Source organism: Watersipora subatra, chromosome 3 (genome assembly GCF_963576615.1).
Source record: "Watersipora subatra chromosome 3, tzWatSuba1.1, whole genome shotgun sequence".
Taxonomy (NCBI): domain Eukaryota; kingdom Metazoa; phylum Bryozoa; class Gymnolaemata; order Cheilostomatida; family Watersiporidae; genus Watersipora; species Watersipora subatra.
This window is the reverse complement of record NC_088710.1, coordinates 9,625,228-9,755,562: the sequence shown is the minus strand read 5'-3', so window position 1 is coordinate 9,755,562 and position 130,335 is coordinate 9,625,228. Positions and strand designations below refer to the sequence as shown.

The 130,335-nt window shown below is 35.8% G+C and overlaps 10 protein-coding genes across 13 annotated transcripts; 1 reads left to right on the top strand and 9 right to left on the bottom strand.

Moving 5' to 3' along the window:
- Positions 1–2,832: 2,832 nt before the first annotated feature.
- Positions 2,833–6,377, bottom strand: LOC137391522 (uncharacterized). Its single transcript, XM_068078024.1, has 2 exons — positions 6,046–6,377; positions 2,833–4,281 (listed from the first exon to the last, which is right to left on the bottom strand). The coding sequence occupies exons 1-2, from the start codon at positions 6,236–6,238 to the stop codon at positions 3,548–3,550; spliced, it is 927 nt and encodes a 308-aa protein (XP_067934125.1). The 5' UTR covers positions 6,239–6,377; the 3' UTR covers positions 2,833–3,547.
- An 8,574-nt stretch (positions 6,378–14,951) lies between these two features.
- LOC137389569 (transcription factor A, mitochondrial-like) lies at positions 14,952–25,069 on the bottom strand. Its single transcript, XM_068075618.1, has 7 exons — positions 25,010–25,069; positions 23,739–23,911; positions 22,422–22,501; positions 20,459–20,596; positions 19,821–19,910; positions 15,470–15,520; positions 14,952–15,368 (listed from the first exon to the last, which is right to left on the bottom strand). The coding sequence occupies exons 1-7, from the start codon at positions 25,054–25,056 to the stop codon at positions 15,240–15,242; spliced, it is 708 nt and encodes a 235-aa protein (XP_067931719.1). The 5' UTR covers positions 25,057–25,069; the 3' UTR covers positions 14,952–15,239.
- Positions 25,070–26,407: 1,338 nt separating this feature from the next.
- On the bottom strand, positions 26,408–52,331 carry LOC137391265 (ribonuclease Z, mitochondrial-like). Its single transcript, XM_068077681.1, has 18 exons — positions 52,114–52,331; positions 51,923–52,036; positions 51,454–51,504; positions 49,877–50,015; positions 44,929–45,105; positions 42,554–42,612; positions 41,796–41,908; positions 40,594–40,676; positions 38,103–38,255; positions 37,875–38,021; positions 37,716–37,792; positions 37,141–37,344; positions 36,110–36,251; positions 30,412–30,551; positions 29,046–29,166; positions 28,500–28,608; positions 28,060–28,289; positions 26,408–27,238 (listed from the first exon to the last, which is right to left on the bottom strand). The coding sequence occupies exons 1-18, from the start codon at positions 52,317–52,319 to the stop codon at positions 26,960–26,962; spliced, it is 2,544 nt and encodes an 847-aa protein (XP_067933782.1). The 5' UTR covers positions 52,320–52,331; the 3' UTR covers positions 26,408–26,959.
- A 6,673-nt stretch (positions 52,332–59,004) lies between these two features.
- Positions 59,005–79,986, bottom strand: LOC137390020 (uncharacterized). Of its 2 annotated transcripts, XM_068076244.1 has the most exons (14): positions 79,855–79,986; positions 78,287–78,760; positions 77,517–77,617; positions 76,617–76,903; positions 76,273–76,447; positions 75,350–75,541; positions 73,007–73,654; positions 69,984–70,077; positions 66,723–66,856; positions 64,294–64,462; positions 62,970–63,110; positions 61,448–61,597; positions 60,075–60,238; positions 59,005–59,837 (listed from the first exon to the last, which is right to left on the bottom strand). In XM_068076244.1, the coding sequence occupies exons 2-14, from the start codon at positions 78,753–78,755 to the stop codon at positions 59,562–59,564; spliced, it is 3,000 nt and encodes a 999-aa protein (XP_067932345.1). In that variant the 5' UTR covers positions 78,756–78,760; positions 79,855–79,986; the 3' UTR covers positions 59,005–59,561. The 2 variants fall into 2 exon arrangements, with proteins under 2 accessions (XP_067932345.1, XP_067932346.1); XM_068076245.1 differs by lacking the exon at positions 79,855–79,986 and having other exon boundaries at positions 78,216–78,320.
- A 1,010-nt stretch (positions 79,987–80,996) lies between these two features.
- LOC137391332 (uncharacterized) lies at positions 80,997–95,431 on the bottom strand. Of its 2 annotated transcripts, none has more exons than XM_068077773.1 (9): positions 95,408–95,431; positions 93,942–94,467; positions 93,468–93,621; positions 90,921–91,099; positions 88,424–89,228; positions 87,704–87,883; positions 87,469–87,575; positions 83,975–84,161; positions 80,997–81,409 (listed from the first exon to the last, which is right to left on the bottom strand). In XM_068077773.1, exons 2-9 carry the CDS (start codon positions 94,434–94,436, stop codon positions 81,072–81,074), a joined length of 2,445 nt encoding a protein of 814 aa, XP_067933874.1. In that variant the 5' UTR covers positions 94,437–94,467; positions 95,408–95,431; the 3' UTR covers positions 80,997–81,071. The 2 variants fall into 2 exon arrangements, with proteins under 2 accessions (XP_067933874.1, XP_067933875.1); XM_068077774.1 differs by lacking the exon at positions 95,408–95,431 and adding an exon at positions 95,214–95,269.
- Positions 95,432–95,661: 230 nt separating this feature from the next.
- On the top strand, positions 95,662–100,270 carry LOC137390059 (phosducin-like protein 3). The gene is made up of 7 exons (XM_068076302.1): positions 95,662–95,798; positions 96,111–96,238; positions 96,401–96,499; positions 96,758–96,901; positions 97,610–97,750; positions 99,003–99,070; positions 99,599–100,270. The coding sequence occupies exons 1-7, from the start codon at positions 95,793–95,795 to the stop codon at positions 99,736–99,738; spliced, it is 726 nt and encodes a 241-aa protein (XP_067932403.1). The 5' UTR covers positions 95,662–95,792; the 3' UTR covers positions 99,739–100,270.
- A 207-nt stretch (positions 100,271–100,477) lies between these two features.
- LOC137390320 (uncharacterized) lies at positions 100,478–103,097 on the bottom strand. The gene is made up of 3 exons (XM_068076652.1): positions 102,650–103,097; positions 101,331–101,550; positions 100,478–100,658 (listed from the first exon to the last, which is right to left on the bottom strand). Exons 1-3 carry the CDS (start codon positions 103,095–103,097, stop codon positions 100,478–100,480), a joined length of 849 nt encoding a protein of 282 aa, XP_067932753.1.
- Positions 103,098–104,818: 1,721 nt separating this feature from the next.
- Positions 104,819–107,134, bottom strand: LOC137390319 (neuromedin-B receptor-like). Its single transcript, XM_068076651.1, has 2 exons — positions 107,080–107,134; positions 104,819–105,948 (listed from the first exon to the last, which is right to left on the bottom strand). The coding sequence occupies exons 1-2, from the start codon at positions 107,132–107,134 to the stop codon at positions 104,819–104,821; spliced, it is 1,185 nt and encodes a 394-aa protein (XP_067932752.1).
- Positions 107,135–110,065: 2,931 nt separating this feature from the next.
- On the bottom strand, positions 110,066–120,769 carry LOC137390152 (LRP2-binding protein-like). Of its 2 annotated transcripts, none has more exons than XM_068076429.1 (9): positions 120,511–120,769; positions 119,877–119,990; positions 117,062–117,185; positions 115,939–116,055; positions 115,439–115,581; positions 114,878–115,035; positions 113,978–114,149; positions 112,104–112,269; positions 110,066–110,843 (listed from the first exon to the last, which is right to left on the bottom strand). In XM_068076429.1, exons 2-9 carry the CDS (start codon positions 119,987–119,989, stop codon positions 110,778–110,780), a joined length of 1,059 nt encoding a protein of 352 aa, XP_067932530.1. In that variant the 5' UTR covers position 119,990; positions 120,511–120,769; the 3' UTR covers positions 110,066–110,777. The 2 variants fall into 2 exon arrangements, with proteins under 2 accessions (XP_067932530.1, XP_067932531.1); XM_068076430.1 differs by having other exon boundaries at positions 117,062–117,181; positions 119,873–119,990; positions 120,648–120,663.
- A 650-nt stretch (positions 120,770–121,419) lies between these two features.
- On the bottom strand, positions 121,420–129,686 carry LOC137392075 (solute carrier family 25 member 3-like). Its single transcript, XM_068078694.1, has 8 exons — positions 129,556–129,686; positions 128,899–129,002; positions 128,586–128,786; positions 128,155–128,264; positions 126,725–126,905; positions 124,232–124,396; positions 123,341–123,460; positions 121,420–121,874 (listed from the first exon to the last, which is right to left on the bottom strand). Exons 2-8 carry the CDS (start codon positions 128,996–128,998, stop codon positions 121,714–121,716), a joined length of 1,038 nt encoding a protein of 345 aa, XP_067934795.1. The 5' UTR covers positions 128,999–129,002; positions 129,556–129,686; the 3' UTR covers positions 121,420–121,713.
- Between the last annotated feature and the right edge of the window lie 649 nt (positions 129,687–130,335).

The window sequence follows — 130,335 nt, the reverse complement described above, 5'->3', positions numbered from 1 at the left end:
ATTGGACAATTTGTTTAATGTGACCAGTTATTGGGCAGTTTGTTTAATAGTGATGAGCTATTGGACAGTTTGTTTAATAGTGATAAGCTATTGGACAATTTATTTATTAGTGATGGGCTATTGGACAATTTGTTTAATGTGACCAGTTATTGGACAGTTTGTTTAATAGTGATGAGCTATTGGACAGTTTGTTTAATATTGATGAGCTATTGGACAGTTTGTTTAATAGTGATAAGCTATTGGACAATTTATTTATTAGTGATGGGCTATTGGACAATTTGTTTGATGTGATCAGTTATTGGACAGTCTGTTTAGTGGTGATGAGCTATTGGACAGCCTGTCTATTAGTGATGAACTTTCAGTCAATTTGATGAATTGCTACTTGCTGTTGACCAAGGGTACTGAGACACAAAACAAGCTGCCACCATGCCAATTACTTACCGGAGCACATACACATATGACTTATAAGTGTGTTGGTACATGCATTGCTAGTAAGTGTCCAATTGGCTTGACCAATAATACTTGACACACGATTTGGCACCAAGAATGTGTTGGGAGACACAGAGCAGCAGATAGTTCACGGAAAATAAAACATCAGAGTAATAACTCTGTCTATGCCAACACAGGAGAGGAAAACTCCACAAAAATAACAACAATTAAGAATTTAGTCTGCTATATTTACTATAAAGAATCAATAACGAAACTAAATTATTTGAGCAAGGTACTTGTGTAATTCAAAATCTAATAAAGAGAAAGCAACTCTAAATTTTCATAGCTTTCCTACGCAAGGGGAAAAGGCAAGTACTGTTCATTATAAACATTTCAGCTGCAGCTGCTACACTCTTGAGGAAACTGATTTTGGGTATCAATTGTAAGTATAATATTGATGTGAGTGAAAGGGAGGATGAGCTGACCTTTTGATAAGGTAATTGTATTAAGAATAGCAGACGGTCGCTGTTCTATCCAGCTACCATCACTTTTAGTTTACAAGCTAGAGTTTTCCATTTCTATAACTTTGCCATATGGATGTCACTGTGTTTTAAGCACCCACACGTTTTCGAATGCTTATTTTTATTAGATCTTAAAAGCGTAAGGCAGCAAAATAAAATAAAATAATTCTGTGACAGATTTACAGGCTTGTAAATTATTTTAGCGAACCGAATGTGTTGGCACCATTAATTTGCAACAAACATCATTCATAGCTGCAAACTTCATCCCAAGTGCAAAAAAGTATTCTCTGCAAATGATAGTATTACAAATATTTGCCAAATTAGTAAATAAACACGAAATAAGATTGACATTAATTACACCAGTTAGAATTTGAAACTTTTTAAACCAGGTTAATTTAGTTGAGGTTACATAACACAATCAGAGACATATTAGTAAACAGGTTTTCACATTTTTAATATTATGTCAGATGATTAAAAAAATTCAAGCACCATGTAGATTGTACAGCCTTGGTGAGAATGGTCTAGTTTTATTTATAATATAGTTTTCAGCGTAAGTAGTGGGTTATCTTAGTTTTGAGTAGTGGGTTATCCTAGTTTTGAGTAGTGGGTTATCCTACTTTTATATTTGAAAGGAATTCTATGATTAAACATAAATAAATAAAATTTAAAACGACAAAGAAACTCTGCACTAATAGTAATATTTTGAGTATTAATTCCAGTAGAAATTATCTGGAAAATAGAATTTTCAGTTTCTTTTTCCTAACAATTCTTTTTCTTGATCCGATGTCCCTGATTAGTGACAGAAAAAGGTTCGTTGTGCAAAAAATTCAAAGCCAGACCTTTTTATACATGAAAGTTTCTTCTTTAAAATAGGCATTTTTGAGGTATTCACAAATGTATAAGCTAACAGCACAAAGGCCTACATACTTCAACCCTGGTTCTAATACTGGCGCTGCTTGTCATTAGGATCAGTGAGTTGGATCAATGTCAGTATGAAATTGTTTATTAGATGGATAAACAACTCCATGACTCTTTAAAACACAACTAAATGGCAGACGTGACCATGTGCATGTGAAAGTTGACCAAATGTTGCATTGCATGCAATTTTTGCAATAGGCTAATTTTGATTTCACATTTAGAGAGTTGCATAGGCAAAGCACAAATTGACCCAGTATGGCACCCGTACATTTTTGTGATATTACTCTGTTTTGTTCTCACGTAAACTATGTGCGGGCTAAAAACATGCCAGTAAATTTGCTGCTCAAAACTAATAACCTAAAAACTGTTTTAGAAGTAGTCTTTAAAATATATTTTGCTTCATATATATATATATATATAAATCTGTGTTTGTCTTTTTGTTAAACCCTGTGTCCAGTTATAGCAATTAAAATAATAGTCAAATTGGGCAAATAGTCCTTACATTGATTAGACACTCAAGTTTAAAGCGCTTGCTTGGGGTTAATAACTAGCACAGTTAGTTAGCGGAATGATTGTTAAGCTGGCCCAAAACGCAGGTATTGTTTTAGTAAAGATCTAGCTTTTCAGGTAAGTTACTCAAATTCATTAAGTAATTATTCTATTACCAGTGCAACACCAGACATTGACTTACCAGTGCAACACCAGACATTGACTTACCAGTGCAACACCAGACATTGACTTACCAGTGCAACACCAGACATTGACTTACCAGTGCAACACCAGACATTGACTTACCAGTGCAACACCAGACATTGACTTACCTGTGCAACACCAGACATTGACTTACCAGTGCAACACCAGACATTGACTAGTATTCTGATGAAGTACGACACTTTTGTTGTTGTTACAACTTACTCCAGTCTCACAGAGTGCAGCGAAGGATATTTATCGAGGAAATTTTACACTATATACTATAATAGTTATACATGTATAATTTTTATACAATAGTCTGTTCACACTCATTCAGAAATACTGGATTCTTGTTACAATGAACTGTACGGTACCTTGATAATGCTCGCTAAGGCACCATTCATGAAAAGCAAACGACACCAAACAAACATAATCCATTCTCTAAAACAAAAAAAGAACTGATAACAAAAACTGAGTTTTGAAAACAACTTTGATGATTCCATCTAAAACAAACCATATCAGGACTAATCAGCATAGGAATCATCTGATAGGCTTATTGCAACTGTCTGCATCTGGACACAAACAACATTAAAATATTACAAAATGTGCCAATCCGCTTTAAGAAAAGTGAAAAAGCAAAGATTATGTACCAATAATAGAACGAAATCAATAAATCTTTCATGCTATTAAAATGACTAACAAGTTCTTAGAAGGTGGAACATTCAACATCACAATTTGAGCTCAAAGCAAAAAGCTGCCCAATAAAATTCCTAAAATTACTTGCAATGATACACATAAGTGTAGTTATTACATTTTATTGAGCATATAAATAGGTTTATAATTAAGAATTAAGATGGAGAAACAAACTATACTCTATAATTGAGTGTTAATAATTAACCATGTAGATGCAGGCTTATTTAGGATGAGCACTCAATACTGCTCCCTTCAGTACACTTGTCTAACTAGTGAACATCACGGTTACTATAAGTCTAAACCAGCTGACCAGCTGGATCTCTCTGATGGCAGTTACAATGAAGATGACCAGCGACAGGTGTCTGACGCATGAGCTCTGTGTCCAAGAGCACAACGCAGGCCACTACACAACCCTTGTTAACTTTTCTATAATGACACAAACAGTCATACACGACAGGTTTGTGTGAGCCTCTGCTTTCTCGCTTCGATTCCGGCGCCGGTTTCGAACGAAATAAATTGTCTAATAATTTAGATTGTAAAATACTTGAAAAGCTGTTTGACAGTTTTGTTGCATCGTTCAATGCTGACAATGCAAAGGTGGGAATCTTCAAACCCTCAGGATGTTTTGCTGATTCATCCGATATAGTTGGTGTTATAGGGATGAACGCATTCACGCTGTCTGATGGTCTTAGAAATGTGTATGATGCTGATGCCACAGGAGCGAATCCTGAAAAACTGTCTGAAGGTTTTGCTGATGCATTGGTTAGAGGAGGTTTAACCTGAGACATGTTTAGGATGTCTAAATGTTGTGCTGATGTCTCTGGTGCAAATGTCGCAGCGATTGTGACACTCGTGCTGCCTGAAGCCTTTGCTGACACATCAGGCACAGATTCTGCTTTCGCTGGTGTGTCTGACACTGGTAATGCGGAACTGAATACATTTGAAATCTTCTGTGTATATTTAGGCTTCTTCAACTCGGACAAACTGCACTGTACTCTTCCACTGTCATCTGCTGTTGTTACTGGTAAGACTACAAGGTAACAATACAAAGGCTTATTGTAATTCACCTTGTTGCATCCTCACATATTACCACAGGTACGATTAGCAGAGATAGTTTATCCATATTATTAGTCCACACTGCAAGTATATACATGTTGGCACTTGCTTTTGATGACTTACTACAGCAATTTTTACCTAGTTCTGACAGAAATATTTCATAAATTCATTTATGAAATTCATAATTTCATAAATTCACTTAATAAATTCATATTAAACTATTATTAAACTATTTTATTAATTCAAAACTATTTAACAAATCCATCTAATAAATTCATTTCATAAATTATTAACTTAAAAATGATCTGATATGCGCATCTTAATCCGACATAAGCAGTTGTCTAATATAAGGAATAGCAACTCCAAACATTCTTGACTAATCCTATGACAGTAACAAACTCACAACAAAAATGAGTGATACATGATCTATAATGAAGACTAACAGCAACGAAATGCCGAAGTAATAAAGGAATTTGTTACAAGACAAAAAAAACGCTTGTGTTAACCCCTCAAATTTGACACAAAACAACAAAAGAAAAAAAAAATTTAAAAACTAGGTACTCCAGGAAGAGCGAAAGCGGGCAACTCTAACTTTAGTACAACTGACTAAGAGATTTTTCAAGCAAGAAATGTCAAATTTACAAACATGAATCCTAACATTTCCACAATACACTGATATTTGACTTTAGCTTGTGCACCTACATATCTGAGGGTACTCCCAACCCAACATGCATAAACATCTGCTATAGACACACACAACAACGCAGCTCAATGATATATGATGTTGATAAATAGAATGGTTGATGAGAATAGGCCTTGGTGGGGTGAAGACCACGACATTCTTGTGGGATCTTTTAGCTAACTGTTTCCAAAGCACCACTAATTCAAGTCACTCATTTATTGAAGTCACTTACAATTCAAGACACCTGTATTTACCTGACAGGTACACCTCTGAGGTAAAAAATACGTAGCTTTTACTGGGGTACGTAATAAAATTGGAGGTATTGTTTACAGGCGGTTATCAAAAATATTTGTTAGACATGGAAATGTGGAAATGTCTAACAAATAGTGGACTCTTTATTAGACTTTATCGAATCCAATAAAAACATTTTTAGCTTTCATCAAACACGTTTGTTATATAGCAAGCGTTCAGGTGTCATACGTAAAACTTCCACTACTTACAGACCTCAGGCCTGTTTTTAACGCTACAAAGTGGACAATGCTAGGCCAATACAATTAAGCTGATGTTTGCAGTGTGCCATAAAAACTGCCACCACATTTTTTCAACTGTACGGGATATGCAGTCAAATCCGACTGCCCCGCACATACCGTCGCATAGAGGTAATGGCGATGGTAAATGGCAATTTTGAATAAATTTTCAAATAGAAAAATCGTTTCCCTATGTTTTAAATATTACTTCTGTATTACTGATGACAGTAGGACTTACTTAAGCACTTGCATTGTTATATTTTCACTGGCAGAGAAAAAGGCCATGAATGTGAAGAAACCTGTTGCCTATGAATGAAAGCGGTTCAAGCTAAAATCCAATTAAGTGGAAATAAAACTGTTCAACAGTATCGACTCATTTGGCCGATCTCTGAGGCATGTGTTGCTAAGCAATGACTCAGAACAAAGACTTGACTCATCGCGACGATACTGTAACCCGGCGACAAGGATTTAGTACAGCGACCATCAGTATTTACCAAATAAACCAGCTAGAACTCTTCCTTCCACAAACCTTTCTGTTTGCCTTGACCAACATTCGCTGCAGTTTTATTTGGAATGGCAGTAGCTCTTCCTGCTGTTTGGTAGAGTGCTGACAAAGGAATGGAATGCTCAACGTCTTTGACTCCGTGGTGTAGCATCATTGGAGGGTACAGGCTCTCCAGTGAGATACCGTGCGCTGAGTTACGCCGCCGTTTTCGTGGCATATTCTCATGTGGCTAGGAAAAGAAATAAGCTTAGATAACCATGAAGAGCCTTTCTGCTTTCTAGACAGCTTGCGGTTGAAGCTAATTTGCCTAAAGTTAGGTGCTTCCGGATTCCCATCACGTGGAGGGCCATGTGAGGGGTTCGTATCGCAATCGCATACCCTTCACAGTTTTAGGAGGGTTGTGGTAGGTTAGCCTTGCTAAAAGCACTCAAGAACTGTGTCAGTTAGGCTCGTCAACAGTGGATAAGCGAGTGTGTGGTGTTGCATCATTGATAGCTGTAGTCTATCTTTACATATACTACCGTACTTTTCGGACTATTAGCCGCTACTTTTTTCTGATGATTTGAGCCATGCGGCTTATATAAAGGTGTGGCTATTCTGTGGCTTTTTCTTTCATCGCTAGGGCGCATTAACCATAATCTACGGTTAGTGAAAAGAAAGGTTAGGTGAAAGAAAATACAAAACAATGCCTAACCGTACTGTTCCATTAAGCACTAGGTTAAAAAGCGTCGGTTAATATGAAACAGTGCCGTTAGACACTGTTCCGTTTTAAACAGCAAAGTTGCCGCTGTGTTAAAAAGCACCGTCCTGAGTTCTGCGGCCTATACAAAGGTGCGGCCTATGTATTGTTTTATTATCGGTTTTTGGAAAATAAAGCAGATGCGGCTTATATAGGGGTGCGGTTTATAGTCCGAAAAGTATGGTAGTTTTATACTAGTACCCTGGCAATCCAGTGCGCCATGAGAGAGCATCAAGTGTAATAACTATGCGCACAATTATTCCAAAATGCAGCAAGGCAGTCGATTGGGAAAGGCGGTAGAATGTCGGTCTACCAAGGTGAAATTCACGATTTCAAACCCCGTCAAAAGCAATTTTTTTCTAACTTCTAATCGTGGCTTCGAAAAGATGGACAGACACAGCTATTATTATAGTAAAAATTTTAATATTGCTCGGATGTGATAATCAAATGTTTGTCATATAACAAACATGTTTTGTGGATACTAAAATGGTTTTATTGGACTCCTTTAGCAGTCTTCGATGAAGTATTAACAGGGTCGTTGACAGTTCGCTGAAAGCAGCACGTGAAAGATAACTCCAAGTTTATGGATACATGTAAAACTACTTGAGTGTTTGTCGTGTACACCTTTTCGCGCTGAACATTTATTTGATATTGTGCGATGTGTGCCCTTCTAGGGTACCCATAGAGAATCCAAAAGCACCTTGAACTGAAACAAAGACTTAATTCAAGTGGTAAGGCTTACAATTCATAACGTAAATGTTTACGAGATGTTTTTGTTTTTGAGATTTATATTGGCACCATTGAGCTATCATTTTAGGTAGAATATCTCAAAAAAGGTCATAGGCTTGTCTACTTCTATGAAAAAGTTGGCAAAGTAGAGAGTGTATGGCAGCGAAACACACTTTTAGAGCTGATGCCTACTATAAAGCGAGTTATCTTGAAGTAATGCCAAGGCAAAGATTTGGTTCATAGATATACAAATAGTTCAGTGAGTTGGACAATCATTGAAAAACTTTAGAAGGTTAAGATTGCATCCACAAACGTTAACACTCTGGTTTACGCTCAATACGACAACATGATTAATATACATGGATATTTTTTGTATTGTACTAGTTCTTTCTCCCAAACTTGATCCTTAGAAAAGAACTCATGGATGCAGTGCTATGAAAAATTGAACTTATGGTTGCTTGACTGAGTGATATGATACAATATATTGTGCGTGTCACCCTGAACTATGCTTTGTATTCTGATGAAACTATGTAAAGACAGTTTTGTCGATTCCCATCCATAAACTTTTATATTTTTGTTGACCAAATAAACTGTCTATACAATTTTAGTGGTTTCTGGTACCATTGTTTGGTACAGTATTCATGTATGTAAATGACCATTCCTGAGGCAAGTGACAGGTTTTTCGTGTGAATTGAAAAAAAGGCTCAACACGGGGAAACTCGACAAGCTCGATGGAGGCGGCAGACAGGTTCCAGATGAGTCGGCAAATCAACAAAGGGTCAACTAAGCATATACTTGAAGAATTTCATAGAACTCAGTTCATATATCCTGAACAATCATCTTTGTATCAACCACATAAAGCAAAAGATGAAGCTCACTCGACAATGAAGTCCATGATCGGTGAAGACTATACAGTAGGTCAAGAATCTGTCAGTAATACTACTGGACTGCTCATTGCAATCAGCCAGTATTGGAGCAAGAGTGACTCTAGAGCAATGTGATCCTGACCTCAACTCATTGGTCATTTTTAGCGACACAGATTCGCTTGGTCAATCTCATTCACTAATGCATGTACATGTAGTTGACTTTTACAGTGTAGAGCCTTTTTTCCATCCAGCCTGGTTACAGCTGATATTCTTCAAAAGAGTTCGTTTTGCCACATACGTGTAAATAAAAGATTACCAGCATCAACTTCTCAATATATACCAATTACATATGCTCAAACATTGGTTCAATCTTTTTAATAAGATGTAACTCGATAGCTTTATAGTCCGTGGTCTGGTTAATGATGAATGGTATGGTCTAGTTGAGCTGATTGCCTTAAAGACCTAACTATTGTTTTGTGATAGCTATATACATGTAATCTAGAGCAGGAAGTAGTATAAAGATTTGTAACAAATCTCAATATGAACTTTTCTTACTTGCTGTTTTATTATGTGTTTATTAGTCAACAACATGGTTTATGATTTTTAAACAAGTCTTAGAGTTGGATCTTGACAGATACAAGCCTCAAGAAGCTGTTGCGTTTTTTGTAAAAATGACTGATCATGGAGCAATGATGGACTTTTTTTGTCATAAAATGAATTTGGCATAGACCCAAAAAGTGGATGCATGTGCTTATGGAATTTTGTGAGTTTGTAACTTTGACAGATTGGTAGTTGGTCGAAACCACAACAGAATCCTGTTTCATGACCGATATGCTCACTCAGCACCAGCAAAAAGGTAGAATTGAACTGAATTGGTAGTAATGACCTTGTCGTCAAAATATAAAGGAATCTACATTTTTAAGCAAACTATTTTTGGTAGTTCCTTGCTGTCCAAGTTTTAGCAAGGCTACTGATAATGAAAGCATTCGATATAACTGATTTAGAATTGTGGTTACAGTAGTGAAAAGAAAATGACACACAGTATTCCATCCCCAAACACCCAATCATTACTGTATTTATTTACTGCTAGACTATGAACATGTTCCCGTATGTCCTAAAGAGTAGCTCTAAAAGCAATGACAGTTTCTTTTTGTTTTACCTCCAACTTGCTTCTATAACATATCTAGCTTATCATATGCCCTTTCCTAACACTACCTTCCTAAAAATTTTATCACTTGATGTCTTACTTAGAGACTTGGTAAAACAGTTAAAAAGAGTCACGTAATCTGCTTAAACCTTTAAGCACACTCACCCAAACCATCGGAAAAAGGACCAATAGTATTGCATTGAGATCTGAGCTAAAATTGAAAATTTCTAATGCCACACATTAAGATTACGGAACCTGTCATGTAAGTTTGTTGTAAAAGTTTATATAATTGCTTCAAGTAGTGCAAAAATACTATTCCAGCTGAATCAGTAAATAGATTGTGAACACTCTATAGCACTAAATTTGATATTGATGTAAAAATGCCCATGAAGTATGCAATAAATAAAAAAACCCGGACTTCTTCAAACTTAGGTAAGGACCCATAAAGCAAAGCAGCTCAGATTTAAAAACTATTTAAGAGCTGGCTCTACTTATATCTGTGCCCTTATTATCAATGATAGGACTGCTATACACAGCAAATATAACTGACTGATTTGTGCATTTTCATTTTGTACTTTTTCATGAAGTTGTTAATACATAGCCTAGCTTTTAACACTATAGAACATATTTTTGGTCTGTAGCAAACCTAGCCAGTAAAAAGTTAAATTGGGTTGTATAGCTATAGGATAACTATAAAGACCGATGAAAACCTGCATCATGGGTCGAATTGCTGGCGACTAAACTGGCAACATCAGCTCTAAGGTAGGATATGAATTTGAGCATCCTGTTGAAATAAGTAAAATACTTAACAAAAGTCTGACTACACTTAAAGAAGTAGCATTGCGTTTAATAAGCAAAGTTATTAAACCAATGCTACTTCTTTAAGCTGTGTACTCTCCCGCATCATAAACAAAAGCATAACTACACAAATTATTCCAGATGGTATGAAAATTGCAAGAATTAACCCTCTGTAAAAAAAAGAAAACATAAATAAATGTGAAAATTATAGGCCTATCTCAATTCTTCGGATATTTAGCAAAATCACAGAAAAACTTATAAATTTCCAAATCATGGACTATCTTGAACGCAATAACATTCTAGACTCAAATCAATTTGGTTTTAGAAAAGGTATTGGAACAAGAGATGCAATTATTTCCTTTACAAACAAAACATTCCAAGCTTTTAACAAGGGAAATTGTGTTCTTGGTATATTTATAGATTTCAGCAAAGCATTTGATACCATTGATCATGCATGATACATTGTTATTAAAATTGAAGTCTATTGGTTTCAAATTAACAGCTATTAAATGAATAGAAAACTACTTAAAAGATCGGAGTCAAAGAACAAAAATAAATACTACCCTGTCAACACCACAAACTATAAAATGTGGTGTTCCTCAAGGATCTGTATTGGGTTCAACTTTGTTTCTAATATATATTAATGACTTGGCATGTCAATTAAAAGTACTTTCACCAATATTATATGCAGACGATACTAATCTTTTTTTTTAATCCAAAGACCTTCACAAGCAAATACATTTGATAAATAAAGACCTAAAAATCCTTCAGAGTTGGTGCAACCAAAATAAACTAACAATTAATTTCAACAAAACTTGCTACATTTTATTAAAAAACCCACAGAACCCGTACCACTTTAATGAACAATCCCTACTAATTAATGGTTATGCAATAAATAAATCTGACAATATAAAATTTTTAGGAGTACTTATTGACCCTCAGCTGAATTGGAGCAATCATATATCCAAACTGTTAAAAGACTAGACCTTATGCTGGGTTGTTTTTTCGATTGTCTCAGTACCTCTCTAGGGATGTTTTGCTAATTCTGTACAATTCCTTCATCAATTCGAAACTCTCGTATTGTGTTGAGGCATGGGGAAATGCTCCAGACTGCTACTTAAACAAAATTAAAGTTTTTCAAAACCGTTTACTCAGAATAATTAACAAGAAAGCTTATGATTTTTCTGCTAATCCGCTATTCAACCTAAATAGAATTTTAACTGTTAAAAAGTTATACAAATACAAAGTACTGATAAAAGCACACAACACATTTTATGAAACAAACAAAAACAGGACGATAACACATTTAACTACTCGTCAAACACACATAAACCTAAAAACACCATTGTTTAAATCAAAAGCTGGTCAATGTTGTTTGGATTATCAAGAGTCATTGCTATGGAATCTACTACCGGTTACACTGCGTAAAATTGTAAATGCTACTTCTTTCAAAAATGAACTGAAACGCTACCTCAGACAACCAGACTAGACTAAACCAACTAGACAGACTTCTGCTGACTCTACTTTCAGGTTCCGCGCTTTGATTAGTCTTGCTATTGCGCACAGGGACCTCATCATCACCTTCCCTGGAGTGACATTTTTTTTCTATTTCTCTTATCCTTTTATATTGTGAGAAACACTCTTCATATCTTTTTTGTAGTTATATTATAGATGAAAATAAACAAACAAACACTTCCCAGGAAGTGTGTCATAGCCACACACGCAGGAGAGATAAACTTATCCTCCGGCTAGCCGCTGCAGCAGACCAAAGACATCAGTATGTCTGGTCCTGTTCCTGCTCGTTGGATTACATTTTGTACTGCCAAGAGAGGGAATCTAATAATGCAAAAAGCGAGTGTTCCTTAATACCCTTTGCATACCATTTTATAGAAATGGCACAAATCAATGATAATTAAGTCTGGCTTTCAACGCAGCATAGGAGAAACTGGGCAGAGCATCTACGAGACACCAATATTGGTTCCAAGGGGATAATGCGAACCTAAGCCTGCTGTTGGAAAAGAGAAATGTTGCACAAAGCCGGTATGTGTCAAGTTGCACCAGAGCGAACAAGGCAAACCTTTTGACAGTGAGGAACAAACTCCAGCAATACCCCCAAAAATTTCAGTCACATTGGTGGAAGAAAAAAACAAGAAATCTGCAGTCTGTTGTTGATCGCAATGATATGAAGGAATTCTACTATTATATCAGTGAAGTATAAGACTCGCAAAAGAGAGCAACAGTCCAGCTAAAACACTTGATGGAAAAATGGTCCTACACTTGCTTTGCCGAGCATTTCAATCAGCTACTAAATGTCCTAAACAGGTCCTAAACCCAAAAATGACAGAGCAGTATGCTTTAGGTGCCTCACGCAAAGACCAATCGTGAGCTGTCTAGATGAACCACTTGATGAAATGAAAGTCATCGCTGTAGTCACCATAATGAAAAAAAAATAGAGCTCCTGGACGATTTGGGATGCCAGCAGAGGTAAGAAAATATGATGGTCAGCAGCTAAAAAGACACTACTCGAAATGATTAGAGATATTGGGGAGAAAATTCAACAGGATTAGAAAGATGCTAACATCACACCTACATTTAAGGAAAGAGATCATAGGGATTGTGGGAACTATCGAGGCATCTTTCGCCTATCAATTGCTGGAAAAAATATGACTCATGTGCGACTCGACATGATCAAAAGAGTGATATCACCAAAGGCACTTCCTGAAACTCAGTGTGGATTTTGTGAGAAACATACTACAATGGACATGGTGTTCTGTCTCCGTCATATACAGGACAAATTTCTAGAACAAAACATGCCTTTGTAAATTATTTTTATTGACTTCACCAAATGACAGTGCTCCGGTTGCCCACTCCGCTGAGGACATGCAACTGCTTATAGATCAATTTGTAAAAGCAGCATCAGAATTCTGCTTGAAGACAAATATAAAAATAATGCCTGTATGAACCTGTAAAGCTTTTGCATCCACCACCTGATCCTACAAATATCCTAATAACAAGCCCCTCACTCTCAAGAGATTTCAGATACCTGGGTGGTACCGTATCCAGTAATGCAAAAATTGACAAAGATTTTAGTCACAGAATTGGAACTACCAGTGCTTCCTTTGGAAAACTTCAGAATCATTTGTGGAGGAACAAGCATGTCGCCATCCACGCTAAGTATAAGGTATACAGTGGTCTAATCCTAACAGCCCTATTATATGGAGCTGAGACCTAAACAGTGTACTAAAGTGAAGAGACTGCATGCAGTCATGATGAGACAACTGAGCGTAATAAGTCTCAGCTGGAAAGATAAGGTCAAAAGCACTGAAATGTGAAAACGGGCTGGCCTCACATTCATGGCAGACATCCTGACCAAAAAAGGCCTAAGATGGCTGGGACGTGAGCGATTGCCGAGACAACTTTTATATTCATGGCTCTACAAAGAAAAGAGAAATTAAGACCGACTCAAGCAGAGATACGACGATATACGGTAGCTAAGTGTAATATGAAGTTGGGGAACTGGACACAAACAGATGGCAAGAGGAGGCAAGAACCAGAGACGCATGAAACTCAGAGATAAAGCCTAAACCTTAAAGATTGACTTGCAACAAAATTCACATTACAGTTATTTGGTATCAAAAGATTCACCATGTCTTACTCTGTTGTGTTGTAGGTGCCAGATATGTGGAAATGTGATTACAAGCTCTTGAAAGCTCAAAAACGAAAAGCCGCCGTAGATTGGAATCAGTTTATTTCTCTGACGTATTCATTACATTTGGTTATTGTTTTGTCACGTGACGTTCTCACGTGAATTGAAAGGCCAATAAAAGGCTCAATATAAAATTTATCGTAGCACTAGTTTATGACAAACACTTCGGGTTTTACCAAAGACCCCGAATCAAATATAGATACTCGCCACTTTAGTTTTGTTTCGGCTTGGTCTAATCCTCTAGTCGTAATCTGATCATGTGATCCAATACTTCGCAATTAATTTTTGCAGCACTTTTCGGTTATCACAGGTGACCAACAGGCTCATCATGTTTATCAGACAATGATATGTACTCCTTCGAGCTAAGGTTAAAAAATTAAACGAATTTTTACGGTAAGTTATAAGATATCAGTGCTGAAAGTGACAGCATTACAATGACGATAAAATAGAGGCTTAAGAACAATAGACATGGTTTTATTGAATGCGTGAAGTATATTTGTGAAAATATTTCGGCGAATGAGGTTGCTTGAAAGTGTAAACAGAAGCCATCTCCTACAACTACGTCACATTTGAGCCGTTTTGGAAAGAGAATCCAAACTACGGCGGTCTCGTGTGGCTGCGATTAACTGTTCGTTTTTTAGCTTTTAAGAGCTTGTAATCACATTTCCACATATTTTGCACCTACAACCCAACAGAGTAACACATGGTGAATCTTTTGATACCAAGTAACTGTAATGTGAATTTTGTTGCAAGTCAACCTTTAAGACAGTCATAGTCGAAACAACTGACTACAAGAAAGAGAGAAGGTAAAGTGAATTTTCGAGTGTCCAACATTTCAATTACTTAAATCAACCTGTCCATTATATATATATACATACATATATATCATATATATGATATACATCTATACCATATATATGATATTTGTACATACATATATATATATATTGTTTATATCTATATATAAACAAAGATACTGTTGAATGAAGAGTAAACTGACACTGCTAGCACAGTACAACAAAAGTAACTTGTAGTCTCCTACTTTTATTGCAAATATAATGATGCAACTGACAAATAGGAGATACATAAAATGCATATGAATTTATATGAATAACACTGCACAATAGTTTGTTATAGAAAGCACATTGTTTTAGATTCTATATGACAGCTTGTTCGATTAATGTCATATTAAATGAGCTACTTAAGCATCGACCAACAGTGACATTTACACTATCACCAATATTTTTTTCTGTAAGACATAGGAACGAGATGGCGATTTCCTTCTTGTATAACTTTTTCAACCCATATTTCCATTTCATAGAGATAACGTTCATGATCCTCCTTGCTCATATCGATATATTTCTACAAATATATGTAATACTGAGTAGTGTATAGGAGGGTAGGCTGATTGCGAATACATGTTTTACAAACAAATTCAACATAAACATAGAAAATCTTCTTACTTGCTTTTCTTCATCAGATAGTGTATCAAAGCTAGCCTTCAATTCACGGGCCTGTAAACAACACCAGGATGAGACATTCTATAGTAAACAGATCTCTGATTAAAGCTTGGTATAGAATCTAGTTTAAGTTGTCTAGTGAAAGATTGTGTCATGCGACTATTAAAACTTATTTACTAAAATTCGTGGATAAAAGACCATGATGGATTTCATCTGACGACCAATGCATTTAAGCAGACACTGAATTCAGACAAAATGACACGATAGCATCAAATGGATTAAAAAGAAACTTTGTAACGTCATGTTGCTTTTTAACTACAGCATTGTGCATTATTTGAACCAATAAAACAACGATTTAGAAATTCTACAGTCGAAAAAATGAATGAAGAATGCCATTTTGTTAACGATTAAGTAGATATAGACAAACCCAACTCGATAAGTATTCCCGTGAAAAAACGACATCATTTGCAAATATCAGCAATTTAAAAAGCTATCAAGCTAGTTTGAACCATAAGCTGTTTTTGGAAGCGTTTTTGTAAAGACGTGGCAGTAAACTTATATATCCATGGAAAATATGTGAATGTAAAAACGGACTGTATTGGATTTCTACATAAACACTGGTATACAATGACCTCTGCTGTTGAATTTCACGAGTTGTGGTATAGATAATGCACTTTAAAAAATTGGACCTCAACATTTAGAGACAATTATACAATTCTATTTTACAATTTGACATAAGCATTTCCAACATTTAGCTTATACTATTATGTACTGCAGAGTTTAATTTTAAAAACCTTAATAAACTACCACAGCCAAATTGTAGGCTATTTTAATTTGGCAAAACCTCCCTTTAACCTTTGTCAATGATTGATACAATGAAGTGTTGTTTATCCTTTCCTTGTAAGGTCATAATCTTAATAACCAAGGGACTGATCATGTTAGCTTACAACAAATATGCAACTGAGAAATACTGGTGGCTTTGCAGTTCAGATAAATGTGAGCGCAGCAGAATAACAATTACATACATATATATATATATAATATATGTAGCGTAAAACCTCCATTTGAGCACTACCTGTATTTGAATGCCACCTCTAACAGAACGACACCTCTAATAAAAAAGAAGAGAAAAGCTGTCAATTGGTCAAATTCAACACTGACTGAAACAAATGACTCATTGTGATGAGTTAAAGCACTTTCGGATTCCATACACAGTGCCCAAAACAATATAAAAGAAAATTGTCACTGTTTGGATACAGCAGTTTACAGAAATAAAATAATAAATTAGAAATTTCCCTGTCATACAGCCCACGACCAAAGTGATATTGGAAAAAAGAAAGGGTACTGATAGTTGAGAAATGCTATATTAGCAGTCAAATAGCACTGCAGTGCAATAGGATAACTGCGATGGTAGCTGTAATGTACTGGGTGTTATTATGTACAACAAACAGCAATAATGAAAGGAAAAGATTATATGTTTATATCTTCTTCCTGCAATAGGAGAAATGCAATATTAGAAGTAAAATGCACTGATATTATTAGAATAACCAATATTATTAATGTAGTAATACAGTAATAATAGAAAACCAATGCACAATTTTGTTTACATTTCAAAACGTCATAGCAACCAATATCAAGAAGTTGTGCTATTTATCTAGACTTTTAGAAAATCTATTTAAGAAAATTATTTAGAAAAAATAATAACAGTAACATATTGCCCAACATCGGTCACTATATATTTCGATCTTGTAAACTCGAATGACTATTCTTATAATTAAATCTTATAAAATCAAATAATTATTCTTATAATTAAACATCGTAATAATCTTATAGAAATCGTTAAAAAATATCATCGCCATTTCCTTTACTTTCGCTGCTTTGAACATCAGTTGGAATACCAAAGTGCTCATTAAAAGTATCCAAAATGTCAGTTACTTTGAAATCGGCAAAAAAGAAACGATTACTTTTCAGTACTTCTACGTTAGTTACAGAAACCTTTGGCAATTGAACAATGCCATAGACTGGTGAAATGTGCACATTTTTCTCGTGAAATGCACACGACTTACACTATGTTTTCATGATGCGCAGTGCTTCGATGCAGACCCTCCGAAGTCGAGGAGATTGTACGTTTCCATGCTGCGCAGTGGTTTTCAGCAAATAAGCCAGAGAAGAGAAATTGTATAAATCGAATCTCCTGATGGAGAAATTGAATCGATCATGGATACCGAACGTCAGAAACGGTCTTTTTAAGCTTCTGTCATCATCATACTTTTATTTACAATACACATTCACAAGGTTTTACAAGCCTTAACACAATTTTTACAAAGTAATATATTTTTAATAAGTATTTTTAAGTAATATATTATTTAACCGTTAATTTAGGACTTGCCACCTATTTTTCGAAAAGTGTTGGCATCGATAACAAAGTCTAGGAAAGTAATCACCTCATCATCCTCGTTGGTGCAGACCATAATTAAATTTAGGTGAAAGAAGATCGGAAGAATAGAAAAAACAAGATTAGGGGGATAACATTTGTAATAGTTTATGGCCCTCGAAGAATCCGTCTCCTCGGCATGAGAGCTATGCGCAGCCACTGCGCAATTGCTGTTTTCTTGCTGCGAATTTGCACTGGCTTTGCACTGATCAGTGCGCAGTGATTTCAGTGCGAAGACGTCGTTTCCATGATTTGGAGAGGGCGCAACTCCGAAGCACTGCGCATCATGGAAACATAGTGTAAATGGTTCTACTCTCTGTCGCACAGCCTTATTGGCGTTTCGTTGGCAGGTCTTAATTTTGATTAAAAAAGGCTTGTCAAAGTTTTAATAGTGATTTTACGCCAAATTAATCTGTCTATTTATGTATAATCCGATCAGATGGGTAAGGTTTAGGATATTGTCTACAAATTTCAAAGACTTGGTAACATATTTAAATAGGTTTATATGTGTTTTGTATCGCTATTATACTTAAACGACTCCATTGAAAAATGGTTAAATTTGTTGATGAGATTTCAGTACAAGGGTTTGCGACGGCTGTTCATGAATATTTTTCGTGAGTTGTGTGCACATATGCATTTATCATAAAGCTCACAAACAATCGCTTCGCTCGTGTTTGGTCGTGGGATTAATTGTTCATATTTTAATAGCCCTAAAAAGAGTATGTGAGCAACTGATGTGGTGAGTCATTTCTTGAATAATAGCAGCTGGCAGGTATTTTATTACCACCGCCGTAACATTGCAGTTTCAAACACAAATGAAACGTAATCAGATTTTCCTTTTTTTGCCAGGTATGTGTATGTTATAAATTTCATCGTGAGCAGCTTCAGTTTACCTCTAAATATGCATAAACCCTCCGCATATTATTACCACCACGAACAATTTCTTTAAAATGTTATGTTTTCGATGAGTTGAAAGAATTTCAATATAGTCTTGAATAACTACCAAGTTCTAAGCATCAAATAATTTTATATTGAATAGCTAATATCATAATCATGCTAAGCTTGGTCCACTACTGTAGCTCCAAAATAATGTCTACACAATGAGTGTTTAAATATCATACATATCCACATCATGTAAGAGTTGCACCACGAGCTGGGGTCAATGCATCTCCTTCGATAACAAGACCTGGTGTATGTGTATAGAAGCCAACAGTACCTTAATTACATTCCAACACACAATAATGCACAGTTATCAGTGAGTTGGCATTCAAACAAGCCATATACATGCAACTGACTAGGAAGTTGTCTATAAAATATTACTAAAACTACATGTAAATATGATGCCAGCCGGCCAATGGGTGCACGGTTTTACTATCTTGAACATAAAAAGTCAAAAAAATGATGTTCATAGACAATTGATTGGCTGTCATAAGAGAGTGTATCCCATACCTCGTTTTAGTAAGTCTTAACTGGGCCAGCATGGTTTACGAGCATTTTATGATCTATGCTAGAATGTTCAGCAATTTAATATGTGACTTTTTTTCTCTAAAAGATAACAGTAGCTTAACACAAAAATACCGTCAAGGAGCAGTTACACCGAGACACAAATGAGCATACTTGTATATTTCACCATCAAATGTAACTAATGTTGAAAAATGAGAATGCACAAACATGTTATCTGCACAAAAATCAGAAAAAGTGACGACCCTATCGACAGTTGGCAAAAACAGTTCAATTATATTCTCGCACTCAATGACATCTCCAAGCTTAAAATTCTTTTTCTGGAGTACTCTACTTTTACAACAAGACATCAGGTGATCCTCCTTTCAGATCCCCATAGACTCTGCCCATAGACACCGCCCATAGACTCGGCCCATAACTTGTCCATTTAGCAAGACAGAAGAGTAGTAGAGGACTTACGCTTGCGATGCCTTTTCCAAAGTTTTCTGATTGTATATAGTAATTCCAGGCAGACCTTGGTCCTCTAGGCTTACCTGAGGCTTTCATCTCCTGTATATATACTTGTGTTTTACAAATGTGTGCTTTAATTAGTGAACTGTATTCCTTGTTAATAGCCTTTCCAGACTGTTGCATAGTAAACATAAAAGAAAGAATCTACTGTATATGGCGTAGAGTGATATGGCGTAGAGTGATATGGAGTAGAGTGATATGGCATAGAGTGATATGGCATAGAGTGATATGGCATAGAGTGATATGACGTAGAGCAATTGCGCAATACCTCCAAATACCATCAAATCAAACAGAAAAACCTGATGGTTCATTTTAAAAACAAATACTTGATTGGGCTTAAGCACAAGTCGAGACTATTATAACCCGAGGAACTCCTGTATTTATCTATAAATGTTGAAAGAGTGCATTAGAAACCTGCATAGTCGGACTTTTACATTTGGGTGTGTCACTTGTAAAATATGATTTAAATTAGCAAAAAGCAAAAACAACTTAGAATCAACGGAGCAAATGGAACAAAAGTGAAATCAACAACATATGGCTCTCTCTCTTTTAACTACATGGAATCGACGTGATAGAGCTAACCCTACCTTCTTTAGGGCGAGGCCATGCTTCTTATCCCATTTTGACTGCTTCAGGGCTATTTGCTCTTCTTTTTCTTCCCGGGAGAGCATATCATACTCCTGAGCTGCTTGTCGTTGAAGAACCCTTGCACGAATTTCATATACCTGCCAGGTAAACAAATCAAATGCATCGACTTCAACAGACTTGGACAAAATGGATAAATCTAGTGAACACCTTCAGAGAGGCACAAGACAAATATGGCCTATTGTGTGTGTATTTCATTCTTTCTTTATTTCGTTATTTGTTGACTGTGTATTTCGTTCCTATCGTGTATGTATACCACAATACTATCGTGTATGTATTTTTATAATTATCCCCACACCTCACGACATAGAAATACATGACCCAATAATAGAGCAATCTCATCCCTTACTCATAAAATTTATACATACTAGAAATTCCCGTCATACAGCCCACGACCAAAGTGATATTGGAAAAAACAAAGAGTATTGATGGTTGAGAAATGCAATATTAGCAGTCAAATGGCACTGCAGTGCAATAGGATAACTGCAATGGTAGCTGCAATGTACTGGGTGTTATTATGTACAATAAACAGCAATAATGAAAGGAAAAGATTATGTGTTTATATCTCTCCCTGCAATAGGAGAAATGCAATATTAGAAGTAAAATGGCAAGCTGCTGTGTAATATACACATGCTGGGGGGCTGTATATCATTGGTGATAGCAAGCAATATAACAAGAAGTTGTGATATTTATTTAAACAGATTTTAGCTGGTTGTCATAGAAATAGATGTATATCTATAAGAGAATGTAGGCCTATTACTTAATTTTGCAAATATTAAAAACGGCTTGGCAGTACCGCGATATTGGGCACAGCCGCAATATCATCAACAAAATCTTTAGAAAAATAATAACAGTAACATATTGCACACCATCGGTCACCATATACTTCGATCTTGTAAATTCGAATGATTATTCTTATAACTAAATCTCATAATAATCTTATAAAATCAAATAATTATTCTTACAATTAAATATTGTAATAACCTTATAAGAATCGTTAGAAAAATATCATCAATCAAATAATCAAAAATGTTCTCGTCATAAAGGGGCATTGTAGTTCAAGTAATCAAAAAATGCTCTCGTCATAAAGGGGCATTGTAGTTCAAGTAATCAAAAAATGTTCTCGTCATAAAGGGGCATTGTAGTTCGGCCCTAGCTTGTACATAAGTTGTAAAGAATTTCGGTTAACGTTTTAAATAATTTAATGAAACCTTCAGTGATTGGACAAAAAACATAAGCTGATAAACTATGTACTATAATTTCATACCTGTAAATCAGTTTACGTCTCAAACGGTCTACGTTTATTACAGAAACCTTCATACAAATTCGATTACAAGTAAACAATGCCATGGACTGGTGAAATGAGCACGGTTTTCTCGCGAAATGCGCACTGCTAAATAGTTCTACTATCTGTCGCACGGTTTTATTGGTGTATCGTAGGCCAGTCTTAACTTTTATTAAATCAAGCTTTTCAAGCCTTTTGTGGCGATTTTCGGCCAAATTAATCTGTCTATTCGTGCATAATCTAATCAGATGGGTAAGTTTTAAGATACTGTCGACAATTTGCAAAGACTTGGTAACATATCTAAATAGGCTTATATGTGTTTTGTATCGTTATGATACTTTAACGACTCTACAAAACGATGGTTAAATTTGTTGATGAGATCTCGAAACAAGGGTTTGCGACGTTGTTGATGAATAATGTTCGTCAGTTGTGTGCACATGCATTTATCATAAAAACTCTATAACTTCGCTCCACTCGTTTGGTCGTGGGATAATGGAAAAGACCCTGTCAGTCTTAGTACATGCAGATATGGTTACAACAGGCTGTTGTCAGATCCCAGAAAAAGTCACTGCATACTTTGTCGACAGATAAGTTAATAAACGAAGCTGAGAAATTCTTACCTTGCGTTCCTCGAATGGCAGAGATTTCCATGCTTCCGCAGCATGTTTTAGTTTATCAGAAGCTTGGACAGAATCATCCCCTAAATAATACATCCAATAAGCTTCAATTATGTTAAAACTAAGGAGAAACTTGGCAAAAGATAGCGATTATTCTGTTATGACTAATCAGAAAAGATCTCAACACACAAAAAGTGTGATTTCACTTCATTAAAAAAAACAGCAATTTCACATTTAAACAGTCAGCAATAACAACATTGACAAAAAAATTTCTTTCCAGGATCAGCAAATAGTGCCAGATTTCTATTATCACAAAACCTACTGTAAAACTACTTTTGAAATAGTATCTACCATGCTTGGCTACGAAAAATTGCATGATTTAAATAATGGTTTTGGAAAAAAAAATCGTGAATTTTTTTATTTAATCATAATTTTGCAAAAGTCTGTGTTCCTTGACAAAAAAACTTGTGTTGATGTGTACCAAATCTGTAAATATTCCTGTGACATGAGTTAGCAAGTGTGACAGAGATAATTGACTGCATGTGTAGTACAACGTTACAAAAGGATCTTTGAAGTTAGAGCCTTTGAGTTTATTTAGTAAACGCCAAAACAGGAATAATTATGAGGTGGCAACTGTAACTGGTAGTTTTCAACTCACAATCTAGTCTTGGCCAATTTATGTGTGTAAAGTTATGTATTTGCTTTCGGCAAAATAGATTTTTTACATGAATGTTTTATCTAAATTGCACATATAATTGAATGATCTTCTCTACATATTACCTTAGGAAGTTATATCACACTAGCAAGCATGAAATAAAACACGAACAGACGCAAACAGAAATCGAAGCAAAAGCCCTAATTTCCTATGGAAGATAATAATTGAAAAAGAAGAATATAACAAAACTGTACCATAGACAATAATAAATATGATAAAAACCAGCGGTGAGCAACAAGTATCAAATAAGCCTCAGTCAATAATAAGTACCATACACACTCTACAGTTGGTGATGAAAAACGCTCACACCCAAAATGCAACCGATCATTTAATTACCGCCCTAAGTCACCAATCCTACCAACGATTAGTCACCAATCCTACCAACGATTAGTCACCAATCCTACCTTGATTAGTCGCCAATCCTACCTGGATTAGTCACCAATCCTACCTTGATTAATCATCAATCCTACCAACAATTAGTCACCAATCCTACCAATGATTAGTCACCAATCCTTCTTTGATTAGTCAACAATCCTACCTTGATTAGTCACCAATCCTACCAATGATTAGTCACCAATCCTACCTTGATTAGTCACCAATCCTACCTTGATTTTCTGCTTTGAGCCTTCTTATATGTTCACCATAAAAAAGTGCGTATGAGTTAGGACTTTGTTTTTTGCCTGTGCGGACGGTCTTCTTAGTAGAGATAAATGCTGCTTGGCTAAGAGCGGGTATCTTCGGCAAGTGTCCACCTATAGTCTGTGCAATTGTTCCAGGCCTAAAGCAATCAAATACTTGCTTAAAATTGAAATGGTTGTCTATGTCTAGTGAAAAATAGCTTTTATCTTTGCATAAATGCTATAAAAGCTAAACTTTGATAATATTTCTGTATTTCAATTTGACACTTGAGCAAAAATAATTTCGAGCACCTTGTTTTGTTAAACTGATAGTGCTTCATTTCAATAATTCTCTGCAAACATGAGTCTTTGCTATATATAATAGCTATCCACAAACACCTGACTATATTTAAATATTGAATGTCTTGTGCTGAGGAACTAAAACGTGACAATGTTTTTTGGCTAATCTGATACAAGGCTTGTCATGTTCGTTTTATTACTGCACCTTTTTGTAAACTGACATGTGCAAAACTAAAAAGACCACAGATAAACACAAAGTAGTATAGTAATACGGCTGATGGTTTTTTTTTCTCCATGTTGAACTTTGTTAGCTGAGAAATTTGACGAATGTGTCTAAAAACGATTTGTGATGCATGCTAGTTTGTGGTACTTTGTGGGAAACACAATGTAAAATATGAATACTGCTTACCACAATAAAGATTGCAATTAAGCCGATATATAATGAAATATATAATAAGACACTTGTTATTCAAACTGAAAACGGTAATGCTACAATAAGCTGAAATATCCATCTTGGAAACGCTCAAGATACATTCGTGATAATTTAACAATACACATTAATGTTGTTTTGCCTATGTAAAACAAATGTGGCTTAAAATGACAGATCTAAATTCCGGAAAAATGATAGATTTCGGTGAGTTACATTTTAACATTACAAACTGACACGCAAGTTACCCAGATAGGCCATTAAGATGAAATAGTGAAGTGAAAGTAGATGAGACGGGCAAAATAACATCACTAGATCTGACTATTTGTAACAATTTATAACCGTTGAACATGAAATGACTTAACGTGAAAACTGTTTTCCAGCACGATGGTTGCCATATTTATCGCACTATAAAAAACAAGAATTGCTACTTGAAGAACAAGGAAAAAACATATCTGTAACATTTCCAATGATGGAAATATATTCATAGAAAAGCGACTAGCAATAATGCATAATATTCTTTATTACTTACAGAAAAACTGCTTTTTTTACTAAAAACATTTTCAACTCTTTCAACATAAGCGGTGCTTGCACGGATCGAAACTGGGCATGCGTAGTGGGGTTTCCCCTGAAAATGTAAATACGTACGCTTATATAGAGTAGATGGAAACGCAGTCGTCGAGGATTCGCTATCGCATTACATCTTACCAACGAGTTGTTTTCCCACAACATTTGATAGCCTCAGATGAGCAAACAACTCTTTCGCAATTTTTCATGATACAGCATACCGTAGCTTGTTTTTCCCAGAACAATTAGGTCAAAATGCTACCATCAAAAAACAGCCCATGTTGTCAAGCTCTACCTTTAGACTACAGTTTGCGCTGCATGTGCTATTCAAAGCTTATCCTTATGGTTTCATCATTTTTCTATTGTCATCAACCGTTGCTCAGTTATAGCACCTATACAAAATGATGTAGCATGAAAGAACTGAGCTCACTTTTTTCAACAGTTAGTAAATGGATTCAAATAAGAAGCACATTGCACGTGTGCATGCACTTTTTTAAATGTTTTTCCTCCAGAGTTTTGTTTTCATTGGCATAAAAAGAGGCCAAGTACTTTTTAATTACCCCATACTAGCTTATTTTAAAAATCATCCATATCCCATTTTTTCATTTTTACCTATTGAAGTCTGATAGATGTTGACAAGCATTGCATTTTGTTTTATAACCAACAAATAAGTTTACCAGTCAATATAAATTTACTAGTCAGTCAGAAGATGAGCAAGCTGTGGAAGGGGCAGGTAATTTTTTGTATACGGTAAATGCTTCTGAACTGCTGAGTGCAACTAATAAAAACCAATTGGAGTTGTTAGCTCACGCAACTGCAGTAATATGCCAAAACTTACACAATACACAAATAGCAAGACTGATTTGTTGTGAAATACTTAACAGATGGAACCAGACCTGCCAACCCTGAAGTGGGGAAAGAAGTGAGAGTCTATTTTGGAGCAATGAAAACGCAAGGATTTGATAAGTGGAGTAAATTTTCATAGCATATAAAAACACCACAGCAAAAGATAATATAATTCCATATGGAAACCACACGCCGTGGAGGTTATTGATAGATGAGAATGCCGCAAATATGTTTATACATAGTTGTTTATTAGTAGTAAGTATATGATTACTACTTGAAGATTGGGGCAAAAAACAGGTTTGCTAGGGTAAAGGAGGCAATTGCGTGACACGGGCGTGAGATGCATGAGGCATGGGGCAATTGCGTGAGTCTCACGCCCAATGCGTGAGAGTTGGCAAGGTATAGATGGAACAACTACAGTTACGTCACCTCGAAACATCTAGGTTGAGCCATTACATTCCACTCCAAAAAGGGCTGATAAAACTTTCATAATAATTTTTATTCACAAAAAGCAGTAACTATTAACGGAAATATGTAAAACAAGAGCTGTTTCACATACACAATATGCAGATTATGTCTTTACTTTACTGTGCCAACTCATATTTAAAGATTATACATATACCGTACATTCATTTTGAGTGTACCAAATGTATTTGAAACCAAAGAGCCTAAATGTCGAGAGCCCTAAGCAATCACCAAACCTACTCTTTCAATTCCAATAAACATACTATTTTTAATCAAATTACCTAGTCATATTGACAAGAGTTTGATTATTTAGTATTACCTAATTTTATATACTCAAACTTCTGACTGTTCAACTATGTACATGTATATAATTTATTTCAAGTTGAGTGAAAACAAACAAACAAAACAGTGATACTTTTTGATTGGTCCAATAACAAAAACATTCCAACATCCAATTGAATGTTGGCTATCCTGTTATATATACCAATCTAGTATTGCCCCATGTATATATAAATGTACGGGAATAGTAAATAGAAAAATATCAGCAGCGGTTGTTTTAATTATAATCCAATCTAATAAACTAGTCAACTTCAATGGTACAAATTTAGCCAACAGATTCATGTGGCTGACTATCGGACTGCGAAGGACCGTCAGCCGCATCGACCTCTTCAGGTCTCAGTTTCCGTTTCTTAACTAAACTTTGTTCCAATTCCACAGACTCGTTTATTGATTTGATAATTTCAAGAGGATCCATGCCCTGCTCCCTTTTATTGGCAATAGTTCTGCTTCTTTCTGATTGTGCGGTCACGTGTAGGGGATACATGAGACGGAGAATGTCATGGAGGCTTGATAACGTAGTGTTCGGAAGGTCCTTTGGTCGCAGCTGAAAATAATAGCATGATATATAGCATAAGCGTAATGTGATAATATTGTCGCTATTCTTCCATGAGACGATTACTCCATAAGTTTGCGTCATCAGCTAGACGGAAACGGCAAAAACCGCAAATTAGGTGAGTTTTTTTTACGCGCAAATTTTTACCGAATGTTTCACGCTTGCGAAGGATGGAAATGGAGCAGGAGAATGATGTACAAAAAATCCCGCACAAGATATTCCATTTTAAGCATTTTCCACACTTCAGTCATTCTTATTTCGATTTCAGCAGTTCCGAATGCACCGCTATGACTTCTGGCTTAGAAATCATTTTCTTTTTCAACAAAGCAATGGTGTTAACCCGCATCATGCAAATGTCCATTGATACACACATCGCGCGGTAACTAAATGTGCGCACAACTCCAAACCCGCATCATCACCGTCATGGAAACCGAGTAATTATGAGTCAAGTTATTCTAAAGTTGAAGTGAACAGGCTATCTGAAAACTAGCCGTTCTGACATAAATAACTCGAGATTTTACAGAGCTCCCACAACCCATATTATCTACCAAGACAAGAGGTCAGTTTACCTACGGAACAATTCACTTTGACAGAAAATGGCCGAAACTGCTATTTACTAGTTACATGTTATCACTAGTTATAACATGTGCAGTTACTGGAGTTGAGATTACCTCTAACAATACCTCTTCTTACAATAATAGCTTGTGATTCGACAGATATCTACAATGACAAGAGGTTGGGCTACCTAGATTATTACCGCCTCCTACAAGAATAGCCTTAGCTTCAAGCTAGCACTTATCTGCTGTACATACTATCATGTTGTCAAAGGCGATTCCGACATTTTCTGCCTTGTGCAGCTCTACCGAATATCCTGCCATACGGGGATGCCTTGTGCTGAAGTGAGTGAGTAGAGTGAATTTAGCCTGAGATCTTTTAGCAACATCAAGAGCTTGTGAGGTTGTACAATGAGTTTTCATCTCTGCATCCTTGATAAAAGAATCCGCGAATGTAGCCTCGTGTATCAGCAAATCAGCATGCATGGCTGAAAGAAGCGCAGTAGTGTCACAGTCTGTGTAGGGACCAACAGGAAGTAGCTATTATCTTCAAGCATTGTTGATTGGTTGCTTTATTATACTTGACAGAAAAGACAGCAATACAATAAAAAGGTGAATAAAAACCCCTAGCTTACATCCATTCATGGTTAGCACAAATACTAGTAACTTGCATATGACTATCTATCTGAATAAGGTACCTGCTTCAACTAGTCGGTCACAAGGCATTGTATCTCCTGAATAAACCAGCTTATAGTCCGAGTGCCTGATGCAAATGCCAAAGCTTTGTAGGCCATACGCATGCTGCACCTGCCAAATGAGAACAAACCTCAAAGTTTTCACACAAAACTAGAATTCTGTCACTTAGCACAATTGGTTGCTTAAGAGCATTTGCATTAACAAGCTGTCAAGCGTCGGCTGCGTTTTGCAGTGACTGATAATTCTGTAGATTACTTTTTTATAGTTTTAGCCAATAGCCAATAAAAACCAGAGATAATTGAAAGAACTTATATTATACTAACGCTGTGCTGTTTTGGATGACCAACAAGCATCGGTGTATGATCTTAGTCCTCTTTTAAAAGCTCAAAAATACTTTTCTTTAGCAAAACCATACTGAAACAGCCAACTCTATAAAATTTGACAAAACGATTTTGCAAATAGTGTCTTCTTTGCTGCTAGAAAAGATGTTTTTAGAAGATTCTGTCTCAACGCACAGTCAGAAAGAGCCACACCTACAATAAACATACCCGAACTGTCTCAAGAGACGCGACCTGAATATCTGCAAATGTCTGTTTCAACTCAACATTAGACAATTTATAACTTTCTATGACTTGGCTGTCCTTGCAGAGCTGATCACATCCCAACATTCTAAAAGAAAGAGATGAATCAGTGAGTGATACACTACCTTTCTGAATTCAAGTCCAATAGTAAAACAATAAAATATTAATTTTTTGTTTCCGATTTGTTTAAGATTTCCGTGAATGTAGATGGTTTATCTGTAAAGGCTTTAATCTTTACCCAGTTTTTTCTCAATATCTGATTAATGGAAAGGGTTTTTGACGTATCAAGAATCTCAAGAGACATTTTATGCGCCTCAAGGCGTGTTACACAAGCCCATTGATTTTGTCAAAAACTTGAAAGTTGTTAAAATTTTCAATTAAAAAAAATTTAATCTTTAAAAAACGAAATAAAAATTGCATAAAAATGATGGTGACCAACCAAGTTACACCAAAGATCCAGTGTGTTATATATTTACTATTGATATTGAACAAAAGACTTCATTATAAAACAGTCTGCGATAACAGTGCATAAAAGTCAGTGCATCGGTTTAAAAAATTACTATCAGCAGGCCAATATGTGTGGGGATAAAGACGGCGGTAACACGAAACACACTCTGCTATCGGCGTTTTTCACTAAGTGAACACTCCAACTCAGCGCTGTTAGGTGATAGGAGATTATGACACAGTCAGTGTGACCCATGAATTGTTTGCATAATGGAGGTTTGAAAATAATGTAGTGAATGACTCACTAAACTGCCATGTAGCGGAAACGCGTAACCTTTTCAGTTTCCAACTTGCACCCATGTAATTTCACACATTTATCTAAGGATGAACTTGCAGTTTTTTTTAGATTTAGTCAGAAAGTATCAATATTTTTCTATCATTTGCGATTGTTTTTGATGTTTAAGGTGATCTGACCGCCAGAATGTTTTCAGATTAAAAGTGATAAAACTTGATCGCGATTAAAATGCTCAGATCAATCGAAAGTGCGATTATGACGTCTGTAATTGCAAAGAGACCAATAGAGTAGAGACGCGTAACACTTCAACTTGAACACAATACCTGATATCAACTATAACAACGATAGCTACTAGTGATGTCATTTTGTATGTATATTTTTTCTGAGCATTTTAACTGTGATTGAGCTTTATTAGTTTTAATTTTGAAACATCCTGGCAGTCAGACCACCTCAAACACCAAAAACAATCACAAATGATAAAAAATACAGATACTTCCTGATAAAATAAACTAAACTTTTGTGCAAGTTCATCTTGGAATAGATTAGTGATATTACAAGGGGTGCACCCCCAGAAGCCATGCCTTAGCCACCCACCTTACGTTGTCCATGCAGTTGTCAAAGTTTCGCCCAAGGTGCTGACACCATTTACGAAGTTTCCCTGGCAAAATGATGTGGAGTTGTGGAGGGGGCGACTCATAAGCAGCCTTACGCGCACACAGCACGGCCAGTAAGCCCTGCAAACATTGGTAGATTAAATAGTCACAGAGGTGCAACCTGCACACACTGCTGAGCTCATCATATGTTATCCCACTGTGACTTCCACTACCTATTATGGACTATCTCTTCTGGAATTTTCAATAGTATATTAAGAAACCTCATGTACTGGATAATAAGTTAACAGTGCCATTTATATTCATTCATGTACATTGTATTAACATATATACAGTCAAAGATACAAGATTAATTCATTCTGAGCTATTCATATGTTAAATCCATTGCATATCGGAAAAAATATTCTTATAGTTTACCCATTTTATAATTTTATACCCTAGGACACTTTTATTTCGCTAGTATTTAGTTTTGTGAGTAGCATACAGAGTAAAATTTCGCTGCCATTTAATTTCGCAGCTCTGATGAGTGCGAAAATATAGTGATGTGAAAATAAATGCAGTTGAACAAACATAACTAGATTCCTCAGGTTCAGTTCACTGGTAAGGAAAAATTCTTAAATTTGGGACTAGTTTGTAATTGTGAACCGCAGGTAGAATTGCGTGGGCGATATCGATTATGCAATTCGATCGCTTGCTGCCATTTGTTTCTTGGACTATCAATAAACAATGCTATTTAATTTCAGGTTTTCACTCGTTCGTTATGATAGTTTAGTTTCATTCATGAAATTTTCGCGAGAGAATGACTCCGCGAAAACGCGAAAGTTAGATGAGGTGAATACATAAGTGTCCTATAGTAGAGCAGGAGGGCATCGAAAAGCTGTCAAAAAGTGATTTATTCCTTTTGAAGGTGGGCTATGTAATAAGAGTGGCACATAGATCAGAATTTTGAGCTGATTTCAAATATCTAGTTTCTACACCTCTCAGATTGTTCATTTTTGAGCAATATAATTAATATATTATCTTAATTAAATAAATGGCTGTAGTGTTTTATGTGCTTCTACCAACAATGTGATAATGAAATATGCAATAAATACTAAATAATTAGCAATAACCTGAGTTGGAAACAATTCTGATAACACTAAAATATTTATTATTCAAATATTAGAATAATATTATAATTGTATTATATAATATTATGTGTTCTCAGTTTGGTTGGTTGATATTGTAGCACCTTTAAAGTTTGTCCTTGTTATTCTGCAACTCCTATATCATTACAGATCTGCAAAACAAAATGAAAGGTATTTTTTAAGACTTAGACCATGTGTATATAATATGTTAGTATACATATATTCATCATTAATGCTTATTAGGTTGAACCGTATACTTTATTATGCAAGTGAAATCGCAATTAGTCTGTCTTTCATACGGTATGACACATACGTATTCTAATCAAACATGAAGCACACCTCTGGTTACAATACCACTCAAATACTAACCTTCTAATTCACTTTCATCTCCATCCTTTTTATTTCTATTGCTACAGTAGCTGCATCTGCACATGTCCGTACATTTGAGATCTGTATTGTTGCACTGACAGCGACGAGACTGGCACCCAGTTTTGCATCGACATGAAATGTTATGAGCACATCAGGAGGTGCTGGTTGTTGTGTCATCCATCTAGCTTTAAGCTCCACCTTCCATAAACCATACATGTTGTAGGGGGATGGGGCATAGATGATGATTTGCTTGGCTCTTCTCCATATTGCGGCCTGATAGGCAGCTCTAGATATATGGAGATTTAACTCATCTAGTGTGGGTGGTAGGTTTGATTGTGATATGCAAGACAGTTAGCAGAAGATCTTATACCATGCTTCATTGATGGAATTTGTCTCTTCACCATATAATCTGCATATGAATGTTTCAATAGATTCTCTTATTGCATCATCAACTTCAAAATCTGTTCCTAATGATTTCAGTGTGTTACAGAATTCAGGATTGTTCTTTAGCAGCTTGAAGAAAATTATCTTCCCTTTGGAATAGAATGCGCTTACATTGTCGTATCTACGTAGAGCATTGAGCCCGAGCAGTGATTTCCATCGTTCGAGTGTGAGGACGGTAGACAGACAGCCCATGGTTAAATATCTCAACCGCTCCTTACCACAGCGGTAAATGAGTTTCTGTGATGGCAGCTCATCCGCTAGAGGTAGACAGCTTAGGAAAACATCTGTGTGCTGGCACTTGACTAGAACTTTTGAGCTGGGTTTGTCTTCCATTATTTGGCGATATGTGATAACATGCGTGTATCTGCCTCCTCGTGGCCTGAAGCCAAACTATCTATTTGGCTTACAGCAATTGATCTATCAAGTTCATAGCTGATCATGTGGCATTCTTGAGAAAAAGTTGTTACAAGATCAAGTTTCTGTTTCACAGTTGACTTGCTCATGTATCCTTCAAAGATTTCACTAAGGCATTTTTGTTTGATCCGTCTGCTAAAAGTTTAGACCATTTTGGCACTGATTAGTTCAGACTAAACACAGCAACCTTCTGCCTTCCTTTCACACTTCTACGACTTCTCTCACCTCCATTAATGCTGATATCAGGGTATGTGTCACAAACAAAATCCACACGACATGTATGATACACGCTTGCAATACTAACTATCTGTTGCAAAAGCTGACTTGCAACCATGCCAAAAGTTGGAGGAGCTTTCAGGGTATGAATTTCACCCATAGCAACAACCACAACAGCATCAAAGACTGGTAGCTGATCCTGGTTAACATAGATTGATGGTTGATCATCAGCATCTTTCCCAACAGCAGCCATCAGAGCCGACTTGGCAGTCTTCAATATAGAGCCATCATAGTTAGCCAGGGACCAGCAGATGTTGCCAAGAGAGAATGACAACACTTTTCTCAAATCCAAGTTACGCTGTTGGCTGATCACTAACAAATTTTCAAACAGTCTGTGCGAACACTCTAAGACTTTTTCTTTTGATTTTTTCTTAGCTGATGGTAATGTGGTGAAGGTTTTGAGATTGTTTGACTTGATGGATGCATTGAAATCAATCTCTTGGTTGCTTAATCTCTTCTGGACAAACTCTGAAAGCTGTTTCTCTCCTATCACATTTGACATTTCAAGATCCTGCTTCTTTACTATGGAGGCTTTTGCACCACTGGTAATATGTACTATATGTAGCTTGGTGGTTTGAAACACAAACGGATTCTTGCTGTTATGAGTCTTTCATGACTTCCCTCACTTTCTCATCAGCCTTCCATGCCTTTTCACGCATCTCATAAGTTGCTGTATCCGAATCACCAAGCACTAGCATCTTCTTCATGTCTGTATGTACAGCAGTTTGTTTCGGGAGAGATAGAGTCCAGTGCTGAGAGGCCGATGACTGACTACCTGGTAAACCCTATGATTCCACCGTGAGACTTTGAGTCTATTCTAACTGTTTGCTCAATAGATTGATCACAAGCAATAGAGCTGAATGGACAGTGATGTCGTGATTGATAAGTAAAATACCCCTTCTTCATAAGAGCCTCATACACCTTGCTATGCGATACTTTCAGATTAGTCATCTCAGCATAGTACAGCGTGCCATATTTAGCGTACAATGGTCATATGTGGTGTAATCATATGCAAAAAACCAAGGAAGGATCATACATGTAATTTATCTAGATACATTTATGTCCAAATTGTAGGCTATAACACGTCATGTAAACTGCAAAGAGTTAGTTTTGCTGCTCCCAAAAAGTGCAGACAAAAATGAAAATGTTTTCTTTTTCTCCCACCAAAGTACCATCATCATGGAGTAATCATCATGAATTTATAAAGTTATAAATATGTAGTCTCACCTCTTCTGATGTATCACATTCTTTCTGTCTCTTCTTATGTCTTTTCTCAGCTTTTTCCATAACAAGTTCGTTACAATACTTTTTATAACAGGCATATGACATAAGAAGTCTGAACTCTCATCAAAGTTCTCAATGCTTAGCACTTTTTAAGAAATTTCACATGAAATACTCTTTTCTTCCAATATCAACCATCTGCTTGAATAATGTTTGGCTGTCGCATATTGAAGTTTAGTCACTCTGACTAGGGTTTCATTCACAGACTGATCAAGACAGTGAAACGAGCAGTCTTGCTGCATCCTTGGCAGGGATTAAAAAATGCTGAGAGTTGACTCACCAAATCTCAAATAAAAGCATTTATTAATTTTCGAGATTATAAAATAGTTTTCTTTGTCTGATATGTAAGGTTTTCCAAGCAAACTTGGAGTTGCACCCTCCCATTTCAAAAGTGCCTTCTAGCTCAAAAATGTGCAAACACATAGGTGTAGAAACATTATAAGTGAATTCAGCATAAATTTCTGACTATAAAACATCTTTGTATGAATAGCCCACTCTCTGAAGGAAAAGGCTGTAAGATAAGTTTATGTTCCTGCTCTACTACTAGGGTATATACAATTTAATACATAAAATAATTTTACGCATTGTTATAATTTACACAATAATACACACTATAATTTATTTATTTCATCTTTCATCTATTTATTAATTTAATACAGCTCAAAAAACTAGTTATAACTACTTTATAACGACTGTAGGTAATTACGTGTAGGATAACTCAATTGCAATATAAGAAATATATCAGATAAAATAATTAATAAAATAGTAATCAATAAGAAGAGTGTCATTTTACTTCGGTGACAAGCGAAAGCAAGTCTAGACCTATTGATAGATAAGTTCAGACGCAGATGTGGTGACAGAGATCTACTGTATTACACACTCTAAATTGCACTAGGTGAAGTTTCAACTAAGTTTTCTAGCTAACAGTTTTCACTCTTTATAAATTTTGCTGTGTTCGGTCTTTTTCATTTGCATCAGTTTTTTCACTTCCACTTACAAAACTAGATGCTTCAAGAGACCTTGAACATTGCATGCTGGGAACTGTGGAGCAGAATACTTGCAGGGCTTTTCGTAGCATATTGAAAATTGGCAAGTAATGGATAACCAGTAAATGTAAATATATTATTGTGGCAAACTGGCCAATGATAGTTGAGGATGTGTGACCAGCAAAGATAGGACTAGAATTGTTGGACAAATGAGAACTACATAAACAATGAGGACAAAGAATAAAGGCCAAGGTCACACCAATGTCAAACATTGAAAGGGAAATACTAAAAAGGACTGAGTCATATGCACTAAATAGAATTAAGTGATGGAATTAAGTAATGGAATTGACAAGTTATTGACGAGACCAGCGAGCAGAAAAAAGTCGACAAAGAAACTGCTAACAGCTAATTACTTCCTACACTGATTAAGGACATCTACACTGACTAAGTGGTACATAGGCTAAATGTGTTAAATCAGAATTACTTCCTGGTACATAGGCTAAGATTACTAAGCAAAACATATCCTGTGGTACAAAGGTTATGACAGGCATTTTTGACATATCCCCTGATACACAGGCCCAAAGTTTTAGGTTAAAAATATCCAGATTTAAAAAATTTTTCTATTGCAGTAACCTGAAAGACGATGAGAGTCAAATATTGGTACATAAGCTAGGAATGTGAGTTACTGTGGAAAAGAGACAAATATTGGTACATAAGCTAGGAATGTGAGTGTAGCCATTTCCTGTGGTATCCAAAATAAAAGAGCTAAGTAGATAAGATGTACCCCATGATGGTCAGCATGCCCGTGAGATATAAATATCTGCTTCAAATTCCTCAGAATATGCTCCGAGCGGTCCCGGCCATAGAGTGACGTCAGCTGACTTAGGACGCCGTAGCCGCAGTCGAGGAGTGCAAAGTTGTCCTTGCTGCAATTATATATTTAGAGAGTTACACCTAACCTATTAACAGAACTGAACTTTTTGCAGGTATGTAGAATTTAGCAGTAACTTTGAAACATTTAGAAATAAATTTTAAACTTGCGTCTTTTTGCAAAGAACGCAACTGTTTTAAGGCTGTTGTAAGACCAATAATAGGATGGTAGAAGACACCAATATCTAGATAATACCCTAGGGCACTTATGTATTCGCTTCATCTAACTTTCGCGTTTTCGCGGAGTCATGCTCTCGCGAAGATTTCATGAATGAAACTAAACTATCATAACAGACGGGCGAAAACGCGAAATTAAATAGCTTTGGTCATTGATAGTCCAAGAAACAAATGGCAGCAAGCGATGAAATTGCATAATCAATATCGCCCACACAATTCTACCTGTGGTTTACAATTACAAACTAGTCCCAAATTTAAGAATTTTTTCTTACCAGTGAACTGGATCTGAGGAATCTAGTTATGTTTGTTCAACTGCATTTATTTTCACATCACTATATTTTCGCACTCATCAGAGCTGCGAAATTAAATTGCAGCAAAATTTTACTTTGTATACTACTCACGAAACTAAATACTAGCGAAATATAAGTTTCCTAGGGTAGATTAATAGGATTACAAAAACCATTTTTTATCTGAATAGTAGCAGACAAACATATTGCATAAAACTGATGATGATAGACAATTAGCTATAACCCAGATACTATTTCAAGGTCAACTCATGAAGAATATAAATATTTCAATAATTAAGATTACTGCAGGCCATAGCCAACAGCCTTGATATAAAAACCCATGCAATACTTGAAGACATATACTACGGTGTACATTTTATGAACAGAGAACAAAACTGACAACTGCAAACAGGTGTCTGACCTGAGCTCCACCAAAATACCAGCAGTATTCCTCGTTCTTGAAGACATGGCAGCTCCCGTGCCAAGCATCGTCACTATAGGGTAGTCTCTAGCATTGTTATCCGTGTATGTCTGGCGACTAGCTATAGCCGCTAATACCTCCTCCCGTTGAGAGTCTGAGAAGTACTCTAAGCCAGACTCTACAGTCGACTTGTGTCGACAATACCTAAAGCACATAGTACGACACCATGGCGACTTTCTACCAAAGGATATGATCTATTGTCGACATACAAAGGAAGCATGCTCTCCTTGAACTTGCAACAAAATTTACAGTACTGTTATTTGGTATCAAAAGTTTCACCATGTACGCAAACCATACAAAGTAACCAAAATATCATAATCATACATGAACCAGAAGTACAGAAAAAAAGAGTGAAACTACACAGCAGAGTTTACTCGGGTGTAGGATCAGGTGGGGAAACAACCCCCCAAATTATCTCTGTCTTGAAAATGTTAAGCTTTCTACATCTAAACTTATCTAAACATCAGACTAGATGACAATTGATCTTTACACAAGCAATACAATTGCCTACCTACCTGGTTACCATTTGTCCCTTAACCAAGTTGTACTGGAGACCAGGCCTAGCAATATACACACCACCATCTCTTTCAATCTACAGAAAGGTTAATATAAACTCTTTATCATAAGCCCTGAATGATCAAAAGTCATTAAAATCAAACAGATGTCTCACCAACCTCTGGACTGGAGTCTCCTTGTTCCTGACTATCTGTACCATCCACCACTTCAGTCTGCGTTTTTTCTGTTACTGATTTTCCTGCAGAGATATCTGGCTTGGGATATAGATGAGGAAACATATTTGGTTCTATGAGATTCAAGTGCACCTGCAACACCAGGAAGTAGAGATATCTAATCAAGGCAACAAAACTCTTCATCATAAAGATTGAAAAGTATAAAACACACACCTGCTGATCCCAAGCATAGTTCAAGTTCACGACCTCTTTCGATTCGAGCAGCATTATCTGTACGGTGCTGGAAGGAAAGAGAGACACAAACTCCTGATACTTGGGGTGATGAATCACGTGGTCAGGGCTCATGTGGATAATGAGGTCCACAAACTACAACAGACACCTCTGCAGCATACTGTGTGTAGACATATGTATAACACTTTATTGTCAATCATCAACAAAATGATGTTTTTCATTACATGCCAAAAAAAATGAAAAGACAAAAATCAGGAATTATTGAACAAAAGTGTTTTAAAAGATGGTAATCTAATAGTATTGTGAAGGAGTCAGGATAGTGAATAATAGGTTGTAGTAACAAACAGTTATTAAGCTGAAACATATGATGGTGTCATGAAATAGAAAATTATGTTTGTCATGTGTAAAAAAATAAATACAAATATTCCGGGCATAAATTCAGCTACTATTAAAGCAGACAACTCCATGATGCCGCATACCAACACTAGAGGCTATCAAGTTACCAATAGTTGCTATTAAATTGCTATTCACTCAGTTGAACTTTACCTTTTAAAAAGCTTACACAGATAAATATTGTGTCTCAGTAAATTAAGGTGTTTCCTCTGACCGGCTGCATTTTTCGTTTTTAAAAATCTACCAGTCACACATGGTTTCTGCGGCAAAAAAGCTGTCATTTGTGTTTTAGAGATTGCTACCAGTATCATAGATTCTAACTCTTTACTATAATAGTAGCCATGTCAGTCCATGTGTGTGAAGTTATGGTTGGAGGTAAAGACAAAAAATTGCACCATATGGGGATCCGCCCTGAACTACCCCTTCGCTATTCTTTCATCTTAAACTCAGAATCATTGTGCACACACTTATTCTCTGTGCTTTATTGATACACTTGACGTTCTTTCGCAGCACACCGAACTGCCAGACTACTAGGTCTAATGAAAATGACTCCAAAGGCCAACTAGTCTCCGAGTTAATTTAAGCCACAAAAGCCAGGATTGCAAAATTTATGAGCGACGTTTAGCTAAAGATGTAATCTGGAAAAAATGAAATTAGTGCAACAAGGCTACTTAACCAACACTCAACAAGAGAACAGTTGATTGGTTAAATGTAGTTGACCATTATTGCATAACTATAGCTTTCTCTGTTTTTTGGATAAAAATGTTGTAAATGGGCAGACAACACTCATTCGAACCAAGATAAAATACTTCAGAATTTCAAGATTCTTTTAATGATGTTTGCACAGGTAAAAACATTGAAGCTGTTTTATAGATATTTTGAATTAATAGTGCTAAGGGAGATATATATATATATATATATATAATAAATACATAATATATTATATAATAGTAACTTTTTCATGGTTAGATTTATAAAAAAGCAAATTAAAGGTTTGCCTCTTCTGTGCTACTCTGCAAGCAATACGCTGTTGAAATACTGATGATTACGCATTTTAGTATCCGATGAAGCAATACTTCATATGATGACATATATAATGACAAACATGACAGATTATGTTTCCATATTTTTAGGGCAGCTAAAATAAGCAACTTTACATTAACCGCTTTTGAAATATGTAAAAAACTTAAAAAAATATAACTTGGCTCATAAAAAACTTGTCGATACGAAAATCACTTTTGATAAAAGTAAACTTGTCTCCTCACGAATGAATTGTGTCGAACCATTTTGAACCAGTCACACAGTCTTCAAAAGAGACTAAGAAAAACTGATTTTAATGATTTGAAGAGCTTGAGATGAACCGACACTAAATGTGCATAAAACAAAATCTATAGCTCCTCTAAGGCGCAGAGAACTTAAAATACTATTAATCTTTGGGAGACTATAGCATTTCTCGATTCCATTCACGTACCCAAAATAATCTAATAAAAATGTCAATGACACCGTTCAGATACTATGAAAACAATAATTCATCCATTCATGAATATTTTAATAGACTCCAAAAGGGTAAACGAATAATATCAGCTGACATGAATTTCCAGCCTGTTGTTGATTATTACCATCGCTGTAGCTATAAGTATCTCATTTCACCCACTGCTACAGAAACACAACCGGAATGTCAACAGATATCCCTCTCCTTATGCCAGGGAAGCGTTTACATTATTAATTTCATCGCGTGAAATTTTTGTTTCCTGCAAACTTTCATCATTTCAACCACATATTTTGTGACTACGCCGAACAATTTCTTTCATATATTAGATTTTCACAAACAACAAAATTCTAATATAGACTTGAATAGCCCCCATTTTTATGTATCGAATACTTCTGCACCGAATTGCTAATATCGTAATCACGTTAAGCTTGATAAATCCACTAGCACCACAATAATATCAACATGACAAGTGTTTGGATAGTACCTGAACCTATTTCCATGACAAACCTAGGGGTACACATGGAATCCAAAAGCGTCCCTTACAACATAATGAGTATTTTTAATATTGATAGCAAAAAGGGTACATACACTGTCGCCTTCGCTTATCTTACTGAGTCGGTCTCTGTGCTCTGACAGGCCTGGCAGGTGGTTGACCGATGGACAATCTATGACTACAACAAATGAGCTTCAACTTATCCGGGTAATCAATTCTTCCTAAACCTCATAATTAGGCACAAAACAGATTCATTATGCTTATAATCTGGAGATGCAAGTGTTGGTTTTTAAACTGATGTTTGTTCCTATACTTTTGCATCAATCGAGCATGACGAGATGATTATGCTAGCAATAACAGAATAAAAACTAGCTGTAAAACACTAGATTATATACAAGCAACTAAACTGATATAGTGGCAACTAAGAAAAACATGTTTTAGTTAGTAAACTGCATTTATTTTAAAGATGGGTGAAACAAGGTGCAGTGTTGACAAAAGAGAGGATGAACAGAACTTAGTTAGACAGTGATGGATATATAAAGGAATGCTAACTTACACTAGGCAATCTTCAAATTAAAATAACTATATATTTTTGTGATTCAAATTTGATATTTTTAAAATTCATATTAAATTATCACATCCTGTTTCTCCATTTGCACTTGTTTCAGGTTTCCTGTTTTTCACATCACTTTTACTAAAATTCTCTTGGTAACTACTAGATGGCTTTGTAGATTTTTTAAAGAATTGATCCTAAAATGTTAGATTTTGTTTTTCTAACTGATTTAATGCTACGGCAAGTGTTGCCTTATGTCACTACTAGCACTCGTCTAGGCCTTCTTGAGATCCATAATTTTAACCCTATAAATGTTCGAGCTTATGAAACAGAGTAATATTACTTGAACACAGTAAAACCAAACGATGTAAAATACAACTGCCCCTATATATCTACTGATGAAAAAAACTGTGATTTTTGTGAGACAATTCGGATGTCATATGCTGGAAATGACTTCAGAAGTTGAGTTAAATACTTAAAAAAAAGTTTATAGTAAAATAATTCATATATCAAGTTGAAGGTTAACAAGATGTCAATTAGTCTAGTAATATTCAGAACTCATAGAAGAGGCTGAGTAAAAATCCGGGATTTTAAAAAATAGCAACTGTATAGTAAATTAAATTATTCTAAAAGCCATTGATTTTAACCTAAAATGAAACTGCGTATTTCCACAAATCAAGAACATCAGTTGCAATGATGCAGTCTTTAAAGAGTTATGCAGGTATACAAGTTGTGCTCCCTTACCCAAAGCACTCTGGCTTTTCCTCTGCTCGTCAAGAACCATATCTGCTGTAATTGTCTTCCCACTGACTTCTACAGACCCATTAGTATCTATCAATTGCTTCAACCAAGGACCACTAAAGAGAAAAAGAAAGGGGAGTAATTCAACGAGTCATGTTTTCACATGTTTTTATCTTTTCACAGACTTGAGCTACTTTTTTTGGGAATGGCCTTGACATTCTTATTTTTGTAGCTAGAATTGGTTGCATTCCTCATCCAGACACATCCTAATGTTCAAAACATCATTTATAGGCACATTTATAAAAATTACTGGAGTGAATCAGAAGATCTCTAGCACCACTTTGATTTAATCATTATTATTGTACAGTCTTTCTTCATTAATGAAAAAAATATGACTATCATCATTCAACAGCTGTAGTAGTTGCCGACCAAACAAGAACAAGAACACATAACCACATGATCTAATATTCCATTTTTGCTAATCAGTAATTGGCTGACACGGACAATGAAATATTAAGACTGCAAGTTGGTAAGCAACTCATCGTTTGTGCCTCCAAGACTCAACAATTAATGCAGGACTACGAAAAACAAAACAATGTGGTATTGAAAAGTGACCATCCAAGATAATAGATTAGACAATTCACTTTGATATACCATAAATGACTAGAGTCGAAAGGAAAATAAGCTGCACAATCTCACAAACAGAAAAAGGAGTGCTTAGTTTGTATGACAGAAAATTTAGACAAGGGAAGACAACTCACGGCTTAACACAGTATTTCATCAAATTTTTTGTATTCACTTTCCTCTTGGGAGCTGGGAACTAAAAGAATTATTAATAACATACAAGACTTGATAGTTAACATGACAGCCTCACACACAAACCATCAATGACAAATTTATCAGCGAGAGAACCCTATTGAAAGAAAACACAACAGAACAACAGACCTGCAAACAATACTGGTATGTTCTATTTTCAGTAGAGTGTAAATAACATTCGTCAGAAATCTATCTAGTCATGAAAAGCTTTGGACTTATTTTATTTATATATTGAACTCATATTCAGAATATCTGTTCTAGAATTTGTCTCGCCTGACTGATTTTCAACCACATGACAAATATTACGGACACTAATTGGTTTACTGATACAGTAAACACTCCTGAAACGTAAACGGTCCACTCTATGTTACGTTATAGGAATTTTACACTATACGAAGCGTAAAATACATGTAAATTGCCTAATCAGTTCCAAGGGCTCCCAAACTCACCCCAATGGCCTGCCAAAATAAAAACAGCAAGACTTGACTATTTAATTTAATGACTGTTCAGTAACTGCGATATTATTGGTTTGTATTGATAAATGTTTTCTTTTTCTTTTTCACTTTCACTCGGTTAGTGAAAGCGATCACAGTAATTTATGTTAAGGGGAGTGCATGCCTTTCATGTCGATACTTATCAATTATTGTCACTTTTTTCATAGCAAACTCTATGCTTATGTGCCTCTATGCTTAGACAAAAGCGTGTCTAAAATGAAGTTAAACAAATATAATAGATACCCTCTACTCATCATTTTACTTGGCCCTGTCAGACTGGATGTGTTGCAAAATGCATTCCTTCGGGTAATCTGACAGTTCCAGAAGAAGTCCTTGATAAGTGTAAGGACCACCCAAGGTAGCTTATAAAAAAGTAGTCCTGGCGGTGTGTTTCTCTACTAGAGAACACTACCAAGCATCGTCATGACAACATGACAACACGTCGTAACTACATGACAGAAGCCATTACTTATTTTATTAATCATCATTTACTCCCACGAGTGTGACAAGAGAAAAAACGCTACTTTTACGGCTGACTATGGAACTCTCATTGTTCAAATCAAATTGGAGAACTTGCACTGACTTGACGCTTTATGTTATATGGAATTTTTTATGTATAAGGTGCAAAAAACTTTACATAAATTTTTCAAGTTCAGTAGAATTTACGAAAAAGGAGGATTACATTGTAGGGGCAACTAGCTGTCGACTGTATTCGCAACAAGTTTGTTGAAAGATTTTCATGGCAATCAGACAGAGGCTAGATTTAGCTTGAGAAGATTTAGAAATGTCGATGATAAGCAAGTCACAACTTGGGAAACTGCACATTTGTAGATAAGAGCAGACAACTCTATGAATGAGCATTCCTGAACAAATATCATACCTAGTCAAGGCATGAACATGCACGCCAATGAATAACTTAAAGGTTGACTCGCAACAAAATTCACATTACAGTTATTTGGTATCAAAAGATTTACCATGTCTTACTCTGTTGTGTTGTAGGTGCCAAATATGTGGAAATATGATTACAAACTCTTAAAAGCTCAAAAACGAAAAGCCGCCGTAGATTGGAATCTCTTTATTTCTCTGACGCAGTCATGACAGTTTGGTTATTGTCTTGTCACGTGATGTTCTCACGTAAATTGAAAGGCCAATACAAAGCTCAATATAAAACTTTTCGTAACACTAGTTTATGACAAACACTTCAGGTTTTACCGAAGACCCCGTATCAAATATAGATGCTCGCTATTTAACAGTTTTGTTTCGGCTTGATCTAACCGTCAAGTCGCAATCTGATCATGTGACCCAATACTTCGCAAACCGTTTCTGCAGCACTTTTCGATTATTACAGGTGACCAACAGGCTCGTCATGATTATCAGACAATGATATGTACTCCTTCGAGGTAAGGTTAAAAAGTTAAATGAATTTTTACGGCAAGTTATAACATATCACTGCTAAAAGTGACAGAATTACAATGACGATAAAACAGACGCGTAAGAACAATAGAAATGGGTTTATTGAATGCGCGAAGTATATTTGTGAAAATATTTCGACGAATAAGGTTGCATGAAAGTGTAAACAGAAACCATCTCCCACAACTACGTCACATTTGAATCGTTTTGAAAAGAGAATCCAAACTATGGCGGTCTCGTGTTCGTTTTTTAGTTTTTAAGAACTTATAATCACATTCCCACATATTTTGCACCTACAACACAACCAAGTAAGACATGTTGAATTTTTTGATTTCAAACAACTGTAATGTAAATTTTATTGCAAGTCAACTTTTAATTATCTTATTAAACTTTATTATTATTATTATGACACTCACAGTCAACTTAAAGGCACACGCTGCCATCGCATCACTACTTGGGTTCGTTTGGTCAGAGAGTCTCACAGGCTCAGCTATGAGTGCACGGTCCTTGTATGATTGATTGGCTGGCTGTTGAACCAGCGACTTCACTGCGCCTTTGCCGAATGTTCTAGCTGGACAATCTATCAGACAAGCCTGCAGACAAGAAGCGATAATAGACTGAGTAACTTGGCTGATCCTCAACATGATATGCCAATAGCTTAAAACATCATCATGAAATTATGGAGCTCCCTGTTCCAGTAAATAGGTTTACTGCATAATGAGTCTGAAACAACCCAGACCTGGTAAGTGAGTCTGACAGACCATAGCATTAGTTAAAACCATAAACAGTCTTGCACAAATCATTGCAGCTTTTTAATAAATTATCAAGAATTGCCCTCTCGCCTTGCTCTCATGAAGCAGTATAAATCGAGATGGCGAAATTTAAAATACGAGAGCCAATCCAGATACTGATCAACTGATCTTGACTAAACCCCAACTAAATCTAGATTTTCAATGCTGTAGAGTTGGTATTTTTATTACAGCATTACAGAAAACTTACGCAAAATATGCAATACTCATTTGCGATTATTTATATGTATGAATAGAAGTGAATTTTCAGTATCAGAACTCATTCCATATTGTACCCAAGAGGTGGAAACTTTCAGTTTATTTGTCAGTAAAGTGGATAAGATTATATCATGATCACCAGCGAACTTGGAGAACATTTCAGATTTATTCAAGAAATATTGGCTCATACCGATCCACAATGATGCCAATACTGATATTGATACCATAATTGGGGCATCTCCAATTATACAATAAGTAAACTGCTATATTACTTAATAAATTGCATTTTGTCATTAATTAATAAAATGCACTTTGTCATTATGTATGTCCGTGTGTCCGTTAGTCTGTGTAAACCCTATGCGTTTCTACATTTTTGGCTTTATTTTATCCAAACTTCCCACACATATCCTCCGTTCCTTCCACCAGGTCACTAAAATATTTGCGTTAAAAACTCCCGCTGGTTCCTGAGAACTAGCCTATTAAACACCCACTGCAAGTTCTTTAATTAAAAGTAGGAGAAGTCTCGGGCAATGCCAAGCTTACTGTTGCTAGTAAACTCTAAATGCCGCTGTAATTTGCCTTTGGCAGTGAATTCACTTGGCAACAATAACCTGTACATGATACACCCCGCTTGGAAAACCAAGTAGGTTATATAAAAAGGTTCAACTAGCCGATAGATTAAGTAAAAATGGTAATCTGACGATTTCGCAGGTTTTTGGGTACCTTAAGTTGAATACGCATAGCAATACATTGTCAGTCTCGTAGAGGTTTTAAATTACCGTAAAACCTCTAATTGAACGCCATGGCGCTCTATTCTTCAACCCTTCCTCTACAGTAGTGGTCAATTGGCGGTGGCGTTCAAATAGAGGCTGGCATTGTATTTTTCAAATGACTTGTCGGAATCTTGGGAAGATAAATTTAGCCCTCTTACAGGCGAAGTGAATGTCGCCTATATTTTGCCCCCTCTTTCCGGTGGAACTGATATTAAACCTTTTAGATGCAATAAATCTGCTAACATACCTCCAACTGGTCAAATATCTCTTAATACGAGGGTCAGTCAATAAGTAGTGGGAATTTGGTCATAACTTTTGTTCTATTTTATTTAGCAATTTAGTATTTTCTAGACTTTTATAAATGAGAGTTCTCATCCCTTACCCAAAAAGTCATCATTTTAGTGATTCAACTATTTGATATTAATTATATTCAAAATGGCCGCCAAGCTGAAAACGTGCTCACTCATAGAGCAAAGAGCTGTTATAAGATTTTTAAGAGCTGAAGGTGTGAAAACAAGAGTCATACACAGAACAAAGAAACAACAATATGGGGAAAGCTGTATGTCACAAACAAGCTGCTATTGGTGGATTGATAAATTCAAGAATGGGCGAGAAGACAATCTCTCCTGTAAAGAAGAAGTTCAAATCCCAGAGAATGATACGGAAAGTAATGCTCACAGTATTCTGGGATAGAAAGGATCCTATAACTTGGGATTTCAAGAGCTAAGGTAACACTGTTAACTCTAAAAACTACTGTGAGCTCCTGGCTGTGGTGAAGCAAGACATAAGGAACAAGAGAAGAGGCCTCCAGAATAGAGATGTCGTGTTCCACCAGAACAATGCCCGCCCACATACTGCTGCCCGTACAGTGGCCAAAATTGAGGAACTGGGCTGGGAGGTGTTAGTATACCCTCTTTATGGTTTAGATCTAGCACCAAGCAATTTTCATATTTTTGGACCATTAAAGAACCACATGAGAGGCAAGCACTTCACTACTGATGCAGCCGTCATGGAAGCTGTGCGCGAATGGTTTAGAGCCCAACGGCCAGAATTTTATTCGACAGGAATTGAGAAACTTCCAGAAAGGTGGAACAAGTGCATAGAAAAAGAAGGGGATTATGTTGAAAAGTGAACAAAAAATTGTAGCTATATCTTATTGTAATAAAATGTTATGACAAAATTCTCACTACTTATTGACTGACCCTCGTAAATATGCATCGAGAAACCGAGAAATATCTCTACCAGTTGATATCTATTGCTTGCAATTAACCACCTTGATATTATAGCCTGTGTCCTGCTTTGTAATTTGTTCGAGCTTTCAATGTTTATTCCATTTTAAGTTTGAAGACACATTTCTGTTTTATATCTATATTTAACAATGTTGCATTGCACTCATCGATATGTTCTGGCTAAAGTTTGTAGCCAGAACTGGCTTTTTATGTGCAATAGAAGAAGAGCTGTGAGCGTCGTTCGTTATAAGCCATGTTAAGATAACTGCAAGGGTGCTATTAAACAATATGCTATAAATCTGCAAATTTTAAAGTTATATAATTATAATCGATCAAATGCTACAAACACATATATATACAAGTATTCGTGAACAAGTAACGTAAATGAACTATACTTATATTACATGCAGAAACAAAAAATGACGTTTCTAAAACAAAAATATTTGCATCGTTTGCTAGGATAGCTGTGTTCTGATTGTTGCTTTCGATGGAACGAACATCTTCTGGTTGTCCAATACCTTCCGCAATGTCTTCTCACCTCGACTCTTTTTCTGCACAGCAGAACTAGTCGATATTAGATAAGTCGATAGATTTAGAGTTGGTAGATTAGTCGATAAACAATTTTTTGGTAGAGCAATAGCTTTATGTGGTGCATTTAGCCCAAATGCAATGCGTAAAAGTTTTGCTCGACAAACGCAACCTTTAGCCTAAAACTGGTTGTCCATCTACCATTGTAAATGTAAACCATTTTTATATATACATGTACTTCGAAGTAACAATTTGCGTTAAACAAAAAACTACTATTAGCCTGGGACAGTTATTAATTATTTTTATGGTGTTGCATTTGAAGTTTTAATTAAAAAAAAACCGAAAGCTTTGGAGTTGGACAATGAGAGAATTAATTGTTATTGATGTAAACGATTCATTACTAATATGATTTTGTGGACACTTTTCTACTGATCAATTGATATCATGGGTTCGTAAAGATCAAAAATTGTCAAAGTGGTGGTCAAATGGAGGTGGCGTTCAATTAGAGGTGGCATTCAAATAAAGGTGGCGCTCATTTAGAGGTTTTACGATATATATTGTGACATTTATCCCCCTCTCATATCTACAAACATGTGACTTCCTTATCACAACGAACCCAGTTAATCACAAGAATGAATATTCAGACTGGCCCATGTCTATACGCAAGCATAAGTTTATTCTCTGGCTAAAAATACCGTGACTCATGTTGAAATATAAACTGAAAGTCAATCAAGAAAACTTCAATTCATCTACTTATTGTATAGGAAACTCTCATGCAATGTGCACAAAGCTAAGCGAGCAAGGTGGGGTACACAGTCTAATCACATCAAAGTCACCTGTCAAAGAGTTGATCGATGTCAGCGAGAAAAACGGAATCTCTTTCAACAATAGCTCGACACCACTTTTCAGCTATTAAATAAAATTTGACTATCCTGTATCCTTTATCGACAGAGAACCATAAATAAGTGTGCTTTCCACCATTCTGCTATCTTGGCACTGATTGGATAATTTATCATTGACTTTACCTCTTTGATTCTCACACAAATCAGGCTTCGCGGTTCGGTTCTCCTTAACCTCTTATGGATTTTAATATTGTATATATAATATACTACCCAAGTATGTTGTCTGTACAAGGACATGTAGGGCCTACTTCATGTATAACAATTGTGAAAGTTTTGAGAGCAATTTTCTGAAGCAATAAAAATATGGCTCATACATTAAATTCATATTTCGTGGGACTGTCTAGAACGTACCTCTGGGGAGTTTGATTACTGTATAACAAATTAGCAAGCTTCACTATAACATGAGCCCTGTCCATTCAGTTAAAAAAATGTTTAGAGGTTTTGAAAAAGGTTGCACCCGACAGGATGTAAACTTGCAACCTTCGGCTTGACACACCAGCCCGCTAACACCTGCACCAACTGACCGCCTTCTGACATTTCAGAATAATTATGCAGCAAGTTGCTCTCCGTGTGTTTTACCGGCACACTTGACGATCTCTAACAGCTCTCTGGATTGCGAGGGTACTAGTTCATAAACTGCTAACAGTGCGCAGCTAAACATACATGCATATGACTTGTGTTAAAATTACATATGAAGAGTGGGTAAGACTGACTCCCACTTTGTAACCTCACATTAGCTTCACACCATATTAGAAGTCAACAACTTGTAATATCTACATGTAATATAGACTCTGAACCAAACAATTCCCATATAGACTGCTCGCTAGCTAATAGTTCTCTTTAAAACATGTGCACTGGCTACTGCAAACAAAATAGTTCACAATTACAATATCTACCCTCATCGTGCGTACAGAATTTGGCTCACCAGCGATCCGAGGCCATGAATGTTTAGATGTGAGATGCTAGAAGGATCGGCAAGGCCCATGGAGAGCTCTAACGTACCGGCCAGGTTTTTGTAAGACATCTGAGTGACAAATATGTGCTCCAACTTGGTCCAGCTTCCACTACAGCCAACCAACTTACGAATGACCTCTTAACCTCTGCACAGTGAGCCCGATAAATGCAAAGGGGCACCAAACATTAGTATGCTTCTTTCCAGTTTTATACAGCTTTTAAAATAAATATGCTTCATTTGAATCTTTTAAATACAGCCAACCATCTACATACAAAGCTAAATTGTTCTGTTCTAGTATTTGCTTTATATGAAAATGCAGTAATACGTTAAATTTAGCATATGCAGTTACAGTCAAACTTCAACAAATGCAGTTACAGTTAAACCTCGACATATGCAGTTACAGTCAAACTTCAACATATGCAGTTACAGCCAAACCTAAACATATGCAGTTACAGTCAAACCTAAACACACGCAGTTAGTCAAACCTAAACATACGCAGTTACAGTCAAACCTAAACATATGCAGTTACAGTCAAACCTAAACATGCAGTTACAGTCAAACCTAAACATATGCAGGTACAGTGCAACCTCAACATATGCAGTTACAGTCAAACCTAAACATATGCAGTTACAGTCAAACCTCAACATATGCAGTTACAGTCAAACCTAAACATATGCAGTTACAGTCAAACCTCAACATATGCAGTTACAGTCAAACCTCAACATATGCACATAAAATACTGAAATTTGATTAATCTATCCCACAGCTCCAAAACCTCTGATAACTATAATATATATTTCAAGTAATTACAAGCAGCAACAAAACAAGCTATTATATAAAACCGTGTATAAAAATTAAATACAAAAACTAAATTAGTCAAGCAAAAATAAAGAGAAAGTTTTGTGACTGCACTTGAAAACGCTAATGGAAGTGTAGGCTTGGCAGTGGTTTGGAGGTAGAAATAGTGAGATGTGAGGCATAACTGACACTAACTTAGACTAGTTTTAAACTAACTCAGCCTATATATTTTATCACTTTTATTCTTGTTGTTTAACTCTTTAGTAAATACTAAAGAATTATAATTACACACACAATTATAACAAATACATCATATAAAACCATGTATAAAGGGTAAATATAAAAAATCATATTATATGCAAAAACTAAATCTATAAACAATCAATAAAAAGAGGTTATCATTGTTTACACTATAATATGCGAAAAGTATGCTCGGTGATATGTAGATTTGAACGTAGAGGTGGTGATAGAAATATGTAGTGTAATTTAATCGAACTTCCAAGTGGTGTTAAAACCAATTAAAATTATTTAATTTTGACTATCGTTATAACTTGGTTTTTTTTCAAAAATTTTCATCATCTTCTCCAGTTTTATTAATAAAATTTCTGTTTCCAGAAATTTGAAATTATGTTGTTCACTGAAAATTAAATTGATCGTAGGAGTGAAATATTAGCCTGAACTTTGTACCGCGTTAGCCAAATCTTATGTTGAGGCAGTTGATCTATAGTTTGACTATATATCACACTTACTTGTTGTCACCGCATTGCCTCAGAATACCATCCCCACAGTTAAACATGTACCTACAATCCACAGCAGCAATATACATGTAAGCATGGACAGCGCCTGAAAGTATGACAGCGCACATTGACCAAACATTTGCTATCTAAAACGTGATTATACTGCCAACAATGTTGGAAACAACTAACAACATCTGCACAATAAATCAACTCGATACAAAAAAATTTGACAATTATATGGTCTCAGCTGAATTTGCAGCTTTTCTGCATCATGCGTAGAAAAGGGATTTCACATAAATAACTTGTGAAGGCTTTAAAGTGCGCTATATAAAACGATATTATGCATTTTTAACCAATTCAACGACTTTACTAAAATTTATGCTAGTTAGTAGCCAAATTATAGTGAAAAAATAACACCCTAAATTAGACATATAATATAGCTTTCAAAAACTTTCACGAAATCTATATCGTAAAAACTTACGAAAGAAACTCTGTCTGCAAGATAACAGATTTACATGAATTGTTGTAGCCCGTTGAGATTACTTTAAATTGCAGTACACTGTTGGCAAGTCTTTCTCTTTTACCTTCCTTCAATCTACAAGCAAACTTCTTATGATATCTTATGCACATAACAACACCAAGTTTCATGGCATTTAAACCTATCACACTTACAGTTTTCGTTTCTTGGTTGCTGACATGTTGTTCCTTATAGCGTTGAAATGCTCGACTAATTTTTGGCGACCTGCGCTGTGGTCAAAGCTACCACTATCAGTTGCCATGCTGGATACTTTTTTACGTGAGTTAACGCACAAAATTTGGCTTACAAGTTTGAAACTTTTCCAACAAGTGCAGCGTTGGAAAATGATTGCACAGTCCATTCATAATTTTATCAGCTCGACATGTGCAATAACCGGATTTACTGCTATAGCCTTCGATCCAGGTTTATAAATCTTAATTAACAATCACGAAGCTAAAACCTGTTTCCAAAGAGGTCTACCTCTATGGTCTCGTGCAGTGTCGTATAGGGACACCATTGAACTTAAAAAACCCTAAAATGGCAATCACGTGACTTTTACATTGATAGCGATACGTAATGTATGCGCCATATTGGAAAGCTAATCATGTACTAGTTCCGTTTGTAAACAAACAGTGAAAAATGACAGAAACGTACATGTTGAATAGTTATTTTCTACCTGGGTGTTAATGAAAACTCCTCCTACACAACGTTTAAAGTGTCCTGCTAAAAGAAAATCTATTTATAACATATGGAGTAGGATATAATAAATGATAAGTAGATGTAAAATAGATTTTCGTAGACCATATTATTCATACATACTGTTGTATTACAGATGCATAAACCAAGCAAATGATATATTCAAGCAAATAACAACTGTTCCATTATATTAAAAATTATATTACATATGCATAAACCATAATGGAGAAACTTAGCACATGAAGTATTTCGATGAAAACAACACATATGCTGCCAAAACAGAAACCGTTTTCAAGATTTAAGTGATAATAGCTCATGAATGTATGATATGTATAATACAGTATCTGTAAAAGATGGAATAAACTATTGCAACAACTAAACGGAGATTAAAAACAGTTGTAATAGAGGATAATCAAAATAAGGCAAACAAGGAAATGCAGGAATTAGTGTAATCCGATGATTAAACTTAAACATACACATTACAGAAACTGTGTAAAAGGAGATTTGTATACCACTGGATATTGAGCCAAGGTACATCAGAGTGTCTTTAGAACTAAATCAGATTAGAGATAGCAGCACAACAACAGCTACAGATGAATATTACAGTGATTACACTGTTACTGGCCTTTAAAAAGTACTGCTTTAGTATTTTATGCTGCAAAGATGCACCTTGCAGTTTGAATGTACGATTTTAGCATAATGATTCTGTCGGAGATCATAAAACGACTGAATAAGGTTTTTCATCAATGAAGCAGTATATGTTTGAAGGATATGCCATTTGCTGTGTCAGTAAGGTGTTTCTCAAGGCATAGCACATCACTAGAACCTACACTACTGATAACATACACCACACGATGGAGTGGATCTGGCTTTGCATTAATACAAAAATATTGATCTGCAACTAGCAGGATTCTGATGACACCATCTGATGGACGCACCAATCCTCTATTGTTTTGTAGCTGATTTTGCACCACATTTGCTGATAAGTTTGCGAAAGGTAGCCTTAAACTGAGTAACAGTAGGATTATTATTCCAACCACCAAAACAAAAGCATCAATTATAACAATTACATAAAATCAACAAAAATAATTGCCTTATTTACATAAACATAGTACCCTTAAGATACAACAATACAACTAATAAAATAAACGAAAATAAAATAGGTCAAAATGCTACCATATCGCTATGTAAAATGAAAATGTGGCAATTTTCACAGGAAGTCATTCACACACATCTTAGGCATAAAGCTTAATGGAAATTTCTTAATCAAGCATGACTCAAAAATGGATTGCATCCATGAGATTATTTCAATAGAAATGACCACAAACAAATTGCAGAAATACTGCAAAGAAGTACTAACCATTGCCACAGATGCATTACTAAAGAAATTCACATCAACATCTTCTGCTAAGCTGCAGACATATTCATAAGCACTTGCTGTGGCAGCCGTCGCTGTCTTGCGTGCTGTTTGAGGTTTCTAAAAAATCTTTAGATATATCTACTTTAAGTTGAACAACCTAGCAGCACTGTGCTTGACAATATTGTTTTGAATTCAATCATTGAAAAGCACCATTCAACATTGAAAAATAAACCTTTCAATGACTAGGCAGTGTAAACAGTGTGGGCACAGCATCTGGTTTCAGTCGAACATTTTGACCGGTTCTGTCAAAACATGGATCATTGAAATTTTTGTTGCAGATAAGTGCCCAAGGATCAGGCTGATTCACTCTTCTGCAATTGCGATACCATTGTAAATAACGAGAGTTCTCAGTTACTTTGTTTGGAAATCTAAAAATTAAAATGAAACTGTAGTAGTTAGTTAGCAACAGTAGTAATAACAACAGTATTATTACTCTTATCTCCTTATTGCTAGCAATGATATACAGCCCCCACATGGAGGCTGTATATCATTGCTTCTAGTTATATCCAGGTACAACAATAAATAATATTATAGGTACTACAAACATTTTTTTCAAATATTTATTTAGAAACAACGCGATGGTTTGTAGCTCCTAAATATTTATAATAAAAATTTCAAATTTAAATAATAAAAAATCTTCGTTCTGATGGAAGAAAAAGTTCACTCGCTAGCTTATAAATTTATCTAATCACCGACAACATACAGTCAAACTCGTACACTCAGTAGTGACACTGATCAACTCTAGTTAGAACTAACTAGTGGCATACTAACTAGTAGTAGCACAACTAGTAGTAGTCGTAGTCTTTAGCAATAGTAATGGGACTAGTAGTAGAAATGACTCACTTGTGAAATGTCATGCCCTCTCCTTTGAAAGTCCATTCTTGTGGTTTTTGCAGTTCATGGAATAGCAATAGCACTGTGCACCTACACCCTTCTGTCTCTTACATAAATTATTAGTAGTAATCTCAGTAGCCTGTTTCTTTGATTTAGCGGTGTATTCTTGATTTTCCATAGCTGTTAAATTTGAAACTAGATTTCTTTCTCACGTTGAACACAATGAAATTTACTCAAATGTTAACTCAACATGGCGTCGGCCGGATTTCTGTAATCGCGAATGACCTTTGCCATTCCAGGGGTTTTGAGTTCAATGAGGGACACTATACGACACTGGTCTCGTGAAAACACAACTGCGTCCATAATATATGATGTTATCAACTCTACGTATTGACTTTATATAATTCTACAATGACCAAAAATCGATTACCAATAACAACAAGTGAGCAATAATAATACGATTGCACATGTAGTAACAATGGAACGAAAAGTCCTATAGACAAAATTTTCAAGTTCTGGTCCGCGTTTTGATAGAATATTGCTTTGATTCATTTCGACCTCTAAAAGATATGTGTAGAGGTAAAATCCATCTTTATACTCTGCTGCAAGTTTTGTGTCTTTGCCCATTTGATTCCCGTAGATACGATTCGGAGCGCTCCTCAGTTTATTTTGCTACCGATAGTCGGTAAACAACAAGTGTCTTATTTTCGTTTTATTGGATTTCTATAAAGACCCTAAAGAAGACTAAAAGCATAGCTAAAGCTATTCAGGAATCGCCAACTAAATTCAACAGTTATATGTCGAAGGCGACAGCGTATAGTGCTGACAATGCATCTGTGAACTATGGAGTGCACCATTCTGTTTACCAACATCTGAAGGTAGAGCAACCAAACTTACTAAAAGCTAACTGTTGTGCTCATCCCACGCACAATTGCTTAAAGAATGCTGCTTCCAAACTGGATGTGGAGTTAATAGTAATATGGGTCTTCAATCATTTTTCTTCTTCAGCAGACCGAAGACAGCAGCTTAAAGGTTGACTTGCAACAAAATTCACATTACAGTTATTTGATAGCAAAAGATTCACCAAGTCTTACTCTGCAGTGTTGTAGGTGCAAAATATGTGGGAATGTGATTACAAGCTTTTAAAAGCTCAAAAACGAAAAGCCGCCGTAGATTGGAATCTCTTTATTTTGATGACGTAACCACAAAATTTGGTTATCGTCTTGTCACGTATGTTCTCACGTGAATTGAAAGGCCAATACAAAGCTCAACATAAAACTTATCGTAGTACTAGTTTATGACAAACACTTCGGGTTTTACCGAAGACCCCGTATCAATTATATATGCTTTTTTGATGTTTTTGAGCTTTTAAGAGCTTGTAATCACATTTCCACATATTTGCACCTACAACACAATAGAGTAAGACATGGTGAATCTTTTGATACCGAATAACTGTAATGTGAATTTTGTTGCAAGCCAACCTTTAAGGATTTCTATGAACTTCTTGATATAGAGTGGTGTGAGCTACTAAGACGTGTGCCCACAATATGGCTGTCATCAAAACCTGCAGTTGAGAGATTACTGAAGGTTTTGCCAGCAGTGAAAAGTTATTCTATCTCACTTGGGGATGATTGCCCAACTGCTGTTAAACAGTTACTGAAACTCAAAATGGTTGGGACCGACAATCATCAAGCAAAGGAATGCGTTGTGGAACTCTATCTGAGCTTCATATCAAAATTACCACTGTATTTGAGAAGGCTGTTCTGCAACTCAAGAAGTACAATGGTACAATAATGGACCTTTATGGCATTATGAATGGACTGAGAGGCTCCTTGAAAGACAGAATGAAAGACAAATTTTTTGGTAGCACAGCGAGAACAATATCAGGCAAATTGAGCACCAATGAACACTGGATAATCACCACAGATCTTCTTGGATTCCTAGGCAATGGCGTGTATGTATAATGCTGCATACTGTGATAAATAATTACTTACAAAATAACAGACATTTTATGTGACACTTTTGGATTGGTAGAAGTTAGAAAAAGCCTAATGGGTCACATACATGCATACAGCATACAATACAAATAATGCAGATTACAAAATTGTTCTTGTTTTTTCAGCTATTGCCTACCTAGAGAAATGGTTTGACTTCACAGAGGACTCTTCTTCATACAAAGCAACTCATTTTGCACAGATAGAAGGCATCCCTAGCTACCAACACATGTTTGACTTTAAGATTGATCTCAATCTAAGCCATGTGGATTATGATGTATTGTACGAGGAGCAAAGCGGTATCAGGAAAATTCCCTGGAATAACATCAATACCTTAAGCTCCCCAGCTGAAAAGTGGAGTTACATCTTGAATAGCACACCACTATTTCCAGAAACAACTAAGCATGTATCATATATACTCTCCATACCAACCGGCGATGCCGTCTTTGGGCACATATTTTTACTTATGACAGCCAAATGGACAAAAAAAGAAACAGAGCATCAACCGTACCTATAAAATCAGAGCTGCAAGTGGCACGCAATATGAAAATGGACTGCAAAGCATTTTATGCTGCTGTATTAAAAGATGATGCATTGCTAAAGAAGTGTAGACAATCAACTAAATATTGTGAGTAAGACTGAAGAGAAGAAGAGACAATGCATACTAAGTAGGGTCTAGTATACATTACCGTACAGCATTATATGCATGTATATCATTATTATATTAGTATATATATCATGCCATCATATCATGCAATTACCATACAACTATATACAAGACACTATACGCTATACACTTTCAAATACAGAACCTACTACCAGCTACAATATGGCCTGCATTTTTTGTTCATCCATCTGGCAACCCTAATTAGGGGAGAGTGGGGCACATTGCATTAACAGGCATGTTGAAGCACTCCTCAAATTTCTTGCCTGTTTACATTAATTTAAATTCTTACCTCACTAACTAAAGAGCTTACTAGGTCATCCTATGAGATATCTTGATTGCATGAAATGAACAGCAATTTAGGTGAGTCATAATTTTATAAAACTTATTGGTAATTATTTGCCCTTGTATTTTATATCCAAATTTAGAGAATTGCATATCTTCTTGGTACATCATCCTATGTTGTCAAAAGTCAGTGGAGGCAGCTATAGACATGTTCTCTTCACAATGCACCCACCAACCTCATGATGTTACATCATCTTGAGTTGGAATGAACATTCTGGTTACTCAGAGTCATTTGTGGAACGTTGAAACACAAAAGGTATGGGGCAAGTTGCAACATGTTTTAATGATAAGAATAAAGGGGCAAGTTGCAACGTGTCCCAACTTGCCCCTCTATTCTTATAGAGGGAACAGATCGAGTAGCATTGATGCTGCTGTCTGAAACAAACCTTGATGACGTACCTAAATGTTAGTCCTCATGATGAACCCCTAAATTTCTGGATAATATCGATATCATCACTGCGAATGCTCACATGTAGAAAGAAAAGTATGATCTTTGGACCAACATGTACAATATGTTTTGTCATACTGTGGAAGTTTGTGGTAATTGTTGCACAGTGTTTTAAAGTTCATAGTAAACTCTTCGTTTTTTTGCTCAGATAGATAGTGGAAATTTGAATGGTTTGGCTGAAAATAAATTCAAGAAAACACGATTCTAAATTTTGCTAATAAAATCAAGGACGTTTCAACGTGCCCCATTAGGTGTTTTAACATACCCCTACTAGAGCACGTTGACCCACCAATTATGCAATTAGTACATTGGTCATATTTTTTCAAAGTATACAACCAGCAGAATGTGCATTTGGCATACATATGTAAAACATATTTCTGCATCCTTTGTGATTATCTACATTATATTCCAATATTTTAGGAAAATGTTTTTCCCTAAAATGCACTTTTGTTGAAATGCGTCCCACCCTCCCCTAGTTTATATATTAGAAACAGACAACAACCTGCCTGCATGTCTGAAGCAGTCAGTCCAACGAATTGAAACAGATTGAGGACAAAATAGGTACGATTATATTTAGCAACTTACCCGCAAGGTTCATGTAACTATATAGGTTGACCAAGATAAAAATGAATGCTGTGTGTGAAAATCTCAAGGCTACATCTAATGACAATATGTCATTTTTCACCAGTTTATTCAAAAGTTAAATAAACGCAAAATATGCATATTAATACATGTGTAAAGATTTGGGAGAAAATGATTGATATTGGTAGTGAAAAATATCATGCATATACATAGACAAATGTACAGGCTTTATAGAACAAAATTTACAAGGAACATATTTACAAATAACTAAAATTTAATTTGGGAAAATAGTGAATAGGTGATTCCGTACTTGCTATTTAAAATATAATGTAAACGACGTATAGACTATATCAAGTCATGTACAAGTTAACAGAAAAACGTTATAAACTATATAAGAACAACTTATCAATCAACAAGGGCATATGACCAGTAGGAAGTCATAGAACTATAAAAATATGACATAATTAGAAAGCATCATGTAACCAATATCTATGTAGGCGATCAATAGAACAAAAAAAGTGTTCCGTTTACTAACTTGTAAATATGGCGTTATCTTCATAAAAAAATACAAAATGAATGTGCATATAGACTTCGGTATGCATAGAAAGTTTGAATAGTTCCTACTTTGGAGATCTAGGAGGTGAGATGCAATGAGCAGTGGCTACAGAGTTCAGCCCGCTATCACAGAGGGCCACATAAAGAATACCGAATGTGCATTTCTGTGGAAACCGTTCCTTCCATTTGAGCAGTACCTGATAAGCGCATTCTCTCATATCCTTGTGAGCATGCTCCACTTGGTTAAGGTCTTCCTCCGGCACGCTCAGGTTCCTACCGAGTGACTTCCAGTGCTGGTTGATGAACTGCGAGATTTTCCAAAGATCATTTGTACCCAACGGCTGCAACAACAGTAGGTAGTGAATTACAAAAATTAAAAACACATTTCTCCATCGTAATATGCTGTTGTTAGGTGGTTTTTCATAGTACGGGAGCATATTAATTTGTATTTAGTATTTTATATAGAAAATACTACTTTGAAATGCAAGAAGATTGACATACAAGCTCAGTCCTAGAATGCATTCAGCTCATGTGTTAAAGTATGACTGTATATGGTGATTTATAAGTGATTATTATACCTGTTTAGCTGTTCTGTGAAGCTGGTCTTCATGATATGAAGAGTAACTTGAGGCAGCACTTTCAGATATGTCTGACCGCTGCCTCTTTTTTGAATATCCCTCAAACATGTTCATTCCGGGGTAGGTTCGTTTCTTTCTTGAAGGAGTGCTTGAATGGCTAGGACCTATACGTACATATAAACAAAGTTTACCAATACAACTGCATAGACAGAATTCTATCGCATGCCGAAGACAAAACCAGATTCGTAGCTTAGCAGATCGACATTGGTAAATGTGTTGTCTGATCATGATTTTAAAACACAAATATGTTGCAGTTAACACTGATGTAAAATAAAATTATCACTGACAACGTCTTCCAGCAACTTGCATAGTTTTAGTGGTCATCTGATGAAATATAAATGTGAGCTATGCAAGAACAATAATGCCTGATGAAATCTACAAGTTTGTGCTTTCGCACTTCTAACCAATAATTGGTCATCAAAATGACAAATATCATAGACAGAAGTTAACACTTTCATTTATGAAAACTAAGAAATGTGATTTCAATGTACTTTGCTTGTTTTAACCAAGGCATCTGATGACATAACACTGATTATATAACGTCCAATGAATGTATTGTGCAATATAAAAGAGGTTTTTGTCTCATGAACTTAGTTGCAAAGCGACTAGTTTTTCTACAAAGATATTTCTTATTTACATAACGCAGCAGTAATCTATATAATATATTAGTTATTATTACTAAAATGGTAAAGAAGAAATACTTGGCATAAAAATACTCGAATCACCCAAAGCATGATAAGAATGTATTCCTACTTTAATTTTCATTACTATGCGTAAATATATACAAAATTTATGTTTATTTAAATTTATTATTTAAATGTATTAATGTTTATATAAATATAAACATTAATACATTTGTGTAATGTTTATATAAATATATAAATGGTAATGTTTATATAAATATAAACATATCTTTATAGAACTCCAATAAGTCACTAGCAATAATTCCAGTTGAAAACAATTCTTAATGTGGCTGTTAAAATAAACAAATATGCACAATGCATGTACATATCACTTATTAATGCTAAAATTATATTATGTACAGCAACATTATATTTTGGGCCACTTTTCCCATTAATGTCTGCCAGCAAAATGCTAACATGGATGCAGTCATTTGACCTTCATGAGAAATCATGCTAGTATTTAGTTATAGAGACTTCTAGCAGTTAACTATCTGTAGCTGCTGTTCCAGCGCCGCTGCTGCCACCTGTCTACCCATATCATAGGTCATTAACTATTTTTCAATACTCATTACCAGTATATGGGCTGGGACTACCGCCTTCATCACACAAATACAAAAAATAAAAAGTTACCTGGAGATGTATCACTCTCATCCTCGCTGGTGGTCCTGAGGCCACTGCTACTCGGCGACTTGTTGAGACCAATGCTAGTAGGTGTGCTGTCTCCTATTCTAAACTCCCTGCCCACAGCGTATAATGCTTGTACAAACTCATCTGGAGAACCTGCACAAGCCAATGACACGCTGCATGTCTCGAGTAACCAATCCCATCCTTGTAACCTAGCTTAATTTCAATCAATTATTTTCACTATGTCGCTGAAATCGCTGCTAAAAACTTAACTTAGGTTGATAGACAAATAATTCAAAGGCTTCCCTTTCAACTATGTTTGTCAGACTTAACGATAATTGAATGATTTGGTATGACAAGTTGATTGATAGAACTACTTCCACTTGACCAAAGTTGGGAAACCTATTATCCTTTCAAAACACCCTAGTAACTTTTCACTTGACATCTAATACAGTTCAAAGACACTTAATAACTACTAATGCCTAAGACATCAAAGTAGCCTGGGCTCAAACAAAGTCATCTGGCGAGTGTGTGACAGTTGCATTGAACTATTAAATAATCATATCAGATTACTTGTTGAGCAGCGAGGTAAAAGTTGGATATGTGAGAATTCGCACCAATTGCTAACGGATGACTGGCTACTTCGGTTTTCACCTTTCCTATTTTCAGCACATCGCAGGGTAAAAATGTTCGTTAAAAAACTAGAAAAACTAATAAAAAACAAACAAGTTAAATAATTAAATCTGTTTCATTCTCTGGCCCGGTGAGATTCCTTCGCGAGCATCAGTATGCAAGCAGCAGTCGCAGTTTGCTAGTTTTCTGTTACGGTTTTGAAGTTTATCATGACTTTCAAATGCCCACAACTCTCAAAATCTTCTAATGAACTTAAGAAAAAGAGAATCATGAAGATCATGAAAGAGTAACTTTATTTGATACGATAAGGCAGGCAATAGCTTCGCGTTTGTGGACTAGAATGGACTGAACATGCTGTCAGTCTTATTGCTTAATCTGTTCATGAATTATATGTACATACAACATACATTGTGACAAATGAGATTTGTCTCCCCTCTCATGTTTCCAAACATGACTTCTCACAACGAACCCAGTTAATCACAAGCATGAATATTCCACCCAGATCAAGTTCAAGCCACATACATACTGCATAGGAAGATTATTTGGTTTAGAATACTAAAACTGGAGTTGAAATATAAACCAAAAATCAGTCAAGAATAACTCAATTTATTTATTATATAAGAAATTCACGCAATAAATACAATAAGTTTAGAAAGCAGTCTAAACATGCTAGTATTGAAATTTTGGCTCATATACTTTAAAAAATTAGCTTTCATTTCTCGGACTTTCACTTCCCACAGGGGTCGTCTGTTCGGATTAACCTCGCAAAGTGAGGGATTATCATATGTTTGCTACCACGAGGTGGATATAACGTACCTTTAGAACAACAACGAGGTGGATATAACGTACCTTTAAAACAATAGCGCTTGCGCAGCCATTAAAAAAGGATGCTCACCTCCTCTAGCCTGGAAAGCCCCCATAATTAAAGCGAAAGGATCTGTAGTGGAGCTCAGTCTATTCTTAATCTCATGCTTAGTGAATCCGAGATGCTTAGCAAAAGTTTTCCAGTTTTCATCAGAAGTAATTCCCAGCATGCCTACAATAACACGGAGAGTAGTAACATAACGCCAAAGATGAAAATTGCTTTGGCGAAAAAAAATTTGTTTGAAATATTACAATTAATGGCTAAGAAGTCATAGATTGAGTGGTTAGACCTTTTATAAAACTAAATTAAAATATTTTTAGATAGGAAATAAGACCTCAAACAAGTTGTACCTGGAAAGCTGGTCAAAAAATGGCAGTTTATGAAAAGTTGTAGAAGTGCCCTTTAATGTCATTTTAACATTGATCTCTCCATTTAGCTTCCATGCTAACAACGCATTTTAGCAACTTGACACAAGAGTGAATAACTCCCAAACAGCTCACAATTTTGCCCCAATATGCCAGGTGTAACGAGAATGCTAAACCTATGAGAAGCGGCAAGATAGCACTTGAACGAGTCAGCAGAGACTGCCAAGCATCATCCAGGACAAAAGGTGAAGAGATTTCGCTGGTAAGTTGGATACATGAAGTAGATTTATTTTTTGACCAAAGTTTCATAAAAGATCAACTCTAAATGTTTTAAAATGATGAGATGACCCATCAAAGCAGTCAGTACTTCTGTAGAGACTTTATTTAAGAACATTGCACCAGCTTCACACTCGAACTGATAGCTGGAGGTAAGAGTGCTGCAATGGTATATAAAACTACAAATCATAAACTTTATGATTGAGTGCAAAAGAGATTCGTGTGCCCATGAAGACAGTTGACACAAATCAAATGTAAAAAGAAGGAGATACGCAATGATAAAATAACCACATACAGTACGTGTATATTTATAAATAGCTTTATCTTCAAGTGCCATGCTCAAAATGAGATATCAAAATTAAAGCCAAGACAAAAATTACATTGAAATTATACAGCTAAGATATAATCAATTGATGAGCTTAGGGCTAACAGTGCCAGGCCACAATCTTGAAAGATAGAGCTAAAGATAGAAATGCCATTTTAGATTAAACTAAGCTGATTTTTACATACTAATTTTTAGGTAGAGTTCATACGTATAACCAATTTTAATGTGAGGGAGGCACTTGAAGCAGTGAGCTCTTCAATAAAGATTCATTTAATTGAAAATAACTTAATATAATTGCATTTAGTTTCAGCAGTGAAAAGACACTGAAGATGATCGATAGCAAACGAAAGCGACACAAAATGATGAGTGATGAGATGAAAAGACCTACTAGCTAGTTCCCTTGTTGCCATTAGCGACCAGCCATCCGTGTTCTCAAACTGAAACTCTCCTTCGTTACCACATTTAGTAAGATTAAACTCAAATATGTTCTCATTGAATCCTGAAGCCTTCCGCTCTATGATACATTTACCAAAAACTCCCTTTTTCACCGGTTCACCCTGTAAACAATGACCATTACAGTTTAAAGACAATAATAAAGCATTAGTACCAGATCTAGTGCTAGTATTTGGAGTTATGTGCTCTTCACAAAGTTACCAGACGGCCAATGATAACAGTTTGAAGTTTCTAACCTTATCATAGTATCATATTAAGACAAGTGGAATGTATATTTGACCACTCTTTTCATGTATGCTAAGCCACCATACATAGTCTGTCTTATTATGTACTTTATGTGATGTCACACCAGAACTATAAGACTAAACAAACCCAAGTGCAGCACATCGTGAAATGCCTGCTGATAAATGTAATGACATCAATATTTGTGCAACCCTGCGTCATGTGACACTTTCATGTAGCATTCGTGAAATTGGCTACTCAATATTTTTCAGGCACAATTTTTTTTCTCTATTTAATAGTCAGCTATGGATTCAAATTTTACTAAAACTTTCCTTTGCAACACCAACAATTACGCAATAAACAAGTAAAATCAGTAAAACAGTTGAATTTGTTCCCTCCTGAAAAAATATATTGTGAGTTATTATGTGCTATGCTGTACCAGTGAGCTATATACTCAGCCTAGGAGATGTACGAAAGCAGAATGTTCACAAACAATGTACGGTGCACCCCCGAGTTACGATTACCCCGTTATGCAGCTTTTTGCCTTACGAAATTTTTTCGTCCAGTCATTTGACATTTTTTCGCCATGCGACATCACCAAAAATTTTTCTCAAAATTAAAATTTGGCAGTCGGTGTGTTGAATACATCAGAATAACAAAGATACCGATAAGCTATTTGCCTAAATCTCCCCACAACACCTAAAATAGTCATGATTCTCTCCCTCTCAGTTTAATGTTATTCGTTAAAGTGAAGACGAAACTGGAAACAGATAAGCTTAGATGATGACCATATTAAGGTTTAGTTAAAGGTTGACTTGCAACAAAATTCACATTACAGTTATTTGATATGAAAATATTTACCATGTCTTACTCTGTTGTATTGTAGGTGCCAAATATGTGGAAATGTGATTACAAGCTCTTAAAAACTCAAAAACGAACAGTTAATCGCAGCCACACGAGACCGCCGTAGTTTGGATTCTCTTTCCCAAACGACTCACATGTGACGCATTTGTGAGAGATGGTTTCTGTTTACATTTTCATGCAACCTTATTCGTCGAAATATTTTCACAAATATACTTCACACATTCAATAAAACCATGTCTATTGTTCTTACGCGTTTGTTTATCGTCATTGTAATGCTGTCACTTTTAGCACTGATATCTTATAACTTACCGCAAAAATTCATTTAACTTTTTAACCTTACCTCGAAGGAGTACATATCATTGTCTGATAATCATGACGAGCCTGTTGGTCACCTGTGATAATCGAAAAGTGCTGTAAAAATTATTTGTGAAGTATTGGGTCACATAATCAGATTACGACTTGCCGATTAGACCAGGCCGAATAAAACTGTAAAGTAGTGAGCATCTATATTTGATACGAGATCTTCGGTAAAACCTGAAGCGTTTGTCATAAACTAGTACTACGATAAGTTTTATATTGAGCTTTGTATTGGCCTTTCAATTCACGTGAGAACATACGTGACAAGACGATAACCAAATTTCATGGCTACGTCATCAAAATAAAGAGATTCCAATCTACGGCGGCTTTTCGTTTAGCTTTTAAGAGCTTGTAATCACATTTCCACATATTTAGCACTTACAACACAACAGAGTAAGACATGGTGAATCTTTTGATACCAAATGACTGTAATGTGAATTTTGTTGCAAGTCAACCTTTAAGTTAAATTCAAAGTTTGTTATACATCTGTCTCAAAGGTAAGAACTCTCTACGGTACGTACTGCTCATATTACATTGTAATATTATATCTTGTTGCACATCATAACGACTAAATACACTAAAGTTACTGTAGGTAAATATAGTCACTAAGGTTAACATACTATTTTGTTACTAATTTTTAATAATGTACAGTACAGTACGAAAATAAAATTTTGATTTTTTTACCAGGAGACGTTTGCATTAGATAATTACTGTGGGTTTCTATACCCTTCTATATGACATTTTCGCCTTACGATGCCAACACTGGAACAAATTAATGTTGTACAGCAGGGATGCACTGTGCATAATATGTTTGTGTGTTGTATATCGTATGTCGGGCAATCATCACAAAAACGACTCGGAGTTGTGTTTTATTTTACAATCACCATGACAAAGAGAGGGTGATTCCAAACACTAACAAACCTTATAAACACAAGCGAACTGCTTTTCAAACTCGAGTCCATGAAATTCAAGCTCCTCTTTTTGTAGCTGAGCATTTTCACCGTGCAGAGTGTCAGCTTCAAAGTCATTTGAAAGCAGCTTTATCACAATAACACCTGAAATGACAGTACACCACTCTATCATGGTAATAAGTGTAATAACAGTAAACCACTATATTATGGTAATACCTGAAATAACAGTACACCAATCTATTATGGTAATGCTTGCAATAACAGTACACCACTATATTATGGTAATACCTGTAATAACAGTACACCACTATATTATGGTAATGCCTGCAATAACAGTACACAACTCTATCATGGTAATGCCTGCAATAAAAGTAAACCACTCTATCATGGTAATGTCTGCAATAACAGTACACCACTATATTATGGTAATGCCTGCAATAACAGTACACAACTCTATCATGGTAATGCCTGCAATAACAGTTCACAACTCTATCATGGACATGCCTGCAATAACAGTACACAACTCTATCATAGAAATGCCTGCAATAATAGTACACCACTCTATCATGGGAACGCCTGCAATAACAATATACCACTTTATCATGGTATTGCCTGCAATAACAATATACCACTCTTTCATAATAATGCATGAAATAACGGTACACCACTCTATTACGGTAATACCTGCAATAACATTGCATCACTCTATGATGGTAATGGTAAAAAATTTCAGTAATAACAGCGCATTATGCTTGAATGAAAACAGTATAATATCGTTTGAGCTGGTAACCAGTTATCCAAGGACGACTAAATCATCAGCTACAATTATAGAGTGTAAGTGTACTAACAAATTTAATCAAAAAATCAGCTTTTATGTGACAATTAAAAGAGCAACTAGAGACACACACTTTAAATTTGGCCTAGTGCAAATACCTTTGTTGATTTATTAAAGAAGCCACTGATAAACTAAAACAGAGGAGCAGGTCATTTTCATGGCAGCTTTATTACCTCTTGAACAAAAGTGCTGCAATTGCCTCAGTACACACATGATCCCACGACCAAACAGAGCGAAGCGATTGGTTGGGAGATTTATGATAAATGCACATGCGCACACAACTCCCAAAAATTATTCATCAACAATGAGACGAACCCTTGAATCAAAATTTCATCACCAAATTTAACCATCGTTTTGTAAAGTCATTAAAGTATAATAACGATACAAAACACATACAAACCTAATTAAATATGTTACCAAGTCTTTGTAAACCGTCGTCATTATCTTAAAACTTACCTATCTGATCGGATTTTACACAAATAGACAGATTTATTTGGACGAAAATTGTTATTAAAACTTGTCAAGCCTCACTTTTATAAAAGTTAAGACCGAAAATTGAAACGCCGAGCAACAAAGAATAGAATGATTAAATCATGCGCATTTCACGAAAAAATAACGTGCATTTTTCACCAGTCTATAGCATTGTCGAATTGTCGAAGGTTTCGGTGATTAACGTAGGAGTACTGAAATCGTTTCATTTTTGCCGATTTCTAATTAACTGACATTTCAGACACATTTGAGTACTTTGGTATTCTAACTGATGTCCAACGCAATGTAAGTAAAGGAAATGGTGATGATATTTTTTTCTAACGATTTTTATGAGATTACGATACTTAATTATAAGTTTGGATATTCTTCTTGATACTTCTTGATATTGTTAGCTATGATGTTTTGAAATGTAAACAAAATTGCGCATTGGTTTTCTATTATTACTGTATTTCTATTACTAAGTTTGGATATTTTTTTTGATACTTCTTGATATTGTTAGCTATGACGTTTTTAAATGTAAATGAAATTGTTCATTGGTTTTCTATTATTACTGTATTACTATATTAATAATATTGGTTATTCTAATAATATCAGTGCATTCTACTTCTAATATTGGCCAATAATGCATTTTCCTATTGCAGAGGAGAGATATAAAAATATAATCTTTTCTTTCATTATTGCTGTTTATTGTATATAATAACACCCACACCCAGTACATTACAGCTACCATTGCAGTTATCCTATTGCACTGTAGTGTCATTTGACTGCTAATATTGCATTTCTCAACCATCAGTACCCTTTCTTTTTTCCAATATCACTTTGGTCGTGGGCTGTATGACAGTGGAATTTCTAGTATAGCACTAATAGCAGTGGGTTTATTAATCTGGCCAACAAAAGCTATTGTAGCTTCTTCCTAAAGATCGTATCAAAAAGATTTCAGTGGCCTTATATATACTAATATTTTTGGTATGAGTATATGTGAGGTTGCTAAACTATATGATTTTCGATTTGATATCCCATATGTTCATTTTAGCAGTCATTGCCAATTTATCGCACATACTTTTTAATAAACCAGTTTTAATTAATTCATCAGTGACATACTCTCGCGCCATCAAAATTTTAAGCCTAAATGTTGTGGAACGGAAAAGTGATGCTGAAACCTTTCTCAACTTTTTGATAATATTCAAGACAATCGCTTTCTATACATCGAGTAATTTTTTAGCATGCACACTCTTGTCATGCCATTATGTTGCTTTGGTATCACATTGCATAAGTGCCTAGAGTGTGGTAAATCTGCAATCTCGTAATCACTAAAAACTACAAGAAACTAAGAAAAAAACAGGTACAGTCAAACACTCGTTAAAATGGCCTATAAGAGGGGCAATGAGTGGTCTGGCTTAGACGATTTTCCAGTTTAACAGATGTACCTATATATAGGTCGGTAGATACAGGAATAATAACATTAATAAAGCCTATACACACACTGCACTATGTACTGTACACGATACTATACTTTGTAAACCTTAAAATATTTAGCCTGTGAAAAAAAAAGTTTGCTAAAAAAAGGAGATGTGTATCATATCAAACATTTCTGCATCATCAGGCTCCTTCTAACACTGAGAAAACCAAAGAGGGAAAATCTATAGAGCTGACAACGTCTGAAGGATTATGAGATATCATTACAGGAGAATAAAGCCAGTCAATACTGCAGCAAGCGCTGTTAGGGTACACGAGAGTTTACAACAAGCTTGTTGCTTAGCAACCATTCAAATTGTACGCTAGCTACAACGCTGGTCGCTATGAGTAGACACTCTAGTAGCTAGTAGGTCATGCATGCCAATGAGCGGATGTGAACAATCATAGCATATCAACCAAACCACAAAATATGACTTTACCTCATATCAATGACACTATATTTAAAAGGCAACTCTAGCGTGACAAACATACCTGGCCTTACAAATTTTGGTTTCAGACTGCCACCAACACGGTGTTTGTAGTTGCCCACTTCTGGTAGCTTTTTATCACTTCGATAGAAGATTATCTAAACAATAATAAGGCAAATCATATTTCTGTGCATGACAAAAAATGTCCTGGGCAAAGAAAGGTAAATGGGAAGTTGCTGCCATATCCACACAGTGGACATCCGACATAGTTTTCAATATTCCTAAAAGCATAAACTTTGCAACGTAGATTCACTCTGTTATAAGTCTGTAAGCTTACTGCACATATGCTAGAGAACCCAATTTATGGTACCGACTAGCGGTGGTTTCATTTGGTTAAAGGTAATTACAATATTCAGTAGTTCCATAGAGTTAACTCAGGGATGTGGATTGCAGAGAATAACTGGGTCTGCTAACTCTTACTTGAAAACCACAGCATATTGATGTCTATTACAGACATGATGAACAAGATTGTAACAAACTTATATTCCCTGCCAGGAATACCAAACAAACAAATGAAAGTACACCGTATATGTTTGAGCTAGAAGCTATTTGAGTTGAACTTTTAAATATACCTTTTTTCAAATACGTGGGTTGAGGTACACTTTGATACAAATCGACTAGTTTTGTTTTTGTAACCTATCTTTGACTATTTATGATAGTCTTCAATAACATAGCAACCGTGTACAGCCTCTCAGTTCAGAAAAAATAATGTAAATTCCAGTGGTGGGGAATAGACAGCGTTTGCAGCATGCAACAACGATCTACTAGCTGTGGCTATACTATGTTTATAGAGGACAATAGAGGTGAGGTCACTACTGCCGCTTCTGACAGTGCTGGTAACACTTAACAATCCACATTATAGCAACTGCATAATCATAGCAATCTGGACAGTAGACTTTCTACAAGCCCAAGGGTTGATGACAGCCTTCAAATCTAATAAACAGACTAGTGGTGGACCGGTGTAACTATGTGTTATGCCGGGTGATAAACAATGAGTCCCGTGATGACTCAACGGTGGAATCAACGGTGCTCAGTAGTAAACTAATTACATGCTTCGCTGACACCAATCTGAATATTTGACCGCTGTCATGGCATTACACTCTATTAGCCCACACTACGCAGTGAAGCATATTTTTAACATAACACTGAATACTATCAGCAGTGTTAACTAGTCATGGAGGCAAGGTAGTTTGGAGATGAGACTCAACGAGTCAAATTTATTAAAAACCCGTCATGTAGACTGGCATTTGATTTACATCTCCAATCAGCCGCTTGCTTTGTGCGGTTTGTTTGCTTTTCGATAAGGCCAATGGGACTTCTTATGAATGTGACAATGTATTATTGTTTGGCAAACTTAGTTCCATTTATAAATTAGCTGTTAACAGTTAACTATTAGCTGTTAACAGTTAACTATTAGCTGTTAACAGTTAACTATTAGCTGTTAACAGTTAACTATTAGCTGTTAACAGTTAACTATTAGCTGTTAACAGTTAACTATTAGCTGTTAACAGTTAACTATTAGCTGTTAACAGTTAACTATTAGCTGTTAACAGTTAACTGTTAGCTGCAAACAGTTAACTATTAGCTGTTAACAGGGCTGAATACGAGGGAATAGGATCAAACACTGACATTAGTAAATGAAAAAGGCAAAATTATTAAAAACATTCGTATTCAACTTTTGTCCACCTAACTGTGACAAATAGCTGTAAACAAGAGAAAATGAACTGCTTGTTATCACTGGTCTAGTTGGTGCTACACGCAAACAATTTTTTCCTCTGTGATTTAAATATTAGGCCTACATGACTTATAATTCTAAAATAGCTCACAAAGTTTCCTGATGTACACAGGCATTGTGTACAAGTGATTTGTGGTTAAAAAGAGAGCAAATCATGTTAACCCCAGTAGTTTCATAGAGTCAACTCAAGGGATGAGGATTGCAGAGAATAACTGACGTGTGTCTGCTAACTCTTAGTTGAAAACCACAGCATATTGATGTCTATTATAGCCGTGATGAACAAGATCGTAACAAACTTATATCCCTGCCAGGAATACCAAACAAACAAATGAACATACACAGTACATGTTTGAGCTAAAAGCTATTTGAGTTGAACTTCTAAATATACCATTTTTAAATACACAGGTTGAGGTATAGTTTGATACAAATTTATTAGTTTTATTTCTGCACAATCTTCACAACTATTTGACATTTCTGATGATAACATGGTAAAGGTATGACCACACGTAATGATTTTTTCGTTGGTTCCAACCAAAATCACGAAATGAACGAAAAATACAGAATTATTCGGCCGAAATTCACAGAATTATCTGAGCTGTGCATGCACACCGAAATCATTGACGAAACGCTTTTAATTGGCTAAACAAATTATTACGAGCATGATTCTAGCAGCTTTCACAATTTATATAGTCCAAGACACATATCGCGACACGCAAGAAAAACACTAACAAAAACTAAACACGCGATTTGCCATAGTAAATACGATGCAACTGACTTGATTGCGCTGAAGATGGCAACTTTTTTACAACGAAACTGTTGCTGCTAAAATGAAATTATTATTATTAAAAAAGAAACGATTTGTAGCCATGCTTTGCAAAGGATAAAGAACCAACAATAGCGCAATTTAGGCAGTTGCATCGTATGTACCATGTTAAATTGCGTTGGTATTTTTATTGTATGTCGTAATAGGTGTCTTGAACTATACCAATCGCAAAAAGCCGCTAAAATCGCAATCGATAATAATTTATCCAACCAATTAAAAGTGTTTCGTCGACGATTTTGGTGTGCATGCACAGCTGAGATAATTCTGTGAATATCGACCGAATAATTCTGTATTTTTCATTCATTTTGTGATTTCGGTCAGAACCAACAAAAAAATTGTTGCGTGTGGCCGCACCTTGACAGTGTGCAGCCTATCAGGCTGGAGAGAAATTATGTAAAGCCTAGTGGGGGCATAGACAGTGTTAGTGAGGCAACAGAGAGCGTTAGTATCATTAATGATTCTTTCTTACCTCCAGACCAAAGCTCCGAGTATCGGCAGTCTCATCCATCATGGCCGTACACATCATGGCGAATCTTATATAAGGATAAAAGTACGACACTCCGACCTTTGCATTGTGCATGGTCGATGCCAGTATGCCCCAGACGGACTTATACCATGAAAAATGTCTTACAGGAAATACGAGAACATAACTCCCATCGGCTTCCTGCTGCACGGTATATTCTACGTTGCATGGCTCCCATGCCAAGTCTTCAAGTTCTCCGGTTGAGGAATGATATATAGTCAGCGAATTTTTAGGATCTACGCCAAACTTTTCAATAATTTGTTCGCAGTCGGGTAGAGGTAGTTGTACAAGAACGTCCTTGTTAAAAGTTACGCCATGCGGACCCAACATGATAATCGGAGTGGCCAGGGCATTTTCATCCCGAATCTCGTCGATGGATGATTCTGGGACTGTCGGATCATCAGAATAAAAGACCTTGACACGAGCTTCAAAGTCATCATCCAATGAGTGATCAGGAAAGTGGACTTTAACTCCTTTGACAGCACTGATTTCCAAAGTAGTGGGGCAGTCAACATGCACTTGTTTAGTGAGTTCGGGGTAGGGGCATGAAACTATGGCTGTGTACAGACTGAAGTGCCAGGCCCGTATCATAACCTGCAACCATCAATAATGAAATCTAGACATATCGGGCAAGTCTGGACATGTTGAGCGAAGGCCTCCGCGCAAGGCATCTATATCCAGAGTACATGTATAACCATTCTTATTGGCTGTCCGGCCCATCACTCAGATGTTAGACACAATTGCCGCAGTGAATGACCGATTGGCTTGTTGACTACCTATCCAATTGAGAATACATTACATCTGCAATGGTCAGTCCACCATTAGAAACCTGCCTACATATTCTACCGGCAATTATGTTTTTTGATTATTCCCAATATGCACTAAACATTGAAACCTGCATATAATACATTGCTACACAAAGATTAAATTGTTTAAAAATTAATACCAATGGACATTATCTCTGCGCATAACAAAACCGGTAAACAAAGACTAAGCCACAATATATGTAAAATCTGTTGGGTGGCTTACTCTAACCCTCCTTGAATTCTACCAGAGCCTATAGTTACCCAGGCTACAGGAATAGCAAATTCATTGTACACCTGTCCAACACTGCTGGTCAATGTGACTTGCTTGCAGTGAAACAAACTAAAATACAAAACTAGACAATAGTTCTCAACACAAACTTCTTTCACTATAATAATAGTGATACCCCGTCCAAAGGTAAAGTATTTAAAGAGATCAATGATAAGACTACAGAGATTCTAAAGAGTGAACCGTAAAATCGGATAATTTGAGCCATAACCTATATCTATAAATTTAATCTTGCCATGGCGTGTCAGTCTGTTTGTCTGCGTAAAAAAATAAACACTATGCATCTTCATATTTTTTGGCCAATTTCATCCAAACTAACACATATATACATCGTACCTTCTGTCTGGTCACTATAAATATTTGGTTCCCAAACTTCTGGTTCTTAATAACCCAGTATATATTTTTACGAATCGTCAGACCTAGGAGTAATAAAGTCTTTGTCTAGATTTGAGGTATTTTGTTACACTTGGTCTCGACGCTGTTAGTCTAATGTTGTTAGTCAATTTTATTACTTTTTTACAAGTGAAAAAAATTTGGTGATGACTAAAAATCTCATAACCATTTGAGTGTGACTTTAAAAAAATTGCAGTAAAAACCTAGATTTCAAATCGCTTAGCAATTACCTCAAATCTGAGTGTTTTATATTACGCCTAAACTCGAGGTCTTCCTGTGTAGGATGCACTGTGATAACCAGCCTATTAAACATCCACCTGCAGGCACCTGATGTAAATGAAAGAAATCCTTGACACCCCCATGCTTACCGCTAGTTAGTTGTAAAACTAAAGTTTCCTTTATTATATGATATAATATAGCGGCATCCCAAATTAAACCAGCAAACATACACAGAATCAGGAGTTAATACAAAATCTCTGTTTGAAATTCTTTAATCAGCAGTTTTTCAAATTCTAAATCTAAGTAAAAAAAACAGATAAAAACAAACATTGATAGAGATACCAAAAACTTAGCATTTATCATTAGACAGCCTCGCTACCACATGCGAATTGAAATGAATACTTTAATTGTAAGCTATAGCCTCAGAATGAGATCAATAAAACACCGCCGCCTAGAAACGCCTGAGCCACAAGCCCTTTACAGTTTGTGGTTCATGGAGTAGCAAGACAACCATACTCCTACCCAACACTCCCTCTATGTAGATAATATAAAGTATGAATTGAAAACTGAATGTAAACCTGCTACCTTATTCTCTTTGGCTATATAGTGGTAGTGGGAGGAGGGCAAACGCTGCCAGTCTGGAATGTCTCCTTCTCCGGTGTTGCTGCAGAGGCAGACGATCATGTCTGGATTGTCTACGTGAGCTCCGAGAGGCAAGTAGATCAGAGCTGGTTCATCATCATAAAACTCAGCTCCGTGTGGGCCGAGAGAAACAACCTGTAATAGCACTAATTTCAACATGATATGTTACTACGGAGCGGTGGAGTATAAAGGGTGAGGCTATTGAAAATACAAATGATAGAATTTTATAAGGCATGACCAACCAGTGTTCACCAATTTTTACAATTTACTGCTAAATATTTAAAACCCGCTGTCGCTAAAAACAGATTAACTTTACAAATTCTTTATCAAACAATCACTATGTTTCTACTGTGCGGATTCGGAGTTGGAGTTGTGTGCACGTTGAGTTACTGTGGAATAAGTGTTTCGATGTGCATTTGTTTGTTGCTAACTAATGTGGGTGCTTTGTTAAAAGAGATATGAAACTCTACCCCCAAAAGTCATAGCAACACACTTCTGTCTCACTTAGCAGAGCGCTTTCGAAATAATAATGACTGAGGTGTGGAAATGTTTAAAATGGAATAGCTTGCGCGGCATTTTCTTGCACATCATTCACAAGTGTCGCTTTTGTTTTTCGCAAGCATGAATTATTTGATAACAATTTGTGACTAACAAAACTCGCTTGACTTGTGGGTTTTTACCATTTTCATATTCCGGATGACGCAAACCTGCGAACTAACCGCATCATGGAAACATAGGGATAGAGACTAATAACTCAAGCAGTAAATCTGCCTTCGTAAATATTCTTGCATGTTCCTACACTGTATATTTCTGAGAATACTTTACATGGCGAGTCAAGATACAATGTGACAAGTGGTTGCAGGTACCTGACTCGCGTGCATAGTTGTTCTCTCAGTAAATACAGGGGTGTAATACAAGTCCTCCACTACATTTAGTGTGAACTCATCCGGGGTGTAGGCATTCTTATTATTGCCTGGTATCAACGCTGTCACTCTTTTGTACTTCAGTATCCGAGAGCGATCAGGCAACGTTTTACCAAACCTGCAATCAATCATATTATTCAAATGAACAAGACAGTGTTTTATGAAAAGCTATAGGAAGATATTTGTGAAGTATCTCAAGACATGATCTCTTCGCTCTTTTGTATAGCATAAACTACAAATGAATTGCTGTTTTTGATGTTCATGTAATGAGATGTCTATGGTATTACCTTTCAAAGTAGCTATCGTCATCGTCGGAATCAGTGCTGGCATGTCTTAGGGTGCTGCCCTCTTCGTACTCGCTCCGAAAGCTATGAGAGCCGACAGAAAGATCGCTGTCGCTGTTGTAGTCACCATGGCAACTAGAAGAGTCAGTCCAGGTGTGACTAGACAGGCAACCCTTTGCATCAGCCTCGCCTCCCCCAGAGCCTGAACACGTGCAAGTACCGTAGTCACTCGTGCCCGAAGGTTTGTGCTGTCCTGTCCTCACCTCTTGATTGCCAGATGGTTCAGTAAGCTGTAGCACAAAGATGACGTTAGTTTTGTATTTGAAATAGTTCCCATAGTAGTTTGAAGAACCTGAAGGTAGGTAACAGATTAGTGTATTTGATAAAGTGACGCATATAATTGGCTGGCACATGCCAGGGTCTATTTAGGTTAGGCATAGATGGAAATAGTTGCACATATTTGAAGTACAGAGTTGCAACACCTACTGTAGGTGAGTGTAAGTACTGTACATACATGTTAAAGTTATAATAGATTAGCCAGGACTACTGCTAACAGCACTCTACACTCTGAAAAATTTGGTGTTATGAATAACTAGAATGCTGGAATAGGTTAATGGTATTTATCTTTTTCCAGGTTGATGTTTCTCTCTGGGGTTACTACAGGTCTGTTCCGTGATTCTGCACTCTTCATGCGACTGGTTGTACAAAATCCCGAAACAGAACTGTAGTGACTACAGAGAACATCAAGCTGAAAGATAAAAAACAGTTAACCTATTCCAGCACTCTAGTTATTTACATGTCAATGGTATGTGCTTATTGTAGTTTGTTAAAATACTGGCATTATTATGAAGATCATATCCTCAAAAGTTTTATTGAAACCTTTCACTACAATAGGCTACCCACCCTCAAAGATTTCATAAACCGGTCTATCGTACACATTTCACACTTCTTCCAGTAGCTGGCAGGACTGGATGGTGGGAAGTGCTTCCTTAGCATTGCCAACCCTGTATAGAAGAAATGGTTGGGATCCTGATAGTCCACAAGCTAGAACAGACTTAGTATTAGACATATGATGTCAAATGAACCTTGAATTAAAATATGAATACAATATTGACTTATCATCTGCTTTCATGAGAATAGCTCTATGGCCTTTCATTACCATACCATTCTCTCAGCCCTGCTAACCACAAACAATTTGGTAATTACTGCAAGAAAATACTACCGGTCAGTAAACTGGTTTGGTTAATTTTGAACCACAACTTGCAAGAGCCGATTACTAGCATGAAATTCATGAAAAATAAGTTATGGAATTTCAGTAGTAATTATGTATCCTGAGAGATTATAAATATTACTGACTCCTAAGGCAGGAACACTTGGCCTACACAATTGGTTTAATATTTTTATGATATTACTAGATTTTTATGATATTACTAAATTTTTTTGAACTTCCACATAATTCAGAATGTGAACCTCTTGCCACTGCGAGCGATACCCTGAGATGATAGGGTGCATGCAGCTTGTTATTTAAGAGGAACGAAAACCAACAGTGCCAAACCAGGTACCTAGCTTATGCACCAAAGATAAACTGCCTACTTTTCTCACCAGATAAAAGTAGACATCAAGCTCCTAAGGTTAGAGGAAAAATAGGGAGAGACATAATCAAGTGGTGATACCTTGTGCAAGAATATCTCTGGAGACATTCTTTATTGGATTCTTATGCACATGGAGTCTTTCGAGGTTGCAGCTGTGTATGATACTCTCCGGTAAAAGTTTAATCTCGTTGCAACTGAGATTAACTATCCGTAACTCGTGCAGTTGGCTCAAGCTCTCCGGTATCTTCCGAATTTTGTTGTGTGACAAATCGAGTACAGTCAATGATTTCAAGTTTACAATATCGGAACCAATCTCCTCCAATAAATTATTTCGTGCACAAAACGTTTGCAGATTTTTGAGACTATCTAGTCCACGGAGATGTGTGAGGCGATTAAAACTCACGTCAAGGGAGATGATTTTATACTGAAACGGATCATGGAGTATTTGAGGAGGTATTTGGTGGAGCAAAAGACCTTGTAGTTCTATAGCTGATTTCTTCCAGCGTCTTGCTTCATTTAGTCTTCTTTGTAAGAGGCCTTGATCTTTCATATCATCTGTTAGTAAGAGTGGTAATTAATTATTCACCAATTAACTAAGCAATTCTAACAAAATGCTTACATGTATAGGTGACAGCATTCGCAACTAACACTTAAATGTTTCTATGAGGGTGTATCACAGCCAAATCCAACTTTATTGGGAATGCTACTGGAAAAAAATTGTGAAGTGCATTATAGGTAGTTTGTCACCTGTTCATATTTGTGAGAAACAACTGAAAGACAACTTCAAATAATTTGTGAAAGACAATTGAAATTGTGCAAAAATTTTAGGCCACTATTATGGAAACAATTTTACAACATAGCTTCGACAGGTCTGAGAAGCATCAAATAGTTTACAATTGAGAGAATCATAGGTGAAAAATTTAACACCTAGGCCTACACATAAATATATGTCACTCAACGGCTAGCGTCATAAATTTAGTATGATGTATAACACTTTTGGAAATTTATTGACTAGGTTTCAGCAAGTTAGAGAACTAATGGGAAATGACATACAGCCACTTTCAAAATGTTTTAGCTGCTGCAAAGATACCAACCATTTTTTTTTACTAAAAACATCAATTCCTAGTCATTCAATTACCTAGTGGATAGTTTGGCATAGCAAGCGAGCGACAATTACTGTGAATGATTCAAATATGATTCTAGTGATTCATCCTACGAAAATTCCAACAGAGGGTTTCTTAAAACTTAATCATGCACTACATGGTAGCTTCGTTATTTTAGAACACTATAGCATAGGCGTGTTTGATAAAGTCTCATATACAACCTCTTTTACTCCTTGTTACATGCAGTTCATAATGGAAAACACCTCGGCTATACCAGTGCCAAATGTAAAACAAATCGTTGCCAACTCAAGAGTGCATTGAACTAACGACGGAATCTACGCGTATTACAGTTTTGCACATGTTTGAATCGCAGAGCACATCTTGAAAACAGCTGTTCACATGTGTAAAACTTTGTCCAGCAGTACAATAGCTACTGAACTAAGCAATGAACCACATGATTTCCCAAAATAGTGTTGTTAGTGTTAAGATTGCAATTCTCAGATTAAATTTCTTAGCCTCTATGCAGAATAAAACTTGCGTACTTACACGATCAAAAGTGAGCGTGGCTAGCTACTTTTCACAATCGGATTTTCCAAACAAAATGAACAAATCCATCGTGAAAGACCTTTGAGCGGCATCCGCTACTACTATTACTAGCCCAGTAAGCTACGTTGTTATTGTAACCGCGACAGCGAATCAGTTTCGTAGAAACCGCGTAGTGACCATCTTGAGCGGAGCACATTAGCAACGGACGCCATCTGCTTACAGGACAAAAGTTTGGCTCGCGTGCAGCGAGTCCTCTAGCTACCGTATCAATGAGTGTAAACAAATTACATGTACTCTTGTAATCACATCCGCAATGAGCCCTAATTCTAGTCATTTAACAAAACAGCAAAAGTTCATCACTAGTCCACCAGCTACATAATTACGCTCATATAAACGCGCAGTATTGTAAACCCCACGGTAACCTAACACACCACCAGTTTGCTTACATCTCAAAAGTCTGTGTCTAATAAAATGCAACAGTGAAAGACACTTGCCTAAAATATTGATAACTGTAACTTAGGTAAGCTCATCATAATAAAAATAAGCAAGTAAACAACTCGTCAGTCGGCCTACATAATTTTGCCGATTTATGCGCAATGTTATGAGTTCAAAAACAGTTGCCAAGTATGTAGTCAAACCCCTGCAAGTATACACCTTCAAATCTCAAATTTTGTTGTGATGCTGGTACAGGAGTTATCATTTCTTAGTGTCTCCCAAACTATCTCTTATGCTAACTTGCGTTTTGAAGCTATGCTGGTATGAACAATAACAAGTCAGCAAGTAGCTATGGAGGCTGGCTATGTAAACGACGTTCTAAGTAGTCAACTGATCGAATCTACTGGTTACATTTTACAGAAGCAACAAAATGTTTGAGATTGTATGAAATCAATCCAATAGGTTGATAGATTACTGGTGAATTAGGCAATGCATGTTCATGGTTCAAGAATTAGTGTTGGCCAGTGTTGCATTATGATATAGGATTATAATTTCATCTTTTGAGCAATTAGGAAGAGCCACGCATGGTTGAAGCTCATATCTAGTAGCTAGATATTGTATAAAGAAAAATAATACATCATAATCATGTATGAGTTTTCAAAATTTTATTTTTTCAAGTTAACATCAACTTTCACTTGGTGGTGTAGCTCAGACTGAGACTATCTACCATAGATACCAGCTCCCCAGAAACAGAAACACTCTCTTTGCTCCAGTGATTGTTCCTACACGAAGACATCCATAAGAAAAGCAAAGATCTTGTCATCCGCAATGGCAGCTCGAACGTGATCTGGCCTAAGTTCTAAAGTTCGAACATTATTTACGCTGTCTGATCCAGACTCTATAGCGGCATGCGAACTCCGTAAGAGCTGTTCCATGAAGTTCTTATAAAGCTTGCCGAGAACATAGCTGGTGGCATTGCTTGAAAGATTACTGTCTACATCAGTGTATCCGAGACTAACACCAGCTTGCCCAGCCAACTCTCGCATAAATTCGTCCTCTTCATTAGACACAAGTGCAACCCGACATGTGTCTTGTGAATGTTGTTGGGCAGGAGCTCTGACTAAAATAGACCAACCATTGTAATGATGACGAAATGGCTGCAGCGCAAAGGAAATGACTTGACAAAGCAAAATGGCAAAAACTAATCTTCCGGGCAAGTGCAGTAAAGGATTTCTAAGACCATGGCTTTTTAAAGCCTCCTCTAAAAAGGATTTGTCTTCTCTCTGGTGAAAATAACTGAAGCTCAGAGTGTACCCATTTATTATAAACTGCTTTTAATGAGTGGATGGGGGTTGATACATGTGGAAAATGCTATGATTTTTCAAGGACTGTTCATTTCAGTAATGAGCATCATGATAGGATGCTGTCCAAAATAACACAACCTCAAAAAAAATTCAATATGTGATTATATTAAGTCCTAATCACTCAATCAACTGAACTTTTGAAAATATAAACATGGTATCACCGAAATTCGGATGTATTAAATCAATTCATGAAATACAGAAAACTATCAACGAGGCAGACAGACTAATGCCTAAGATTGACAACCTCAAAAATCTTGTGTCAATTAAACACTGACCATGCATTCCTACATTTTGGCAATTTTTAATTACATGTATTGTCTTTTAAAAAAGCAGAAAATCATCGCATAGTGTAGCCTCAACTTACAATCCCCTTAACATACAAATTTTTGATATTTCAAGTAAAATTTACACAACTATTTACAAACCGAAATTAATTTTCATCGTACCATCTTCGCAGTTTGTCGAAATATTGTGGTTTGAATATCAGCGCTTACGTAGTCAGTTCTCCTGCACATAGTTTGGCTCTACAGTGCTCAAATAATATTAATTGGTGCTTCACACCTTCCTTTTTTAATTTTAAAATCATGTCTAAAGCAGCAGTGACTGTAAAAAAAGAGGGCGATGCATTTATTAAAATTAAAGCAAGAAATTATAGAAAAACATGAGCAAACAACTTCAGATCAATTCTTTAGAAAGTCCACAAAGTTTACCTAGCAGTGGCGCTGCAGAGAAATGTGATGGCAAATAAGAAGGAAACTTGGAATGAGACAACTAAGAATAAAAGATGTCATATATATATATATATATATATATAAATGAGGTATATTATTCTAAGGTTTAAAAGATCTGAGTTAGACAGACTCCTATCTATCACTACCTCTGCCTACGCACTGCACATCTCTTGTATCGTCAAAGTACACCTTGTTTTGCCTGTCTGTAATCAGTATAATGTTAGAGCAAAATGACAATAAAAACATATTTTTATTACTCTATATATTTAGTTCAGCTTCTTACATAAAATGTAGTTTTTAGACAATATATTTTTTACATATTTTTATAAACTGCATTTCTTTTTTGTAAGTAATTAGCTGAAGTATTTTTAATCAAGTTTTTTAAAAATATGGAACAGATTAAATAGAGTAAGAAAACAAAATGTATGATGCACTGAGATGATGAAGTAGTATTAATCTCATACACTAAGTCATTGTACCGAAGTTTTCATTTATTACAAAACTGCAGCTAAACATCTACTTATGATCACCTCATCATAAGAAAAATTCCAACATACGATACAAAATCTGATTTTGCGAGACTACTTCATTGTGCACCTGAAGTAGAATTCATCAAACAACAGCCATTTTTTCAAAACATGGCAGTGTCGTAAGTGAACATTTTGGTGAAAATTAAAATTCACTGTAAAAACAGCGGTAATAACAGATGTATAAGCTAAGTCAATTTACACTTTAGACTTAGTCTCAAGTTAAGGTGAAGTAGGTATGTTCCGTATCGCCATCACCCCCTCTATCTGCAAACCTAAAGCTACACATCAATGAGCCACTACTTTCGCTCGCATGTCTTCAAGGTAAACCAACAATAAATATCCTTTTTCTATAAAGATTTTTACGATAAATTTATTACACTATTATTTGTAATCCATTTGTTGTATTGCTATAAGTATTTGCCTCCAATAGCTATTAAGGAATCATTGTTGGTTTTTTGGGTTGTCGAACATGCTATATGAATTACAGTGTATTTGTATAGGTATACTAGCCAAACTTCCGGCGTTGCACAAGTACTAAAAAAACAGCTTATAAACAATGGTAGATAATGTAGTTGCCTGCTATTTGCCATTAGCCTCGTACATTGCCAATGGCCAATTTGAGCAAGCTAGTATCCGAATTGCAAAACTTACTAATAAGAACCGTGAGAGCAAGCTTTAGTGACGTAGCGCCAAAATGCAAAGTGCTATGCTTAGTTTAACCTAGATACCGACTCATATTGCCCAATGAACCAATAGCATCTCGCGTAGCTCAATGGATTAGACTATCACCTGGTGAACGTTAGGTTCCGAGATCAAACCCAACACGAAGCGGATATTTCATTGATAAATTTTAATAGCTATAGCTGGACACACCGAACGCCAGACTTTGAGATTTATATATATGGAAGACAAACGAATATATTCATGGATGACACTTTTAACATATGATGCCAATCTCAAAACAAATTAGCTTCATATGTCAAATATAGTCTGTATAAATAATGTCCATCCTACTTTAATATCAATGACTGTAACTAACACTCAATAAAGACTAAAGTACCTGCAGTGTCTGTCATATCCACAGGCTCATCAGCGTCCGAGCACCTGCTAACGCGCTTTTCATTCAACAAATCGTCAGCAAGAGACTCAATGTTTGTTGCCGGTTGCAAATGAATCAGACCACTTGGCAACGGCAGCAGTCTATCCTCAGGACAGCAAGGAGTGTACAAGTATCGTCTGCACCATATCTTAGCAAAATTAACAAAAAGTATTTTATAAACCGAAAAAGAATAATATTGTAGCTAATGTGTAGTAAAAGGTACAATGATAATACAACCTGCTTCAAATTCTATATCATGAAATAGTAAATGTAATAGCAAAAAGAAAAGATAGAGATGGCAGTGCAAAGATAGCTAATCCAAGTATCAACCTACAAATAAAAGCTTTCAAATCTGATGTACAATGTAAATGCTTAGCTAGCTCTTGATTGTTAGCTATATACATGTAGCTCTCATATATGAAAAAATGGCTGAATAGAGATAACAACGCAAGAGAACTTAGGTTAGTCTGGTGTCTTGTAGTTTTCTTCTTATGAAGACATATGACAAAAGCGAAGTTTGTATTTCAAATAATACGAAATAAAATGGATTTTGATGAAACGAAGATGAGATAAATGCAAAAAACCTCAATAACTCTTTCAACCACAGTGCAGGCCCACAACGTGTAATTCCTATAACCACAGTACAGGCCCCACAACGTATAATTCCTATAACCCCATTACAAGCCCTACAACGTATAATTCCTATAACCACAGTACAGGCCCTACAACGTATAACTCCTATAACCACAGTACAGGCCCTACAACGTATAATTCCTATAACCACAGTACAGGCCCTACAACGTATAATTCCTATAACCACAGTACATGCCCTACAACGTATAATTCCTATAACCACAGTACAGGCCCTACAACGTATAACTCCTATAACCACAGTACAGGCCCTACAACGTATAATTCCTATAACCACAGTACATGCCCTACAACGTATAATTCCTATAACCACAGTACGGGCCCTACAACGTATAATTCCTATAACCACAGTACAGGCCCTACAACGTATAATTCCTATAACCACAGTACAGGCCCTACAACGTATAATTCCTATAACCACAGTACAGCCCCTACAACATAACGTAAAGTGTCAATTTAATGCAAGTTCTCAAAATCGATCTCAATAACAAGAGTCCCATAGAATTTTGTACCTAGCTTTAAAAACATCGCTTTTGCTCTTGTTGCACTTGAGAGAAAAAACGACGTATAGGGTATCTCTATTATATATAAATATTATATATATAATATTATATAATATATTACGGTATATATAAAAAACGACGTATAGGGCTCTCGATTATATACATTATACTAGTACCCTAGAAATCTAGATTGGTATTAGAGGTCGTCAGGTGTGTCGACAAAGCACAGAAAATAAGTAGCCAAGCAATAATTCAGAAAAACATGAGGGCGATCTATTCGTGCAGGCGTTGTAGTGATGATATACCAAGATGAAAGTCAGGAGATTTAGTCTCGTCGAAAGCTATCTTTTTTCCTAAATTTGAACCCTGGCGACTGATAGACAGACACTGTTTTTAGTAGGTATAGTAAGAATATATTTTTGTTCTACATTATTTTAGACAAACTATTTTGCAATATTTCTTGAGAGCAAAATAAACCTTGCTCTCTAGAAAAAATGAAAAGAACCGATGTACCGTAATTGACATTGAAGGTGTGGGCTCCCCATAACTTATTGTAAAATTACCGAAATCATGAACCAATAGCAATTATTAACCCTTTCGCGGGTGAATTTTCAAAACTAAATCAGACTCCCATGGGCGAATTAATTTTCCAAAAAATCAATTTTTTTTAAAAGGTTCATACACTTTTCTGTGTGTTATTATGTGCATATATCTATGTTTAAAGGTGCATGTATATGTCCATAGGCATATATATATATTATAAACAAATAAAAATGTATAACATAAAATATATGCTTTTCATAATAATTGTCTCTTTACGAATGATATTTTCGAAAGCATTCTCCTTAACAAAGGCCCACATCACAGTCTTTGCACCATGTACTTATTTGTGTAACAAAGAGCTCCCACAAAAATGTACTTCCTGGATTGACAGTCTCAAAAAACTTTTCAAAATACTTTACTGGTTGAGCATCTACTGGAGTAAATACTGGGCCTGTCACTGCTATAAACTGCTGAATTGTAGGAGATTATCTCTGTTTATGTTGGTTATATTCTTCCAGGCACTGGCATCACTCCTACTCACATCCTCATCATTACTGCTACCACCCTTTTCATCACTGTCACTTCCAGATGTAAAGTCATTCCAATCACAATTCAAACCTGATTCACTGTCAACTCTTGCTACTAAATCTAAAAAGTCACTGTCAGCTCTGAATCTCTTAGTAATTTCGGTACTAGTACTTGCTTTATCAGAATAATCTCGGGAGGTTCTTTTAGAAGTCGCCATGACAGTAAACTAAAGTCAAACTCTCAAAAAATTCAGTAAATAAAAGCTAAAACCGAAGCAAGAAAAATAAAAGTTGATAAATTATTTAGAACAATTTTCTAATTTTTTTCGAAAGTTTATTTATTCATCACTGCTAAAAACGATCGTTTTTTTCAACCTTAAAGTCAATTTTTGAGGCTAACCGAAACTACTATATCGTAGCTTGCTATTGGTAAAAAAAGTAAACAAAAAACGGCATTTAGCTAACCAGAAACTGCAATAATAAAATACGTTACCGGAACGACAAAAACGTCGCACTGCCCATTAGCAGCCGTATCGCAAAGCGACAAAAACGTCGCTCTGCCCGCGAAAGGGTTAAGAAAAAGTAAAAAACTAGTCAATACAGACCAATAATACTACAGTTACTGTACAGTCGTTAAATCAAACAAGTCATGTTTAATTTTTTCTTTCTGGAAGGGCCAAAGGAGTGAGTTTGGAAAGAGCTTAGAACGAATGAGGTAATTTACATGTATTTTGCTGTTCATATGACATAAAATTCCTATAATGTAACCATTCCTGAAATGGATTATTTACGTTGTAGGAGAATCTACCGTTCTTTACTATATACCAGGGAAAACCTTGGCTCACAGAATTGTCCTCTCCTAGCCATCCTTTACCATATTACCGTATGATTGCTCTGTTTAGGAAATCAACGCCAAATATTATTTTTAGCATTTTCTATATATAACATATTATTTTTACATATATTATATATATTCCATGCAAACATAAAATGATTGTGCATACTTTAATATATTAATAATGATTTTAATATTGAAGTTGAAAGAAACAATTTTTATGCTAATAATGATAATAATGAATAACCAACCTGGAGATTCACTGACATCTACATGAAATATCCACAATGTTTAATGTATCTAATACATGGACTATTGAAAACAGTAAATTTAATTTAACTAACAATGTTTTATGCCAGAAAGGGTTAAGTGTATTACAAGGTAAAAGAATCCTACCAAAACATTCTTTGTGGTCCACAAGCTAATTCCAGGAACATCTTTATAGCTCTTCATATGTTCTTTTATTTGTTTTGCTCTCTGCCACTCCAACGCTCGCCTTTTACCTGAAGAATAGAGCGAAATACAACTTAAAAACTAAAGCTTCAAGAGCTTAAAGCAAAACAAAACTCCAACTGCAGTTGAAACAGGACGGCTTTGGTGGTGTTTAAGACACGAGTAAAAATAGTCTTACCAACAGGCCATGAAGAATAGGTTTCAAAAGTTGGTAACTGAGAATAGTGGCGCGTAGGACTGGTGGGGGAGCAGAGGAGAGGAAACACTTTCACAAGACGAGTCAGCAGAGTCTGAGCGTCTTCAATAAACTCTGCTGATGGCAAACATGGCTTCTGAGCAGAGTCAACTCCCTCTGAAACTGAGCAGAATAAATTCACATCCAACAGTCAACACTTAAAATTAGAGTCTCGCTATCACTTCTCATAGCAGTAATGTTGGGTAGGCCAATGTGTCTTAAGTAGACATCCACAAGTTATTTGTAACCATAATCTAATTCAGTTGAATGAGTAGTTTGTGCGTTTTGAGCTGCTGATACTTTGAGGACTAAGTTTTCATACAGTGATAGTGTAGTGACAACTGGAAGCGCCGGTGCCGAAGCATGATGCTGGGCGGACAAGCAGATCATGTTTCCATATGTCTGCATAGGAAGTAACAGAAAAACAAGACCTATGCACAGGCACAAGTCCGACACCGTTGGCCATTATGGCCGTTTCCATGGTGCATTGAACGAGTGTTTCGCTTCCAAATAGTGACACTGAATCGTGACAGCATAAGAACAGCATGACTGTTTTCGTGATGGCATTGCAGCGCCATATGGGGATGTGTCGCTACGCTGTCGCTGTATAAAAACTTATTCAATGTTGAATGAAAGAGCTCATTATAATTCTAAAATTCTTACCATTAGACTTTTGCTGGAAACTATTTTTATCATTTTGAAGTTGTTTTTGTTTAGCCTGGTCAAGAACATGTTTCCTTACAAGCATGATTGTACCATTAGGCAGTTTGCATTTTACATAAACCGCAGGTGGCTTCTTGTTCTCAGCATGTCCTTGAGTCGCTGTGCTATCACCTGCTCGACTTGTCACCATATCTCTGTGGTTATCCATCTTCCCACTATTGTTTAGCCCTACCCCACCTGCCACACCAGTTTTAAGCAGCATTCCTGAGGTATTTTGGGAGTCGATAGATTTATCCAAAACTTTTGCAGATACAATCAAAGCACTGTTATGTCGGAGGAGGCTTTGCGCGCCTTTCATTCTAACATCACTACGCTTGACTTCGATGCCACCAGGTCTGACGGGCAGCCTTGGACGCAGCAGCGATATAACTTTAGGTGAAGGATGAACTCCATTAGCAGTGCTAATACCAATAGGAAATGATGTCTGTGTTTTCTTCGTAAAACCCTGGGTGTTATTGTTAGCTGAGGATTTAGACAGAGTAGCGAGTAACTTTGGCTGCTTCACTCGTATGGTACCGCCTGCTGAGGGTGTAACACCTTGACAAGGCTTAGAAATGTTTAGAGATTGCCTGCTTTCCGGATCTGGTGGATCTAGTTTGATTCTTTGTGTACGTGAGCCGTGTTCGGTAGAAGTTTCAGTTTCATTGGCTCTCTTCTTAGGCGAAGAGTGTCTAATAGTTGTGTCCTGCGTGGTAACTGGAGCTGTAGCATTTTCAGCGGGAATGCATTCGTCATTGACAATTTTCTGTAACACAAATTATAACTGATCATTGAGGATTTCTCATTCACTTTGGATTTATCACATTTCTAAGGTAATTCATCAACTTTTGGAAATCTCCTGTATTACGGCTACCAATAGGATAGTAAGACATAGTAGTATGCAAAAAATATAACGGTGGACATGCAAGCACAACCGCTTGTTGAATAACAAAAGTCCAAAGAGAAATTGGTACCTGACCAGGAGCCTCAATACCACCTAAAGCATAAGTGTTCACTTGTTACACAGTGACACACACTTGTTTACACGTCGATCGCACATTACACCGATCTTGAAATAGACTTTCTCACCATTTTCAGTAGTGCGAAAAAGTCAGGCAGTACTGAAGATACATAAATGCATTGGACAGAGTGAATCTAAAACCCAACATGACTTATTACTTAAAAAAATACCTAAATTTTAAGACAACGAGAAAGATGCTTATTATAAATGAGAAGACTGGTTCATACTATTTTGCAGTTTGTCAGCATTAATCTCACAATACATCGGAGATCGTGTCAGCGTTAATCGCACAATACATAGGAGATCGTCTGTGATTGTTCACACTAACAGAAACGCATCCGCATTTACATCGGCAAATAGTCGGCAACATAGTGTTCTCACTACAGAATGCTATGGCTGAAATGATGAAACTTTAGTCCCACAGCAATAGCCATGAAGGGAAATATAGATTAAGCAATCTGCAATGGTGAATCACCATCGCCGCGCAAACTGTCGCGGATGTTCGATGAAATATCTGAAAAGTTTGACTTCTGTGATGTTTTCTGACATATCCACATTGTCTTGGTGAAGTGATTGGTCTACAGTGCACATAGTCACCAAATAATCACTGAAAAGACAACTCCAACATACGGCGATACAGTACTAACCTTAAAACTAGACTTGCCACAATGTTGAGACAAACAGCTGGTGAGTTATGGCAAAAATGGTGACCTTTGAAAAAAGTGTTTGATGAGAGATTATTAAACATAAATTAGACAGCTAAATAATAATGACATAAAAATTATTGAATCATTAAAAAAAATATTAGAAAAAATATTTGTGGTTTATAATGTTGGTACCACAGCAACCAGACTAGTTTGGATTATTATATAATTTACCATTAACCAATAATAAATAGCCTTCACCTCACCTTTTGATTGATTGGATCAGTTATGTGACATGGGAATGCCAAACCTAGCAAGCGTCATGCCTGCTATGCAAACGCAACTAAACATGTTAAGGACACGTCTTCTCAATTAACTTTACTCAAGAGAGAAGGCAACTCCAAACTGCTACGCATATTGGCGCCAACACTATCGAGTGCCAGATAACACTTTACAAACATACATATTCATGCTAAAACTATTGTGTTAGGTTACCACTAAATAATTCTAATAATGGCATAACTCTATTAATGGCATAACTCTATTAATGACATAACTCTATTAATGGCATAACTCTATTAATGGCATAACTCTATTAATGGCATAACTCTATTAATGTAGTGCAAATATCAGTATGGCTTTAGGGCTATTTTCAGTGATGTGGGACATATTGAATACTCAGGTGTACTTGCTTGTTATTGTTTTAATAATTATGCATGTACAACCTTCTTAACAACAAAATTTCAACAATTCCAGATCTGCTTGTATAGATATTGAGTAGAGCATCAGTAACCTTTGAGGTAGGAGTGAATGTGTCAGCTGGCTCCACCTCTACATCCACATGGGTCTCAGCTCCTAGATGCTGCTCCCCGGAATAGGTACTGTCTAACTTCAAGTGATGGATGACATCAACCTTCCTTCCTTTTTCATCTTTCAAATGCAGTTGCACTCGAACTGGAAACTCTCCCCAACCTGTCAACATAGAATCTGAACAGACAAGCAGAATAACAAGGACAAATATCGTAGTTTGCTAGAAAATACTGGCATCAGTGAGTAAAGTTAAACGTATTGCATTATTTGTCAGAAAATGTGTGAAAAATTAAAAAGAGACTTTGGTTCTAAATATTTGAAGGAGCCAACCAGCTAAGTTTGGAGAGCACCCGACAAAACCTCATCAAACCAGGGCTAGCCAATTGAAAAATTTTAGAGTGCAAAGGATTTCTGTTAATATTACATTTTAGACTTGAGATATGTGCTATCTAGATAACCTAAGATGCACAAATGTTTTGGCAGATAAAAAAGTATTAACGATTAGTTGACCTGACACGGTCATTGACTAAAGCATATCAGAGTGTCTAAAAGCATAAAAACACAAAGAGAGTAAAAGATCTTACATGAGTGAGTTTAGATGCCTTTCTAGCTTTAATCCAACCAAACTTACAAGAATTTCATCAAATATAACACTTAAAAAGGCTTTGTTAGGTATACAGCAATCCTTGCTTCAGCTTTCACGACTTCGGTATTTCACGGAGTAATAATATTCATAAAAAATTTAAACATTAAAACAAATAAAATGACTAAAATGCATCAATCTCTCTATTTTTCATTCGATGAGATCCCTCCACGAGCACCATCATGATTTCAATCATTGTGGTTTGCTTGGAGTGTAAAAGTGCAGTGTTTGTGACACCCTTCAAAATTGTAAAATGAATATAAGAGTAAAATGCTTATGGTTAATGAAAAAATGACTTAACCTTTCACAAGGAAGGGGGTGATTAGATGTCCTGATTAACTGCAGAGGAATAAGGGATTACTGTAGAACACAGCAAATAAAAAGGCTAAGCATATTATTGCCCAAGTTGCTGGTGACAAAAACAAATTTTCATGTAATGCGGTTGAACGATTACCTTAGCGGGTTGGTTTGCATAATACTCTAGACATTTTGTGATGGTAACAATGGCTGACCAAATTTTCAGACAGGTGACTTTGGTGTAAAATAAATGATTTAAAGTTATTTACAATAAGGAACAATAATAATAATATTTACAATAAGGAACAGCGCTGATACTAGCCATGTGTAACCAATGAAAATGATACAGAACAAAAGCAAAGTGTTTGTGAATAAGAAACATAATATACTATAGACTTGACATTAATGCATTAATTAAATTATAAAATAGATGCTTTAACCAAAACATTTCACCATTTAACTCTTAAGCCATATTTTATTAGTAACCAAACTCTTGACAAGAGACACAGTTTCAAATAGACAAGACTCATTTGATAAATGTCTAACGCAAAGATCTATTTAAAGCACATAAATTACATAATTTTTTAATTATATATTTCAATACATCAGAGTCTTGGCTTTTGAATGAGCCTATATTCAATACACAAAGAATAATAGAACTATGAAAAACAGGGTGTCAAAAGTACGTCCTGCAAAAAAACACTTGGTTCAGGTACTCAAAATGTGACGACCTAATTCTCATTTAGCCTTAGGTCGTCGATCCGTTTCGCTGCCATTGAGGCAACATTTTTCTGTGACAATCGGTGCTGTTAAACCCGGAGAGCGCTAATAATAAACTAAGATTCTAGATAATCAACAATGCCCGCGGATCGTGCTAACGCCCGACCAATACAAACACATGTTCTGGGTTAATTAATTATGCTTCAATAAATATACTGTCGTTGATAAAGGTAATGAAATCACATCGATTAAATTATGACCTGCGGTTGCGTGGCTCTAGGACTATATGTCAATCGCACTTTCGCGAGATCACACTATGCTTGAAATTAATTAGTCTCAGTCGTCACCCACAACATCACATTAAAAATAAAGAGCTAGTGCATAATATCATCGGGAAAATATAGTATGGTTCTTGGAGTCTGAGGTACTTATCATAGAAATAATATGTACATGGAGAACTAATGACACTGATTCCTTTGTCGTTCTCTGGAGTTGTCCTACCTTCGCCTGCCACTAGCGTCATTATCGTAGTTGATAAATAAGAGGTAAGAGCACACAACAACGAATATGAGAATTGTGACGTCATAATTTTCGAGACTATGCCAGTAAACTTTTTTGCGGTAGAGCTCTGGGGAAATCCTATAAACACCAACCAATGTCTGTCTCACCATGGCAAACAATAGCTCATTCAAAAGCCAAGACTCTGATGTATTGAAATATACAATAAAAAAATTATGTAATTTATGTGCTTTAAAGAGCAAAATTTTCCATAAAATCATAATTTTAACTTGATTGTCATAATTATTCAAGTATCTTTAGTGCGAACATGAGATAATCTCCAAAAATAACGATTAGTAACATATAAACTACCTCGTCTGGTGAGGTGAAACGGCGGAGATGTAACCTCAACAAGGTCATTCGGTTTGTACGTAGGGTGAAGGAAGAACCAAACCTTCTTCACAAAGTGGCTGATGTCCGGATGCTCCCTTGGCCCTCTCACATACACCATCCATTTATGACTAGACTGCAGCAACACAACATCATTTTATTTGTCATGATGGGAGATATACATTGCGTACTCAAAAAACATTTGACTCATTTGAAATAAGTCACTGTTTGAACAGACAAACCGTCAATTTAAAAAAAACCAAGTGTAGTGGTACACATGTATTTATATCCTCATATGTTAATAAAGTTCTCAGCCTTACACCATCAGCCAACTTTGCAAGAACATGTGCTTTCATTAATTAATGTCCTTACATTATTGTTTAATATCAACAAGCATTTATATACAAATGAACACTCACGACATGAGGCAAGTTTACATATAAGGTAGCTGCGTACCTGGTCATTACGCTGTCTCATATCAATGGGTATATATTTAGAGACATTCCCCACAACCACTCGGTGCTGCGACTTGCCCCTTGAGCATTTCATCTCAGAATTAACATTGGATTTTCTTGGGATGCTTTTATTCTCCTCGACCAGTTTTTCCACAGGTTTGAAGTTTTCGGGTCTGTCTGATACTGGGATTGATTTTCCTATTTCTTTTTTAACTGCAGGATGGATACCTTGCTGAACGTCAGAGCATGTTTGATCATTTTTATTTTCCGCTCGGTTGTAAAATGAAATCAACATAGCCGCTCTTAATCTATCTAGAATCAGCTGAGTTTCGTTAAGACGTTTGTCTGTTTCATTAATATCACTTTGAAGACCAGCTATTTCTTCAGCGATGTGGGTTTGGAGAATCTCTGAAATTCGTTCACCTTCAGAAGCTTCTTTCGAAATTTCGGTCGTTGAAGCCGATGCTTGGCCATATTGTTCATAATCAGGATCCATGATTACAACAGATAATGATTACTACTAAGGTCTAAAACATGAAACAAGCAAGTTTGCACAAAAAAAATTCTGTATCAATAGAAGATTACAGCACAAAAATTTGAAGATCAGAAACTGTCACAAATTACAGCAATGCCGTCTATCAATAAAATGATAATGACCCCATGACATTTTTCATCTTAGGAAGTTCATTTCCTTGAAAACTGTACTTGCAGCATTTGGAAAGGTCAATTTAAAGCTCTTAGTTACATTAATCAACACTTAAAATAAAATGATTAAAACAGTCAATAAACAATATCAGACCTTATCTAGGAGCTATTAGAAATAACGACTTAAAACAGCCCATCTGCGTTCGATAATAAACTGCACCATTCCCAATACTTTGTAGAGTAATTGGTAGGACAATCCCATTCTATCGATCACAGACCTGCCAACCCAAGAGTGGGGCAATGCGTGAGATTTAATTTTGGGGCAATTGATGTATCAATCACAGCATATATAAAATTTTGGAAATTGGGGCAAAAATCTCACGCATTTTCATTTTTTCTTTGGGGTGATTGCGTGAGTCTCACGCCCAATGCGTGAGAGTTGGCAGGTATGATCGATCACCAACCCAACAGACTGAAAGACCTACTCAGCCTTCCAAATCACCTCGTTCTCTCCATAAACTATTCCAATAGCAGTGCCAAACTTCACCCCCACCCTCTGATGACCTAGCAGTTTCTTTAAAATCTATATTACTGATAAATAACAAATGTATCAATCAAACTTAAGTACCTTATCCCTTGCAATATTAATTGCAAGTTTGAACGCTAATAGCACGTCTGTCACAGCTACCAATGACAAATAGAATAAAGTCTCTCAAAAATAGCTAAATTTATTCATTTCTACGATCAAACATGCACATTATGTTTGATGCAAAGGCATAAATATCCAAATAACTACATATTATATCTAGTAAAGAGAATGACCTTGTCTTCACAGCACATGTGAATTTACGCTCGGAACAATAGGCTAATTTTGAGTACGCCCTTCTGTTAAGACGACTGGTCGTTAATGGCATTTATTGGCGAAATGTTTCAGCGGTTGCAAGGGCAAACGACTCCTGTCATACGTCATCGTCTCTTGCAGTAGCTGTCATTCGCGAACTCCTTTTATAGTAAATAGCCTGAGTTACTAATAATCTAACTTTTGCACTATCGCTACATCTAAATCGACGTGATAGTGTATCAGAATCCGTTCTAACAATCATGACTAATGCATCCGCAAGAAGTTGCTAGACTTATTCATTCAAACTAGGGTATCAGTAATTTACATTCTAATCAGTGGGTTAGTCGGAATAGTTTTACTCTAAAGATGCAGGTAATGCCATTTTCATAAGTATGCCGGATCAAACTATTAAGAGTGACAAACATTTTTCCATGCTGGCAATCGTCATAAACTGCTTGTCTTAACAATAGACATTATCTCATTTACTTACCATTCCCGTTCAAATGTAGTAGCTTGAGGAGAGTGAAATCAAAACAGATATAAGTGATTTTTATTTGACTATACTTTGAATTTTATGTATTATTGTTGTTACCTCGTTTACACATCAACAGCCTTGTTATGGATTCTGCTTAATATTTGATTTTAAAACAATTCGTAATATATTATTCATGTACACTCACCTAGGATCCTGAAGCAGACACAGAATGGAACGATGTTTTGCGAGCCAAAGGGATCTTACCACCGAAGGAAAAGAAAGAGGAAATAACAGAAGATGATATAGTGAATATGCTGGAAAACACCATTGAAAAAAAGTAAATAGACCTAGATTTAAATGGAAGGCTTCATTACCAACAACTAGCCTTGTTATATTGGTTGTCAAAAACTTTTCATAGTGTTTTCTTTACTAATATCATACTTTGCAATAGCTCCGTGGAATAGATATGCTGTTTTAGCATCTAAAGGTTATTTTTCAGAACACAAGATAAGGCGTATGAGGATATGACTAAAGATGAGTTAGAAGATATTGAAGATGATATTGATGAAGAAGATGAACGCATGTTTGAAATGTATAGGTAGGATGAAGCAATCTCATTCACATTACTTTTATTTGTTGAGCTATTATAGTCGTATAAGGCTTGTCACTGTAGACATATCTGATCTTTCCTTCCAAAGATTATAGCAGTTGTGCAACTTGGACTGCTTACTTCGTGATAATAAATTGCACATCATGCAGCTAGTAATACATAATATAGCATATGCTTGTCTTGTACTTACAAACCACAGTGGGAGGGGGCTCATGAATGTTATGCATATTACTGTCTTGGCTTTAGGAGGCAGCGTATGTTGGAGATGATGGCTCAGCAGAAAAAGAGCATGTTTGGCAGCGTGCTTGAAATCAGCAAGGCAGATTGGGTGGATGAAGTGAATAAGGCAGGAGATTCTATCTGGGTTATAGTTCACGTATACAGTGAAGGGTAAGTGGGTCAGAGTTGATGACAGCCGATACCTTCACACAGTCCATTGTGTAAGACTTTGATTAATGGAATTGAAAATTTGAAGTTTCTAAACTAGAGTTCAATTCTACATTCCTCAATTGACCTATTATTTTGTTTTATATTTCAGGTAAGAAAAGTTTCATTAGGATTTTTCTTAGTGTCTGCCTATTTCCAGTTTCAGTTTTGAATTTAATAAACTAATTTTAACTTTCAACTTAGCCCAAGTTTCTTTGACGAAAAAGTTATTTGAACTTCCTTTGGCATAATTAGTACAGCTCGACAATGTAGAATCAGTTCTTTCGAAAAATTTATGAAATTTGAAGTCAAAAGTGCTTTTTGTGCATCAATCATAGTTGGGGTGATCATGATAGGTTAGTTAGTATGAGAGATATTGATAGAGTTGATATTTCATTAATTCTAGCTTTTTGTTTGCTTAATCAACATCTAATCTGTCATTAACTGCAACTTAGACAACTAAGAAACTAGATTCAGTCCATGATATTCAGAGCAATTAAATGATGGTTCCATTCGAGTGAAAGTTATTGTCAGATTTTATTTTTTGCGATATCTTAAAAGTCGATTTGTTGGAAGGAATGATTATTGCAGCCTCTATCCGCTGGCTGCAATCATTCAATTCTCAAACTGAGCTTTATTTGATGACAGGATGTGTTTGATGTTCATTTTTAGGCTTCCTCATTGCAAACTCATCAATCAGCATGTTACTGAGCTGGCAGCCAAGTTTCCTACAAGCAAGTTTGTGAAAGGACGGGCATCCGTGTGCATTCCCAACTACCCAGATAAAAACCTACCTACTATATTCGTATATAAGTAAGTAATAGTTGAGTGCCTTCATTTTTTTACTGTTCTTGCATAGAGTGAAAAGAAGTCGTCTCTATGAGATGCATTCTATGGTAATTAAACAACATTAACACAAATAAAACACGTGTATAGATATAGAATGGATATAGGTATGGTATAGGTATAGTATGGAGTTTCATCTGCGTATCTATAGTAATGCTCATCTTACCTACGCATGTCGTCATACACATACATGTAGTTCTGATGTCATTTTACGATCTCCATGCAAGGTGAATGATGGCATCGGAATCATTTCTGCAGCATTTTTTACTGACATCCTTCATCATACCTAAGTTACAAGAGTTGAAATGCAAAATCAAAATACTCTAACTTAAGAGCTAAAATAAAATTTAATCTCTATTTAATAAGATTGATAAAAATGATATTCACTTTAGAGCCATTTTTAATCTTTTAGCTGTGAAGTAATCATAGAGTAGTCTTTACATAGTTGCCACCCTGGTGTGAATACGTGTAATAGGACATCGGTCAGTGGTAAGTGGTGATCACCAACTAGTATTTAAGCTTTATTGCAATCAAAATATTTCAAGTGTATTCAATGGCTTCCTGTCTTACTACACACAGATTTATTATATTTTAGTATCGATTAAGTTGAACGAAAGTTATTTCAAACGTTAGTTTTCCTACTTGAAGGTGTAGCGATTAAATACTACGCAATCTTAATGTCGTGGCATGGAGAGTAAGGCTGGTTTTCAGATATTCCCAAAGTAGGGAATTTGTACTCATACGAAACAGATTTTCACCGGTTGAGACATTTACTCAAGTGTTTCAAACACATAGTGTGTGAAAGAGTGATTATGTTCCAACTGCTTGTTTCTAGGCGCTCGCATTATTCAGTTTATAGCTAGCCTAATAAAATTAACTAGAATTGTCTCACCCTGCAAATGTTGCTGGGTGAGACAATTCTGCATTATCATAAGAGGTTTTCTCTCTCTCATTTATACATGTAAATTGTTTTCATTTTGCAAGCCACCGAAATACTGCGAGCGGATTTAGTTGTGTTTCGGTGGATAACATTGGTCACACCTATGGATAACATTTATTGTGTCTATGGATCACATTGATTTTGTCTGTGGATAACATAAATTATGTCTATGGATAATGCTATTTATGTCTATTGATAACATTAATTTTGTCTATTGAGAACGTTAGTTATTTCTATGGATAAGTAAACGAGCAAACAAAGTTGTATTTATTCTTACAGAGATGGTGACTTGAAGAAGCAGTGGATAGGTTCTGACCAGTTACATGGCATGAGTTGTAAGTGTGAAGGTGAGTCATACGTAGAGCCCGCTACTCACAATGTCTAGTCATATCTATGAGTCATACACTATGCATCATATTACATATTTTATTTGTAATATTAAGTTATGGTGTATGCAAGTACTATGTAAAACTCGTTGGTGCATTCATTTTAGCTAAGCGACTTATGTGATAGACTTCACCACATAAAATAGCCTCTGGCGCTATTTTTAGCCCAACAAAATAGCCCATGGTACCATTTTAGTCACTTTTCTATGTACAATCATGTTTCTATGGTCAAAGGATTAATTCTTATGAACATTTTGCTATGTTGTAATTGATTTACACAGACTTCAAATTTAAAACATGTATTGCCAGTTGAAGACTATGATGCTGACCTATTTTTGAAACATTTGTGAGATGTTCGTGGCACAGCTGTTTGTTGAATAACTTCTGTAAACTCATTAACTTCTGTGAAAATATTATTTTTTTCATGTATGACACTACGACTGCTTATATACCCTGTGATATATTTGCTACACGGTGCTTGCTTTACAGATCTGGAGTGGATGCTTGGTCAGGTGGGAGCAATTCCTACAGAAATGGATGAAAATCCACGCAAGCAAGTGCACGATGTTATGCAATCAAATATTAGAAGTGCAACAGCTGGCAATGACGATGATGAAGATGATTGGTAGACAAGAATCGTGGTACCTTTTTTTACTCCTTTACATGAGATTTTTAGGTCCTCTAATATTATCAGCCAAGGGATTCATTCGCGTGCTCCCATTTGCAAAGCTAGCTTAAGTGAACTAGAGGAAACTGGTAATTAATGCCATGGTTATACAACACGTTCATATCAAAGGATATCTGCAACACCTTGTGTAGAAAACAAAAGTAACGTAACACCTCGCTATAAGTCAGCTGACGTGTTGTTGACAATCTGTATGTCCAGTAGCTACGATTTTCAAGCTATTGTATTGTACAATTACGCACATACTTCTTATTCTTGTTGCCTTTTTACGATCTCAAACATTTTTTTGTCTTTGTTAAAACTTGTTGTTTTATAGGAGTTGTTCACTCTTGAATGCTCTTCTCTAGTATTCAACGGTGCTAACTAGGGCAGTTCTGAGGTGTAGAAGTGAATATACACCTAACTAGGTAACATTTGGTTAATATCTTTTGTAATATAGAGAAGTGTTCAAAAATACATCTATATATGACTTTAAGTCGCTAGTGTGGGTCATTCTGAGGTGAACATTTTCATAAACATAAATAGGGATTACTCTGCAGCTCAACCTTACCATGCCTGAAAAGAAAATGCTCGTGCAAGCCTAGGATTACAACACAGCAAGACAGTAATCTGAAGGTGGTAACTTATATAATATAGCTTATCAGCTAAATCAGGGAAAGTTCTGTTACAGTACACCTCTTCAGTTAGGATCTCGGATTACAACAGTTCGGAACTGGAAGAGGGGAAATATGTGCGGACATCAGGGAAGGCCAAATGGCCGCTGCTGCACTCGCTACATTTGCTACAGCAGCGTTTTGTTGCATTTTTATGATGTACTTAGTGGCAGCATTTCTCTCAGCTTCTCTTTCCTCAGTTGTCTGCCTTCTGTAACAAAGAGTTTTTGAATGATTAATCACGGAGCTTTGTGTTGGCCAGCAGTGAATAAGGTTCTATGCAGTTTAACTTATTCGTATGTGATTCAGGGATGCTCCCAGGTTGTAGTGTTCCTGTGGTATCAGTCAATTACAGGCAGAGCCATTAGTTTGTAGGAAGTTTCGTAACCACATCGTATTGTCAAGTGTGTCATGGCATATGGTCGATAGACAGTGAAACAAAATAATGCGTAGGACTATGATTGGTCTTAAAGATACACGCATAAAACTATAAGGCTTTAGTTTGTATGATCACCTGATCACCTCGTATTCATAATAAGTAGTGACACACAGCGATGCTGTGCTAATAGTTATTTGGGATGTCTTAAGGTAATATCTAAAAGAGAGGTTAGTATTTCCATTGGCTAACGAAAAAGTAAAACTCCTTTGTATTTTCTCACAAACCTTGCAACACCCATTCAATCTGGGCTCATATAAATCTTTAGTATGATACTAGCAAAATCAGTAATATTATTGACATTATAATTGGCAAAGCATACCCAACAGCAAGTAACCACTTATTAGGGATGACTGCTCCTTACACAATTCAATAGTCATTCAGGTAAACACGGTAATTTTAGCAAATTTCTGCTAATTATACTATTATGGTAGAATAGCCGCCAACCTCCATTTAGTTCGTCGGTTTTGAAACCAGGTTTTGACTTGTGAGTCTGTAAGGTGAAGACGCTTAGCAAGGCCTAGTCTTTCGGTCGAGGCCAGGTACTTTTGACCTAGGAACCTGGCTTCTAATTCGGCTATCTGCTCTCTGTTGAACGTAGTTCGAGGTTTCTTGTGCTTTGGTGGAGTTCTATTGGAATATGGATGGCCTACCCGCCTATATTCGCCTGTATAATATCATATCAGATTTTATTCTGTATGAAATCAAGGTACACCACTCGCTTATACTAGCAACATGCATAAAATACAGAATAACTCTTAAAGTTTCTCGGAATCTGTTCTTTAATTCTTTGGTTAGTTGTTATATTTAATATCAAGCAAGGCACCAAACCCTCAATAGTGGCCTGGCAATTGTTGTAAGGTCCACTGCTAATATCATTCATATAGGCTCACAGGCTCCCAGAATAATACGAAGATGCAGCCCAAAGCTGACCCAAAGTAAATTGCACAAAGGCTTTTGTGATTAGAGCCTTGCAAGAGTTGACCTCAATTTCTATAAACTAGATATGTCAAATGCATAATAGAGAGAAATCAGCTTTATTAGGCTAATTTTCAATTTTAATATATCTCCACGATGACAAATATGTGATAAATAGTCTATTATGGCTAATGATTCTTTCTCTGACAAACATTACAGTATTATTGTATTAGCAAGAAGGTCTTTTGTACTACATTCTCTTTGTTCTCCAAAGGCAGCATGCAGATACGCTTTTCTTTAATTTAGTTCATGCTTGATTTTGATCAGATAAATAATTGAATCATTTCAAAACACTTCACGTCTCGAATTAATGACGCAATATTTCGGTAAAACTAACTTGTTTGGTTTTAAAAGCTATCTATTTGGTAAAAAAATGTCAAGTATTTATAAAACCAAATGGACACCCACTCTATGGCTAGCTGCAGAACTGATATAATCTCAAAACCAGCATATCTTTAATAATATAATTGTTATACAGCTGTATACAAAGTAATCTGTAAGTGAGTTAATCACGTACTAAATTTAGAACATGATAGATAAATAACATAAGGCCTAAATTATTTTTGAATTAAATTAATTACACAGATTATAATATTAGAATAATCAATGAAAAGTTAATCATAGAATGGTTATTTACATTTTTCGAAAAACCCTTGATAATTTTTCTAAAATTTTTCTCAATTTTTCAAGGTTAGGTCTAAATACTGAAGCGCCTATAAATAAAATTACAAGACGATCAAGGTGCCAGTGATAATCGTGTATCCACATTATCACTGATCTCTACTTACTGTAGGTTTTGCTGTGAAATCTTTCTAAAGATTTGAATATGTAGTTGTGAGAAGGAATGTCAGCCATAATGGGAAATGTCGTTGACAAGACATGACATTTAGACTCCATGCATTTCATGTAAATATGTTTATTTTCGTCTTCCCCCTCTCCACACTGTTCATCGCCACAGCTGTGCTGACATTTTGATAGACACGATGTTGTTTCCCCGTGGCCGGCAGCACCACTAGATACAGACTGTTCATCAAGTACTGTTGAGTCTTCTTCCTCATTGTTCGTAGCTGTCTCAGTCTCTCTTCCTGATTCCGTGTGTCTTTTTACCATGCTTCGAAATGCAGATTTCACATTTTGATGTTCCGTCGATGGTGTGTTCTTACTGGTACATTTAGCTAGAATACTGGATATTCCGAAAGAGAGCACTGGTTTAGTCGGTTTCGGATCGTCGGCCATCTTGCGCAAGCTATCTCTCTGATGCGTCGTTTCAATTTACTTAAGCGAGAATAAGTGTTTCTGTTATATACTGTCATTCATTATCGCTAATTGCCTTCACTTCCCTTGTCAACACTTTGTCACATTGAACTATCATTCTTTGTAAGGGAGGCAACTCCAAATAGATTCATGCTAACCAGTTGGTTAATTGGCTAAATTTCATGCAAGTTGGAGCATCATTAGATGAGGCTGAAGCTAAAGAGTCCCTCGTCGACCTGACTACGTCGTCAACAAAGATAATTAAGGATATCTATAGGGACTTGTCACTTCTCAGTCATAGAGTGTTGTTCGTAATTAAGAACGCTAATTGTGCTGAAACAATATTGATAAGGACAGGGGAAAACTAATGAATGGATTGAAAAGGCTGATGGTCATAATTCAGCCTAATCACCTTTTACCTTTTCTAACAGGAGTCAGTGTTAGACCTACGATAAAGGACACCATTGCCAATGAAAGATAAAACTTCTAGATATAAACGTTTTATTTCATTTAACACCAAAGCATATAACAATAATGAATATTAATTGCGTAGGATATAAATATGATATGTCAATTATCGAAGTTGCTGGAACAATAATTTATTTTCAATTACAGTTGAAAAAAACTTCTATTACCACAACATTTTTCCCAATTTTCTTTGCATCTGCTAACATTGAGAAAAATAGCTAATCTGACAACACAAGACAACATTTCTTCATATTCAATTCTGAAAAGATTTCTTCTAAAATTTTAGGTTTGGTTAGCAATTTGTTTTAGAATCAAGCAATTTTTTGAAAGATTAAAGGTTTGAGATTGTCGGAATGGGGTATCCTTGACAACACTAATTATTTTTTTGAAAATCTCAAACTAACAATCTAAATCCTGTAGCCTCAGCTCCAGCAAATGCAGTATTTACTTACAACTTACAAACATAAAACATAATTCAACCTCAAAATGACTATAATGAGCTGAATAGTGAAGATGAGAAACTCACATTAATTTAAGGTTTAATCCATGGCTATTACAAGTAACTAGTGTAATATTATCATACAGGGTAAATATAAATGTTACTAATTGGTTCAGTAGATGCTAGTGGAGTACTTTTCATCTAAAAGTTGTCAGATCTATCTAAATAGCTTACTTTTATCATTCATTAACTTTTTTCATAATCTTTATCTAAGCTTATAGGCTTTGGAGGTCGAGTAAATGTCAAGAACTGTTTTGCCCTGTTAAGCTATTAGTCGGAATACTCATAAAAATTTTAATAAGGGTTTTAAGTGCCATAAAAATGGATTTTTATAAATATAAAAAATGCTGAAATATTCAAAATATCAATTCAAATCAATGATAATTATCTGCTGGATATACACTTTTTAAATGCAAGATTAATTTGCTAGGTTCTAATCCTGAACTTACTTTAATCACGGCCAAATCTAAATCTACTTTACAGCGCCGGCTTTAATACTTAAAAAATGGTCAATTTCGTTGAAGTTTTCATTATTTTCTTAAGCTCCAATTTATAAAATATGTTATATTTTTTCATAAGTTTTCCCAATAAGTTCATTTTAGCTGAAACATGATGAAAAATTTTAATCGCAAAGTTCACAAAACAGTTGAAGTAACTGCTTATTCACTCATTTGCTTATTTATTTATGAAATTGGATGACATCGACATCTAACTATCGCTTTCGCATGTATTCAGTTCAGGTATATTGCTTCCAGAACTGTTCCGCAATTTTATCATTACTGTTCATGCTTCTGCTATCAAATTCTTGCGGCAATTCATGGCTTTCATGTTCGCATTCTCTACACTTGGGAACAACCTTTCTGTGCATAAGCTTAAAGCAAAGTGGAGTCGTGATGGTGCTTAGAGCTGAGATTGGGAGCAAGACCATTGGGGCGACGTCGAACATAAAAACATTGTCTTTTGTCTCCATTGTATTTGTGTTGACCGTTTTAAATATTTTAATTGGCAGCCAACAGATGATCCATAAGCCAATCATCATTGTGAGATACCGTTGGGTTTTCATTTCTCCTTCCACCCACTCACGCTCTTTGTAGTTCTCTTCCAAGTCTTCTCCGGTTGATGAGTCAGCATCTGACGCTATGATAGTGCTCACGTGTTTCTGTCGACACTCTTCCGTTTGCCGTGTGTGCAGTTTGCATAGCTCACGTTTTGTTTTTAGCTCTGCAGTTGTTTTAACAAGAATCAATGCTATAGCTACCGAAGGAAGCGTGAAAATTGTGACAAAAATCACCTTGCTGTACTCGTCCGCAGTGCTCCAGCAAAGACCGTTGTTTCGGAGTTTTTTATCCAAATGTCCGAGATCTCTATAATGCATGTAGGCTACGACAGGCGCAGAAACGCAAATTGATGAGATCCAAATCGTTACGAGACATACGAAAACATTTATTTGTTCCTTGCTAGGGTGAGCGATACTTCTGTACCTGTCGACTGACATGAGGATAAAGGTTAGCATAGCGCAGTGCACAAGAAGGTAAGGAGTGATGGCACCTATGTAACACATGGCTTTGCCAAAAACCCAGTTCTCATAAAGCATCATGACAAAATTGACAGGAAGTTGTACGACAAGCACGAGCAGGTTGTTGATAAGAAGGTTGAGGAGATATATAGCTGTACTATTGGTGTAGAGCCGCAAGAGGATCACATCTTTCAGCATGGAAAAAGATGCAGCCACTCCAATCACTATGACTAACAAATGGATGGAGAGAAACAAAGGCCATGTGTTTTCCATGGAAGGTCGAACAACTCCTTTGGTCCAGTCAACACTTGTATTTGTTCCCACAATCTTTTGTAGCATGTAAAGATATCCTGCAATTGAAACGGAGTGACGTTATAAAACTGCATTAATAAAAACTGGGTATATCAATTAATCCTTACTATGTGAGGCAGTTAATTACCAAACCCATTGAAGAGTGTAATTTATTCAGCCTGTAGATGATGCCTACAATAATAGACTATAAGTATTGTTAGTTGTTCATACTATTTTGGCTTTACTGCACTTCTGCTTAGCCAATACAATTAATTTTAGTACAATCATTTTTTGCATAATTTTTATGCATATTTTGGGAAGCGTTTCAGTGTTATGTTTACATTCTGTGATTTTTGACAACTAAGGATTTGTCATGAATATTTATTTAGGATCCAATCCGAAAGAATAATCTAATACTTAATATGCTCTCTTCTACTCTGTGTGACAAACAGATGTTAAAGCCTCAATAAATCAAACATTAGTGTCTTTCAAACTCAATAATTTATTGCAACAAGCTGTTTCTTGTTATCACTGTTTCCTAAAGATAAATTATGCACCACGTATAAGAAAGTAGACAGTTGTGTCAGTTAGTAAGAGAAGACAACTCTGGTTTACATAAAATGTAAAAACGCTTTGATTGGAAAATTCTATTTTACCATTTTAATTCAGTGGAATGCAGAGAAAAATAAATTTGAGTAGTCTGTCTATGAAAAAGTCATGCTCTATTGAAATACAAAGTGTGGAATATATGTTTTATGTCTGCAATGTTTAAAAATATTGGTATCATTGTATAGGCTAAAAGGCTATGCATAAAACACAAGACTTATAACAGAGTAGCAAACTGCATCAGCACAATATGAAACTGTCCTGTGTACTGTTCACAGGGATATGATACAGTTCAGCAATGAACTTCTTGAAAATAGAGAATGGTGTAACTTTGTTTCTATTTGGGTAAAACTTTAAAGGAACCAAAGTGAAAGACTCGGTTAAGTATTAGCAATCATACTATCATAATAATCGATCAATATTATTAGTAAAATGAACTAATTTATTAATAATAATTTTTTTAATTATTTTGAAAAAATATTTGTTGCCAAACCTTAATGTTTTTTGGACCCAACTTTATACATCTGTAACCCATGGTAGACATTTATTTTTATATGAGTATTTCTTACAAAAACAACTCTTACCATGAGGTACATCCTTCAACAAGAGCATCAGGTTGCGTAATTCCACATCTGACATGATGTTCTGAGAGGTTTCTTCTGAGCACCTATCTTACACTCCAGTAGATTAAAGCGGTAACTAGAAGGGGTGTGAATGCTAATGGCAGATATACCGTCCAACACACAGCGGGTCACTCATTCTTCTACACCATGAAATGGTTTTTAAATGTCAGCAGCCGATGATTGACAGTAACTAGTATGAAGCACAAAGTGCCCTGACACTTTCACTGAAGTAACTAATTTTTAGTTATATGAAAACTTTAGAAAGCTGATATAAAAGTGTAAGCTCACTTCATATAAACTTCGATGTTGACTCTGATTACATAAGAAACTGTACAATGGTGGACAGTACTATACACCATTGTACAGTACTGTACAGCGGTGCACAGTACTGTACAGTACTGTGCACCGCTGTACAGTACTGTATACTACTGTACAGTGGTGGACAGTACTATACACCACTGTACAGTATTGCACAGCGGTGCACAGTACTGTACAGTACTGTGCACCGCTGTACAGTACTGTATACTACTGTACAATACTGTACAGTGGTGGACAGTACTATACACCATTGTACAGTATTGCACAGCGGTGCACAGTACTGTACAGTACTGTGCACCGCTGTACAGTACTGTATACAACTGTACAGTGGTGTACAGTACTGTACACCAGGGGACCTTTTTGAAACCAACTAGACCCTTTAGTTGAAAAACTAAAATACTCATTTACACCACTGTTACTCATTGTGAATTTAGTCAATAACCATAACTTATATGTTAAATTAATTTTCGTTTTGTCCTGAGTTTAAATATGTAAACCAAACAGTTGTAAAATTATTTTTTTGAATGATTATGTAGTCTCAACACTGAATGTTTCATTTTTAATCGTTGAAGCTAGCAATCTGCACAGATATAATCCCACTAAATACGTTTTTATTTGCTCATTTCCTGTCAAATACAAGTGTATTAAATGTGTACAAATAGGCTGCCATCTTACTGATCTATGTAGCTGTACACTACGAATATGCTTGATATGACATCACTATCATAAACTGGTCATAACACTTTCCTACATTCTGGGACAAACTTTTAATTTGATATCCTGTATTTTTATACGCAATTCAACACTTTTTAACATATAGTAAATCATTTTTGTCTAAGACCGTACTTTTGTATTCTAATCCTGAACTATTTTTATTAAACAAGCTACATTATGCTCGCTAATATATTATCTGCTGAAAAACGGGTCGAGACTATTATACGAGTCATTCTCTGAGCTCAGCAACGTTGACCAACTTTCATGACCAATGTCCCGATCAGCTGCGAGTCAATTTCTAATGACATTCAAGTAAACAGAGACAGTTATGACACAGAGGAATAATATTGTTATAGACGGTCCACATATTGATCATCTTGTTCACATCATATGGTTATTGAGCATCATGGCACCTAGAACATAAGCTTTTGAAAAATCTTTTTTCTTTAGATTAATAGCAATTTAGTTGCTGAAATTTTAAATGTAACTATTTTAAGAATGTATTTTTTTAGATTAATGGCATGTTACTGGTATTAGTCACCTAAATGTTGATCTTTTAATAAATTTGTTTCTTAATTTAGTGGTGTAATGGCTGCCAAAATTTCAAAAGTAAACCTTTACGTTTTTTTCTTAGCTAGTCACTTAGCTTTCCCATAAACCTCCTAGGAATTTTATCAATTAGTAACTGGATGCTTTGCAACAAGAAACTAGTGTTTGACTAGCTTATGTTCCTCTGTACTATGCAGCAGCTATTGTTTGGAATAGCGTGTAATTAAAACACCACAGACAAATATTCAATATTATTCTATCAGATGTGTCCCTCTCTGTACAACATGTTAACACACTCTACTTGTTTGAGGAAAATTATAAAGATGTTTAAATAAGCAAACAGACAAAGACCCAAGAGCAAATACTGTTGCTAAGTGGATCGGTGATTAACAAATCAGCTTTACATATGCCAGCCAACCTTTTGACTTGTTGACATTAGTGTTGAGTATTGATAGTCAGAAACATCTAAATGTCCCAAGCTTGACTCTTGTCACAGCTGTTTTGACCAAATGGTGTTTATCACATTTTCCATTATTAATCGCTGAGTTTCTTATGACCTGAACCAGAAACTCTATGAACATGGTTTGATCTGGTACACAGAAAAATCAACTTCAGCTTAAGCTGAATTTACCAAAAAGTTTGCAAAACTGCCCTACTGACTACCATATATAGACATGCAGTTCTTTACCTTTTGCATCAAGATAACACAGCTTAGTAAAAAACGTTCCATGACACAGCAAATTCTGCAACACAGGACTTTCAAAGAAATGTCATATTTGTAAAATTGAGATATTGCTATCATATTGTGAGCAGCAGCAATAAGGATAACCAAGAAAGGCAGACCGGAGACAATGCATATTTTATGCAAAGCTTTATCTTGTTTATGTCTGTACTGTATCAAAGATCGGTGCGCCATTTGCACACTGGTTTTTCGAATTAGGCAAAGAAATATGTGCTATAAATTATTCCATTTTACATGTGATATAGTTTATATTAACTTAATTTATAGGTTTTACGTTTTATTTTAATTGCTACTAGCTTTTCTACTTTTAGTTTTAATGTTTCAATAAATTTTGGACGTCATGTGCTGAAAATTACTTCTTATGTTAAAACAGATAGTTGTTCAAATATCGAAAGGTTTACACATCAAGGTTAAACTTTGTGGGATTTATCATTTGTAACATCATTGCAGTCATCTCCCTTGCCACTGGAAAATCGCAAATGGCGCACCGGTCTTTGATAGTACTGCGAACGGTATTAAAGATTGTAGCTATGTGAGCCAATATTATTCCGCTGTGTTACACATAGACCTCAATAAGGCAACTGCTTAATTATGAGAAGTGATTCTGTGTATATTGTCTGTATTTAGAATAACAGTGTTCATCAAACAGCATGAATTGCATAAGAACTAAGGCTAAACTGAGGTGTCATGGGAAGTGCAGTGCATATTATAAGGTAATGGCAAGAAGGAGAGTGAAAACAATTTCTGCTCTAAATAAAAGCATTCGTAAACTAAAATTTTATAAAGCATGCATATTTAACTAGCTAGCAGATTGAAGCTACATAATTGAGCAAAATTAATCTGGTGTCTCCAACCGTAAAATACATAAGCCTTTTAAAAAGTGGCCTCCCATAATAATGAGCTGAAACTTCTCATATATCCATACACGCAATTGAAACAGTTTTGATAAGTTCTTGCAATAGCCAGTCAATCCATAGAGCTACTCTAAAAGGTTAAAGCCAAAGAGTTGGAAAATAAATAAAACCAAATAAAACTCAGTATACTGGCGCCATGCGGCAGAGGAAAAAAAATGTATGCAGATTTGAAATAATACGTTAGTAGAAAAATATAGTTGTCTTTGCATACGTTCCGTCAAGGAGCTAAATTTCAATGCATAACATCAGAAAAGTGTTACATAGTAAAAAATATGCATAGATCTAAAATTTATAGTATCTTTGTTGAAGGATGCAGTTAAAACTAAAAAAAGTGAGTGAGTCTTACTTGAACACATAATTGTACTTTCACCAGAAACAGAGTCATAGTTTGGGTGTTGAAGAGTACTGAAATGGGAGTTCTTTCACATCTTACCATGTGTGACGATGCTTTGCAATAGGGCGCAGACATCTGGGTCAAAACTATAAGCCTTAAAACAAAAACAAGAAATCACATATCAAAGTTGTAGCTTACTAAGCAACATTCTAACTTATTACAAATGAAGCTCCTTAACACAATTCTCGTACCATTTCAGATGATAGGAAAACTTACGGGACATCCTTGCAGTAGTTATGAGACCCAACTATATAGAAAAACTAAACACCAAACCAACTCTTGGTAAAGAACAAACCTGTTCAAATACATTCGCTAAACAAAACTACTGTGGTCATTCGTACCCCTATCCATACCTACCCACACTAATCACATCTACCCACACCTCCCTACACCTACCCACACTTCCCTACACCTACCTACACCTCCCTACACGCACCCACATCTACCATCACCTACCCACACTTTCCTACATCTACCTACACCTCCCCTCACCTACCCTTACCTCCCTACACATACCAACTACACCTGCTTACACATACCCACACCTACAAGGTACAGCCACAACAGTGATGTGGTGCATCTACGAAACACACTTGTTAGCCATATCTGCTAAGCATAGCTGATGGAGCAGCTCTGTCTAAGAATACGTACTTCCTAGAAACCACCCATGATGCTATCCAAGTTTATACACCCTCTATGATACACTGTATACAACAATAAGAAACACTAGAAATCATTACCATAGTACACTTGCTGTACCTTTCCTTGGTATACCTATTTGACATACTAAATATGGCAGCTTTATTAAATACAATGTACATCAGATAGTCTCATTACAACAGCCTACCAAATGTTCTAAAACTTTCTAACGCGGACTTTTTGATGCCAGACTTTTCAGTACTGCTATTTTGACACAAAAAAAACATCTATGTTTATATACAGTAAAGAAATAACACGATGATAATAAAAAGAAAATGCAAAAAAACATCATTTTATTTCAGAAACTTCACGCATAATACCTTTTTCTTCGAAATACATCAAAATAAATTTTTACGTTCACATCACCAAAATTTGATTGAAGAATTTCATGAACTACATCTGTCAAATTTTTTTCTTCAACTTTTCAACTTTCCACAAGTCACAACGAAAAACTGATAAATTCTGACCTTGTTACCTGCTCCAAAAAAGTCTTGCGACAGAATGTCTGCACCAAAAAGTCCCATTCCGTCTACTGAATTCTCAATGTGACACACCTTCCTATTTTCCAATTCTTTTTCAATTAGAAATACATTGCCATGGTTACTCATTCTATAAGGTAATACAGGATAAAAGACTCGAGTTCTGCTAAACATACCCGTGAATAATAATGCTGGGCCATTTCAAGGCTGTTCTTGATACCGAGCTGTTTGTCTAGACATCGAGCGTAGTAGAAGCAAGCCATAGCCACGCCTTTTCTTATGTAATTCTCTTGACACTCCGTCTCCTCAGCCACCTGTTGCAGGTTGTCTAACTGCGCCACCCTTTGTTAACAATATATATGACCATAGTTTAGGTCGTAAGTTGTATGTATGCTTAGGTATGTATGTATAATTTGTTAGTGGTATTGGTTATCATCAACAACATAATGTTTTCATTACATGCCAAAGGAAGGAAAAAATGAAAAACCTAAATCAGTAATTATTGAGCGAGTTGAACAAAAAATGTTTTAAAAGTTGGTAATTTAATAGTATTGCGGAAGAGTCGGGATCGTAAATTGAAGGTTGTAGTAACAGAATGTTCATAAACTGAAACATAGGAGTTACAGTAATCAGTAACTTAGTAACAATAATACAATTATGATGTTAATTTATTTTATTATTTATGCATAATCTAGGGCTAAAAACTAAAGAAATAAATGATGCCCTGCGATGGTTAGATTTTGGTTCATCTGTTTAATAACAACACAATATTATAACCACAAAAAGAATAAGTTACTGCACTATACAATGTTAGTCTTATTATAACAAAAGAAGTAAGTGGATTATTATATGTAGTCAACAACTAAACAGAAATGTAATTAATAAATTGTTGCAGAAGTTCTATGAACTCCAATATATGAACTAAAAGCTGCCTGTCCTCTAACCCATACTTAATCAGATTTCACCCTAAACTCAATTGATAATTATTCTAAAAATTTATTAAAAATCAACTAAAATTTAATAGACGACTACCAGCAGTGTAAACAGCAGTGCTATACATTCATATTGTATGTATAGAATGATATGATGAGAACATGTGATACATTTGCCTTGTAATCGGGAGTTGCTTTACACCGATCCTTCACCAGTGAAAACTCTACACAGGTTCACTTTTAACATTTTCATTTGAGTTTTTTGAGTCGCTATTTTTTGATTCATTTTTAAATATTTTTCATGGCAGCGATTATTGTCTATAATAACCTACATAATCAATTGTCTACAGAATTATTGTTACCAAAACAAGTTTGCTGCATTTTTCAATTATTACCATTTTTCAATAATTCAGTGATTACCATTTTATAGTGAGCAATCAAAAACGTTCACAAAATTTAGCACAAATATTATTGCAGCATACTTGCATTAAGCCTGGTGTAGTCAGAGGTTTCTGTTATTTTTATAATTAGATCAATGTTTAAAAGGCAAGTTCTAGGAACCTGGTTCTTAAGAACCAACAGAGTTTTGAAGCCCAAAATACTCGGTAACCTTGGAGAAGGCACGGAGCATTTGCTTGTGAAGTTTGAAGATAATCAGTCAAAAAATGTGGAAATGCATAGCGCTTACGGAGACTAACGGACAGACTAACGGATAGACTAACGGACGGACCAACAAACGGATGGACAAACAAATGAACAGACTAATGGGCAGACTAACAGACAGACTGTCATACAGACTGACATACAGACAGACTAACAGACAGACTAACAGACAGATTAACAGACAGATTAACAGACAGACACACGTTTAATAAAAAAGTGGAGTTTATTAATAGAAATCTTACATTTCTTCTGTTTTGTATAAATCTCTAAAATTGTTGCTGTGCTGCTGACTCAGCACAGTTTACTATTTACTGTATGACCATTATCAATGCTATCGAAATTCTTTTGGAAAAAGCCAATAAAACACTATTTTTGAACCAGCTTGTACGAGCCTTTCATATAACAGCGAGTTGTTTGTACAAACTGTTTGAACTTCTTCTGTAAGCATGACTAACCTGGATGCCATGTCAACGCATTTGGTGTAGAGTTTCCTCTTGTAATAGAAGGCAACCATATGTCCCATAGCGTACACATTTCCTCTTTGACTAGCTTCACTGAGGCACTCAAATGCAGACTCCATGTTTTTTTTAACTCCAAGACCGTGCATATACATGACGCCTAGTGCACCTGCGTATAGCAACACACTTATTATGTTAATACTCCTTTATTATGTGTTTGTTAATGGTGAATCGTCTGAATTACTTCAAAGTTAAATATGCATGAGGTACTGGCAAGGACCCGAGTACAAAAGTATTATGTGTATTTAATACATTAATATAACTTAATTTAATATATTAGTAATATTATTGTAAAATATATTAATTCAATAAAAAATAATTTATCACAGGTATGGTATTTAATACGTTAACATAACCTAATTTAATAGATCAGCAATATTATCGCAGAGTATATTTAGTCAGGAAGTATTGAGTAAAGAATTAACTTAACACACAGAGTGGTATTTAATATGTTAACATAATATAGGTAACTATTTAATTTAATACACTAATAAAATTATTGTAGAGTATATTTTTGCAGTAAGCGCTTAGCGATTATTTTTAAGTTTTATTGATTCTACTAAACGGACAAGAACCTAATAAAACAAAATTTTAATACAAACTTAACCAAACTTTTAGAAGGATCAGGATTTTCTAGAATGTTCTAACCTAGAAAATTCTAGGTTAGAATGTAGCCAGCATGAGAAATATATTATGACTTGCGCCTGCATGCAGATTCATGCCTACCAACTTATATTTAGCTGTAAAAACAGAATTCATAGCCGATAGACTTAGTAACCAATGACCTTTTTAAGAAGTGACACTTCACATAACGTCTAGAACAGAAATAGCTTTTACCTTGTGATTCTAGGTTGCCATTGCCACAGGCTTCAGAGTGCCAAAATGCTGCCTTCTTTAAGTCCGCTGTGTCTTTGCGAGAATAGAGCATGGCTAGCATGCTCTGAGCCCTCACACAAGCTGAAGGGTTGCCGTCATCCGAAGCTAACATCCACCATCTGCAAAGAATTTTAATCCTTCCATAACTTTGACAGCCTTATATAGTTAAGGAGTTTACATTTATGTACATATACCGGTATTAGATACAGAGCCACCGCAAAGCCTAGATAGCTAAATTAACCAATCAATTTTGCTGAATTTGCTATTCCAATTGCATGTATATCAACAGCAGACAACTCCTCAATACCAACAGAACAATTATTTATAACATTGAAATAGTTGATGTGGTAATATTTTAAAAAATCTTTTATGTTGGTTCAAAAAACTTCCATCATGGAACACTAATCACAGCAATTGCTCTGTTTGGGAAGCTTTCATAACTTAAAAAGTTGTGCAAATTTACAAAAAAATATTTACAAAAAAATGTTTTGTAAATTCGAGCTCTGAAAAATTTTTCCTCACTTTTCTGCCTCCTCGTAATCAGTTCTGACACCGTAGCCTTGAAAATAGGCACGGCCTATGTTATATTCGGCAGCATGCACCAGGTGCTTGCACGACATCTTGGTGCAGGTGGCCACTGCCTGCATTCGTTCTAAAGCTTTTACCTAAAATGCACAATATACTGTGATAGCAAATTTGTCATGTCACAAACCAGCGATAAGAAAGTTGGCTATGACTGTATAAAGGTTAACTGCATGTTGAAAAAGGTTGTAGTCTATTATTAGAATGCTATTAGCATGCATGCACTCTACTAATTCTAAGCCCTTTTTTTTAAATGTAAAAACATAAAATATGATCATTTTGTTAAAATTATACAAATACATAGAATGCGCAATAAAGTATGCAAGCAAAATGATGATGTGCGGTCTGTTTAATATGATTAAAAAAAGGTTGTTTGTGTCTTTAAGCTGCTAGTTTAAACAGGAATACAGCTCAAAGCCGAAATATTTGCCAATGCTCACATAGTCAGGCTCGTCCATACCGAGCCCATCAAAGTACATAACTCCGAGTTGGAATTGTGACTGCATGTCTGTACTTGGTGCTCTCTCAAAGTATTTCAATGCCTTGTCAAAGCTGCCCTGTTAGATAACCAAATCAGTTACACATTGGTTCATGCACTGTATTTTAACATAGTACCACATTCCAATATAATAGTACCCAGTGTAAGTACCACATAACAGTATAATAGTATCCAGGGTAAGCACTACATAACAGTATAATAGTACCCAGTGTAAGTATCATATAACAGTATAATAGCACCCAGTGTAAGTACCACATAACAGTATAATAGTATCCAGTGTAAGTACCATATAACAGTATAATAGTACCCAGTGTAAGCATCACATAGCAGTATAATAGTATCTAGTGTAAGTACCACATAACAGTATAATAGTATCCAGTGTAAGTACCATATAACAATATAATAGTACCCAGTGTAAGTACCATATAACAGTATAATAGTATCCAGTGTAAGTACCATATAGCAGTATAATAGTACACAGTGTAAGTGCCACATAACAGTATAATAGTATCTAGTGTAAGTACCACATAACAGTATAATAGTATCCAGTGTAAGTACCATATAACAATATAATAGTACCCAGTGTAAGTACCATATAACAGTATAATAGTATCCAGTGTAAGTACCATATAACAGTATAATAGTATCTAGTGTAAGTACCACATAACAGTATAATAGTATCCAGTGTAAGTACCATATAACAGTATAATAGCACCCAGTGTAAGTACCACATAACAGTATAATAGAGCCCAGTGTAAGTACCATATAACAGTATAATAGCACCCAGTGTAAGTACCACATAACAGTATAATAGTGCCCAGTGTAAGTACCATATAACAGTATAATAGTATCCAGTGTAAGTACGATATAACAGTATAATAGCACCCAGTGTAAGTACCATATAACAGTATAATAGTATCTAGTGTAAGTACAATATAACAGTATAATAGTACCCAGTGTAAGTACCATATAACAGTATAATAGTACCCAGTGTAAGTACCATATACCAGTATAATAGCAATCAGGGTAAGTACCACATAGCAATTTAATAAGGTAAACTTTACCCATTCAAAGTGAAGCTGACCAAGTTGGAATATAGCTTGTTCATCGCCATCTTTAACTCTTTTTGTTAAAATGATTTCACATTTTTCCTTCAGTTCCTCATCGGTGAGCTCACTAATGGCCTCCCTGTAGAATATGATTGTTAGTGAGACTCAGCGGACATATATCTAGTTAAACAGTCGTGTAAACAAAACTATTTAGATCCTCCTCAAACAGGTTTGGCCTATCGTTTCACAGAGAAACTGCTAAAATGCTGTGCATAAAGGACGAAGTATTTAGGGTGTTTGCAGATTGACTCTATCTAAGAATAAATTCCAAAAGCTGAATCAAAAGTTCACTTTTTTACAAATCAAAGCTTGACCTGAAACACTTATTCAAAGAAAATTTTAACTCGTTGCATGCCTAAATATGTAATATTATAAAATGGATGCATATTTACAGCCGTGTGTTCCTATCTATATTAACATAACAACATTGCAAAAATGCGCTAGAACACAACTAAGTGTCTACTTTAGATTTATACATAAATGTCAAAGTTAATAATAATAATAATGATACTTAATATAGTTTTATTTGTTATATTCATTTTATGGCCAGGAATTTCACTCTCAACTTTGATCCCGAAGGGTTCAACGGAAAAAGCCCGTTTTAGATCTATTTTTCGATGGCCAGACACTGTAGAGTGTTTTCATGAAAAAGGGTGTGTTTTTTTGTTTTGGTGCAGTGGATAGGGGCCAAACCTGCCTCATCAAGTTCCACACACAGTGATTGAGCCAAATAGGGGGCAATTAGTCTGTGGTGATGAAGTGATAAGGAGTAGTTTTTTATTAATGTGTAAGCCAGTGGAAGGGTGCATTTTATAACATCTCAGACTAGCCCTTGGGAATGAATAGAAGGGAGTGAAACTCCTGGGATTTTACGGCAGCCCGTTATTGAGCTCCATTAATAGTTTAAAGTACTTCTAATGAAACTAGTTTTGTATGTAGAGACTAGCTTACACACACTTGCCTTATTATATAGTCCTATTAGAAACTTTATCGTCTAGTTGTGGCAGTAATAGTAATTCAGTACTAGTAGTGTGGTACTAGTAGCGTTAGAAGTATTACAATAACATTGGATTAGTAATAGAGTTACAGTAGTAGTACAGGATTAGCGATACTGTTATAGTAGAATTAGTACAGTAGTATTGGCACAGTACGAATCGAGAAGTATAAATACAGTAGGCCGTATGCAGTATAAGTAGTGCAGTGGTGGTACTGACACAGTAGTAGCACTAGTAGTTGTTATGGTAAAGTAGTAGTAGTAGTCAGTAGCAGCTCAGCTAATATAACACTGTATAGTTGCGTGTGAATGTTGAGTATATCCATTGTATTCTCATTTTCTGTTGTGATTATTAATATTGTTATGTGGTGTTTTATGCTGTTACTGATACGACACCAAGTATTGAGGTAAATTTTCATAAAGAATGTTATTTGAAAAGTTTAGAATGCCTTGCTTATACCACTTTGTATCACTATTAGAATTGCTGCAACCTTATAATATCAAATAATGACCTTGAGCTTAGGTTTTCTTTTAATAATTTGAAGGCACCCTAGTGACACCCTGGTGTGTGCTAGGATATACTTTTGAACCACACGGATAAAAACTACATCATAATATCAAGCATGGGTATAAGCAAAAAGTATGCTTTAAAGGAAATGAGGGTAAAATGGGGTGCTAGATACAGTAGAAAATGATCATATGATGGATACACAATTCAGGGAGAAGACAATTTGTAATTTTAAGTTCTTGTTGGAGTTGTCAAACCTTCTTCACTCAACAAATCAATGGCTAGGCTAGGCAGTTGGTAGGCCTATATTGAAATGCAAATAAGCAAATTTTTTATTGAGTGGCAACCTATTGTTAAACACTTGTTTTGTTTACTAAAAGAAAAGAATAAAATGAAAATCCTGAAATCTGAAAACTTGTCAAAGGAACTTTGTTAACACACTTTTATGCAAACTATAGAAATGAATGCATACAAAATTCATGTTTAGTCAATGTTACACATAAGAACTCTGACTACATCGAGCACTGCCATGATATCCATACAAGTTCTATCACGAACAATTTGTCAAAATGCAAAGGAACTATTGATTAGAAAATATGAAAAGAACAGATTATTGGCTAAGTTAAATGAACCCAAAGAAGCAGACAATTGCCTGCTAATGACTCAATGCTCTGCTAAGCAATTTGCACTCTCGGATATCACCAGAACTGAAGTGAATGCTTTAATATATTCGATGTTATACAGCACATTTAAACAATTTCGTATGTCTAAATAACGTGTATTTGGTTAGCCAATAGCAACAAAGAAAAATTAAGCTAATTACATTGGTTGCCGAGATTATGATGGAAATCTGAGAGAGCATTGGTACACACATAGCAGTTAGTGCAACATTTAGCTGCATAAAAGTTATTCAGTTTGTAGAATGATTGTTTTGTTCATGACAGACATACAGAGCTGTTAGTCTTACGCTTTATGAACATGACGAAAGCATAATCAATGTTTTTTATACATGTAACAGTTAAATTGGAGAAAAACAAGTACCAATTGGATTAATTATTATGCTTTACAAATATGAATTTCAAAGAAAATAAAGTATTCTTCCTGAAGTGAAAATCTGAGCAATTTCTTTGGAAAGCTTCAGTGTTTTTGTTTTATAACCATCGTTTGCTTAATGTTTTTTATAATACACCATCGTTTGCTTAGTGTTTTCGTAAGATTTTGTTCATATGAATAATTGGGTGAGTGTTTGACAAAAGCTTTACACATACCTATTATAGGAGTTAAGATTTTGTGAAGCATATCCTTCTAACAAAGAGTGCTTGCTACCTTCTGAGTTTGGCAATGGCTCAATTGGAATGGAAGAGCTTTGTGGGAGATCCATTCTAAAAATGCAGTTTACAGAATTTTGTAGTAAAATCTTACTGCTAACATATCTACAATAATATGGCAGTTTTAATGAATTCTACAGCTGATAAGCTCTTGCAGTTTTGTAGTCTCTTTAAATAGGGCACACCGTGTAATCTTCTTGCACTCACAGCCAGCTCTACATTTGTTGCCAGAAAAAAACACTACAAAGCATTTTTCTCAAGCTGTTCACAAATGGAATAGCTGAAAAAACATTTTTAGAGCCTAAACAGTTTTCAGAGTAACCTAATTAAAAACTATGCTTGATGCTGGACTCAAGCTCTGCAGTATTCATGTTCCGCCTTCTTATTTTAAACAATACGTGTTTTTACTTTTGCAACACAATGTTCGCCTTGTTCACCTAAGTAAACCCTTATGATTAAAGAGTTGATGTAACTGCACATAAAAAGTATTTGTGTGTGACTGTTATTAACCATTGAAATAAATAATAATGAAAATGCACGTAAGAGGATTTTTTCTAAAAAAAAGGAGACTTACAGTGATGTCTGTACAATCTTTCTTTTTCATAAGGGTATTCGAGTAGTCAGTAGTAGTAAAATATAACTTCTTCAGTGCTCTGAACCAAACAGTATGAATAAAATGCGTGCGAAGCAAACTCACTCTAATGCAGTTACTTCTGCATGAAAGAGTTCATGCCTGGTTCACACTACTTTGGAAAGTAGGGGCATTGCCCTTGTTGCTAAGTGAACTTGGTGTCCTTGACCCAAAATATCGTAACGTAATTGGTTGAATGCGATTTAGTTGTTCTCTTCAAAACGTATGCGCTTAGCCAGCCTGACACAAAGGAAAATCGCTTTAATGATTTTCGCGTCATTGCAGAGTCCATTGAACCAATTTGCTAATTTTATCGAAATTGCATATTCTTATTCGCAAAGTTTTATTTTTTCAGCTATGAATAAAATGTGGCTTGGGCACGGGAACTATACGTCCTGTGGCAACAGGATTACGCCCGTTACGAATGACAGCCTTTTTTTATCGCAGACGTCATACCATGATCGGAACGATGGCAGCGACAAAAAGGAAAACAGGCTATTGTAACAATAGCCGAACAATCCTCAGCGAACTGCTCGAACAGCTCATGGAAGAGTTTGGATTACCTCATGGAAGAGTTTGGTATCTTAAACACCTGACTATAGGCCATTATATGGCAAAATCTGTTTCACTGGAACATGAAGTACATTTATTGATGAAGAGGTAGTATCTTTGCACTATTTCAGTTGTCAATAGGTCATGTGTAATTGAATCCGTTGTCAATACAACTGAACTACACCTCTGTACAACTTGCTGGCGGAGCTTGTTTTAGTGTCCAACATTAAACTTAAAGATGTACTTTAATTAGATTACATACTAGAAAGAGATCACCTATTGAAAGCTCAAATAAAAATGTAATGAAGATAGTGTTTTATTGACCAATCCTACCAACCACAGACATGGAACAGAGTAAATGTGGCAACAAACAAACACCACTATATTCTTCTTCTGGCACAAAAATATAAATAATCCATTAAAAAGTGAATTGATATATAGAGAGCCTGATCAAAGAGATGCTGGACCGGGTGATGACATTGCGCCTCATTCTTAAAACAGACTTCGATAGAAATATATCCAACCAGCTGGTGTCTTACACGATGAGATAAATTCGGTCGTAAAGCCTAATTTCCTATAACTGCTACGAAGAGCCTATGATTGCTTCTCCATCTTGGCTTTGAGGCTGGCGGGCATCTCTGGTGGTGGTGGACGGGGCAGACGGAATGCAACCTTGACAGTGTCATAGATGAACCACTGCAGGGCAGTCAGTGTACCGATCATAACAATACGTGGTCCGAGCCCCTTCCACATACCTGTAACGGAATAAATTTGTTGCAATCAAAATTGATTTTGCGTAGAAAATTCCATGCCCACTATTCACTGAAATTCCCTACGTATTAGAATTGGCATTGCATAACAACCCGCAATGCATGGAAGAAAATAAAGATTCTAATAAAAAGCAGTAGATGATACAAGCATTGCTTGAAATCCTTTGACGGATCAAGACGAATCTATTGAAGTTACCACTGTAGTTTATCATTAAATCATACATAAATCAGTTTATTATAAAACAAATAACTATAAATGTTAATTGTTATAAATAAATAAATGTTAACTATAACAAAACTAATGATAAAAAACATTTATCAATGCCATAACTGGTAAAATGTAAACAATTTATCAACACCACGTATAAACAGTGTAAAAAGTTTAAATACTAACTGCAGTGGTTGCAAATACCAGTTTTGTTCATAAAAGTGTGATGTATTTGAGACTAGTTAAACTGTCAGATCAATGTATTTGCAACAATAATTAGAAAATATGAATTGAATACAATTGTTTTTGACGGCATGGAATGACAACTCCGACAAAAGATATTTCAATGACAGCAGCACATTGATCATCGAAAGTAACTGAAACAGAACAACATAGTTGACCAGCGAAATTACCAAACAAAAATTTTTTCTGAAAAATGACCTGATGAATGTCAATGCCTGACTGATATTCCAATTGATTGGCAATGCTTGTATACAAGCAGATCCCCAATCCTAGACCGTAGTAAAAATTTTCTATCGACTGAAATTTTGAACAGCACAATACCTTTTGAGCCGAATATCATCTTGAAGCTCTAAGCTTGTAAAACTCATAGGAAAACCGAAATCAAATTGAGTAAGTAGTTTGATTTTCAAGCTCTTTAAAAAAATGATGTTTTAGAGATATCTAAGGAAATATAGTTGCACGACATCCAGTCTAATAGTGTGTATAATTGTTACGAATAGAAAAATAGAATATTTGTCGTGTAAAGCTCTTGCGGCTAAGATTTTTTAGCTTATCTATTTTTGACCCCTCATTGTCAAGAACTTTAATCGAATTGTCAATGGAAACTAATGTTCTGTCAGCAGCAGTTTTTCATTTCCCAGTCAATTAGATGTGTCGTCGGGATTTCGCCGATTACTCAAGGACTAACAGGCAAATCGACTTGAAATTCTGGGATGATACTGAAAACGCATTACGCACAAAGCAGCCGAATTAAAAAAATTTTTCTCAAAACTCCTGTGTAAGCCGGAATAAAAAAGAGTAAAACTACCCACCCAAGTTTACCCAGGCATAAGATGAAGTAAAATCCTTAGGTATGGGCTTATGTAGGTGGTGTCATGAGAAGTTGCTGTCTCTCTCTCTATCATTTTAAGATATGAACCATAATTCCACATTTTCGCAATTCATATCAAGTAATGAGAAGCCAGTGTTGATGATAGTCATAATATTCAATAATAATCACCTGCAAAACCAAGAGCTTTTGCGGCCTGTACAAAATTGCTGCCTTTTTCTGTGTTGAGCTTAGAGACAATTGTGTCAGCGGGATGTGATACGACAGCGCAGAACACTCCAGCAATATAACCTACAATCATTCAATGTGTTAGCCATTGATAAAATAGTTTTATTTCTGCAATCACATCGAAGTCATCAACAAGATGCATAACTATCAGACGTGTTGTAAATACATGTTTTGCCAAATTAGTGTTTGTAAACAAACATGATGAAAGCATTTCTGTTTATTTATTTTTCATCATGAAATATTTCATTTCATCATGAAACATAAATGATTCATGATGAAATGAATTAGACCTGAACAGGAAATGCGCGTAAAGTCATCAACCAATATTACTAGTTAGTCTGCTAACTTATCCAATCAACAATCTCATTGCAACACCCTTACTGATCCAATCAACAATCTCATTGCAACACCCTTACTGATCCAATCAACAATCTTATTGCAATACCCTTACTGATCCAATCAACAATCTCATTGTAACACCCTTACTGATCCAATCAACAATCTCATTGTAACACCCTTACTGATCCAATCAACAATCTCATTGTAACACCATTACTGATCCAATCAACAATCTCATTGTAACACCCTTACTGATCCAATCAACAATCTCATTGTAACACCCTTACTGATCCAATCAACAATCTCATTGTAACACCATTACTGATCCAATCAACAATCTCATTGTAACACCCTTACTGATCCAATCAACAATGCTATTGTATCAACCTTATTCTATGATAGGTTGAAGCATGAACACAAGATAAAATTCCAATATGACACCAGTTCCATATTACGAGACCCACAAGAATGCTTCATATAGCATGGCAAACATACCAGCTACAAAGGTAACTCCAAGTTGCTCAGACTTGGAGCAGTCAGCCCTGGGTTTTGGTACAACATATTTGTATAGAGCTTCCACCGTTCTCTCAAAGCAAGCAAACTTCATCATTGTGTATGGAATCTGTCGACACCAAAGTGGAACGAGGCCCTTGTAGAAACCTGCAACACAGCCGTATTGCTAATCCTTGTCAGTCTGAATTCATTACCCTAGTACAACATACAATATATAAACGCGAGTGACACTAAATATCCAGATGTATAATCAAGCCATGTTACTAACAAGTATCCATATCAGGTGACCAAACTAGAAAGTGTTCTCTGCAAGAAATTATGTGAGTGTTACGCTATGGCAGTGATCTCAGCGAGTTTATTTTTTAATAAATATACAACTAGGGATTCATACAGATGTTGAATAAGTATGATTCCTACATTGAGCAAGAGAAATGAAATTTAAATATGGGCTCTTGTTTTGTGGTTCAGTCTGAAAGGCTATGAAACATGGGACATCTGTATCTTTATATCAACTAAAGAGGTAAAAGTTAACTGTAGGGCGTCATTACCAGAAAAAGGTTTAGATATGAGAAAATGATCCCCAAAATCATTTTAAGAGATGATTTAGTGAGACAGTGACAACCGAGCAAAGCAAGACTTTTGCTAACATCCTCTCAGCTCATCACTAATAGTAGATAACTATGGAGAGGACAATATTTTGCTAACATAATATGCTTAAATTATTACAGCAACAGCATAAGATGCTTCAATTATCATGCTGTTGCTATAATAATTGAACATGAGTAATAATTCTGTTGATCGCACCCTTCAGGAGTGCTATCAACAGAATTATTGAAGCTGTGAAAAAAACCTTCACGAATGTGAAGACAAATATGGTGTTCACATTGAATGACAATGTGTGACTCACTGTGAAACCGATTTCATTGACTACTCAAATTAAAAATTAGTCTAGAATTGGCATCGATCGGAAAATGCCCGACAAAAATTGTCTCGGGCTCGTTTGCTATGTTCACACAATGTGATTCTTGGTCAGTGGGAAAATCGGCCTGACATCGGCTGGTGTAAACGCAGCTTTACAGGGCAAATAAAATATTTTGAAGTGCTTCAAGTAATGGATTTGTTATTTTTTAAACCACAAAACTTAGCGATAACGTCTGCTTTATCTCTAGTGCGTTTGACTTCAAAACAAATTTCCAAACTGAACTCCATTTTATCACAAAGCCATACAATCTACATTTTAGATAGATCACTAAATTCTGAAGAATACAATCAGGGTTGAATTTTCCAGGAATTACCAAATTTATTGATATTTACCGGTAAATACCGTGGGGAAAAATGGGAAAAAGTGATAAATTGTATTTTTATAAGAAAAGCAAGGCTAATTTCAAAGTTTTACAGAAGAAAATATGGGTTTGAGTTATTTATTAACATTTCAGGATATTAAACTGTAAACAATGAACCAATTGATGTACTTTTGTCAGTTCTCTCCCATCGAGTAACACGCGCTTCAGAACTTAGAATAACCAAAAAACCTATGCTCATTCTGAACTTGGAAGTTTAGCTTATCCTATCAACCTCGATAACAAGGATTGTAGTTATTGTTACAATTAGCCTGCATTTTGCTAAAGTATTTCACTCAATTCAAATATTGGCTGAAAAGAATTTTACTCAAATGAACAATCCACAATTTAATGCTCACAGGATGTCTAGCCATGTGTAATAGTGATAATCCATTAGTAGTACTATTGGCTAGCAACAGACGATAACTTCAAAGTGAAATGCCCATAATTAGTTATTTCATTATTCAACTACAAATATATAAATGACTAAAGGTTTTGGGAAGATGATGAAACCCGCGTCACCATTTGCTTGAAATATATATTGTTTATTATATTATATATTTGCTTGTTATATATTGACACTCGACTTGAACATTCTTTGACTACGGCTAGTGGAACTGCGGAAGTCCAAATAGTTACATAGTTACTGTAGAAATATAAATAGTTTACTTAAACTATAGAGCGACAGCAAGAAGCATAACAGTTTGAATTTATTGCTCAATTTTGACTTGATATTTTTCCCTACTTATTCCAGGGTGTTTGGGATGGATGGTAAAAACCGTATTTTTCCCAGTGGTATTTACCGCCCCAGGAAAATCCTTGTAACCCTGGATACAATGCTTTAGAAACGCAATTATTTAGGATAGAAAACATGATTACACATATGAAACAGTTTGCATAGAGCTCCTTAGCCCTAGCTCTAAGCAAACTAAAAGGATCAAGAAAATTCCCAAATTAACACACATAGTACAGAGGCTACACAGAGTCAATGATAATCCAAAGTTTTAAGGCTGTTCATTACAGGCTACTTTTAAAAAACTTCACATTTTGTAAGACAAGCCACACCGACATAAGAAACTCTAAAATATTTGCTGATGTATCTAAGCAGATACATCTGTATAGAGATTGCACCCACCTCCAATTCCTTCCTCCTTCAGAATGATTGGGAATCCGCCACGCAAGGTAGATGCAAATCCAGGCTTCGTCTGAATACGTACTTTTACAGCCTCCATTGGACAGAGAGCAATGTCAGCGAAGAACTCAGCGCTGGCACTGGCTGCCAAGTATAAGGATGTTCTGTACAGATAAGAATTCTCCTGCAAAACACACCAGTTAAAACATTAATCACAAGCACCAATACTTTATTTAAGATGGGTTTAGTTTATGCTCTTATGACAGGACTAGAATCAAAGGCTGATCTCAGCCAGCCATTGGTAAGAACAAAGTATTCATTCAAAATACTGTAAGAAGTTTTATAGCCATAACATAACATGTTTGAACAAACAAGAGCAGTATGAACATTATTATCGTGATAGAGCATATAGTTTATTTATTACATTTGTACAAAGCTTTCCAACCTTTACCGCTAGTCTAACAATCTTCTTTCCTATTGTTATTTTTTATTTCGCCATGCATGCCCTCTCATTTGGGTGCATGTATGGCATCTGAAAGGGCCATGCATACCCTCTCATTTTTTTTAACTAAAAAAACTTGAGACAAGATAACTCTACTCAACAAGCTGACCTAACTCATCCGCAGCTGACATGTTTAGTTTACTGAGCAACGGACTAACTGAGGAAATTGAGAATGAATATTAATTATAGAATCTGTGATGCATGAGTGATGACTCGCAAATTCTTTGATGACTAAAATTAGCCTTTAGATATGATTGTTATCGTATTATACTAGCTAACGAATTGCTACTACAAAGACGCTCCTACGCAAACTGCTACTAAAAAGAGATCGATCATCAAAATGATTTTGTAAAAGTTTGAAGAAAACAAGCTCACGATAAAATATACACATTTAAATTTGAGATATCAATTGAAGATGAACAAAATGAACTATTGCTGGTTGCTAGATGTAATTCCTATCACACGGGGATTTATTACAAGTATTTGTATCTGCAGAAAGAGTATAAATTGACAAACAGAGTACAGCAAACAATTTGTAAATGAAAAAATTCTTTTCCCAACACATGTAATCACATACTACTGACCAACTGTATAGATTTTACTAAAATGTAAGGCATTCAAGGCTCTTTAAGACACTATCTTCAAAGCATGGTCACATTTTATTTATTCAAGTAAACTCTTACTTGATTATCTTGCAGTGTCTAGCACTTTAGATAATGAATCGCATTGAATTATTCACGAGAGGCATATGAAAATGCGAAAAAATGTCTCTTTAAATGCATAGCAACAATTAGCACTACCAACAAGGAAAACAATGCACCATCTAACCATTTTTTCCAATGTGACACAAAATTGGAGGGAAAGACATTGAAAAATGGGCTAGACATTGCAATTATTTCATCGGAAGCTACAATAATCAACAACTGTTTACCTCTCCAATAGCATTGCCATACATGATCTTGAAGACCTCATAAAATCCAAACTTGCATATTCCCTGCATTGAGTAACCAATCATAGTAGGGGCCCAGCCCTTGGCCAGACCTACAAATAGGGGACTCAATTTATCAAACAAAAATGAGAGGACAAATTTGATATTTCCAACAATCTGTACATGGTAGCTTAGGATGGTGATCTTATAAAGAAAACATAAATTGAAAGCTTAAGGGAGAGAGATAAATCCCTTTTGACTTTAGAAACAAGTACATACAGACCTGTAGCTCACAGATGGTTGCAATATGAGAGACTTTGACTCTTAAAAACTGAGCAAGTTTACGGTTAACTCGTTAAACGAGATGCTAACTTGCAAGTAAATTACAATATCTTTAAAAGTAAATGCGACTGTAAGTAACAATTGTTACCCACCTTTCATACCCTCCTCAGCGACTGAGAGTTTGAATCCATTGACAATGCCTTTGTATTTTGCTGGATCTACTTGTATTCTGCATTTGACTAAGTCAAGGGGTACAACTGCTGTATGTGTCAGACCACAGCTAAGCAAGCCACCAAAGGCACAATATCCATAATATTTTCCGCTTCCAAACTCACAGCTTACATCCTCTGATGCTGAAATAAATTTAACAAATACATGATTTAAATTGTGACTTCACACCATATTAGTACCGCATAGGCAAGATCCTGAACCATTCAACAACATGCGATTGACTGTGATACTCACCTGCTGCTGAAATCACTCGAGAGGATGGCTGATTAACCGGCTGACACTGAGCGGATAGGTCACTGTTTCGCTTGAGAGTGTCTATCAGCGATCGATACATGATGCTGCAAAATTGAACACGTTAAGAAAGTTTTGTGACATTAGTTTTTGATAATTATTATTAATTAAGCTAGTACTGGGTTTCCTTAGTTTAGACATCATATAATTCTAACCAACCACTAAATAAGACGAATATACAGTAGTTGTTTATAGAATTCTAACGCAAGTTGATGCCAAAGCGTGACTACAAATACTACAGTCTTGTGTTATATCACATCAATAATCAAAAGCTGGCTCATACAGTCTCAACTATGGTTGACAGCACGGCCAACGTACAGCCTTTACAATCGATTAATATGCACCCATCAAACTAGCAAATGCGCAAAAACTCTAACAGCAGCCGAAAGGATTGATTTTCAAATACGAAAAATATATAGACACTAATTAACATCTGTTTTGTATCTTCCCGAACTAGTTATACGTAACTTTGTTTAGGAACAGGTTTACGACACGTAGAAGCCCGGATTCGATAGGTTTTAAAATGTTACAATTTTTAAATTATGTGCTTGGTAAAACAGCCTCATTTAGAATACAAAATTGTGTTTGTTAGTTGCTTACCAGTATATAGGCAATGATGTTGTTGATAGCGATCTTATTTACACTCTTGCGGTAAAAGCCGGCTCAAGATGGTGGTGTAGTGCCAAAACCTTCGTCGCTTTCTAGCAGCCAGAAAATGAACATATTCCGACAAATTAACAGACTATCAATGAACCGGTGACGAATGACCGTATTGGTCCGCCTATCACTCATTTCTCATATGTAATTGGCTGAATGTGTTCGCTTATGACGCTATTTTCGCAAAGGCATGCACGTGTACATCAAGTCGCGATCACCAAAGAGTAATGCTCTGTAGTTGTTGTACATGTACATAAAATAAGCTATGAAGTTTTGGTTTGTCTCCAAAGACAAAGTTTTAACGGAATTAAGATCTTCTTGCTACTTACACCATTCAAGAAACTTTTTTGCCACAAAATTCACCTTTTACAACACAGTTTTAGGCTTGGAAAGCACCGCAGAGCACTTGTCAGAGAAGCATGGAATGAATACTTATGACGCGCTCATAAATTCACTTGCCAGAAGCATGTTAAAAATAATTAAAAATGAATGAAAATAAATTTCAAAAAAGCCAGACGGATCAGGAAGGTCAGAAAATTCAGGCACACTAAGGGAGGAAAAGCAACCTGAATCATAAGGTGGCACATTTGATCAAACCATGGCAGTGCAGCTGATTACAAATTGTTGCTAGTCTTATATAGTTAATGTATATCAGAAAACAGCAAAACCACTTCGATCGGAGCGAGGTTACTGGCATGGTATATTCTCAGTGCCATGTAATCA

Coding starts and splice junctions, on each gene's coding strand:
- LOC137391522 (XM_068078024.1), bottom strand. CDS start 6,238: ATGCCACGAAAACGGCGGCGTAACTCAGCGCACGGTATCTCACTGGAG. Junction 4,282..6,045: donor TGGTCAAGGCAAACAGAAAG/GTTTGTGGAAGG, acceptor GTTACCTTGTAG/TCTTACCAGTAACAACAGCA.
- LOC137389569 (XM_068075618.1), bottom strand. CDS start 25,056: ATGTTGAAAGAGTTGAAAATGTTTTTAGTAAAAAAAGCAGTTTTTCT. Junction 23,912..25,009: donor GTAAAAAAAGCAGTTTTTCT/GTAAGTAATAAA, acceptor TGATTGCTTTAG/GCCTGGAACAATTGCACAGA. Junction 15,369..15,469: donor TATCTGATGAAGAAAAGCAA/GTAAGAAGATTT, acceptor ATATATTTGTAG/AAATATATCGATATGAGCAA.
- LOC137391265 (XM_068077681.1), bottom strand. CDS start 52,319: ATGGACTGTGCAATCATTTTCCAACGCTGCACTTGTTGGAAAAGTTTC. Junction 45,106..49,876: donor TTCATGGCCTCGGATCGCTG/GTGAGCCAAATT, acceptor TCTTGTCTGCAG/GCTTGTCTGATAGATTGTCC. Junction 38,022..38,102: donor ACTATGCTTGGGATCAGCAG/GTGTGTGTTTTA, acceptor CTGGTGTTGCAG/GTGCACTTGAATCTCATAGA.
- LOC137390020 (XM_068076244.1), bottom strand. CDS start 78,755: ATGAAAGATCAAGGCCTCTTACAAAGAAGACTAAATGAAGCAAGACGC. Junction 75,542..76,272: donor CAACTATGCACGCGAGTCAG/GTACCTGCAACC, acceptor GTGCTATTACAG/GTTGTTTCTCTCGGCCCACA. Junction 66,857..69,983: donor ACCAAAATTTGTAAGGCCAG/GTATGTTTGTCA, acceptor CTGTCATTTCAG/GTGTTATTGTGATAAAGCTG.
- LOC137391332 (XM_068077773.1), bottom strand. CDS start 94,436: ATGGATCCTGATTATGAACAATATGGCCAAGCATCGGCTTCAACGACC. Junction 87,576..87,703: donor CTATTCTTCATGGCCTGTTG/GTAAGACTATTT, acceptor TCTATTCTTCAG/GTAAAAGGCGAGCGTTGGAG. Junction 81,410..83,974: donor GGATATGACAGACACTGCAG/GTACTTTAGTCT, acceptor GGTCTATTTTAG/TCAGAGCTCCTGCCCAACAA.
- LOC137390059 (XM_068076302.1), top strand. Junction 96,902..97,609: donor GTTCACGTATACAGTGAAGG/GTAAGTGGGTCA, acceptor GTTCATTTTTAG/GCTTCCTCATTGCAAACTCA. Junction 97,751..99,002: donor CCTACTATATTCGTATATAA/GTAAGTAATAGT, acceptor TTATTCTTACAG/AGATGGTGACTTGAAGAAGC.
- LOC137390320 (XM_068076652.1), bottom strand. CDS start 103,097: ATGGCCGACGATCCGAAACCGACTAAACCAGTGCTCTCTTTCGGAATA. Junction 101,551..102,649: donor ATTTCACAGCAAAACCTACA/GTAAGTAGAGAT, acceptor GATATTATACAG/GCGAATATAGGCGGGTAGGC. Junction 100,659..101,330: donor AACCGACGAACTAAATGGAG/GTTGGCGGCTAT, acceptor TCTTTGTTACAG/AAGGCAGACAACTGAGGAAA.
- LOC137390319 (XM_068076651.1), bottom strand. CDS start 107,134: ATGTCAGATGTGGAATTACGCAACCTGATGCTCTTGTTGAAGGATGTA. Junction 105,949..107,079: donor GTTGAAGGATGTACCTCATG/GTAAGAGTTGTT, acceptor TTTCAATTGCAG/GATATCTTTACATGCTACAA.
- LOC137390152 (XM_068076430.1), bottom strand. Junction 116,056..117,061: donor GTCAGCTTCACTTTGAATGG/GTAAAGTTTACC, acceptor GTTATCTAACAG/GGCAGCTTTGACAAGGCATT. Junction 114,150..114,877: donor TGGCAACCTAGAATCACAAG/GTAAAAGCTATT, acceptor TGCTATACGCAG/GTGCACTAGGCGTCATGTAT.
- LOC137392075 (XM_068078694.1), bottom strand. CDS start 128,998: ATGTATCGATCGCTGATAGACACTCTCAAGCGAAACAGTGACCTATCC. Junction 128,265..128,585: donor CGCTGAGGAGGGTATGAAAG/GTGGGTAACAAT, acceptor CCCTATTTGTAG/GTCTGGCCAAGGGCTGGGCC. Junction 124,397..126,724: donor GAAGGAGGAAGGAATTGGAG/GTGGGTGCAATC, acceptor GCTGTGTTGCAG/GTTTCTACAAGGGCCTCGTT.